This window comes from Budorcas taxicolor, chromosome 19, assembly GCF_023091745.1.
Source record: "Budorcas taxicolor isolate Tak-1 chromosome 19, Takin1.1, whole genome shotgun sequence".
NCBI lineage: Eukaryota > Metazoa > Chordata > Mammalia > Artiodactyla > Bovidae > Budorcas > Budorcas taxicolor.
The window spans coordinates 39,685,272-39,820,800 of record NC_068928.1 but is presented as its reverse complement, the minus strand read 5'-3'; the positions used below and the strand labels follow the sequence as shown (position 1 = coordinate 39,820,800).

The following is a 135,529-nucleotide window of genomic DNA, read 5'->3' as shown; positions in this document are numbered from 1 at the left end:
TGGGGACTTCCCTCGTGGTCCAGTGGCTAATGTAGGGGGCCCAGGTTCGATCCCTGGTCAGGGAACTAGATCCCACATATTACAACTAAGGAGGTCACATGCCTCAACTAAGACCTGGTGCAGCCAAATAAATATTTTAAAGAAAGAAACATCCAGGTTTGGCTGCACGTGGCCTGGATCCATCTGACACATTTTCAGGAGTTTGACTGGTGCCCATCTCTCCTGGTGGGCTTCCCTGATAACTCAGTTGGTAAAGCATCTGCCTGCAAAGCACCCAGATAAGTGCCTGGGTCAGGAAGATCCGCTGGAGAAGGGATAGGCTTATTCTTGGACTTCCCTTCTGGCTCAGCTGGTAAAGAATCCTCCTGCAAAGCGGGAGAGCTGGGTTCAATCTCTGGGTTGGGAAGATCCCCTGGACAAGGGAAAGGCTACCCACTCCAGTATTCTGGCCTGGAAAATTCCATGGACTGTATAGTCCATGGGGTCGCAAAGAGTCAAACACGCTAGCAACTTCCACTTTCACCTCTCCTGATCACCCTCCAGCCCCAGCTAGCCGGGCCTTGACAGACAGAACTCACAGGTGTACCAAAAAATAATCTTTATTGTCACTAGTATAAAACAGAGATCAACTGGCCTCTCAGTCTGTACAAAATGTGGGGTGTAAAGACCACCTCGGCTGCCCCCATTTCTCCCATAGTGTCCTGTCCCAGAGCAGCACCCAGAAGCTCCGTGCAGGGGAGAAGGCCACACAAGTGCCTTCCCTGAAGGAGAAGTTGAGGGTGGACTGAGCAGGGAGCACCTTCTGCCTGAGGGAGGCAAGGAGCAGAGGAGAAAACTGGATTAGGGGAGCTCCCAGCCATTCATGATGATCCTGGCCTCACCTTCTGCCCACTCTGAGTCCGCTCCGGGGCGGGCAGCTCTGGAGGAGGAGGGCAGCCTGGGGTGGGCCGAGATGTGACCGGCCCGTGCAGTGGTCAGAGGGCCACGCGGGTGCAGCAGTAGCGCAGCAGGCAGGGCAGGATGCCGCGGTTCAGCTGGTGGAACTCCACGAGCTGCAGCAGGTCGGTGAAGCGAGTCTGGCCGTCGTCCATGCTGAAGTACAGGCGCCCCTCCTCCTCGCTCTGGGGTGTGGCCACAGGGGTGGGAAGTCAGGGAGGGGTGAGGGCCTGGAGGAGCGCCCTCCTGGGCCAAGGCTGAGGTCCCCATTGCTTGTGCAGCAGCAAGGAAAGAGGGGAGACCCCAGGCACCCTCGGGGCAGTGTGGGGAGGATGGGCTGCTGGCAGTCCCGCGTTTGTACGGCAGGAAGCAGGGATACTCACTGGCAGGATAAGGTAATGTTTGACTTTCTGCACGTGGCACAGAGAAAGCACAAAGCCCTGTGGGTTCCGCTGACTCTCTCGGACCAGGAACAGACTGCCAGGAGACAAGGCAACGTGACCCGAGGACACAAGGCCACCACCCGGACCCAGGTCTGTTTCCTCCCTGGTCTGCCGCCCTGCCCAGCCTAGTCCCTTACCCATCAACCAGGCCCTGCTGCCCAATGAGCCGCTGGCTCTCCTCGCGAGAAATGCGTCCATGGAACCAGGGTTGGGTGCGGTGGATGGCTGGGGTGAGAGGAGGCAGATGGGTGGTCACTCTGGGGCGGGGACCCTCCTTCTCACCACCCGCAACAGGAATGCTCAGAGAAGCCATACCAGCCCCCGCCCCGAGGATGCCGGGCCTTCTCACCCACCTGCACTGAGGCTTGTGCCTGAGCTGGGGGTGGGCAGGCTGAGACGGTGGTTCGTCTTCTTCTGCAGAACAGTGGGAGACACGGGGGATCAGGGCACAGCTGGAGCATTACCAGCCCCTCAAGAATAGAGCCTCTTTCTGCAGCTGGGTGCCTCCCCTCGCCCCTCGCTTTCCTCTTCCCGCTCCATGGGAGCCCAGATGGAGAGCAGTACAAACACGCAGCTGAGTGTAGCCCCCTCACCCGCCAGGCCTGGGCCTCCTCCAGGGCGGCGCTCAGAGCTTCCCGGGGGTTCTCAATGACACGCCCGGCATGGCCGGAGAAGTCCATGGCCACCAGAGTGTTGTCTGAGACACTCCTCTGCAGGTTTGACAGGACGGGAGAGGGGTCAGACGGGACCTCAGTATCCCTGGCATGGGGCCTGGGTGCTCCCCTCCCCTTCCCACAACATCCTGTAACGCTCACCGAGGGTGGGGAACCCCCACAGGGTGGGCACAGGTGGCGGCACAGTGTCTGCTGGTAATTCTTATACAGCTGTACCCCAAACTGTGAGGTGGAGAGAGAAAAAAGGCCAGAGGTCACACAGATGCTGGGGGCTCCGCTGTGGCACTCCGCCCAGACCAGGACTCCCCAAGAATCGGGCAACATCCCTGCCCCTGGCTGAGGGGCTTTCTGGAGCCAGAGCTGCAACTCCAGTCTTGGACCAAGGATTCTGAGAGAGCAAGGCTCTGATGATGCCGTCTCATTCCAGAGACTTCCTGGGGGCAGAACTATAACTCCTCCCTCACGCCAGGGATCCCGAGAGCCGGGTCAGCCCCCCAGCCAGCGCCAGGACCTCACCTTGAAGAGGCGGAAGGCGGCTAACCAGCAGGAGCGGCTCTGCTCATCCTCAGTGCAGAAGAGGCGAAGCCCCTTGTGGCCATTTCGAAGCTTATTTGGCTGCAGGGAGAGGAAACTGCCTGGTCCCACATCTGCCTTTAGAACCAGATGTTGTCTCCTGTCTCCATGGGGCAGGGCAGGGTGCAAGGAGAGGAGTCTGGGGGTCCCAGAAGCAGCTCAGAAGCCCCAGGTAGGATCCTCACCTTGATACAGAAGCCAAAGTCTGTGGGCATCCCGTAGAGCTTGCGGCCCTGGGTCACCACATACACATTGGACTCGTTCACATCTGCTACGTACTGCAGGTGCCTCGGATCCTGTGCAGCACGAGTGAGCAAGACTGTACAGGCAGACCCTATCCCCTTCTCAGCATCCCCTCTCAACCAGCTGGGGACAGTTCAGGCCCAGAGAGGAGCAGAGAAGTGCCCCGGGTCACACAGCACGTAGAAGCAGAGCCAGGACTTGAACTCAGTTCACCTGGCTCTCCCACTGCTACCTTCCGGGGCAGGTGAGCTGGGAGGGGAAGAGGGGTAGCTGAGGGTCTCAGGGCCTAGAGGGTGAAAGGTCTAGGAGTTCCCACAGAGAAGGGGCAGCTCCTAGAAGCACCAGGGATGGGGTCTCCGAGGGGCCGGGGCTGTCACCTTTAAGACCTCACCTTGGAAGTGCCCTTGGTGGAGTAATACAGGCCAGAGCGGCGCAGGAAGCAAAAAAAACGTTTCCAAAGCTTGCGCCCTGACCCCCGGAGCTGCAGGAAGCCCTGGATCTCTGGGAAGCTGCCTGCATTCAGGAAGTTCTAAGGACAGGAGAGCAGGGTGAGAGGCCTAGAGGTGGCCACGCACACACACACACACACAGAGGCCTTCCTAGCACCTGCCTCGGTGGCAGGGGTTTACATTTACTGTCATTTAACAGAGGAAGAAACTGATGCTTAGGGCGGTGCTGGGCTTTCCACCCCATAGAGGGATGGCATGGACTTCAGGGCCAAGAAGCCCTGGGCGATCCTGGGGAGTCAAGGCCATGAAATGGGAGTGGGCCCTCACCTGGATGACGTCCTCATGGGACATGCCCGTGTGTGCATCCAGACAGCTAGAGACCATCTTTTCTGGGAATAGGGAGTGCTGGGGGCAAAAGGAGCCAGGAGTCAGGGACTGAGGATCCGGGTGGGGGTTGGGGTGTCCGGGCCCAGACCCCCCTGTTACGCACACTCACTGGAGTGCTCTTGAACAGCTCGTATTTGGCAAAGTTCTTCCGGAAGACGATGCGGCTGTCTCCACCAATGGGCCAGGCAGCCTGCACTTCTGCCACTGACTCATGATCCTCCAAGGCCCGCTCTGGGGTCAAGGGCAAAAAGCAGGGGTCAGTGGAGGCCAGTCAGGTATGAAGCACTGCCTCCCAGGCTAGGCAGTCCCCTGCGGCCCAACTTACCCAGTGCTAGGTAGGGGTGGCACTCCACCAGCCCCCAGTTCTCGTCACTCAGGGAGTGAGATCGCTGCACCAGCATCTCGCACACATAGCGAGCCGTGGCCCCTGCCGCCACCTCCACCGAGCGGCAGGTCCCATCTTCGCTGTACACCTTTATGACCTGCACCCCAGGAATGGCCAGTGAGGCGGGCAAGGGCAAAGGGTGGTTCTCTCCCATCCCCCTCTGCTCTACCCTCTGGGATCCTTGACCAAGTCCCCTCCACCCAGCCAAGGCGGCACTGTATCTGCCCCATCCCCCAGCACCCCATGCTCCCTGCCTTCTCTTTCCCAGGGAAACTCACATGGGGGCAGCTCGTGTCTCGAGGGAGCAGCCCCCTTGCACTGGAGGACCCCCCAAGAATGGGGCTCTGTGAAGAAGGACTGCAGAGCTCGGGGAAGGGGTTGGGGATGGAGGGCAGAGAGGTTGACTGTAGCTCCTCCTCTCGAAGTTTCCTGGGGCGGGAGATGGAAGGGAGGAGTTGCTAGTAAGCTTCTGTGCATTACCCTAGTGCTGACCGCTCCCCCCAGCTCCCCCCAGCCTCCCTCCGTCAGCCAACACCCCACTTTACCTGCTGGTTGGAATGGGCAGAGGCTGGGACCTCTTCACCTCCCCAGACAGAGGGGCATTGAGAGGTGGGGGAGTCCCAGGAGGGGTCCCAGAGGCCAGGTACAGGTCTTCTGGGGAGCTGCTGAGATGAAGTGGAGACAGACCCAGCTCCATGACCTCTGAGGAAGAAGAGAAACAGCTGCTCTTGTGCCCTTGTCCTGGGGAGAGGGGCCAAGGGGACCCAGACCTCCTTCACCCTTCTGTCGGGTGCCCCTCAGAGTTTATCCGGCCCCTCCTCGATCCCCCACTAACTGGAGTTCCCTGGAGCCTCTGGGGAAGGGCAGCGTTGAGTCCCTGTTACAAAAAGGGACTCTGAGCCCTGAAAAAGAAGCACTCCTGCCTCATCACAGGTGAGGCAGGGAGCGGAGCTCAGCGTTTGGACTCCCAGTCCAGCGCTCTTCCTCACCCCAGGTTGCCCAGGGGAAGAGCGGTGAGGGTCCCCTCACCACAGGCCAGGCAGCAGCGACGGACTCCCTGACCCCCACACAGCCGGGCTCAGTGTCACCCTTGCACTTCCCAGCGTGGGGCACTCACTCCTCTGGGCTCTGCCCCAGGTTTTCCCAGTGCTTTGTTGCCAGAGCCTGTTGTGGCAACGCCTGCTCAAGCACTGAGTGATGCACAGGAGAGAAGAAGGTGGGGAAGGACAGGAACCAGGAGGACAGGAGGCGGGCTCAGTTGCAGTGGGAAGGAGAAGGCGAGTCTGGGGCCTGCGCCCCAGAGGCCCCCAAACCTTGTGTGCCTTTGTTAGACCCCTCCCCCTCCCCAACTTTCTTGAGGCCTCAACTCCAGAGCCACCTCCTCTGAGAAGCCTTCCTGGATTTTCCACATTCTGACTGAAGGGCTCCCTCTGGGCCCTGTGCTGGGGCCTCCACACCTGTCTTATCCACCCACTGGTCTGAAGACGCCTGGCCATCCCAGGCAAGGCCAGGGTCTTACCCATGTTTTATTGCCCACAGGCACTACACGGCATCCAGGACAAGGATAGAAGAGATGGGGCAAGGATGGCCACCAGCAGGTGGAGGCATCGCAAGCCCCTCCTCCCCAGGAACCAAGACCCTTTAGGCTGGGCTGAGACCTGGGACGACCTGCAGTTCTGTCCCCTGCCTGTGCTCCAGATACTGGGCCAGCGCTGTTAGCTTGCCTAAGGCACCCAAGATCTGCCCCCCTTCCCCGCACCTGGGATGAGGCAGGTCCCCAACCTTTAAGTGAGGACATGAGATTTGGGGGACAGGTGAGTCAGGGTGGGGCGGGACACACTGCCTGGAGCTCTCCATTCACCCTTGACTCATCTCCACTACTTCCTGGCTTAGGAGAAACACAAACAACCCTGCCTCTACCCATCCCCTCCACTCCCCCCGCCCCACAAGAACAGGACTGGGGAGGAGGAAGATGTGGGTGGTGGGGGGGAGGCTGAGGCTCCTCTGACATCATCTCCTCCTCCCCACCTTTGGCCTACCTCCAGTCCAGGTCCAGGTGCAACCTGCAAAGGGCCCCAGGTAGCCACCACCCAGCCCAGGAGCCCCCTCACCCAGGCGGGAGAGAAGAAAAGCCTGGCCGGGATTCAGAAGCCCATCTGGAGTGGAGCTGACCTCACAGGGGTGCCCCTGGGGTACCTAAAGTAACCTAAAGAAACATGCAGTGCTCCTTCTCCTGTCCAGAGCCCCCCAGACTTGCATTCTGCTGCTGCTGCCCACCCTTAGCATCCAGGACTCAGCTGGCCCGGGAGGGTCTCATCCTCATCATCCCTGGGAAATGAGGGTCCTTTTAATTCATATACTCTCCTGGGTGTTCTGATCAAAGGTGTACTCAGCAGCAGGAGTGGAAAGTCAAGACACACAGGAAGACAGACACAGACAGGCAGACACGGGAAGGCCAGGAGGGAGAGCCAGCGACGAGGCTGGGGGTCCTGCCAGGAAGGGAAAGATCCACCCACCATGGAACACCAAGAGACACCAGCACATCAACACCGAAACACAAGGCCCCCACTCCCACCCCCGTCTAACCTCTGGCAAACAGCCCTGCTCACTTCATCCCAGGGGGGACTAGGGGAAGGGCTGCAGGAACCACCCGCTCCAGGAAGCCAGAGACCAACAGTGGCGTGGTCTGAGACCAGGAGGCCTGGATCCTCTCTCATCCCAGAGGGAAGGGGAATCTGGGCAGCGTTTGGAAGGGGAGAGGGTAGATTTGAATCAGACTAGAGTCTGGCCTCTGTGGGGGGCGGGAAGGCTGACTCTGGATGGGTTTAGCCTTCAGATCCCATCACCCAGCTCTCCAGACCCCTCTAAGGCAGGACAGGACTGGGGAGTCAGGACCGAAGAGAGGAGAGGTGAGAGAAACCGATCCTAGCTGTCTCCCCTGGGCAGCCCCCTCCACCACCCCCAAGAGACCTGAAACTTTCCAACTGGGGCCCTGGGAAGGTTATATTGAAGAAATCGACCCCCACATCTATCTGTCCCCTTAGTACTGCGACTCCCTTCTGCGACTTCCCCGCCCCCGTGGCTCGGGCCCCACCCTCCTTCCCGCCCTCCCGCCTCCAGCCTCCTTGTTTACTTCCTGAATCTTGCCCCACCTGGCTGGCCCCGAGGGCGGGTGGCAGGGCTCAGGGTAGAAGGCCGGGCCGGTAGAAAACAAGGCCACCTTCGGTACCGGGTGGGGGGGTGGGGGGGTGGGGGGGTGGGGTGGGGTGGGGAGGGGCTGGAGCTGGGGCCTGGAGGTGGCGGGAAGGCCCCCGCCAGGCCCAGGAACCCCACGCCCCGCCCGCATCGGGATTTAGTTAGGAGGAAGGCTTTACCTGTGGGGGAGCGCTTAGGGTGAGGGCTCAGGTGAGGAGGCGGGAAACCCCTAGCTGACCTGGAGTTGGGGGAGGGCCCCCGGACCCTGCGGCCCCGCCCCCTCCCTCACTAGGGGAAAAACATCCAATGGGAATGAGGGGGGCAGCTCTTTTAAAGTTTAATTCGGGAAGAATGCTAGAGTGTCTGTGGAGTTAATCATTACAGGCTGCTTGCCTTCACGGGGGGCCCCCCCAGCAGGATAGCGGGGGGTGGAGAGGCGAGAGCAGAGTCCAGGACAAGCGGACCAAGAGGGGGCATTCTCGAGGCGCAGTGGGGTTGGAAGGCCTGGCAAGGGCAGGCAGGAGTATTCTCCATCCCCAGCGTGCCAGGGAGACCCCGACTGGGATGAGTCTTCCCCAAGACTGTTCAGACGGACAAGGCAATCTGCCCCCCTCCCCCATGCGCACAGCGCACCCACTCTCCCCAGGCCCTACTGCGCTGCAGACCCCCAGCATCTATCCCTTCAGCCTACCTAGACCACTTCTTTCTGAAGCCAGAAGGGACCACCCCCCTCCCCGGGGCCTGTCCCACCCCCTACCTTCCCACCGGAGGGTTGTGCTGAGTCGCTCAGTTCAGTTCAGTTGCTCAGTCGTGACCGACTCTTTGCGACCCCAAGGACTGTAGCTCGCCAAGCTCCTCTGTCTATGGGGATCCTCCAGGCAAGAATACTGGAGTGGATTGCCATGCCCTCCTCCAGGGGATCTTCCCAACCCAGGAATGGAATTGAACTGGGGTCTCCTGCATTGCAGACAGATTCTTTACCAGCTGACCTACCAGGGAAGCCTGTATTGCTGAGTAAGGATGCAATTCAGAGAATCTGTCTCCTTTACTGCCCTCCAAGTTGGAGGGTGCCCCACTGCCCCCACAGAGACATCTGTCTTTAATAAAGACTTGGGGGAACTCAAACTGGGGTCAAAGCAGACGGAGCCTGGAGACACTTGGGGCTGCCCCCTCGGCTTGGGACACCCCTCCCAGCTCTCTTTCTGGGGACGTGGGGAGGGGCTAGTTTCAGCGGGAAATCCGCCCCTCTCAGGGAGGAAAGAATCTGGATTCCTGCTTCCCTGACCCCATCAGCAGGTTGGAGTGTGTGTTTGGGGCTGTTGGGGGGCGGGGTGGAGAGGGACGAAGGAATGGAGAGAACAGGGAGTGAGAACAGGGAAAGACCGAGGGCAGATAGTGAGGAGGGGGCAGGATGGGAAGCTGGAGGAAAAGAGAAAGTGAGGCCTCCAGGAAAACACAGCAGGAGGCCGCATCTTTCTCCATATTCTCCAAAGATCTCCACATCTTTCTCCGGGATCTACTGGTGCTCCCCGCCCCCAAGACGAAGTGCCGCGCTCTGGTCCTTACCTGGACCCTGGGTGTTGGCACACCTGGCTGGGGCCACCGATTTAGGAAGGGAGATGCCAAGCTCTTAACTGCCTGTCCCCCCCACCCCCTTCCCCGCCCTTGGCCTGACATCACTGAAGGGGGGAAGGGAGGGGGAGCCGGGCGGCCTCCTGTCCTGCCCACCTGGGCAGCCATCCAGTCAGCTCCTGGCCCTGAGACTGGCACAGCTTGGGGCCCTGGTGCGGCTGGGAGTGGGAGCAGATTGTCGTCTGCAACCAATCTCGGTGCCCTTACCTGGAGGAGCCCCAGCTGGAGTAGCAGGACACAGGGTCCGAAGTCCGGCGCTGTCTAGGAACCTCAGGTACCTGGGCTTGATCTCAAACCCCCTCCCTCTTCTCTACAGGTGTAGGAGAGTGTCCCGACTTTGAACGTAGGAGTCGGGGGAGGTTGAGCTCTGTTGTCCAGGCTTCTGACCCAAGGAAACAAATTATCTTGGGCAGGTGGGGGCGGGGCCTGAGGGAGGGGCATGGGAGGAGGAAGCACCGGAGGAGGGGCGGGGACTCCCTGACACTCTACCCTGGCTGGGATTGTTTTTGTCTTTCTGTAGCAGGTGCCAGGGGAGAAACAGTCAAACTGTACAGCCCCTAAAGCGAAGATCTAGAGTCCTCATGACCTGGGAGGGAGGAGCAGGGACCTGGAAGATCAGAGAAAAGGGACTCGCCCACTCTTCCCCACGCCCCTTCCCAAACCTGGTCTGTTCATTGCCCAATTTAGGGGGCCTGTCTGCTGCTTAGGGTCTTACCCCTTGGGGCAAAGGGCACTCTATGAAAGAGGGAAGCCAGCCAGAAGGATGTCCAGCAACACGGCCTGCCCCTTGACCTCCAGCCACAGTCTGACCACCCAAGGCTGCACCCTGGCCCCTCAGGGGCACCCAGCATATACGCTCCCTTCTAAGCAAAGTCCACAGTCTCAGGTTTTCCTTCTGAAATCGAAGGGGTTAGGCAAGGTCTCCCAGTGGCAGAGGTCGTTTGGGGAAAGCTCTGGCCAGGTGCCAGGGGACTCCCCTTAGCGCTGGCCTTCAGCAGTAGGCAAACACAAGGTTGGAGAGAGGGCCTAGGAGACTGAGATCAAAGGCACCAGCCGCGTCCCACAAGTGGGTGACAGTTCAGTAAACAAACAATTCATAGGGGTGATAAGAGATCTGCCCTGGGGGACCTGGAGGAATGACTGGATGCTCAACTTTCTCCAAACTCAATTTTCCTTGAAAAAACCAGCCTGGACTAAGTGAAGAAGTGGGGAAAGAGGCAAGGTCACCTGGGCCACTGGATATCATGTGAAAAACACGGTAGACAATTCACTCAATCAATTCTTCATTCACTCAGCTAATATTTGTTAAGTGCCTACTATATGCCAACCGCATGCTTGGCACTGGGGATACAGTGAGCAACAAAACAGATCCCACCGTTATCTTCACGCAGCCCAATCGGGGAGACTGATGTTAATCAAAGAACCAGGGCTTCCCTGGTGGTCCAGTTATTAAGAATCCACCTTACAATGCAGGGGACACCAGTTCAATCCCTGGTCTGGGAAGATCCCACATGCCGTGGAGCAACTAAGCCCGTGTGCCGCAACTACTGAAGCCCGCAAGCCTGGAGCCAGTGCTCCACAACGAGAGAAGCTACCACAACTGGAGGGTAGCCCCAGCTTGCTGCAACCAGAGAAAAGCCCAAGCAAACACTGAAGACCCAGCAGCAGTCAAAATAAAAAGAAATCAAAGGATCACACAAATAATAAGAGATGAGAGGAGACAGCTATACTGGGAAAACACACAGGGAGTTAAGGAAGACTTCTCCATGGAAGTGACAGTTGAGCAGAGGGGAAGTTGTCTGGATTGGAGGATTTGGATTGGTGGAATGCGAAGGGGGAGCACCTTTCATGATGATGAAACAAGTGCCAAAACCCTTGACAAAAGGGGACAGAGCATGCAGAGGCAGAGCAGGGTGGAGAAGGAAGGAGAGGAGCCCACAGGTGTGGCTGAGCACGTGTGAGAGGTGTGGGGAAAGGCTTTGTACTCAACTGTGTCCCTCAAAGTGTGGCCTCCAAATCTGCCTGGGCTTGTGTAAAAACACAGATCCCTGGGTTTCCCTGGTGGTCCAGTGGGTAAGACTCCTCCTGCCAATGCAGGGGACACAGCTTCGATCCCCGGTCCAGGAAAATTCCACATGCCATTGGGCAACTAAGCCCATGAGCCGCAACTACTGAGCCAGCCTGCCTAGAGCCTGTGATCCACAACAGGAGAAGCCATGGCAATGAGAAGCCTGGGAATCGCAAGTGGAGAAAAGCCCAAGCGCCAACAAAGACCCAGCACAACCAAAAATAAATAAAATACAACTTTAAAAAACCAAGCAAACAACAACAAAGAAACAGATCCCTGGGCCCCTCCCCAGCTACTGAAACTTGGTCTCTGGGGACAAGACCCAGGAATGTATGGTATTGACAAGCCCTCAGGTGGTTGTTCTGTAAACCAGGTTTAAGAGCCATCCATCCTGTCTGTCCAGACCAGCAGGAACTATGGGCAGAGGCCAGACCCTACAGGGTCCATCTGAGCTTAAGTAGAGGCCCAAAGGAGCGGGCAGATTTATATTTTGGAAAAATCACTCTGGATGTTGACAGACAGGATAAGTTGGAAAGAGAAACCAGACTCAAGAGGGCTCAGTGCTATAGGATTCCATTTATATGACTTTCTAGAGGGCGCAGAATGCTAAGGACAGAAAACAGATCTGGAGTTGAGGAGAAGGGAGAGCGGTTGACAGCAGAGAAGCTTGTGAGGAGGTAATGGAGTTGTTGTGTATCTTGGTCCTGGTGGTAGAAGTACAACGGTGTGTGTCAGGACTGACAGAAAGGTACACTCCAGAGGATGTGTATTACTGTGTATAAGTTATATCTAAATCTATTTAAAAAAGAAACGACAGTGAAAAAGAATAGATTTATATATCAATATGGAGAAGGAAATGGCAACCCACACCAGTGTTCTTGCCTGGAGAATCCCAGGGACAGGGGAGCCTGGTGGGCTGCCATCTGTGGGGTCGCACAGAGTCGGACACGACTGAAGCGACTTAGTAGTAGTAGTAGTATATATCAATAGGACAGCTTCAAGAGTCCAAGTAAAAATCCTTACATTTCTGGTCAATTGATTTTTTTTTAAACATTTTAACTTTTTTTTTTCATGTGGATCATTTTTAAAGTCTTTATTGAATTTGTTACAATATTGCTTCTGTTTTATGTTCTGGTTTTTTGTTTGTGAGACATGTGGGATCTTAGTTCCCCAACCAGGGATCGAACCCAAACCCTCTACACTGGAAGACGAAGTCGTAACCACTGGACCTACTGGTTAATTGATTTTTGACAAAGGTGCCAAGACAATTCAGTGAGGGAAAGAATAGTCTTTTTGATAAATGGTTCTGGGACAGATTGAATAGCCACATGGCAAAAGATGAATTTAGATCCTCCCTTACACCAGGGCTTCCCTGGTGGCGCAGAGGTTAAAGCATCTGCCTCCAATGTGGGAGACCTGGGTTCAATCCCTGGGTTGGGAAGATCCCCTGGAGAAGGAAATGGCAATCCACTCCAGTATTCTTGCCTGGACGGAGAAGCCTAGTAGGTTACTGTCCACGGGGTCGCAAAGAGTAGGACATGACTGAGCGACTTCACCTTCACCTTCACCTTACACAATTTACAAATATTAACTCAAAACAGATCATGGATTTACAAGTAAGAGCTAAAACTATAAAACTTCTAGAAGAAGTTATGGGAGAAAATCTTTCTACCTTGGGTTAGGCAGAGATCTTAGATGCAAATGAGACAGCAAGAGCGCAAATGACAAAATAAAAAGTTGATAAACTATACTTGGCCAAAATTTTAAAATTTTGCACTTCGAAAATTAAATTAAAAAAATACTTGTGGAAGACTGGAGGAAAATAATTACAAGTCATACATTTAATTAGGAACTTTGTATCCAGAATACAGTTGATCATTGAACAATGCAGGGCTTAGAGGTACCAATGACCCAGAGCAGTTGAAAATCTGAATATAACTTTACAGTCAGCCCCCCATCTGGTTTTCACCTTCAGATTGACACAAACTTGTATTGTGTGGTACTATGTATTTACCGAAAAAAACCCACATGTAAGTAGACCCACGCAGTTCAAACCTGTGTTGTACAAGGGTCAATTGTATATAAGGAACTCCTACAAATCAACACTAAAGAGACAAACAACCCAATTAGAAGTGGGCAAAAGATTTGAATAGACGTTTTTCCAAATTAAGATATATGAATGGCTCATAAGCACATGAAAAGGTGCTCAAGACCATTAGAGAAATGCAAATTAAAACCTCCTCACTCCCATCAGGATGGCTATAATGAAAGAGACAGACAGCAAGTGTTGACAAGGATATAGGGAAACAAATCATCATATATTGCTAGTAGGAATGTAAAATGGTACAGCCACTTTGAAAAACATTTTGGCCATTTCTTAAGTTAAACATAAACTTTCCACACGACCTAGCAATTCTACTGGTAGGAACCTACCCACAAGAAGTAAGAACACATGCACATACGAAGACACACAAACATTCATGGCAGCATTATTCAAAATACCCCAAAACTGGAAACTCAAATATCCATCAACTGGTATTGAATAAACAAAACATTTCATCCATACACTGGGATATTTCTCGGCAACAAAAAGGAACCACTGCTGCTAAGTCTCTTCAGTTGTGTCCGACTCTATGCAGCCCCATAGACGGCAGCCCACCAGGCTCCCCCATCCCTGCGATTCTCCAGGCAAGAACACTGGAGTGGGTTGCCATTTCCTTCTCCAATGCATGAAAGTGAAATGTGAAAGTGAAGACGCTCAGTCTCGTCCGACTCTTAGTGACCCCATGGACTGCAGCCTACCAGGCTCCTCCATCCATGGGATTTTCCAGGCAACCACTAGTACATGCTATAACATGGATGAACCTCAAAAACTTTAAAAGGAGTGCAAGAAGTCAGAAGCAAAAGACTACATAGTATTTCATTTATATGAAACATCCAGGAAAGGCAAATTGATAGAAAGCAGATCCGTGGTTGCTTAGGGCTGGAGCCGGTAGCTGGAAAGATTGAAAATACGCAGGTGGGACTTTTTTATGTCGGTGGAAAAGTGTGGAGATGGCTTCACAACTCCGTAAGTCACTGAATTGTTTAGAAATCAATGTTTTAAAGGGATGCTAGAGTGGGTGACCTGAGAGGATCCTTTGGTGGGGCCCCAGGGAAAGAAGAGGCAAGGAGACAGTCTCCGTTTCTAGAGCTGCAAAATGGGAATAAAAAAGCCAGCTCGGTGGCGGGGTAGGATGAGACAGGGAGGTGGAGGAACTGGGTGCACGTGACGGCCGCACAGAGCCTGCGGAATAGAAGCCTTAAAGCCTAAAGGTTTCTGAAGGCATGAGACACACGGAAACTACCCAGGCTGTGCCTGCAGTTTAGCGCTTAAGAGTAAGAAGTACCTGAGTGTGTAACTGTGGAATGCTTTAGAATGCCATCAGCAAGACAGGAGAAACGGCAACTACTCTATATCATCAGTCAACCCCGGGCCCTCTGCAGTCTAAGATATGTCATTAGATTAAATAAGACCGTGAAGTCCAGCGGACACTAGATGTGGGGCAAGACCGGCGCTCCGAGAACTCGGGCCCGGAAAGGTGGTCTAGGCCGATCCGCCCAGCCCAAGCTCTCCAGCTGGTAGGTAACGCGGTCAGAACGCAGTAGCAGCCGCCTGCAGGGGGCGACCCGACGTCACGCGCGGCCCCGCCCCATCACGTGCCCGCGGCGTCGCGTCACACCCGGAAGCAGCGGCCGTAGGGAGCTGGCAGCAATGAGCGGGGATACAGGGACGACGGCCGTAGCGCCCCCTCCCGGGGAGACCGAACCGGGCCATGGGGTCCGCATTGTGGTTGAGTACTGGTGAGCGGCCCCTGCCAGTGACGGGGATCCGGGCCGGATGAGGGTGGGTCCACCGGAGGTACCTTTTCCGAAACCCAACCAGACCTCCGGTATCTTCTCTCTAGCGAACCCTGCGGCTTCGAAGCGACCTACCTGGAGCTGGCGAGTGCCGTGAAGGAGCAGTATCCAGGCATCGAGATCGAGTCGCGCCTGGGGGGCACAGGTGAGGCTGCGGAACACCTGCTGAGTCAGTGTTCTAAATCCCAGCTCCATCACTTTCTAGCTCTGGCATTGGCTGCTTTATAGTGTCCAGCAGTACCTGGCACATAGTAAAATGTCCAGCCCGCTTGAGTCCCCTTCCATAGGTGAGGGGAGTCACATTTGAAGCCTACTGGGAGAAACGGGTGAGACCGAAGTGTTGGAGGGAAGGGAAACTTTCATTGAGTTACCAGGAGTTCAAAGGAAGGGCACACGGGTGATGCCTCCCTTCAGTTTCATTGGCTTGACCCTAGGCTAGGAAATGGCTTGAAGAATCTCTAATGTGGCTGAGGGAGCTTGTATGAAGTCTAAGGAGTGTGGAAGGCCCCCTTTTGTAGAACTTCCCGCCTTTTGCCTGTGCTCAGCATACGGTTCATTCATACATTTATTTAATACTAGGGGCCTTTGAGATTGAAATCAATGGACAGCTGGTGTTCTCCAAGCTGGAGAATGGGGGCTTTCCTTATGAGAAAGATGTGAGTACTTGCAATACCGGGAATAACCCTAGTTCAGCTTGCCCCTCCAAGGGACACATCATCCCATTCCACATCTCTGCCCTCTAGCTCATTGAGGCTATCCGAAGAGCCAGTAACGGAGAACCCCTCGAAAAGATCACCAACAGCCGCCCTCCTTGTGTCATCCTGTGACTGGATGTGATTCTCGGTTCCTGCTCTCTTCTGGGATCCAAGCCTTGGTTGCCCCACTTTGATTCTGCTGAGGGCTCCCCACTGCCTGTCTCACCTCACTGAGCTCCTGGCAGCTAAGAGACCCTGGCCTCCACTTTGCCCCTTTGGTGGGCACCAGGAGGGAGGAGATGGTTCTGTGGTCTTAGGGGTGGAAGAGATGCTCTCCATGGACATTTCCACAGCCACCTTACACCCCTTCCCTAAGATCAGTGCCCACAAAAACCTGCTCCCCTCTCCAGCTTAGCCATACCTGTCAGATGTTACCATAGTTCTAATTTATTTTCCACTAGCCCCAGGCAATGTCAGCTATTGGCAATAAAGTGGCACTGCAAACTCCTGTGCCCCCACTAGTGTGTGTCTTATGTCCAGTTTGGGACTGTGAGGAGGGAGGAAGGGGGGACAGAGGCCAGCCCAACCTTTGTGCCACCAACATGACTGTGCTGGCTGGGTGGGTGGGTTTTTTCTGGATTTGTTTAGTCACTAAGTCATGTCTGATTCTTTGCGACCCCATGGACTGCACGATTCCCTGTCCCTAGCTACTCTTAATTCAGTGATTTCCTTGCCAAGGCAAGAAAAATGAGTCAACAGTGCATCTTGTTTCCTCTGTCCTTCCCTGACTCCCCCTACCTACAGAGAGGAAATTACCCCATTCTGGTGGGTGGGTGGCCTTAGGAGTTCTTTTTTTTCCTAAGAATGATCTTTTCAAAGAGCTCTCAGATCACAATCCCAACTCCCAGTTTCCCCGCAACCCAAGAGCCAGAAAACTGGAAGTAGGCTCCTAATTCAAGCTTTCCCAAGATTCCTAGCCAGTCCCTCCAGGAAAGATGAACTGAATGTAAGTTAGGAGGTGAGCAGTAAGGGGACAGCTCCAAGCCACCCCTAGACATAGGCTGGTGTCCAGCTGTTTTCCAAAATATATTTGCAAATGGAGAAAGTGAGTGTGGAGGACATCCCTCCCCCAACCCCAGGGATGCCCCTGCTCCAATACCCACTCTCCACCGAGTCCTTATTTCATTTTTAAAAAAACAAATAAACAAAAAAACATAAGTAAAAACAAAACCAAAAAAGTCTGTACAAGGACTGGATCTGGATGCTGCTGCTGCTCCCTCCTTCCCAGGGACAGAGCTGGGTCTCAGGGACAGTCTCTGAATGGGTTGCTGTAGTTCCTAGACACCCCCTTGGGGCCTTCTTCGCACTCGGCCCAGCCTCCCTAAGTCGTTCAGTGCCAAGGGTCTGGAAGAAGTCAGGCTGGGCCGCTCTCAGCCACCTAGGAGTTGAAGTAGGAAAGGAGATTTCTGGCGTGGCAGGCTCCCCTGGACATGATCCAAGGGCCTGCTCCCTGCCTGGTGCCGACGTGGGCCAGAAGTCAGGCCTTCCACATGCCCTGAGGGTTCAGCAGGGCCTCAGTGGCCCTGGCCTTTTGGCTCATACTGGCATGTCCAGGCCCAGGTACTCAGGGTTCTCTGCCGTAGGGGTCCCTTCAAAGGAGCTGGATGGAGTGCCCCGCTCTGATGGGTCCTGGTCCCAGTAGTAGAGGTTGTCAAAGGCTGGGCTGAAGGCTGGAGAAGGGTGGGACTGAGGGGCGGCCCTGCCCCGGGGTGCCAAGTACTCGGGGTTCTCCACAGCAGCCCCAAAGGCAAAAACGTCTTTGACAACCCCATTCTTCCCAGGGGAGAGCGTCTTGGGCCTTTCCAGAGTAGAACCTGCAGGTCGAGGAGGCGGCAGAGGACCCTCTAGGGGTGATGGGGGCTGTGGGCGAACCTCTGGCTGGTTCACGTATTCTGAAAGGACAAGAGAAGGAATCTTGTGAGAGGGTGAAATCTGTGTGTCCCAGCTGCTACCACTGCCCTGCAGCAGGCCCTGGGCAGAGGACCCCCAACCCCCACCTCTCAGCTCGAGCCTGACTTCATACCGGGCTGGGGGCTGCAGGTCAAGGGGGCAACGTAGCCATCAGCCTCGGGAGAAAGGGGTACTGTGGGGTCCTCGCTGTACCGCTGTAGAGGGCTAGAGTCGTGTTGGGGGAGGGGCTGCAGCCCCTTGGCCGCCCCCATTCCCAAGTCGCCATCAAACACATCAGAGCCTGCCCCTTCGGAAGGTGCCAGCGGAGATCTGGGGGGCTCCTCCTCAGAGGGCTCCAGCCCCAGTGTCAGCTCACCACCACCACTCTGAGGACAAGAGAAGGTCAAAAGGGAGGTCATTCATGGATCTGAGATGGAGGCTCCATGGGAAGTGACAGAGTCCCAGGAGATAAATCATCTCTGATGTATGACAGAGGCATGGTAGAAAGAATGGGATCACGGTTGGAAAGCAGTAAGAATCCTTCCTAGGGAAAATGGGGCCTCCTTCATGAGAGGTAATGGCTGGAGGACATCGGAGGAAGGAACCCTGGTCCACTGGAGTTGGGAGGTAACCAACGACACCCACACCATGCGATGGGAGCACTAACCCTGGTGGATGTGCTGCGGTGCCTGCGGTGGGCCGTGCCTCCAGCTCCTGGGGCAGGGTCTGGGCAGAAGAAGCCCTGCTGGGGTACCAGGTACTCCTCCGCATCCACCAGGTCGCCCATGTCGTCATCCTCCAGCAGCGAGCGGTAGAAGGTGCTATCCAGGGGGCTAGCAGGGCCCAAGTCTTCATTCTGGGGAGGAGGGAGACACATGGCAGCCTCTCCCCAGCCCAGTACACAGCCTCCTGGGGGTGGCTCAGGGAGGGCTAGAAGTCTGATGAGTCAGGCAGGAGCTTGGAGGCCTGGGACCCAGGAATCATTCTTCCTTTCCTCCCTTCGAAGGGAGAGTGCTCTTAGCCATAGGCAGGGATGGGGTGAAAGGTTCAGTACCTGGATGACCACAAAGCGCTGGGGGTCCCTGGCCATGCGGGAGAATTCAGTCACTAACTCCCGGAACCTCGGCCGACATTCAGAGTCAATCATCCAACCTGGGGGTGGGCAAGAGCCCGGCATCTCAGTTCTGGCTGCAGCCTGCATGCAGCGCCCCTCACCCTCACGCCCAGTCTAGACAACCCTAGAGTCCAAAGCCCTCTGATGATAGAGAATCTACCAGTTTCTCCTTTTTACTTTGGATCAGTCTTTTTTCCTAGCTGGCCCTCGCTAGCTCCTCTGGACTGGTGCTGTAAAAGGGCAGGGAGAGCCTTCTGAGACTCCATTAACCATATCACCATGCTCTTGGCCCATGCCCCTTGTAGGCCCATCCGCCCAGGACCACCCACCCCTCCTCCAAGCAGCCAACACAGCTCAAGAACGTACATTTGACCATGATCATGTAGACATCAATGGTGCAGATGGGGGGCTGGGGCAGCCGTTCTCCCTTCTCCAGCAGGTCAGGAATCTCCCGGGCTGGGATCCCATCATAAGGTTTGGCCCCAAAAGTCATCAGCTCCCACACAGTCACACCTGGGGCAGAGATGGGGTAAAGCGGTGGGAGGACCAGAGGCAGCTTTAGTGTATGGAGCCTCAGAGGCTCCATGAAGAGCCTGGCACCATGGGGGAAGGAGGAAAGATGCAGTGCCAAAGGACAGGAGATAACTTGGTCTTTTCCCAGTCCCTGGGAAGCACACAGACTCTGGCAGCCTGAGGCACTGGCAGCCACTTTCTTCCTTCTCACATTTATACTAAAGGTGTCTATCGGTTCACCCCATCCTTCCACCCACATTCTCCCCAGGGCCATGGCTCCTTGTCCACCCTCCCTACCCACTCCATCACACACCATAGCTCCACACGTCACTCTGGTGGGTGAACCGCCGGCGGAGAATGGACTCCAATGCCATCCACTTGATGGGCACCTGGTAGAGCAGAGAAGGAAGTCCTCCAACCAGGTCTGAGTTCTCCCAGGGGCCAGACCCCACTCCCCCTCTTCTCGGTTTGCTCCTCTAACCTTGCCCCCATCTGCGTGGTACTCTGTCTCGTCAATGTCTAGCAGCCGAGCTAGCCCGAAGTCTGTTATCTTCACATGGTTGGGACTCTTGACCAGCACGTTCCGGGCAGCCAGGTCCCTATGCACGAGCCGCACATCCTCCAAGTAGCTCATCCCCTGGGGTCAGAGGCATCAGTGTGGACCTCGCTCTGCCAAAACTCTCCCAGGAAACCTCCCTATCCAGAGGCTTGCTCCCCAAGGGCACCTGCAGAGCCCTGGCCCCCAAAGTGCATACCTTGGCAATCTGCACACACCAGTTCAGCAGGTCCTGGGAGCCCAGGCGCCCACGGTGTTCTCGGACGTGGTCGAGGAGGCAGCCATAGGGCATAAGCTGTGTCACCAGCTGCACTGTGGATGTCAGGCAGATGCCCAGGAGGCGGGACACATATGGGGAGCCTACACCAGCCATCACATATGCTTCCTGGAAACAAGGGCACACACTGAGAGGGTATGGGAAACCACTAACCCCCAACCACCACACACCCCTCCCAAGGGCTAAGCCATGATAACGGGCCCTCAGCCAATCCAATCCCATTCATCACAAATCAGAACCATCGCCCACAGACTAGGGAGGGTAAGAGTAGACATTTGGGGGAATCACAGGGTGTCCCCCAAAACCCCAGTGAAGAGAGAGAGAGCCCAGTCCCCCGTACCCCTAGCTGGACAGGGTGGAAGGGCTTACGTCCAAGATTTCCTTGTTGGCTTTGGGAGATGTGTTTTCCCTCAACACCTTGATGGCCACGGGGATTTTCACATTTTCCCCATCGGGGATCCAGATGCCCTGGGCAGAGGAGGATGTGAGCAGAAGGACCAGCCAGATCAACCTGCAGCCATCCTACTTGGGGTCACTGCTTGTGCTCCCAATTCCCTCCCCAACCCTTGGGCCAATCCCATTATTTAGCAGCAGCCTCACCATGTAGACCCACTGGCCACCACCAATCCCATATCCTTAAGTGCCGTACTCAACTGCACCACCCGCGGTTCCTGGCTGTTGTCCCAACACACCCTCCGCCACACCCTGCAGCATCCTCTAGGACCGCCCACCCGGGGACTTTGGCCCCACCCCTGACCTTGTAGACGGTGCCAAAAGCTCCAGATCCTAGCACCTTCACTTTCCTCAGCTCTGTCTCTTTTAAGATCCGCATCTGAGCCTGATTGGGCATCGCTCCGCTGGGCGTCAGGGGCTCCACCAGCTGGGGTGAGGGGGTAGTGTGTCAGTGCTGCAGGTTGGGCCGCAGACCCCAGAGCTCGCGAGAGGCCCTCAGGTCGCCTCACCTCCGTCTCCTGCAGCAGCCTCCGCATTGTATACTTCCGGATCTTCTGCCGCCTTCGCTTAATGAGGATGCCGAACACCAGCCCCACAAGGACAACCAGCAGAACGCCCACCACAGCGGCAATGATGGATGTCACAGGGCTGGGGGCAAGAGCCAGGATCATGGATTGGGGGACCAGTCTGGGGCAGGGGGGACGAAGGGGTCCCACGGTGGGGCGCGGTGGGGGGGGAGGAGGGAGAGGGGGCTGACTGTCACTGGCATTTGGAAAGGGAAGTCAGAAGGGTGACCCACAGGCTCCCATCCTGTCTGACCTACGCTACAATCTCTCTTGGCTCCTTACTGCCTGGGAAATAAAGTCCAGACTCCTTGCTAAGATTCGAAACCTCTACACCTACATCTCCAAGTTGTCTATGCTCTTGCCCATGGCTCTAGCCCAGGGTTCTTGTCAACCTGTGAGAGTGTGGAGCTCCACCCTCCAGAGATTTTGACTGTGGTATGAGGTGGGGCCCAGGAATGTGCACACAGTGATTCTGATGTTCTAGCCAAAATTTTCACCCATAGGTCACGATTTCCAAATTTCCCAGCCGTTGTTATAATACTTCTGCCTGGATCACCATTTCTGCATGAGGTCATCTTTCAAGACTCTGCTTATCCTAGGATAGAAGGATCTCCTGGGCACTGACCCTACATCCTTGTCATCCTTGTTCCCCTCCCTTGCTTAGCCAAGGGCTGGCTTATCACAGACCTCAAATGGACCCTTATGTCATGGACAAATGCTTACTCAGGACACACTCCGATCTTTTTCTCCCTAAAACCCTTCCCAAAACACCCCTCTGCCTAGAAATCAAGTCCAACGATGGTAGTGATGGACATCACAGGGCCTGCGGCCTCATGGTAGGGGAGAGCCTATGCCCTCCAGATCCGGCTCTGAACTGACTCAGACTTCACCCCCTACTCCTTCCTCTGTGCTTAGTCAGTTACCCACCACAGCAGAATCTTCAGCAAATACATCCTAGACTTTCTGGACACCTCTCACCATGCTGCTTGGTTGCTTTCCTCCTAATACAAGTGACATTCCTGCCCCTCTTTCAAAACCTAGCTCATGTGCCTGAAGCCTCCCACTGACCCCAGGGAAGTATTCACTGTCTCTCCCTCAGTGCTGCAGCTATGCTCTCTTCTCAACGTGCTTCGAGTCCCAGGGAGTTGAAGGCTGCCTATGTCCCTTATGAGACCCCCAGCTATACAGGGAGGGTGGGGAGGTGCTGGGTGTCTTCCTACCCCCTGACCCCCAAGCAAGCCAAGCAGGCCTTCCACCCACTGCATGTGTGTGTGCATATGTGCTCAGCCTCTCAGTCGTGTCCACCTCTTTGCAACCCCGTTGAGTGTAGCCAGCCAGGCCTCTCTGTCCATGGGATTTCCCAGGCAAGAATACTGGAGTAGGTCGCTATTTCTTACTCCAGGAGATGTTCGCAGCCCAGAGATTGAACCGCGGTCTCTTGTGTCTCCTGCACTAGCAGGCCAATTGACCCCTGCACCACCTGGGAAGCCCCTCCATCCCCTAGTTGAAGCTAACTGAAAGAAGCATCCACAGTGGAAGAGTGGGCTGGGGAGGACACGTGTCATGTCAGGACATGACACCTAGCAGCAGGGACCACCCAGGGGTCAGTGGGGGACTGAGGGCAATGTGGGGTGCATTCTGGGGACCAGGCTGACCTGGCTCTCTGCTCGGCGGGGCAGCCCTTGTCATCCAAGTCCACACAGCTGCAGGAGAGAGAGAGTCCCGTCAACAAGGCTGGGAACCACCTCCTGCACTCACTCCAGCCTCACAGGATCCCAGGAGGTGGGTGTGACTGGGTTATGATCCCCACTTGACAAAGGCAGAAACTGGGTTCGAGGTCACCAGGGCTCTTTCTACCATCCCACGGGGGAGTCCTCCAGTCTGTAAACCCATATCATTTGCACCTCCCTGTGGTGGGAAGGAAGTGGCGGCACCCAAAGGAGCATCGAGTCCAAGAGCTTAGCCATCTCCTCTGTAGAGGATGCCAGTGTAAACTACTACTGTAGTCGGGCAAACTCCTGCGGTTCCTCCTGTCCTCCCAGCGGTTCCACCTCTGGGGATAAACCCTGAAAATGCCAACACCTGTACACTAGGGGGCATGTACAAGATGCTCACTTGTACATGGAGCTCAAGTGCAATAAACTGCCAAAAAGAGAAAAACGGAAACAAGTTCAGTCAGTACTCTCAGGCAGGGACACAACTAAATAACTCTACATCCATACTGCAGATTGAGTAGTTAAAAAAAAAGGAGTTAGATTGATATGCATTCACAGGAAAGGACCTCCAAGATGCATAAAGGGGGGAAGGTGTGGGGGAGCAAAGTGTATGAGTCAAATGAAATTGCTTAGAAATAGATGAGCTAGATGAAACTGTTGTTTCTTGATCATTTTTGACTTCTAAAAACAGCAATCTTATATGACTCAACGTAACATATACGTAAAATGCACTTATGTAAATATGTGCAGAAAAGCCTGGAGGAATGCACATTCCAGAGTGACCTGGTAGTTCTCTCCAGGGAGGGGAGGGGCAGTGGGAGAAAGGGCACTTCTGCTTTACACTGTTTACTTTGATACTGCTGAAAATGTGTCTTACAAGAATCTATGCACGTGTTCCACGTGTTATCAAAAACAACTAAGTAAAAAAATAAAAAGAACAGGGCGGATCACTATATTAGGACATGAAAAAGCATTGCAAGAAAAACTGCAGTGTTACGTGAGAAAAAGCAATTTGCAAACAATAGGTATGGTCTATGCTCCTATTTTTGTAAAAAGAAATATAGACTAGAACGTGCACAGATAAGAATTGGAGAATAAAAATAATATATAAACATATTTTATATATTATATAATAATAGATATGTTAGCATGTGCACATATAAACTGGAGGGAAAATATGGCAAGTTATTAACAGTGGAATAGAACTGTTAATACTATTAATTTATCCTTCATGCTTTAATTTAAAAAATTTTAACAATATGTATTACTTTTGTGGTCAGGAAAAAAAAAGATAAAAATGTTAAGGGCCTTGGGGTAAGCAAAGGCAGAGATGTCCCACTTTTTACAATAAGAGCCTCAGAGAGGCTCCTGGAACAAGCCCTTCTTTATATGGGGAAGGCCCTCAGACTCACGAGTGGGTGCAGTTGATGGGGCATGGCTGGCATATGCCCTCCGCATCTGGAAACTTCCAGATGGGCATGAAGGAGAGGTCAGGCTTCACACCACTGGGGCAGCGAGCCACGCAGAAGGGAGGATCCTTGTAGTGGGCACAAGCCACACATTGGTCAGCCTCCTGGGAGGGAAGAAAGGGTTTGTGGGGGGCTGGCACCGATACCCCTGGGGCAGCAAGATCAGGCCCCTGGGTCCCCTTGGTGCTTCCCATGGCCACTCAGCAGCACTTTTCACCTTGCTTTTGGAACAGCCCCAGACCTGCTATGTCTGCTGCCCCTGTTCTGCACCCAGCTCCCTGGTGCTCAGGCACAGTGCCAAACCCTATTTTAAGTTAATTCTTACTGTATCCTAATGGGGTGGGTACTAGCATAACATTGATTTCACAAATGAGCCAACTGGGGTTGGAAGTGACACCTGGATTTGAATCCAGGTAATCTGATGCCTGAGCGCCCAGGTCTAAGCGCCTTGGCACTGCCACAACCACGTGCACAGGCTCCCTTGGGCCTTCTGCATGGTCGGAAGGGTCTCAGGGTCCACAGTTCTTGCCGTTCCCAGCATCCCAGCCTCCTTCCACTCTCCTACTGTTCAGGCCTGGGCTTGGAGCCCTCCCCAGGGATATTTCACTGGACTTGGCCAGGTCCCTGGCAGCTGCCCCCCCCCCCCCCCCAACAACCCCACCCTGCTTCCCACCACTTAGCTCTGAGCCCACAAGCACCTCACCGAGCCAAAGCAGGTCACTGAGCCATTCTGGGGAAGACACTCGGGGTGGCACGGCAGACAGTACCTGTCCTTCACGTACTCCCGGGGAAGCCTGAGGGGAGCACAGCCAGTGAAGGGGTCTGGAAGGAGCCCCTGCGCACCTCCCCCACCTCCTGGCCGCCCCCTCCTCCGCCCGGCGTACCCCTGTAGTACTCGGCATTCCTCCACGCATTCCTGGCCCCGAAGGAACTGGCTGCAGTTGACGCACTGGGTGGGCCCGGGACCCCAGCAGTGCCCTTGGGCGCACAGTGGGTAGCAGGCCAGGCCCTCACCCACTGCAGTGAGAAGGAAGGGGTCAGAGGGGACTCATGGGAGGTTCCAGGTCCCACGGAGGCGGGGGTAGGGGGTTGGGGAGCGGGGTTTAGGGGCGTGGCTCTGGGCTAGAGAGGCAGGACAGCAGGCAGAAAGTTCTGAGGTTCCAAGAACAGAGGAAAGGGAGGGGAGGGGTGCCAAGGCAGCGTGCCGGACCCAGCTAGAAGCCACGCCAAGAGGCCAGGCCAGCCAGAGCTGGGTCAGCGATGGTGCACCTGGGACGGGCAGTACACATGCACAAGGGAAGTCCCAGATTGCTGCCGCCAGAGGCCCCTGGGCGCGCCCGCGCGCTGGCAGACGCGGAGCATGCAGCACCGGGCTGTCTTACCGCACTCATCCTCTGGCCTGTTGGCGCTGTGGAGCAGAGCCTGGTGGGGGTTCTGGAAGAGCTGGTCCCAGGGCACCGTGTGTACGAAGCAGAGGCGGGCGTTGCGGTGGATGAGGGCCAGCCCGCTGCTCAGTTCCCGCAGCGAGCGCAGCCCCAGCCAGCTGATGCCCAGCCCTTGCAGGGTCAGCGAGTAGGCACCACTGTGGGAGGGGAGGTGGTGCTCAAATGCAAGGGGGCAGCGCACTGCTGACCACCCCCATCAGCCAGAACTGCCCTCGCCTTCCTCCTGTCCCCAGCACACACTGCAAACTCCCATGGAAAGGTTGCTGCTGGAGTTCTCGGAGAACAGGAACCCCCTTCTCTTCACTATACATACACCCAAAACTTCTCCCAGGCCTCCCTGGGCAGCTCCTCTCTCGGCAGGGACCCCCTCCCCTGGTGCTCACTCATGCAGAACTCGTCCCCGGATTACTCGCAGGTTCTGGAAGACGCTGAGGTCAGGCAGGCTGTCTGGCCATGCTGAGATGTACAGGTAACCTGCAGGCACAGGGTGAGGCTAGGGTATGGGGCCAGGATGAGAACCCCCAGCCCCATGAGAGCAGGCTTCAGAGAGACAGGGCCCACCTGTGATCTCCTCCAGAGACTCAAACACTTTGAGCTGCTCAGCCTGCAGTGGGGTGATGTTAGAGTCTGGGTCCCTAGAAGAAGGATTAGGGAAGGAGTCAGCAGGGCCAGGCGGAAAAGGCAATGGCACCCCACTCCAGTACTCTTGCCTGGAAAATCCCATGGACAGAGGAGCCTGGTAGGCTGCAGTCCATGGGGTCGCTAAGAGTTGGACACGACTGAGCGAGTTCACTTTCACGCATTGGAGAAGGAAATGGCAACCCACTCCAGTGTTCTTGCCTGGAGAATCCCAGAGACAGGGGAGCCTGGTGGGCTGCCGTCTATGGGGTTGCACAGAGTCGGACACAACAAAAGCAACTTAGCAGCAGCAGCAGGGCCAGGAAGGGGGTGGGTACAACCTGCTCCACAAGCTGGCCCTGTCACCCTCCCCCACGTCCCCTCCACTTAAACCCTTTGCCCATCAAGGCTGGCTGTTCTCATCCTGAGCTTCAAAGCCCAGGCCCTAGTTTGGCAGGATCTATCAAAATAATACTTACATCCTTTGATCTAGAAATTCTACTTCTAGGAATGTGCCCTAGAGAGACATTGGCCCCTGTTTCCAGAGGCATGTACAAGGGAGAACTGTTTGTTAGAGGGACAATAAAAAACGTAAAGAAATTAAAATTTTTTTAATGTTTTAAATTAAATACCTAAATATTCCATCAGTAAATGAGGAGCTGTTAAATGTAACCCTGATCTATTCAGACTATTGATGAAAAATTCACATTTAGGAGCATGTGTTGGATTGGTCAACAAGTTTGTTTGGGATTTTCCATATGATGTTATGGAAAAACTTGAATGAACTTTTTGGCCAAACAAGTAGTATTTTCTGGGCAAGAAAATACTATTAAGAGCTTTACAAATATTAACTCATTTAAAATTTATAACAACCTTATGAGGGCAGGACTACTTCTGCCCCCATTTAAGAGATGAGGAAGCTGAGACACAGCAAGAAGGCCACATGACTAGTAAGTGGTAGAAGACAGGTGTCAAACCCAGGCAGCCTGGGCTTTTAGCTGCTACTGTTGGCTGCCACCTGCTTCATTGCTGTTGAAAGAACAAGGCAGCTGAACATGAACTCACTGTCATAACCAGCTCTCCAAAGCTACGGGCAGACAATATTCACAGCAGGCTCACATTTTAAATCAACCTCTCCCCCCCAAAATTATTAGAACTACATTTCTCTGTGCATGCATGTCTATATATGTATGAATGGTCTAGAAGAATACACACAAACTGTTACCAGTGGTCTCCTGAAAGGGGAGTAGAGGTGGAGGAAGTGAAGAGAATTTTCTCCTTTTTGTAATACATACTTTTACTGAAGTATAATTCACATACAAGAAACCACACAGATTCTTAGTGTGCAGCTTGATGAGTTTTGTCAAATGCATCCATTCACATATCCACCTCCACCAGTGATTTACAGAACATGTTCATCACCCTAGAAATTTCCTTTGTGTTCCTTTCCAGGCCCTCACCCCGGCACAATCACTGTTCTGATTTGTGTTACCACACAGTGGTTTTGCCTATGCTAGAACAATGGCAATCACACAGTGTGGACCTCTCATCTGACTTATTTCACTTTTCATAATATTTTTAAGATTTTTTTTGATGTGGACCATTTTTAAAGTCTGTATTGAATTTGTTACAATAGTGTTTATTGTTGTTTATGTTCCTTTTTTTCTTTTTTGGCCAAAAGTCATGGGGGAATCTTAGCTCCCCAGAGATGGAACCCGCACCCCCTGCATTGGAAAGCGAAGTCTTAACCACTGGACCACCAGGAAAGTCCTAACATAATGTTATTCTGTGTATCCATAGGCTGTTTCTTTTATTGCTGAGAATTTCACTCTAAGGATATATCATTTTTTACAGTTAACCCTTGAACAATGCCTGGGTTAGGGGCACCAAACCCGTCTATGAAGTTGAAAACCCCGGTATAACTATATAGTCAGCCCTCGGTATCCACAGTTGCAGATTCAAGCAACTCCAGATTGTGCAGTACTGCAGTATGGATTTACTGGGAAAAGTTCATATTTAAATGGACCCGAGCAGTTCAAAGGCCTTCCCAGGTGGTGCTAGTGGTAAAGAACCCACCTGCCAATGCAGAAGGCATAAGATACATGGGTTCGATCCCAGGGTTGGGAAGATCCCCTAGAGGAGGGCGTGGCAACCCACTCCAGTATTCTTGCCTAGAGAATCTAATGGACAGAGGAGCCTGGCGGGCTATAGTCCATAGTGTCTCAGAGTCAGACATGACTGAAGTGACTTAGCACACACACAAGCAGTTCAAACCCATGAGGTCCAAGGGTAAGCTGGGTTTATTCATTCAGCTACTGATGTTGTTGGTTTAGTCACTAAGTTATGTCCAACTCTTTGGCTACACCGTGAGCTTAGCCCTCTAGGCTCCGCTGACCATAGGATTTCCCAAGCAATACTGGAGGGGGCTGCCATTTCCTCCTCCAGGGGATCTTCCCAGCCCAGGGATCAGACTGGCATCCTCTGCACTGGCAGATGGATTCTTTACCATTGAGCCACCAGGGAAGTCCAGCTGTTGATAGACATTCGCATTCTTTTCAGTTTGCGGCCATTCTGAATAAAGCTACTATGAACTCACAGAGAATTTCACTTTATCTGGATGGGGTAACCTCCATACAAGCAAGTGCATGTTTATAGATAACATGTCATTTATGAGAAAAACTCCAGGAATTCCCTGGTGGTCCATTTAGGACTCCTCCCCTTCATTGCCAAGGGCCCAGATTCAATCCCTGGTCTGGGCACTAAGATCCAGCCAGTCACATGATGTGGCCAAAAACAACAAACAAACAAAAACCAAAGACAAAGAGAAAACCCTTCCCCTGCCCCCACCCCCGCCCCCTTCCCCCCATCCCCACCCCCACCCCCCAGCCAAGCTGGGCTTCCCCCAGCTTCCTTTGTATCCTGGGTCTCCCACCACCCCCTAGCAACACTGCCACCTCCGGATTCAGTGACTGCCCTAATGCTGTCTCAGGCTGTGAGTCCACCCTTCACTTTGAGTATACTTACCCTGCAAAGCTCTCTGGCAGAAACGCCAGGCTCCCAAAAATCTTCTTGCAGCCGGCAAACTCCTGGATGTTGGCACTGGTGACCGCCCTCACCTCCCGCAGGTGTTCCATGCCCAGACCGTAGCACACTGTGGGGAGGAGGCAGGGGCATTCAGCCTCCACATGGAGCGCCAGGAACTCAACCTCCCGGATTCTGTCCACAGTCCCCTCCTGGGTCCACGTGCCCCCTCCCCACATTGACAAGAGACACAGGGGAACTTGTGGGAAGCTCGGGGAAGGGCCAGGGGCAATCAGCGGGAGAAAAGGACTGGGTCCCAGGGACAGTCTGAGGAAGGGTGGCGCAGTGGGCTAGGCCAGGCCGGCTGTTTCGGGGGGCAACCACTGGGTACCTGGGGCACAGGGCTTGCTGCATTTCTCACACCTCTGGGTTCCATCCTCAGCTGTCACCTCTTGGTTGTTCAGGGGACAAACCAGGGTGCAGGATCCCACATCCGTAGACAGGTAGTTGTCTGAGGAGGTCAAGACCGTGTGTCCATGTATCCTGGCCTTTCACCCCCACACCCACCATGAGTCGCGTCACCATGCCCAAGCAGTACAATAAGAATGGTATCAACTGAGGCTGAAATGCCCTGACAACATGCCTGAGCCCTGGACACTCATCCTTTCCTCACGGAAGCCCTATGTGATAGGCACAGTTAGATTACCATTTTGCCAAAAGGGAAATCAAAGCACAGAGTTTTCTGTAAATTACTCAAGGTCATTGCGCTAGAAAGTGGAGGAGCCAGGATGTGAACCCAAATGGCCTGACCCTACACTTTGTACTCGAGCCCACCATGGGAAAGTTATGACCAGCACCCAAGAGCCCACTGCTGTCTCCCACAAGAGGAGAAAAGAAGTCCCCAGATCCAAAGCCAGTCTCTGAATGCTTATCAGTAAACAGGGGAGCTAATAAATCAAACTCAGATCCATCTGACCATAGAATAAAAGTTAACATTTAGGGGTGCTGAGTATTGGCTGGGCACAGTTGTAAGAGCTTCACAAATATTAACTCATTTAAACTTCATGACCACCTTACGAGAGCAGGACTGTTTTTGCCCCCATTTAACAGATGAGGAAACCGAGATGCAGCAAGAAGCTCACATGACTAGTAAGTGGCAGAGCCAGGTCTTGAACACAAGCCTCCTGAGCATGGGCTCTTAGCTGCTCCTATTTGCCGCCACCTGTTCCGCTGCTGTTTAAAGAACTGGGCAGCTTGACACAAACTGCCATGGCGAGCTCTCCAAAGCCAGTGGCAGACACTAATCACAACATGTTCCCATTTATATAAACCAAACTCCCCAGCAAAATTACTAAGACTGTGTTTCTCCCCAGCACTTACAAGGACAGGCGGTCACACAGCTGGCACCGAAGGTATAACGCCCCTCGGGGTTGGGCATCGACTCGAAGGTGTCCGTGTTGTAGGTGACCAGAGCTGGGCAGTGCAGCTCACAGATGCCGCTGTGGTTGAAGTGGAGGCAGGCCTGGGGGACAGGCAGTGGGCGGGCACTGGGTTGTTTGGCCCTGATGTGCCAAGAGCCATAGAACAACACTGGATGGGATGCCCCTCCCCTTGCAGCCTGAGGGCTGGGGCCCAGGGGGCACATACCAGGCAGTCAGAGTGCTTGGGGCCAGTACAGCCGGCAGCGCACTGCTCGTGGCAGCAGTCGGTGGGCTGTGGGCCCTTACAGCGGGCACAGCCACTGGCACAGACGGTCCGCGTCACTGTCAAGGCGGGATGAGGGCTGGGCGGCAGTCTAGGCACCAGCCCCTCACCAGCACCACCTTCTGGGGAGACTTCCTGCCCCAGGGAAGAGGCCGAGGGCTGGCACAGCCCCTCCCGTGTCACTCAGCCCCCGCCCTCCAGGCCCTGGGCCGCCCTGTAACTCACAGCTCTGACAGTCCTCAGAACTTTCTCCCCAGCAGTTGGGAGCTTTACAAGCTGGAGAACAGGGTGCGCCTGGAGGAAGAAACAGAGGCAGTGAGAGAGACCGAGACCAGGACGTGAAATGCACAGTGAGGGGCAGACCCAGGCAGGAAAAGAGAACCTCAAAGCCAGAGGCATGATCTAGAAGCAGAGAAAAACAGGACAGAGACCCACAGAGATGAAGAGATGCAGAGAAAGGGGAGACGGGTGCTGTTAGTGCGGCAGCAGAGGGGCACAAGGAGTAAGCCAGGAGTCTGGGGTCGCTGGGCTGCATGACAAAGGGTGGCGGCTGCAGGCAGGGGGCAGCGAGGCTTACAGGCCCGTGAGCGGTTGGTGTCTATCTGCTTGAGGGGCAGCTGGTTGTTCTTGTGGAAGATATCCTCCCACAAAATCGTGTCCTGGTGGCAGAGCTGGGGGTTCCGCTGGATCAAGACCCCTCCCTTGAGGATCTCTGTGGGGTGGGCAATAATCAGGGGCTTCTTCCCCCATTTGGCATCTTCTTATCTCCCCTGGGGCCTGCCTGCCTTCTAAAAGTGGAGCAGGCCTCTGAAATACACCCCAGGTTCCTCAGGGAGCAGAGAACACCCCTTCAGCATCTTTGAGCCTTGTCAATACCACCCACAAACAAAGATCCGGGGGGGAGTGACTTGCCCATGCCGCCGCCTCCTCTCCTCCACCTCTACTGTGTGCACACGGCTTAGCAGTTAAAAGAGTGTGAAACCCAGCCTCACCACCACTACCCAGCTGTGTGACTTATCCTCCATAAACCTGTTTCCTCATTTGTAAAATGAGAACATTGATGTTTCCCTTGCAGGATTATGGCAGGAGTGATGGGATTATGCATGCAAAGCACCGGGCACTCAGAGTCTGAAACACTGTCTGTTTCAGGGCTGCCACGTACAGTTACACAGGTTGTTCACTGTACATGTGCACTCGGCCAAGAAGTGGGCAAAAATCCAGCCTGCATCCTAATCATCAAACTATGCGGGCTGGTGCAAGCTGTGACTTCCTGGGAAGAGGGGCAATCTTTTTGAATCTTCACAAGGGCGCCTTTCCTAGTTCCACCTGCATCCGTCCGGACGGGACCCCAGTTCTGACTCACAGTCGCCCCTTGGCTAGTAGGGACCCCTGGCTAGCTCTCAGTAACCAGCAGAAAGTTTCAAGGATAAAGATGGCCACCTGTGAGGCTTCGCAGCTGCAGCTCCTGCAGCCCTCCTGGGGCCGTGCCCGCAGCAGGTGCAGCACCTTCCAGAAAGTCTCCATTGTCAAGCACGGCCAGGGCGTAGTGTTCCTCAAAGAGCTGGGTGCCTCGCACGATCCGCAGTCTCTGCAGTGGGACCTGACTCACTCGATTGTGAGCGATGAGCACATAGCCCTGCACCTCCTGGATTTCCTGGGAAAGGGACAGAGGAGGAGAGGGCTGAGGAAGGTCAGGCCCTGGACCACTTACCATCCAACCCCCAAGACCTCCTCAAGGTCCCCTGTGCTTGGGGATCTTGGGCAAGGGCCCAGCTGCCAAGCAGTCTGCCCACCACCTCCCCAAACCAGGTTCTAGGACCAAATTCTAGTATGATCAAGAAAGAAAATGAGGGGGTGGGGGCAGCACTCTGTAAATTGTGGGCACCCCACCCTCTCTACACCTCAGCTGTTCCATCTGTAAAGGAAATGCCTGGACGTGATGATGTCTGGGATTCAATGGACTAAGCATCGCACACCTGGCCCTGCTCTGGGACACAACACAGAGGCTGGCTTCCACTCGCTCGCCTGTTCCTGACCCTTTCACATATATTTCCCACATGATATTCTAAATGGGCTCCCCAGGAGGAGTCCAAGTATGCCTATGGCTCCCAATGTAGTATTAGTCACTCAGTCGTGTCCAGTTCTTTGCAACCCCATGGACTGTAGCCCACCAGGCTCCTCTGTCCATGGGATTCTCCAGGCAGGAATACTGGAGTGGGTAGCCAATTCCTTCTCGAGGGGATCTTTCTGACCCAGAGATTGTATCCGGATTTCCTGTACTGCGGGTGGATTCTTTACCATCTGAGCCACCAGAGAAGCACTCATGGCTCCCAATATACAGATAGGGAAACTGAGATCCAGTGAAACCAGGGGCTAGACCACATTCACAGGGCTTGTCAATGGCAGAACTGGACTCAGAACCTGCCAGGGCTTTCATTACTCCAGATACGAGGGGGACAGTGGCTGGGACAGTTGGACAAGGGAAGGTGATCATGCTGGTGAGAGAGCAAAAAATATAGCCCAGGAATAGATGCATTCCACCCAGAGACGTCCACAGTCAGCCACACTGTAGACAGAGAGTCAGCTGGTCTTAGTGTAGGACAGATGGGGTGAGACATCAGAAATGACTTCCCGGTTCAGGAGCCACAACGAAAGAGAAAATGTAAGGCGGGGAACCTTCTTCTACCACCCATCTGCAGGCAGAGGGCTCAGCCCAGCAGGAAGCAGGGCCTGGCTGGGTCTTGCCCATGGGCCTCACCTGCAGGAAGGAGAGGCTGGCATCAGCAGGCAGATAGGTGAGCTCCAGGTTACCCTGCACCACCTGACAGCCTTGGTAGAGGTGGCGCAGCATGTCCAGGTGGGTCTCGGGACTGGCTGGCAGCCGCAGCTTCATGTCTGTGCCGGTGCACACTGGCAGAACAGAGAAGATGGGTCAAAAGGCCTGCGCAGTGAGCTTCTCCAACCGGCCACGTGCAACAGCAAAAGAAAGTGTGCAAATATGGGAAAAGGAGGGAAATCAGGGAGGAGGTTCCCCCCGCCAACTTGCTCCATCCTGAGCATCCAGAGGGGGTCCCACTGGGCCAGCCTTAGGGAGCTTGCCCATTCTATCCAGGGTGTTGGCTGGCAAAGAAAGCTTTCTTTTGTCCCAAAGGCACGACTCAGGGCCAATGGGTAAAAATCCCCCAAGAGAGGCGATGATGAATCATGAATCCTCTGGATACCCCCTGCCCCTTTCCCGAGCAAACAATGCCACTCACATGCCAACCTCCTGGCAAGACATACCCACCCCCGCAATGCCACCCAGAAAGTGGGGAAGGAGGGTCAGTTCGAGTCATAGTTGGGGCCTGGGGACCACCAGTGGCCTGGTCACTGCAGGGACTTCTGGGATTTCCCCAGGCAGAGCAAAGGAGTGTCAGATCCCAACTGGGTATCTGGACCCAAGCTGCAGACGCTGAGCCAGAGTGCTGCCTGCTCCAAAGCCTCCTCTGCTGGTACCTCACCCTTGTCACCTCTTCAGGGCAAGACTCCAGAACCAGCTGGCAGAATCTGTGCCACGAAACTCCTGCCACAAGGGCACTACGTCAGCCCTGTGTACCTGCCCACTGTCAACCACCAGCCAAGCGGCATCAAGATGAACTGCTACCCAGCCCACCTGGACCCCAGTCCAGTGTCCCTGAGACCAGAAGTACCCACTAAGTCCAGGGACACTGGAAAGGGTGAACTATCCCTGGTAAGGGGGCACTCTGGGAGCAGCTGGCACCATGCCTACCAGCAGGGGGGAGATTAAAGGGCCCAGTGGAACTTGTTTTTCTGCTCTGGTGAGAAGATGAATCACCTGGCGCGTCCTGCCCAGGAGGGTGTGCCGGGGGAGGTGGGTGGAGGGCACCCCCTGATCCACAGATCCACAGGTGCCTGAGCTGCCTGGAATTCCTGTTGGTCTCCACTCCACCTCCCATGGACTACGTGCAGATTCAGGGGGACAGCACAATGGCTGACCGTGGGGTCTGACACCAGGGCTTCCTTCTGCCTTCCCCACAACTTGGAGCCTAAGGTCAAATCCTGAGAGGTAATAAGAGATACCCTCTGCCCCCAGAAATCGGAGGAAAGGCTGGGGAAACAAGCCCCAGGGGTCTGGCCTGGGTCAACAGCTACAAGCAGGCAGCCTCCCAGAAACACCCAGAGTGGTCTCTCTTCCCACCCCTCTAGCCAGGGAGGGAAGGAAGCAAAGAGGGAGGAAGGGGAGGGCCCAGAAATAGAACTTAAGGGTCCCTCCCCGCAGACTTCCAAGAGAAACAGGATCCGGGGGTGGCCGGCCAGGCCCAAAATAACGCCCGCTGCCAGGACCTCCCCCGGCCTCAGCAGCTTCAGCTGCTTTGTAGGCACAGCTGTCTGTAGGTCTGGACCCCAAGGCCCTAGCCCAGGCCAGGGACAGGGACCGGCAGAGCTGGGGCAGGGGCCGTCTCCACCCCCTGCGGCCTCTGCCGCCTGGAAGGGACACACCAGCTGCGGTAGCTGGGCAATAGGAAAACAACAACAGGAACCCTGGGGGCAACAGGGGCAACTGAGCATGTACTGTGTGCTGGGCATGCACTCTGGGTGGAGCCTCAGCCTCCACAGGCTGGGATCTGCAACCCTGATTTTGCAAAGAAGGAAACTGAGGCTGCCAGGAATTATGCTTCCAAGATCATAAAGCTGTGAGCAATAGAGGCATGATTTGAATTGGAGTCTGCCCGACTTTAGATCCCACATTCCTTCCACTAGGCCTAACTGCACACATGCCCCACCCCACACCCTGTGCAAAGGTAAATACACACCAGCTCTGTTGATGCCACTGATTACAACAGGCTCCAGGCCTGAGTGGCTGAGCTGGGCGGGAGGACCAGAAAGAGAGGGAGCCCCGCCCCACGGGTTTGTTTGTGGCCGTTTAGAATCTGATTAAGACTAAGTGCTTGTGGGAACTTCCCTGGAGGTCTAGTGATAAGACTGAGCTTCCAATACAGGGGGTGTGGGTTCGATCCCTGGTTGGGGAATGAAGATCCCACATGTGGCCAAAAAATAAAGACTAATTGTTTGCAACAGGTGGTAAAGTTGGGACTCTGAGACCTACTCCCTGGAGGACTGGGGACTAATAACCCCCAACCTGACATGAAACCAAGAAGCACTTCTACACCCCCATCTTCTCACTCGTATCCTCTCCTCAGTCCTCACCGTGGTCCCCAAATCCACTCTCCCTCAGTGATTTCCTCCAGAATAGGAGGTCTTGTCCCACACAGGAGAGCTTTGTCTCCAGAGCACCTGCCCTTCAGGAGCCAAATCTCTGGAGCAAAGACAGTGCGAGGCAGGACCAGACCAGAGCCAAGAACACAATGAGCCCTGGATAAGTGTTTGTGGAATGAAAGAATGAACTCCAAGCAAGAGTCTCCAAACCAGCGCTTTCCTGGTGGTCTGTTGGTTAAGAATCCACCTGTCAATGCTGGGGACACAGGTTCAATCCCTGCTCCAGGACGATCCCACATGCCACGAGGCAACTAACCCCGTGTGCCACAACTACTGAGTCCGCACTCTACAGCCTGTGAGCCACAGCTACTGAAGTCCATGTACTTTAGAGCCCGTCTTCCACAATGAGACACTACTGCAGTGAGAAGCCTTAGGTCTGCAACTAGAGAGTAGCCCACTGCTCACCGCAACTAGAGAAAGCCTACACGCGAGAACCAAGACCCAGCACAGCCAAAAATTAATTAATTAGTTAAAAAAAAAAAAGAGTCTCCAAACCAAAAGGGACCAGCTGAGGTCACTGTGACCAGCCCTCTGCCCAGAGGCTGGTCACAGCCCCCAAGTTTCTCTAACTGAATGTCAGTGGTCAAGTCCCAGCTCTAGGGGGCTCTCAAGTGGGTTCTCTCCTTTTCACCAGCCTTCAGCCTCACCTGCCTCTCTTGCTCACCAGCACAAAAGCCAACACTTCTTTTTTTCCATGAACACTGCCTGCTTCCCCAAAGCTCACCTGTCTTAGACCCATGGGGCCAGAGCCCATTCCAGTGACACCAAGGTTCACCTAGCACACACACCTGGTGGATCAGACCGGGGCCTGGGCTCAGCTCATTAGGCCAGAACCCTGGAGGGGCTGCTCACAGTGTAACCCTGATAAAGTCCCTGGATTTCCAGGGCAGAGGTCAAATCAGATCCACCTGTATGCCTAGCAGTACCTATGACGTAGCAGGCGCTCAGTGAATATTTGCTGACCTGACTGGCTGTAAGGTGCGGATAATAAACAATAACAACTCTTACTCTCTGCAGAGAAATTACATGAAAGTTAAATGAGATAATGAATCAAGAAACAGTGTGCAAACATGACAAGCCTTTGTCAACAGAGCTGGGGCAACACAACCATTGGCTATAATTCTCCCACTCCTTAAGAGAGCACACACCCCTCTCCCTACCTCGCCTCTCATCCCAGGGGTGGGGAGAAAAGGTGGCCTACTGAAAGATGGAGGTGTCAACATGGAGGGGCTTCCCACAGTACAGATGGGGGGAATCTCTTTGCCGATCATGCTAGCACCAGGGGCAGGAACACCCAGCCTGGCCCTATACCAGCCCCAGCGCCAGCCCCACACCGGTCCTTCCCTCGCCTGCAGCCCTGTTGGTCCCACTGGCCTCTGCCCCACTCTGGCCTTCCATCCCCTGCCAATCCTAGAGGGCACAAGAGGAGGGCAGACATGGCCTGGACGTGGAAGGGAGGAACCCCAAAGCCAAGAGGGAAACTAGGGCTGGGGGCGCAGCTCACCCTTATTTTCACCACAATAACAAAACAGCACCTCTGCCCTAGTCTGGCCACCTGACTGCCCCTGAGGCTTTGCGTAACACTTTGATCAACAATTTTTTTTTGGCTCTGTCTGGTCTTAGTTGCAGCATGCGGGATCTTTCCTGGTGGTGTGCGGGCTTCTCTCTAGTTGTGGCGTGCTCGGGCTCCAGAGTGCAGGGGCTCTTGGGCTCACTAGTTGCCCCGAGACATGAGAGAATCTTAGTTCCCCAAGCAAAGATCTAAGGTCTGTTCCCAGCATTGGAAGGCAGATTCTTAACCACTGAAATACCAGAGAAGTCCCTCTGATCAACTCTAATGACTCCTCACCAGAGTCCCAAAATGCCCTGGACATTACTGGGTTGCTGGGAAGCCTTGGCTAAGTCACTTTGTTTCTCTGAGCTTCAGACAAGTTTCTCATCTGTGCTCCAGCTTCACAGGATTGTTGCAGAGAAGCAATGACACTGTAATGGATGAGAACTTGGCAAATAGGAAGCATGCCGCACTTTTCTAAAAGTTAAGTCCATAAAGCAGGAGTCTGGGTAATTCCAAACCAAGAGAAAATGAAAAGCGCTTTGTATTTGACTTTGTAATACAATGTATTTTCTCTTTTGGCATTTGAGCCTAGCTTTCAATTATTATTTTTTATTGAATAGTAGAACGAGGTTACTTTCTCTAAGTATAGCAAAAACAAGGAAGGAGGCTGTGGGGGAGAATCCTTCAGGAATTAAACTATGGTCTGTCCAAGATGTGTTTGCTGCACTTTACAAAACCTTGACTGTAAGAAAAGAAAATCCCAAACCCCTGGGCTTTTCCCCCATCTCCCTTTCCCCCTCAGCCCTGGCATATACTGGGAGTGCTAGAGGCAGCTGGGTGGGTCTCTGCCATTTTAGCCATTTCCCTGCACAACATGCCTCTCACAGCACCCAGCACTGTGGGCCGAGGCGTGAGGAAGCCTTGAGGAGCCCCCAGCACCCAATACTGCAGCAACCTAGCTGCGCTCCACCTGCTCAACTCCCAGGCCCAGGTGAGGAGGGCAGCAGCTCGGCCTGGCAGCCCAGACTTGCCTCACTCTTCTCCGCCAAAAGCCCGCCTGGGAAACAGGGAAGGAATGGGGAGGAGGCTCCTTGCTCAGAGAGAAGGCGGCGTGGGGCCACCTCCCGCTGTTTACAGCAGCTCTAGAGGGAGTTCCTTGAGAGGGCAGAGTTCAGCAGGGTGACCGCCGTGAGGCCACACAAAGCCCAGACACACAAACACATAGACCACACAACTCAAGAACACCCTGACACAGCAGCCCCTCAGATAACACAGCAAAGCTCTGACAGAGGGGCCCTCGGGCACACACAAACAGGCCAACACCCACCCCTTCTCCAGACTCCCTGATCGGTGGAGACCAGCCTCCACTCCTAATACATTCTCATTCTGGCTTCCCCACAACCCGGCGATGCAGGGCCCAGTGTCCCCCAGTGTTCACGGTAGATGAATCCAGTGCTTTCCAAGGTGTGGCTGGGGGTCCAACTGCCTGGATCTGATCTGTTGTTGTTTAGACACTAAGTAGTGTCCGACTCTTCTGTGACCCTATGGACTGTAGCCCACCAGGCTCCTCTGTCCATGGATTTTCCAGGCAAGAATACTGGAGTGGGTTGCCAATCTTCCTGACCCAGGGATCGAACCTGCATCTCCTGCACTGGCAGGTAGATTCTTTACCGCTGAGCTGGTGGGGAAGCTGGAGTCCAATCCAGGACCCACCAATTACTTCCTGCCACTTCACCTCTTGAAGCCCAGGTCTTTGCCTGGAAATTGGGAACAGTGGTAGGACTTCTCTTACAGGGTTGTTCTGAGGATAAAAGGAGGGAACCCAGGCAAACATGCACAGCACCTAGTACAGGGTGCATTTCCCATACGTGTTAGCTTTAATCATTATGCATCTACATGGACAGATGGGGAAGACACATAGTCCCCCCCTCTTCCCTACATACAGCATAAAGGAAAAGCAGATGGGCCTGGCGCCCAGCACACCTGCGTCTCTCCCTGTTCCTTAGCTACCCCCTCTCCCTCCCACTGCCCAGCAGTCCCTCCCTCAGAATCCTCCCGTTTTAATGCCCCAGACCAGAAAACACACGGCCACCCCACCGTGGCCCACGCTTTCCAAGTGACAAAGCACACAGTCCCTAGGTCGGCCCTAAGGAAACTTGTTCAAAACAAACTTCTTCCCCTTCCCCCACCCCCGGCTCCGGTGAGGCAACGCTGCAGTTGGACTGGCCACCCTCGGCTCCCCGGCTCCGACTGGACAGGTTGCTTTCCCCACCTCCCCCTTCCGCACCCCAATCCGGCCCGAAGCCGGAGTAACTCAAGCCACTTGGCCAAAAGGGGGCGGGGAGGGGGCCGGGTAGAAGGGACCCCCAGGAATCCAGCCCAGTCCAGTCTGGAGGCGGAGGTTGCCAACTGGAAAGGCTTTGAGAGAGGAGCTTGAGGGGCTCAAGAAAGGGGAAAACACCACACACCATGCAATTCACCCTTTGAGGGAAACTTTCTGAATAACTTCAGAGAACTTTTATGACAAGTTCGCGGAGCTTGCAAAGCGCCGCTCCCATCTAGAGCCGCTCCGGCGTAATCGCCCCCTTACCCCACTTTCTCTGGCCCCTCCGAGCCGAGGGCCGGCGGCTCCGAGCGCCCCGACTATCTGAAACCTGCGATCAGGGAGCTCCGATGCCCCCCGCTACCCGCGCCTGCCCGGGGACATCGGCAGGGATCCCAGGCGGCAGGGTCCCCAGGCGGCAGGGTCCTGTCGCCGCTCCCTGCCCTCCCTACCCCAGACCCACCTTGGGTGCCCGCGGCTCCGGGGGGCAGGAGGGCGAGGAGGAGCCCCCAGCGGCACCAGGCCGCCAGCTCCATGGTGCTCACTGCCGCTCCTGCCCCATGGCTCCGGCTGGACCGGGCGGGGAGGGCGCCTGGCGGGCGAGAGGCGGGGGCCGGGCGCTAGCGCCGGAAAAGGCACCGGGCGCTGGAGCGGTCGGCGGCCTCAGGGGCTCGTCTTGGCTCCGTGGGCACGACGGAGGGGAATCTCAGCTCCACAACTTCATTCTTGTACTTCCTCAAGGCAGCCCTCCTCCTCCTGTGCTTGGGAGCAAGCGCGCTCTCAGCTCGCCCCCCCACCCCCACCCCCTCCAACCGCATTCCAGCAAGTCCCTGGGAGTGGCAACTCCCAGCTTCACTTTCTCCCTCTCTCCGCGCAGGCCTGGGTGCGTCGCTCCCAGCGCCCGGACGCCGGCAGCAATTTTCGCCCGTTTCCATGGAGGAACCCCCCGCAAAAGGAGAGGAGGGTGATCGCGCCTCCCGTCCCCGAGAGTCTGGGACAAACACTTTAGCTTGCCATCCTGAACTTTCTTTTAAATCACAGGTTTTATCTTAAAACACTCCTGGCCGTTTGCATCCTACTCCATCAGATGCCTATTTAATACCAAGTAATGGTTTTCCTAGCACATCCTCAAGTGAAAATGTTAGTCAAGGAGGGGGATGTTTTGCGTTTAATCTGTGGCATCTAGGACTCACTGGCATACCTTTCTGGAATCTTTTAGGTATATTTTCCACTTTGAAAAGCATGGTTTTAAGGGAGTCTACAAGTTTGGAGATGGAGAGGGCAATGGGGGAGCCTGGTGGGCTGCTGTCTATGGGGTCGCACAGAGTTGGACACCACTGAAGCGACTTAGCAGCAGCAGCACAAGTTTGGAGAAAGAGTCAAATTGGAGAAACCTACATCTCAGTCCTTCAAAGAGCATCCTTGTTACTTTATGGGGCACTCAGCACCCAATTCATCCAAGATTCCTTCTCTGTCCTTTGTCTTTTATTAGCCTGCTCCATTCGACCTCCCCACCCCTCATTCCACCTGGAGCCCCTGACTCAGTTGCTAAGATCGGGTTGGGGGTGGAGTGGGGGTGGGGATGGAAGGAAAGCTAGGTTTTTGTTGAGAATGCCAACAAAATATTGCACGAGATATACCTGCCCTAACAAATGACTTGTTGTCTATCTGAAATTCAAATTTAACTGGGCATCCTTATTTTTATTTGCTAAAACTGGCAACTCTAGTTGGAATGCTGAAATGTTCAGCCTAGAGCAGGACTGTGCTGCTCAGAGGGGATCAGAGGCACTTACTGGGGGTGGAGAAAGAAGGACATTAGCATCTCTTAAACTGCTTCCTTATTCCTAGCGTGGTTCTAGGCCAGCACTTTCATGGTAAGGTCCAGAGAACAGGGCGGTCTGGGATCAGGATGACCTCAGTTCAAATCTCAACTCCACCACATGTTAGCTGTGTGACCTTGGGCAAGTGACTGAGCCTCTCTGTGTCTCAGCTGGCTCACTTGTAAAATAGTATCTGACAGACTACTAGGGGTTAAAGGAGATAATACTCCCGAAGCTCTCAGCATAGTATCTAGCACATAGTAAAAGGAAATCAAACCCTGAATATTCACTGGAAGGACTGATGCTGAAGTTCCAATACTTTGGCCACTTAATGCAAAGAGTCAACTCATTGGGAAAGACTGTGATATTGGGAAAGATTGAGGGCAGGAGGAGAAGAGGGCTACGGAAGATGAGATGGTTGGATGGCATCACGGACTCAAGGGACATGACTTTGAGCAAACTCCAGGAGATCATGAAGAACAGGCAAGCCTGGCATGCTGCAGTTCATGGGGTGGCAAAGAGTCAGACACGACTTAGTGACTGAACAACGACAACAAAACTGCCCAGTAAGTGGTCTCAGTTTTAGTTATACTGGGCAAACCTAGGTTCTGTGGGGCCTGAAGTTAGGAAATTTGAGGAACTCTCTTTAAGAAAAGGAAAACAAAGTTGTTAGTACAAAATTAGACACATACATGCAGATGAGGAGCCTGAAACTTACCCCACTTTATTTATTTTTTGGCCATTCCCTGTAGCAAACAGGGATGGAATGCCTGCAGTGGACTCAAGGAGTTTTAGCCACTGGACCACCAGGAAAATCCCCCTTACTCCTCTTTAAGACCATAGTAAGTCCACCTCCGGCCCTAACCAGTAATGTTCAAACTGTAGATCAGTAAACACTGGGTTGGTGGTGAAACTAATTTCAGTAATCAGGACAAAAACTTTTTTGTTGTTGTTAAGAAATAGAACGCAATCGAAAAGGTTCACTAGAAGTAAGTGGGGTAAGTCATGGGTGTCCTGGGTGATGAGGTACAATGGATTTATTCTTTGGAATACAGTCACATATGTTCAAGAAATACTGCTGTATGGGGGGACACAGTGACCCTTCATAATGGGCATCAATAATATCCCTATTTTCTCTAGGGGTGAGGAAACGGTGGCTCAAACACGTTAACAAATTTGCCCAAGACATTATCGGGGCTAACGAGGGAAAAGTGGAACAGCCAGCACAACCAGCCCCTCATTCTCACCCCAGCCCAGGCCCTAATCAAGGAGCTTCTCAGACCCGTGGCCTCTCAGCCCTTCGGAGAGAGGAGGCGCTGCTCTGGCTCCAAGAGTCATTTGCTGGCCACACGCAGGAGGGCTTGCACCTGCGCCAGGCACCCAAGCTTGTGGCTTCAAGAGCATCAGGGTGTTAGAGTCAGGGCTGAAGACGCCCCCTGGCCCCCGGGCCCAGTGCTCCCTGCCATGGTGGAGGGTTCGTCCTGCCAGCCAAATTGCTGTGGTGCCACCTTCACGCGATCCCCACTGTGTGCCACCCTCTGTCTCAGAGCCACACTCCTCATCTCTCTGAGTCCTCGGGCACCAAGAAAGGGGATGTTGTCCTTCCCCATTTTGCAGAAGAGGAGCCCTGAGACTTTGGCTTTATCCATTCAGCTCCAGAGCCTTGAACCCACTGTCCCTGCGGTCCCGACAAAGGAGTCAAAGGAGTCTCCTCCAAGAAATCCGGGGAAAAACTGGTCCCTCCCTCCACAAAAATTCGCCTCCCCACCCCCTACTCCGGTCTGGCCACACAAGCCCACCCTCTCTGCATCTCAGATCTCAGGGGGAAACTTGGTCTGGAGACAATGCCCGGTCCTGGAGGGCTGCTGGGGGAGGGCGGAGTCACTGGTGGGGGGGCGGTGGGAGCCGGAGTCGGGGGGGAGGAGCGGCGGGAGGTGGGGGTGGGGTGGGGGTGGGGGTGGCGTGGGGGGTGGGGTGGCCTGGGGGTGGCCTGGGGGGTGGGGTAGGGTGGGGGTGGCGGTGGGGGTGGGGTCAGAACTTCACGCCCCGGGAGGAGGCTCCAGAGGGGCTGAGTTTCCCAAAGAGAAAGAGCCCATTCAGAGCCAGGAAGGAAGGGGAGAAAACCTTGTCTGGTGTTTGACAAGAGGAGAGGAAGGGGGGCAGGGGTGGGCGCTGCTGATTCGCTTCTCCCCTCAACTGCCCCTCCAGCAGGGCCTGGCAGGACAGCCAAGGAAAGGGGATGTCTGAGGGACAAAGACAGAGGGGGGCCTCAGGGGGAGCAAGGGGGGCTGGGGACTGCTGGGGTTGCTGGAGGAACCTGAGAGTTTGCCAGAAGGATCTGGTGAGGGGCCTGGGGAGTCAGAGACAATTGCAGAGGAAGAGGGTGACTGAAGGACAGAGGGCAGTGCATCAGATCTGCCTGAGCGGGTCTTTGGCTGCAGGTACTGGGTCCACAGGCAGTGGAGGTGACCACCAGCACTGAAGAGGCAGGAAGGGGCTCTGGCTCAGGGAGGTGACCTCGAAGGGTCAACAGGCTGGGGGCTGGAACCAGCAGCCTGTGAAATACCAGTCAATCATTGACCAGCCGCTGACACTGGGGGCACAGGAGGCCTTGTGTGTGTGTGTGTGTGTGTGTGTGTGTGTGTGTGCACGTGTGTATGTGTGTGTATGCGTGTGTTGGCACCAGAGTCTCCTCCTCTCTGGCTACCTCAACAGCCAGCCTGGGGTCAGAGGACTGAAAACAAACAGAAAAAGGGAGGAGACGCAGGCCACAGTCCAAGGTCCAGGTCACAAACTGGGGCCTACCCCACAAGGCCTCTAGTCTGGGGCAAGGTTTGCTGGGGAAGTATCTGTATGAATTAGTTTGTTGGAAGGAGTCCCCCAAAAGTAGGCACAAGGCCTCTCTGGGGCCACAGGAGAGTAATTTGGAAGTTTCTGGTCAGAAAACCTATCCTTAACTTGCAACCTAACCTCTGGGAGGCCAGTCTGTTAACCCCAGTCCCCAGGTTAGCAAAGGGGCAGAGCCCAGAGGGACACGCCAGACATGTGAAGCCCTGGGCAGGCAGATTGCCTCCCTCAGCCCCTCAGCCCTCTCAGGAATGCAGGCCAAGGCCTGGGGAGTTGGCCTTCCTCCCTCTCTAGGCTGCCTGCGCTCTCATCTGGCTTTGATGCAGATGCATGGAGCAGCCGTGGCTTCCATCTTGGCCTGGGCACGCACAGCTGTCCCGGCTTGTGATCCCGTGTCCTGTGCTGTCAGTGTGTTGGTGCTAACTGCTCACCGTGTGCCTTAAGTGCATCTGAGGGGCTGTCCTCACGTGGTAACTGGGCTGTGTGGCCTTGAATAAGGCTTCACTTTGCCATCTGAAATATGAGAGTTGCCCTGAATGGTTCCTGGTCACAGTGTTCTGGGTTTGGTGTGGGAGTAGTGACCCTTTCAACCCCTACAACTTGTCCCTTGAAAGCACCACTGAGTCATCTTTTTGGAAGATTCCAGATTCCTTGTTTCACAAGCACTGGGTCTTCATGCTCTGTTCAAGCCTTGAGGACCCCATGCACACCCCACTTGATGCTGTAGATACGGACGACTGGGGTGTGAATGAGGACATTCTTACCTCTGGCTTTCGGTTTGGGGAAGAAGAGACTAGGAGGCTTTCAGAAGCATAAAGCTATGGCAATCATGAAGTCTTGATATGGGGGGTGGAGGGTAATTCCAGTTTCAGATGATTTCATTGACTGAACCCATGCCTCTCTTTCCTTGCACTTCCCATACAGTCATCTTTTAAAATCCATCAATTCCTCTTCCAGTTCATCTAATCTTTTCCCAATGCCAGCACCAGCTGGTCTAAGCTTCCATGAGTTTCATAGGCAAAAGCATGGGTCTGTGACCTTGGATCTTGCCCCCTTTCAATCCCTCCTTTCTCCCATACAATACCAAAGTAAACGTTTTTGACACAAATCACATCATTTCATTAGCTCCGGTGCTAAAACACCTCCTAATGGCTTCCTGTTGCCTAAACTTTTCACCTTGACCTGAGACCTGCCAGAACCTGGTCTCAGAGCCTTCCAGTCCTGCAGCTTTCTTTTCTGTCTTTCAAAGATGCCACGCTTGTTCCTGCCTTAGGGCCTTCGCACCGGCTGTTCCCTCAGCCTAGAACAATCTGCCCCCAGGTGTTAGCATGGCTGGCTTCTTCTGGTCAAGCAGGTTTCAGCTCAAATGTCACTTTCTCAGAAAGGTCTCTGACCACCTAATCCAAAGTGGCCTCCTCCTCCTCCCTCCTTTGCCTCCTTCCCTCATTCAGGTTGTTTTCCAATTATATTACTCAGTGCTTGTGACTATGTGAGACTGAGTTTTTACATTATTCCTGTTTTCTAACTGATGACATACAAATGGCACAAAGTTTTCAAAGGACAAGAATAAAAAACATCTCTCACTTCCTTGTCACCCAGATACACAGTTCCACCTCTCCCCAGAGGCAACAATTATTTCCACTTTCTAAGTATAGTCTCTAAAAATAACAAACATAATATATATACTCTTGTTTTTCCTCACACGAGGTAATGTGTAGACACACACATATTGTTCAGTATTTTGCTTTTTTATACTTACCAAAAATATCATGATGGTTTTTCCATGTCAGGATATTATAAATCTGCCCCATTCTTATTAATTTCTATTTTGTGTTCTATGATAATTATCTGGATCTTCCTCAGTTTATGTAATTCATTCCCTATAGCTGGACATTTAGTTTTTTCTTTTTTTTTTCTGCTTTGAAAATAATGAATAATGCTGCCTTGACTAGCTTTGTACTTCACCCCATTTTGCACTTGTGCAGGTATACCTAGAGATTGTGTACATGTAGATATACCTAGGAGAGAAATTGCTGGTTAGAGAGTCTATGGAAATTATTGGATTAAAGGGTATGTATATTTTACACAGTGCTAAACAGTCCTACAAGGAGATCCAATCAGTCCATTCTAAAGGAGATCAGCCCTGGATGTTCTTTGGAAGGAATGATGCTAAAGCTGAAACTCCAGTACTTTGGCCACCTCATGCGAAGAGTCAACTCGCTGGAAAAGACTCTGATGCTGGGAGGGATGGGGGGGCAGGAGCAGAAGGGGACGACAGAGGATGAGATGGCTGAATGGCATCACCGACTCGATGGGCGTGAGTTTGAGTGAACTCCGGGAGATGGTGGTGGACAGGGAGGCCTGGCGTGCTGCGATTCATGGGGTTGCAAAGAGTTGGACACGACTGAGCGACTGAACTGAACTGAAACAGTCCTACATAGTGATCATACCAATGTGCTCTTGGTATTAGCGGTTAAATTATCCTGGTCTTTTGTTTAACATTCATTTATTGCCTGTCTTCCTCCTCTGACCATGGGAAAAATGGTACCTTGGTCATTGCTCTGTCCCCAGAGACTTGCACATGGTAAACTGCAATACCTATTTGATAAATTAGGAGGAATCCTCACTGTAGCTGCTGCTGCTGCTAAGTCACCTCAGTCATGTCTGACTCTGTGCGACCCCATAGACGGCAGCCTACCAGGCTTCACCGTCCCTGGGATTCTCCAGGCAAGAAGGAGTGGGTTGCCATTTCCCTCTCCAATGCATGAAAGTGAAAAGTGAAAGCCTCACTGTAGACTATCCCTCAATTTTTTATTCTAAGAATATGGTCAGTTTGCCCATGAGCCCTCAGCACACTGTAATGTTTGCTTTTGTCTTTCTCCTCCCTAGACTTGGAAGGATTTCTGATTCATTTATTTTTTTCCTAGTGCAATTGCTAACACCCAGTAGGACTCAATAAGGCTGAGTTGAAGGAATGAATCAATGACTTTGCAGGCTGTGACTCACATAAAAAACCAAATCCAAGTTAGGATTAAGATGAGGGAGCTCTTGAGCAAGGAAAGGAGGACCTCTGGGCTGAAAAGTGGGGCAATGGAGAAACCTGGTAATTGTTTCTTCTGGCAGGAAAAGTTCTCAAGAGATGTCCCAAAGAAACAACACCTCATCTCCCATCAGGACAACATGACAGACCTCTCCACCTTTAATCTAGGATTGTTTTCTCCATTAGATAGCCATGAATTTTCAAGGACCTAAAAAATGTTTGAGGCATGAAAAACTTTTCAGTGCTAGCTCCAAAATACGATAAGAAAACTGCAGAAAAACAATTAATATTTTATTAAAGATGTACAAAATATAGCAATATGTCAACTATTTACATAAACTCAATTCAATTTATATATCAGTTCAGTTCAGTTCAGTCGCTCAGTCGTGTCCGACTCTTTGCGACCCCATGAATCGCAGCACACCAGGCCTCCCTGTCCCTCCAAAGTAATCCCAGGGCTGATCTCCTTTAGAATGGACTGGTTGGATCTCCTTGCAGTCCAAGGGACTCTCAAGAGTCTTCTCCAACACCACAGTTGAAAAGCATCAATTCTTCAGTGCTCAGCCTTCTTCACAGTCCAACTCTCATGTCCATACATGACCACAGGAAAAACCATAGCCTTGACTAGACGGACCTTAGTCGGCAAAGTAATGTCTCTATTTTTGAATATACTGTCTAGGTTGGTCATAACTTTTCTTCCAAGGAGTAAGCGTCTTTTAATTTCAGGGCTGCAATCACCATCTGCAGTGATTTTGGAGCCCCCCAAAATAAAGTCTGACACTGTTTCCACTGTTTCCACTCTTTCCCCATCTATTTCCCATGAAGTGACTATTTATATAATTTTTATTTAATGTGCATGCTGCCGCATTTTAAAATGTTTGATATAGGATGAGGCTTCCTAAATTGGAACCTTGAAAGTTTTAAGAGCTCTGTTTCTCAGAAGGAGAATCCGTACTCTGTCAGTATTTCATCTTCTTTAATCCTAAATTTCCTCATTTTTAAGTGGGAATCTTAGTAAAAATTTCATCTAAGCATTATAGTAAGGACAAAATAAAATATTGTATTATAAAAGAACTAGTCTATCACACATACTTCAACTATTTTTAACTTTTAAAGGGAGTGAGAAAAAAGAAAGAACTGATCCATCAGATGCAAAACAGTATTAGCACTCAATTATTTTCAGTCAGCTCCTGGAGGGCTGAGTGGTTATTTTGTTCATTTCAGTTTCCCAATCAGTATCAAACTGGGTGCCCAACTCCAGGGGACACTATTCATGTCATATTGCACTGAAAATGGTACCATTTGCAGGAAAATATAATGTGAATGGGGCACCCCTGAGCGCCATTCACAGAACATAAAATATGAATGGTGCCTCCTGGAGCTGGGCCTTACCTTGGTGCTAGGGCTAGGGGCTCAGGAAATGTTTGCTGACAGAGTGAAAGAGTAGAATCAAGGGACTTCCCTGGTGGTCCAGTGGCTAAGACTCCGAGCTCCTGGTGCAGGGGCCGTGGGTTCAATCCCTGGTCAGGGCACGAGATCCCACATGCCAAAACAAAGACCCGGTTCAGTCAAATAAATAAATTAATAAAAAAGAAAGAAAGAAAGAATAGAATCCAGAGAGTGGAGTGGAGGAAAAGGCAATCATTACACACACACTAATTATGCTTCAATCCCTGGGTTGGGAAGATCCCCTGGAGAAGGGAATGGCTACCCACTACAGTATTCTTGCATGGACAATTCCATGAACAGAGGAGCCTAGTGGGCTATACAGTCAGACAGGACTGAGCAACTAACACTTTCACTTTCACTTCCTATTCCCAAAGATCCTCCTCTTAATTTTTCTTGAAATAGGGTATCTCTCTTATTTCAGAGTAGTCTGAATCATGCTGGTGATTTGATAGCCCACCTTTGGCACCCAAATTCTTATGATGAATTACATTGTTCGTTCACTTAAACAAACAAAACACCAAAAAACTCCATGTTCGGTCTTAGCAAGTGCCTTTGTGTGTGTGTGTGTGTGTACTCAGTCGTGTCCAACTGTTTGCAACCTCATGGACTGTAGTCCACCAGGCTTCTCTGTCTATGGAATTTTCCAGGCACAAATGCTGGAGTGGGTGGCCATTCCCTTCTCCAGAGGATCGTCCCGATCCAGAGATCAAACCCGTGTCTCCTGCATTGGCAGGCCAATTCTTTACCACTGAGCCACCTGGGAAGCCATAAACCAGTTTTAATAAAATTCAAAAGAAATGACCCAAAAGCTTTCTCATTATCACTTTGTGTGGTCCATAGTCGTCTAGATTATGCATATATCCACCTTCACTCTATCATGTCCTTCCTTCGTATGCTTCCCAATGGGGGACGTGTTCCTTCTATTCGAAAAATACCTTTCAGTATCCCTTTCACTAAAGGTCTGCAGTGACAAATTCTCTTTGTTTCTGTTTGTCAGAAAACATAATTAGTCTTCATTTTTGAGTCATATATATTTTTATATATCAAACTCTAGGTTTTAACGGTTAATTTTCCTTCTGCGTTTTAAATATGTGGCTCCATTGTCTTCTGAATTTCATTTTTACTGAAAGTCAACTGCAAGTCTTAGTATGGCTTCTTTCAATTCAACTGTCCTTTTTCTTTTTTTCAGCCGTTTGTTGATGACAGATGCGATCTCCTGCTAGGCCTACCCTGAGGCAAATTCTGTACTAGTGCTGGCAGTAGAGTGGTAAACAAGACAGCAAAGTCCCCCCACAATCTTGCCTGGGAACAGAGACCACCATGTGTTATATTCCCTCCAGGTGTTATTACTCCTAGAAGCAGTGTTTCAGTTGAGACTAAAAGAATCAGCAGGAGTAAGAATGATATGGACGAGGGGACGAGGGAAAGCCAAGGGTCATGGCCTCTTGAGGGAAGTCTGGAGCAGAGAAGTGAGGGAGATCAGTAGGCAGGAGTCAAGATTATGCAGGGCTTGTGGAATTATGATTTTATCTTGAGGCAAGTAGGAGCCAGTAAAGAATTTTAAGGAGAATGATATGGTCAAGTTTCGATATTTGGAAACGGAGCATGGGCTGGAGGGGTGTAAGCAGAAGTAGGGGGATGTGTTAAGAGGATACTTTGGATGCCTGGACGACAGATGGTGATTTCTTTAACTAGAGTGGCGGTGCCAGTGGAGTTGGAAGATAAATAGACGCTTCCAGGTACGACTGCGGAAATCCGATTAAACTGGGGACAGAAAAATAGCCCCAGCTCAAACAAAGAGGTCCTGGAGAAGAAAGAAGACAGATGTTGATAAAATACCACTTTATTTTGCTTCTTAACCTATCCGGTGTCTCCCTTACCCTAACCCTGTCGCCTTGTTATATGCAGATAACATCTAGGCGAGGGGCGGGGCAGGCGCAAGCAAAAACCCGGGAACTTGTATTTAAACTGGGGTGGACGTCAGAGGAGAGCAGATGAAAGAACACAAGGCACTTCCGCTTACTCCGGAAGTGAAAGCTCCTAAGCTCCTCCGCAGGCGGAGGGCCAGGGTGGAAGGATGGCCGGGAGGACTGCGCGGCTGGTACTGCTGGCTGGAGCAGCCGCGCTAGCAAGCGGCTCCCAGGGCGACCGCGAGCCAGTGTACCGCGACTGCGTGCTTCGGTGCGAAGAGCGGAACTGCTCGGGGGGTGCACTGAAGCACTTCCGCTCCCGCCAGCCAATCTACATGAGTCTAGCAGGTAAGCCACACCCCGCGGTAGGCCCCGCCCGATGATCTTGGCCCCGCCCCCTAATGCCACTCTGTAATGATGTACCTTAGTTCCTCCCCTCGGGTCCATTATGGGTGTGAGTGAGTGGAGCCCCAGAGTGATGATAGCCTGTCAGCCAGGAGCTTCGTTTACTTTTTATTCATTCAGTCAAATGGGCATTTACTACCGCCTGGCTACAAAGTACTGGAATGACACAGAAATCAGACCAGGGTCCTGCCATTGGGGGCTCATAATGCAAGGAGACGGCATTTCGAGCCCCCAGGGATTCTTAGATTAGATAGCATGTAGGGAGGAAGGAATCATTTCTGACTTTGAAGAGCTGGGGACACTGATTATCTTGGACATTCCTGAGAGGAAGGTCTTCCCGATGGATGCATTAAATTTAGGCCTGTGGCCATAGTGGGCACTTAGAGTGTGACAGGAGTCAAAATAGTTATTTTTCACAACAACCCTTTGAGGTTGATTCTCTTAACCTGATTTTTACAAATGAGGAGACTCAGAGAGGTTAGGTGTCCTGCTCAAAGTCACACAGCCAGTAACGAGTAGAGTTTTCAGTTCTGGTCTGTTTGACTACAAGTTTGTTCTCTTTACTGTCCTTTGTTAACCAGACAGAAAGAACAGAGAATGGAGGCCCTGGGTAGATATGGACACATCCTGCAGCTTGGTTTACTCAGGGTGCAGGGTGCCTGAAAAGGAGTCGTGGGAAATAAAGTTTAAAAGGCAATGTGGGGCCTCCAAAGTCAGAGTGAAGAACCTGAAGTTCATTTTCATAGGCGGGGGTTAAGATGACAAGGGTTTCTCCCTGGGGAGTGAGAGCAAATCCTGTATTCAGGAAGAGCAAACGTGAACCCACATGTCCACAGATGAGTCCATCAGATGCCGAAATCTCCATCTTGAGTGAAAGAAGAGACATCTCTATTTGCTCACTGTACACTCTAACACACACACACACACACACACACGCATGCACGCACCTTTCCCTTGTGTGTATGTTGCACCATCACTCATCCGTCCAAGCAGAAAGTTAGAATTTTCAGATTTCTTCTGGTTTTCTCCAACCTGCAGGCCCTCTTGGCTTGTGTTTGGGTTTGAGCCCCTTTCGGGCTATCTCTGTGCCTCCCCGTGCTGGGGAATCCACCAGGCCATATTTATCTGTTTCAGGTTGGACCTGTCGGGACGACTGTAAGTATGAGTGTATGTGGGTCACCGTTGGCCTCTACCTCCAGGAAGGTCACAAAGTGCCTCAGTTCCATGGCAAGGTAAGCTGGAGGGTCAGGTTAAGTATATGGTGGGAGTAAGATGCCTCTAGTTGGATCACGCTGTTGAAGCAAGCCAAAGTGTGGGGTGATGAGTGTGTGTTTCCTATCCTCAAAACATGCTGGTTTTCCTGTTATCAGATGGGAACAATGTGTCCTGCCTCTGGATTTGAGGTAACAAGATCTGGGAGGTTTTGGGGTCTCCTCAGGGAGTGGTGCTGGGCTGCTTCGAGTGGTTGAGATGCCCACCTTGCTACAAGGACAAATTCCCAGAGTGTCCTCTTGGTATGCTCTCTGTTGCTTCTTCAGTAGGGGTCTGGATTTAAAATAAAAATACCCCTCAGATTGCCCAGTGAGGCACAGAGGCTCAGCTTGCTGATACCCTTTGATCCAATAAGATCTTATTCTAGACTATTGCAGTTGGTAAGAATTATTCTCCCCAGCTTGTCACACAGTAAGGTGAGGCTCAGAGGGCTGTGGTCAGTGGTAGAAGATGGATCAGTTCTTGTGTCTTCTAGATGACAGGTCTGTGCTGCTTCCACCAACTATACTGAGGCCATCAGCACTGGCCCGCCTGGTCTTCCCAGTGCTGTGAATGCTGACCAGGATAGAGGAATGACTCTCAGCCAGGGAGCGCAGGGGAGCTCGTTGACCTGAAGAGGGATTGCCTCTGAGGCTTTGGCCAAGGTCCAGAGCTGAGGAGCTGGCTGGGGACCTGGGGATGCAGCAGGTCAAGCAGAGGTGGGTGGGGCCAGCTGGGCATCGCCTGCCCCTCAGGCCCCCTCCATGTGCTCCTTTTACAGTGGCCCTTCTCCCGGTTCCTGTGCTTCCAAGAGCCAGCTTCTGCTGTGGCCTCTTTCCTCAATGGCCTAGCCAGCCTGGTGATGCTCTGTCGCTACCGCACCTCCGTGCCAGCCTCCTCCCCTATGTACCCCACCTGTGTGGCCTTTGCTTGGGTAGGTAACCTGGTAGGATTCCTGTTCTACACCCTCATCCGAGAAAGAGGAAGCCTTAGATCCCCATTCTCACCCACCTCGCTTCCCCTCAATTTTCCAGGGTTAAACCTGCAGCTGTGGGGTGGTCCAGCCTGGGGAGAGCAGGGAAGGTGCTGAATCAGGCCTTCACCTTCTAGAAGATCCTGGGTCAGGCTGTCTGAGAGGGAGGGAGAGAGGAAAGAGACTTTGATCTCGTCCTGAAGCAGGAAGCTGCTCAAACACCCAGTAGGACAGTTTACAGACACAGAAGGGAGATGGGTGGTAGGAGCATGCTGGGACCACAGGTCTTTCCCAGGACCCCTGTGGAGGGTTCAAAGCCCTGTCAACCCCAGGCGAGGCCTAGAGGCAGTGGCAGCAACAGCACTCCATCTAGAGCTTAGACCATCCCTGGAGAAGCTGAAGTATGTTCCATCTGAGTATCCAGAGAGGTCTCTGAGCTTCACAGAGTGGCTGGTCAGAAGAGCCAGCATCTGGGGCCTGGAGCTGCATGAGCAACAGGGACTGTGGTACAGATATGAACCACAATCACCTTGGGGAGGGCATGAGAGGTTGCAATGGATGTCTCTGGATCAGAACTACCATGGTAAACCTTAGGGAAGCAGCCCCCACTCACTCACCTTGCTTCCATCAAGGCAGCCATTTGTTCAGGTGTTGAGTGCCTACTATGTGTGAGAGATCCAAAAGCCTATATTAACACATGGGTCGCCACCCTCTGGTACCAGTCACATAAGTACACAATTGAATGTAAAAGGTCAGCTATGAACAAGTCCAGTGAATGCTAGATCAGTGCTGTGGGGGGTGTGATGGGGTCTAGACCAGTACGGGGCAATCCAAGAAGGCTTCCGTGAGGAAGGGGTATGTGAGGTCAAATCAGAATGATGGGTGAATGTGCACTGGCAGGACAGAGTGCAGGTTATCTGAGGACATGAACGCCAGGAGGCCGACCAGGCAGGAAGCTGGGAGGGGGTGTGAGGCAGGCGAGCGGGTGGGCAGCAGCTGGAGCCTGGAGATGGATAGAGGTGGAGAGCCTGCAGGCATAGTAACACTTTAGATCTTGACTCCCAAAACCTCAGGAAGCAATGAGGGCTGCAGAGAAGGAGCTTCGTGAATACATTTGCCGTTCTGGCCTCTGTGTAGAGGCCAGGTTGGAGGGGGCAGGAGTGGATGCAGGGCCTATTTGGTAATTTTCGTGTAGGGCACAGTAGCTAGGCTAGAGAAGTGGCACAGGTCTGGGGAAGAAGGGGCATTAAAGAGAAGTGTGTTTGAGCTATGTTTTGGAGGTAACATTAAAATTTTTTCATGTGTTTCTTTAACAAACCCATACACAGCTCTTAGTCTGTGCCAGGTATCATTCTAAGCATTTTATAAATATTAACCTTGTCAATCCTGTAAAAAGCTTATGAGGTAGGGAGTATTATTGTCCTCAGTTTACATCAAGGAAACCAAGGACTGGAAAGTTTAAATTACCTGCCCCAGGAGCCAGGGTTTGGCCTGGCATCTGGCTCCAGAGTTTACACTCTTACACCACCTTGGCTGTGAGGCGACCTAAGATGAGAAGTGAGAAATCAAGGACAAGTCCTGTGGTTCTGCTTAGAAGACAGTGATAGAAACTAAGTGTGGATGTCATCACCGGGGGGAGCTTGGTGAGAAGAGAAGGGATCTTGGATGGAGACCTGAGAAACCCCAAAACTTAACAGCTGAATAGGGGAGGAGGAACCAGCAATGCAGACAGAAGGAGTGCCCAGAGGGGCAGGTGGAAGACCACAAGGCCATCGTGTGGTCGGGGGAGCCCTGGGACAGGGATAGGAAGGAGTCGGCCATTCTCCTGAATTCTGCCTCAGTCAAATAGGATGAGACTGAAGGTCTCTGCGGACCTTGGGGAAGCTGATCATGTCAGGGGCCGGAAGTCTAGGCCAAACCTTGGACTTCAGAGATGGGGACTAGAAGGAGGGCCAGAAGGAGGCTGTGGAACCTCTGGGAAATGGTGCTCCTCCCTAATACTTTCCATTCATAATCTTTATCAGTTATAGAACTCAGATCACAAGATGGGCATGGTCCTAAGTTCTGTATGTATATTTTCTCATTTAATCCTCATGATACCACTGCAAGCCCTGTGGAAGGCTCAGAGCGGGGAAACATACCCAAAGTTATCAGCTCACAGGGTGGTGACTAGTGCAGACAGGCTGGCCCCCAGGGCTGTCTGGGCCTGAGCACCTACCCCTCTGGGCTGTCTCCACGTGTGCTGCTGCATGTTTGCTGGGTATCTGCTGTGGGTAGAGACAGGGGTTCGTGCTTGTGGTGGCTGAAGCCCCCATCCCAAGGAGCTAAGCTGAGTGGGAGGTGCAGGTCCGGCCAGTCTGGGAGGCAGGATAGAGGCCGAGGCGAAGAGGGCTCAGGGAGCGAGTCTAGCGATCTATGAGGTGGAGACCACTTCGTCTGGGTGGAAGAGTCTCTCAGGGAAGCGCAGGGAGGAGGGGAGCCTGCATCTCCTTCTACGGGATCTGTAGGCCTGGTCAGGCTTAGACATGTGCCCAGAGGGGAGAGGACGTTGGATTCCCACCTCCTGAGCTGGGGGCCCAGCAGGAGTGAACGTGCAGAAGCTGGTCAGTGTGGGGCCTGGACCAGCATCCTTGGGAAGGTCAGCCTGACTGCTGTGGCTGGCTGAAGGGCAGACGAGGGAGTTAAGAGGGAGCAGAGAGGGCTCTGAGTGCCGGACTGAGGGGCCAGAATTCTTGTGTAGACTGGGGCCTGGCATCATCCCAGCCTGTCACTAAGTGGGACAGAGCCACCACTCCGTTTTTGGCCTCACGCAGAGAAGCGAATTTGGTTCTGGCTAGAAGGTGACTCCTTGGAAGGAAAGTTATGACCAACCCAGAGAGCATATTAAAAAGCAGAGACATTACTTTGCCAACAAAGGTCTGTCTAGTCAAGGCTAGGGTTTTTCCAGTGGTCATGTATGGATGTGAGAGTTGGACTGTGAAGAAACCTGAGCACTGAAGAATTGATGCTTTTGAACTGTGGTGTTGGAGAAGACTCTTGAGAGTCCCTTGGACTGCAAGGAGATCCAGCCAGTCCCTCCTAAAAGGGATCAGTCCTGGGTGTTATTGGAAGGACTGATGTTGAAGCTGAAACGCCAATATTTTGGCCACTTGATGGGAAGAGCTGACTCATTTGAAAAGACTCTGATGCTGGGAGGGATTGGGGGCAGGAGGAGAAGGGGACGACAGAGGATGAGGATGAGAGGGTTGGATGGCGTCACTGACTCGATGGACATGGGTTTGGGTGGACTCTGGGAGCTGGTGATGGACAGGGAGGCCTGGCGTGCTGTGGTTCATGGGGTCGCAAAGAGTTGGACACGACTGAGCAAGTGAACTGAACTGAATGCAAACAGGAAAGGTGGGAAAACTGAGGAGAGTTCACTTGTCCCCTTTCCCTTGGCATCTTCCAGGGACACGGATGCCTGCCCTTACTGCCCCCTCATCCCTGCCCCTGTTATCACAGGACAGTGCTGCCTGAACTGTCTGAACCAAACTCAGAGCCTCCTTGGGTAGACACGCTGGTCTGAGGGGACCTCAGAGAGTTCCTGCCTTCATCTTCATAACATGTGCCAGAGGCCGGTGGTAACTTCACAGCTCTCACTTTGATCCCGCCTGATTCTGGGGTCTTTCGTCTCACTGGCATCTGCTGCTCAGCTTCCGTCTTGGTGAGGATCATACCTCCCAGGTGTGTCCTGCAGTCCAGCATGACAGGTGATACCAGGTTGGGAGAGGACAGATACCTACGGCCTGTGTCTTAGGACACCCTGAGGACATGCGGCCCCCTCTTCGTGCCACCAAGAGGCCCTCGAGGGACAGAGTCTCAGTGCCCACACTCTCTTTGATGATCCAGTGTGGATTTTACCCTCAATCTTTAGTCCTGTGTGCATTTGCAAGAGAGAAAAATCCCAAGCTGTATGGAGGTTGTGACTGTGGACTTTGTTGTAGGCTGGGTTTTCTGGAGTGACTGGGGCTCCTGATTTTTAGTGAGTTGGGGTGGGAAGGCCCCCCAACCTGCTCCAGGTGAGGTCTTGGGGAGGGGGAGGGGTCTCTGCGGCTTTTTCTCCGGCACTTAGCAGTGCTGACAAAGCTTTGGCGTAAGAAGTCAACCCTTGCCTTGACATTTAGACCTGGACTTGGGCTGGGCAGCAGCCAGGCTTTGGAGGAGCCCACCACAGACCTTTGACTTCATGGAACTGGGGGCCCCTGCTCGCTGCCAAAGCTACGAGCCTAAACCGGTTCTCTGTCCCTTCATCCAACAAGGAAAGGTCCTTGGGGTAGTGTGAGGATGGGGTGCCAGGAAAGGCCAGACTGTCTCTTCAGGGTGATTTACGGTGGTGGGGACTAACTGTACCCCACCTCTGCTGAGGAAACTGGGAGAAGAGACAGCAGAATGATGGCTAGACTTCCGGAAGGACGTCCCTACGGTCAGACAAGCGCCAGTGGAACAGGCAATGGCAGGAAATCAAGGAATCCTTTCTGATGGTGGAAAAAGTCCCCCTCCTCCCGTCTCCATCCACTTCTTGCCCACTTCTCTCTCAGGAGTGAACTGGGGCTGGCTTGCCCTGCCTGAGGCCTCTGGGAGAGGGGGGCAGGATGGCAGCAGGCATCATATTTAACATTCTGCCTCCCCCACTTCTGAGACAGCGAGCTATTTAAAGACCCACTTGTCCCCACTGCGGTGGTGTCAATGACAGCCCCGAGCACTGGGGCTTAGCACTGGGGTCGAATTCTTGACAGATCTGGCTCACTTGGCATCCAACCAGTTTCACGGCTGTGATATTTTTGTCTCAATTTTCTTATTTTCCAACAGACTGAAGCAGCCTCCTGCTCTCCTCCACCCAGCCTGCCGTGTCCCCTCCAGTTCCGCCCTCCTGGGCACCCTGCCCCTGGCCTCCCCCTTTCCTCAGTATTTATGCAAAGTTCTTGGCGCCCATGGCCCTCCCGGCCTGTCTGATTGGCCAGTTACCACCCCCCACCCCCGGCTCCCCCATTCTACTCAGGCTTGGCCGAGGAGCCTGGGAGCAGCCATACACTTGGGCCCTCCCGTCCTTCACATCCTTCTGTTCCTAAACTTGAGCCTTAATGACAAACTCTGAGTGAAGCGAAGTAATCTCGTTTCAGTGCATCCTGGGAGGGTTGCTCAGGAGCAGGGAGAAAGGGGCTCAGAGGGGGCTCTTCCTATAGCTGCGGCGTCTGTGTTCTGGGACCAAGAGACCCTGGGGCTCCGTGGTTTTCCCTGGAACATTGTGACCTTTGAGGAAGGGCAGTGGTGGTGGTCAGTCCCTGGACATGATGAAGGAAACAGATATTTCTGGGCTACCTATTGTGTGCCAGGCCCAGGAATAGCCACCACGTACTGAATGGTTTTGTTGTGCCTGGTATCTTGCAGACATCATCCTCAGGACCCTCTTACGCAGCAGGTGCTATTCTGAACCCTGTTTTGTACGTGAGGCAACTAAGGCTCAGAGAAGCTATTATTTGCTCAAGATCACACAGCTGTTTAGGGGCTGAGACAGAATTTGAACCCAGAGTCCATCTCATGATGGAGGCTCCAGACATCCTGCCCCCAGCCTGGAACTGTGGCTGGGCCAAGGCAGATTTGGAGAGACCACCCTTTCTCAGACTAGACTTCCCTGGCCACCAAGGAGAGTGGGAGACAGACTTGGGCTCTTTGGCCTTGGTTCTGTGAAGGGGTGTGAGAATCCTACGCTGGTCAGCAAGGTAGGAAGAAATAAGTCCTAATGTTTAACCCTGTCCTGAGCACTGTGCTGTACATTGTACTTGTTTTGTTGGTTAAATCCTTATCATTACTATGATTATTCCCATTTTACAGATGAGAAAACTGAGGCCCAACAAGGCTAAATAACTTGCCCAAGGACACACAGGAAATGCAGAGGCAGGATTTGAACCCTGGCAGTCTGGCCCTAGGGCCTGCACTCTTAATGACACTATCTCCCAAGTCTGAGGAGAGGGTCAGAAGAGGAGCCCCCCATAATGAGATACTCCCCAGGGGAAAGGGGACTTTTCAGGGTGCAGAGTCCAGGCTTCAGGTGGTCTCTGTAAGTGGAAGGCACCCCGGGGAGGCAGTTGGACAGGGGACCTAACAACCCCAATCCCTGTCCCATAGAGCGAAAACAACCCCAATCCCTGTCCCATAGAGCGAAGCCCTAGCCCTGTGCGTTCCCCCACAACCCTCCAGGCCACTTAGTCTGCCTGTTACCTCCCCCTTCCTGCCATGGGTGACAAGGAGACCTGGCTGGCTGCCATTGCCTGCTGCCTTCCCCTCTGCCTCCCTGTCACGTTGGCTTTCAGGGCCACTTCCCTCCCCAAGGATGTCCCTGTGCCTGGCCTGCCCAGGAGACCTGGCCCACGTGATCACCTGGGCCCCGTCTCCAGCACTGAGCCTGCTTCTCTCCCTACTCTGACCCGAGCATCACAGACTTGGCAGAAGCAGAGTCTGAGGAAGGACTTCATCCTGTTCCATTTTCCAGCCTCCAGACCAGCGCCCATTACTGTCTCTGGGGAAGGGGTCCAGTCTCCAGGGATGGGACAGGATGGCTGTCCTCAGAAGACCTGGATTAATCACCTGACATCAGGGTTGGAAAGGGAACAAAGGATCACTTTGGGCGCCCCCTGATTTGTCCCACGGGGGAGCTTGGGCCCAGAAGGGCAGGGCCTGTGCCCAGGTCATGAGGAGCAGAAGCTGCAAGAGTCAGCCCTGAACCCAGGCCAGAAGGCTTCACCAGGCCCCCTGAGCCTCTAGAGATTTCCAGGCTTGAGCCTCTTTGCAGTAGAGCTTAGGCCTCCACTCCATTGCTCTCCCCATTTCCTCACAAGCCCCCTCCAGCCTGTGTTAGGGAACTCATCCTACCACCTAACCTTCCTGCTGCATACCAGGAGGAGAGTGGTTTTTTTCCCTGCTCCCTTTGTCCCCTGCCTGGTCAGTTTTCCTGGTACACTGGACCCAAGTGAGCAGCTCCTGGCCTTTACCCATCCCTGGCAGGCCTGTACCACCCTAGTGCATCCCTCCCCACCCCTAGGGCCTTCCAGGCCAGACCTTGGCCGTCTCTTCTTTTGACTGTTTTCCCAGCCCTCTCACCCAGCCCAGTGTTGTGTGTCTCCACCCCAGCCCACCCTTCTTTCAGTAAGTTGGGTTTCAGCAGTCCCTGAAAAAAAAATGCCACCACCAACTCCACGAGAGTGAGGGCTTATTTGCCAGATGATTTGTACTCTCTCCTTGCAGTTAATTTCCAGGAGAAAGGCCTCCAGCAGTCCCTTGGGCCCTTGCCCACCACAGCCCCTCCAGCCCTGCTCCTCTGCTCCTCCCAGATCCAAGCAGCAGCCACTGGCCTGGCGGGTTGGGCCGGCCCAGCCAGGGGAAGGCTGGGCTTCCTCCTCAGAGACTTGGGCCCAGTGGGATCTGCTTGATCTCCCTCCCTTGCTTGCTTGCTCCAGACACACCCCAAGCTGGCTCAAGCCCCTCCACCCCACCCACTTCATTCCCGCCCCCAGAGGCTGAGGTCACTGGCTCCCCTGGCCCGGGTGGGGCTGTCATCACCTGCCAGTTGGGGGAGGAGGTGAGGTTCCCCGGGGGCTGTTGTCTTAGCCATTGAGTAACCAGGGAACTTGACTGCCGGAACTGGTTCCCAGGCCAGGCCGGAACCTGTGGAGGCTGCAGCGTCGCAGCCTTGGGGGAGTTCAGGGGTGGGAAGATTGAGTCTGAGGGACCCAGACTGGGTGGGGTGGAGGGGCATGGGTTTGTTCAGGACCCAGGGAAGCATGTTGTTTCTCAGCTCCCCTTCCCCGGGGGGGTTTTCCCCGCCTCTGGTTGCCATTCTCACTGGGTGCCTCTCTCCTCAGGTCTCCCTCAATGCTTGGTTCTGGTCCACAGTCTTCCACACCAGGGACACCGACCTCACAGAGGTGAGCGCCCTCCCACTCCATCTTCTGCTGGGGACAGTCCCGGAGGACCAGGGACAGCGGTGGGGCAGCCCTGGCTCTTAGTTCTCCTGACCGGGTTCACAGGACACTTGCTTTGTGCAGAGCCTTTTCAGCCTGTTAGTGCACTTGAGCCTCACTTGACCCTTGTGAGGCAGGTGTGATCACTGGCTCTTCTTAACTGATGCGGCAGCTGAGCCTTTGACAGGTGAGATCACTTGCCCAGGATCCCGCAGCCAGTGAAGGGGGGGGCAGTCCAGACTCGAGCCCACAGCTGTTGAACCCAGACTGCACTCTGAAGTCTGCACACGCTCTTCCATTCTGGAGTCTTGGCCGGCACACCTCTAAACCCTTGCTGCTGAGTACATTTTTTTTTTTAATTGTATAATGTGAATACAAGGGTTAGTCTATTGAATTCAGACATAAAACAGCGATAGAGGAAAGGAACATGAGACGTCCCCACTGGCCATAGACCTGGGACTCCCACAGTCGACTCTGGCTGGCTCTCTGCCACCCCCATCCCTGGTGGGTCTTCTCCGGGCCCTGCCTTCCATGAAGCCTTGTCCACGGCCTACTGCCCTCACACTGGCCCCTCATCCAGCTCTCCTTGCCCTCAGAAAATGGACTACTTCTGTGCCTCCACTGTCATCCTGCACTCCATCTATCTGTGCTGTGTCAGGTGAGCCCGTCTTGGCTGCTCTGGGGGCAAAATCGGGCCATGGGGGCGGAAAGTGGTCACCAGTCTCGCCGCCTGCTGGGGTTGCTGTTCCAGGGCTTTCACCACGCATGCACATAGCATCCAGATGGATCTGGAGGGGACTCCGTGATGGGATGGGGGGCCCTGGCTCTTTCCAAGGAGCTATATAGCACAAGGTCACAGGCTGCCCCTCGGGGATTGGAAGCCTGCCCTGCTGGCCTGGCTCCCCTGCATGGCTGCTGGGGTGAGGGGGTGCTTCAGGGCATGCTGCCGTGGGGACCGGCCACTCAGTCTGAGCAGCTCTGGGTGGCGGGGCAGGACCGTGGGGCTGCAGCGCCCGGCCGTGGCCAGTGCCTTCCGGGCCCTCCTGCTGCTCATGCTGACGGCGCACGTCTCCTACCTGAGTCTCATCCGCTTCGACTACGGCTACAACATGGCGGCCAACGTGGCGATCGGTGAGGCGCGACGGGCTCTCTGGGAGGGCGGGGCCGTCTGCGGAACTGCTGCCTCGGGGTGGAGGTGGGCATTGGTGCCCACCAGAGAAGGAGGTGCTAGAGAGACCCTTAGGGTGAAGGAAGAGGGAAGAATTTGGGGGTGGGGGAGAGGGGCGGTTCGGGGGGGAGGCTCCTGAGGGTGGCCCTGGGGTCACAGAGGGGAGACTTGGGGAGGAGAGAAGGAGGCCAGGGAGTGAGCCTCTCCCCACCGCCGCCCGTGCCCAGGCCTGCTGAACGCGGCGTGGTGGCTGGCCTGGTGCCTGCGGAACCAGCGGCTGCCGCATGTGCACAAGTGCGTGGCGGTGGTCCTGCTGCTGCAGGGGCTGTCCCTGCTCGAGCTGCTGGACTTCCCGCCTCTCTTCTGGGTCCTGGATGCCCACGCCATCTGGCACATCAGCACCATCCCGGTTCACGTCCTCTTCTTCAGGTGGGTGCCTCTCCCTGCCCAGCACTCACCTCCTCTGTGCCTCTGCCTCCCACCCACCCAGCCAGCTTGCCTGCACCACCCGCCCCCGCCCCCAGGGGACGCTCTCAGAGCTGTGCCTTGCCTGAGTGGGCTCCCCCCTCCGCCCACAGCTTCCTGGAAGATGACAGCCTCTACCTGCTGAAGGAGTCAGAGGCCAAGGTCAAGCTGGACTGAAGGCCCTGGAAGCAGATCTGCCCTCTTGAGAATCCTGTCCATCCCTGCTGGCTCCCCTTCTTCCCCGAAGTCCTTGAGATGATTTGTTTTTCTTTCAGCATCTTGAACTTGGACATGAAGGGTGTGGGCCCAGAATCATGTAACCTGCCCACCCCTTGCTCACCCCCACATGACCCCCACAGGCCTTGGCCTCCCAGCAGACCTGGGCTAGAAAATGGGCAACCCCTCTGGTCCCTGGAGCTGAAATGGACTGAAACTGTGTTCTTAGCTCCACCGAGAGGAGGCTGTCTCTCCCTCCCTGTCAGCCTTCTCCTCACATCTCCTCACTGCCGGGGTGGTTCCCAGAACCCTCTGTCTAGCTGGGAGACCAGGTACCACGGCCTTTGGGGATACAGTGAGGTCCCTTCTGTTACCCCTGTGCCCTCCTCAGGGCACCGCTAGGTGGCACTAGATGCTTGCTCTTCAGCTGCCCAAGTTTCCCAGCAGATCTTTTCATGGGATCTAGAAGCAATAAGCTGTTGGGATTGGGGAGCAGTCTCACTCAGACTTACTCCAGTCAGACCCCTGGGAGGCCTCACCGCACTCCCTCTTTGGAGCCAGGACCCCAGAGAGTGTAGGACAGGAATCCCTCTGGCCCCTGAGCTGCTGTTCTGGTTGGGAGCCCACACATGAGTGTGTGAGGGAGACCAAGTGTGTAGGTTGATGGGGTGGTGGGCACAGATCTGGAGATCTGGGGTGTGTGAGATGCGGGTGGGGTGGTGAGCATTGGCCTTGTTGCAGTGCGGATGTGTGTGAGTGGTTTTGAAGTGTGTGTGTTGGGGGACAGGCGGGTTAGTGTGGGTTAGGGGAATGTGCAGAGACTGAACGTGAGTGCAAGGGAGTGTGAGTGGGGGGGTGGGCAGGATCAAATCATGTGGCCAACCACTGACTGAACACCAGCTCTGCACACAGCCCAGGCCAGGCAGAGAGCCAGGATGTCCTCAGATCTGGCAGGGGTAAGGGTGTCCAGGTTGCATGTGTGTTTATGTGTTCCTTTCTTTTGCACTCCTCTCTCTTTACAAACCTCATAGGGCTCCCACACAACTCAAGATCACCCCCAGAATCAGCCCCTTGGGAGGCAGAGGGAGGAAGGAAAATGGGGATCCTCCTTGCCTAGACATGGTTCGCCATCCCTACCCCAGTGTTCTGCCTGCTAAGCCCCTTTGCCGGTTCCTGACCCAGGGCAGGGGCTGGGTAAGGGGCAATCTGGGGGCAGAGGGGAGAAGACCTCGGCTGGGTCTACTCTCTGATCTTGCCAGAAGCAGGCAGGGGCAGTGCTGTGCCTACGCTGTGGCAAAGGTGACCCCTGCCAGTTGCCAGCAGCCATAGCACATTCCTGCTCCACACGGATAGAACATGGAGCTCCAGAAACTTTCCATCCCACGGCCGTCTCTGATTGGAGCAGGGAGTCTGCTCCTCTTCCCCTCCCTGGGAGTAAGGGCGCTGAGCTAGGACTCCAACCTCAGGGACTTGGGCAGCCTGTGTTAACTTCTTTTGATACTAAGAACTATTTTAAGGTGAGGAGGGTGGCAAGGGACATTCTTAATAAACCAATTCTCAGCCTCGCCTGCTCTTTTCGATCTCATTTGTGTGAGTAGGATGGGCTGGAGGGAAGAAGACAGGGCTGGCTGGAGGCAGCAGAGGGGCAGAGGGGTCTCCAGCTAGGAACATGGGTGTGGGGATGGCAGGAACTAGATCCAGGGCAACAGCAGATATGGATGGAGCTCCTGTCCCACTTACCCTGGGGGCTGGAGGAAGGAGCTGGTGCCTGTTTTTCTCCCCTGCCATCGCTGTGTCTTTGGGACTGGATGGAAGCTCCACTGGCCACAGGTGCCACTTACATCTGCCTCCCCTTCTGGGTTCCACTAAGCTCCACTACTGTTTATTGGTTCTTAACTTTTCTGAGCTTCACCTGCAAGTAGGGTACTGCTGAGTGCGAGGATGGAAGGGACCTAGCAGGTGCGGGGCACACGGCAGATGCTGAAGGAGCTCCCTGTGACCCCGGCCTTCCTTAGTTCGGAAAGAATGAGTGTACAGAAACTAACCTTTCTGGAAGCTTCCGGGGGGGGAAGGCCAGGGCCGATGCCTCCCATACCCCCACAACACAAGTCAGAACCCTTCCCTGGAGAGCCACAGACGGCACTTACACCAACTGACAGGGACTTATTTCTTTATTAGAGGCCACCTCAGACAACAGGGAATCTAGGCAGGTGAGGGCCATTGGCCCTGCGTGCACAGGGGCCTCACACCCCCACCTTCTTCTGGGCCCAGGTGAAGAAGATGCCCTTGACATCGTCTACACCCGTCCGAAGGTGAGCAGGCATGGTGTAGGTGCGCAGATCCCGCACCTCATAGCCGCTCCGCACCAGGGCCTCCCTCACCTCCTCCTCGCGCACGGGCACCACTGCCAGCGTGGCCTCCCCAGCCAGGTACCATGATTCCTCCAGGGCCCCGATGAGGAGGAGGTGCCCCCCAGGCCTCAGCAGTGTGGTGATGTGATCCAGGGCCCGCTGGAAGCTGGCCAGGTCTGGACTCACAGCCTCCAGGCAGAAGGCAGAGACCAGGGCATCGGCAGGCAGGGGTGCCAGGCCTCCAGCGCCCAGGGGCTGGGGCTGGTGCACATCGATGGGCAGGATCCTCTTTACCCTGGCTCGCAGCTGGCGCTCCTTCTCCTGCCAGGATTCCCTGTTTGGGGGCAGAAGGCAGGGTCAGGACCAGGGTTCCGGCCCCCCACACTCAGTTCTCTGTTGGCTCCCACCAGCCACTCCCGGGAAACCCCCTACCCAACCCTCACCCCTCAGCCCTTACCCCTTGCCCTCGATGAGACAGACATGCTGGCTGTACACGCTCCAGTCGAAAGCCCCAGGCTCTTCTTGCAGCCAGAGCCTCAGCTCCTGGCGGTTCACCTCCAGGAAATCTGTCATAGTGATGTCCTCAAAGTGGGCACAGGCGCTGAGCAGCTGGTATATAGTGGGGCCTGAACCGATGTCAATGAGGGTGCAGCCAGACACCTCACCTGGGTGGGCAGAGGAAGCGGGCCCTGGTGCTAGGCCTGCAGCCCCCAGCCTCAGTCACTGCCTCCCTTTCCTGCTTCTTCCCCGCTTCTCTCTGTTCCTTCTCCTGGTGGTGGTGGTGCTGCTAAGTTGCTTCCGTCGTGTCCGACTCTGTGCGACCCCATAGACGGCAGCCCACCAGGCTCCCTTTTCCCTGGGATTCTCCAGGCAAGAAAACTGGAGTGGGTTGCCATTTCCTTCTCCAAAGCATGAAAGTGAAAAGTGAAAGGGAAGTCGCTCAGTAGTGTCCAACTCTTAGCGACCCCATGAACTGCAGCCCACCAGGCTCCTCCGCCCGTGGGATTTTCCAGGCAAGAGTACTGGAGTGGGGTGCCGTTGCCTTCTGGTGTTGAGTCTCTATGTGGAAAAAGCCTTAGCTCTGGAGTTAGACGGACCAGGGGCTGAGTCCTGGCTCCAGCGTCGGCTGACTTACCTTGGGAAATGAACTTAACCTTTCTGAGACTCAGGTTCCGCAACCATAAACTATGCCTACCAGTGAGGATTAAGTTGGGGGAAACTCAGATGCCTGGCAGCGCCTCTCCTCCCGCCTCTCCTCTGCCTGCCCCCAGCGTTCCGCCTTCCCCACCTCTCCTCTCAGTTCTGAGTGTTCTCAGCTCCGAACCCCTCTCCTCATCTCCCTCCTCTCACGTGAGGGTTCCTGCTCCTCTTCCTCTTCTATTTCACCTCTTAATTTGACCTTGGGCTCTCGCGTGCTGCCCCTCTGGTTCCCTGATGACTTTTTGTCTCGTTTCCCCCGCGCTCACCGGTGGCGAAGGTCTGAGCCAAGCAGCGCAGCTTCCAAGGCCCGACGCCGTCGGGGCAACTCAGGTCCCCCCTCGGGGGCGCGTAGTTGTTGCGGAGGTAGGCGCGGGGCTCAAAGCGCTGGTAGGCCGAGGCGATCGCCGCCAGGCCCGGGTCTGAGTCGGGCACCGCGCCCGCCGCCTGACTCCGGTCTGTCCCGCTCATGCTGCTGCGGTGGCCGCCCTTGTGCCCCGCTCGCCTTTATCTGCGGCCCGACCCCCGCCCGCCCGCCCTGGCCCCTCCGGTGCGGGGGCGGCGGCTGAGCGATGAGCTGCCTGGGGCCAGGCGCTGCGTCTTCCCTATCCCATCCATCTCCTTTAATGTCCCAGAAGCAGACGCACGGGGGTGGGATGGAGGGGAGCATCCGTCCCCGCCCCTGCTCCACCATTGCTCCCAGCTGCCCTCCACTCTTTGCCTCCCCTCCCCTCCAAGACCAGCCCTACCCCTCAGCTTCCTACCCCCAGACTCCATAGACCCCCGCAGCCGCCAGTCCCAGCACCTCCACGTCGCTCTTCTCCAGTCCCGCATTCACCCCTTTTGCCTGGCATCCCTTCCCTTCTCTTTTGCCAGGGTTCAAATTAGCCCTCTCCCCAGTTCCCAGCTCCCAGCGCTCTCCACCAAGGGCCCGGTCCCCCGCCAGGCTCCCCATCTCCGGGACACCCTGTCCAACATCCACCCCCTTTCTTAGTAAGGCTCCCCCAGCTCCCCTCCTCCAGGCCTCTCTTCCGTCCCAGCGTTCTCTAGAATTCCCATCCCATCCCACCCCCGCCCTGTTCCCCACCCTGACTCCAGAGAGGACAGTCCGTTCTGGCCTCCCCCACGGTCTCGGTAGCCCTGGAGCTGCACAGTAGAACTCCAACCCCGCCCGTCAGATGGCAGTGATGATAGGGGAGTGGGGCTAATGCACGCAGCGGAGGGAACAGCCCGGCCTCCCCTGCAGGCCCTGCGGGCTTCCAGCCGTATCTCGCGGAAGGCTCAGGATGTTCCCGACACGTCTAGGGCGAGGGGCCCAGGTGAGGACGGAAGGGCGCAGGGTGCATTCTCCAGGCTGCCAAGGCTCCCAGGGGACACGAGCCCAGCCTCGGACGCCAAGGGATTAGGTGTGTCGCCTGGTCTGGAGTCTGACCCCTCTCATCTCACAGCCCAAACTCCAGCCCCCTCTGGGGGAGCAGGACCAGGCCAGGCCTGCAGACTGCTTGGCACTCCAGGCATCAGACTGTCAAGGTCCCAGGTTCTCCCCTCCTATCCCCCCAAATAGGAAGTAGATTCTGCAGAGGCCATCTCCACGGTCCTCCTGGAGTGGGACCCCCCCGACCAAGTCCAGTGCCTCTCCACCCTGGGTGGGCTACCAGTCCCTGCCAAGAAGGGGCCCAGGCCTCCTCCGAGCCACCCGCCCCCACACCTTGTCCAAGAGAAAGTGTCTTCTAGTTAGGCCGGGCAGCCAGGTTGGGGCACGAGTTACTGCAACAGCTGCAGAGGTCACAGACAGGAACCTGACCCCTACACACTCACCCTACCCGCAACAACCCACCTTGGGCTCCCAGGCCAGGGACGGTGGACCACCTGACCCCAGCCAAGGACTGATTCTGTCTGGATTCAGAACCAAGAGACCTGGGGTCACTGACCCCATCCACACCCTGGCACAGCTGACAGTCCTGGTGCCAGCCCCCTCCTTATTCTCCATGAGATCATTTCAATAAACCCTGGATGCCAACTGGCCTCCTGGGCACTGCACAGTGCCAGAGGACTAGAGGCAGAGGCCAGGGCTCACGGCAGTCAGGGGGACTAGGCAGATAGCCACCCTGTTTACAGCTCTGTCCCTACAGCCCCTCCCCTCAAGCATGGGGTGACCCACTAATTCTGCCATATTTAGCTGAGATGCAGGGCCTGTTCCCAGAAGTGAGCATTGGGGGGGACACCAACGGGTGGGCCCCTCAACCACAAGGAAAGAGACGAAACTCTGGCACGTGATTGAGCATTTATTGCAGCACTAACAGAGGGTGCTGGGGGCTCCACCCTGCCTCTGCCCTCTTCACGTCCCCCTCCCTCCAGTCTCCTTCCCAGAGCACTCCAGATCCTCTTACAGTTTTTCTTCATCCTTTTCTGAAGCTGAAATCTGGACTGGGGTTACTCCTCTCAGGAACCTCTTGCCCTCATCAGCTTCTTCTGCCCTTCCTCCTAGGGCTGGGGGTACTTGGCTGTGCTGGCCCCCAGCTCTTCTCCTTTTGTGCCCATCGTCCGCTCCCCTCCCTCCGGGAACTCAGGAGATCCAGGCATCCTGGCCTCTGGCTCCCTCCTCCCCTAGCCCCCAACTCTGGGCAAACTACGAAGCATCCGTGACCAGCAGCTCCCCTCCATGGTCCTAGCCAGGAAGGGCCCAGCCCAGGGCAGGCACAGTGGAGCCCAAGTCACAGTCCCTCTCAGCCTCTCTGTGCTTCCTGAGACATGGAGCGAGACAGGGAGCGACGAAGGGTGCCGGGCTTGCTGACAGGCACCACGGGAGGCAGCTGCTTGGTGATCTCGGCCACGTCCTGGCGGTCCACACACTGGCCTCCCAGGGCTGTTTCCAGTGCCAGCAGCTCCTGCAGCTGGATGGGTGTCTCCTCGCGCTCCTCCTTGGTGGCACCCACCTTGGCGGGAGTGAAGATGGGCAGAGGCAGCACCCGCTGGTAGGGCAGCTGGTATTCCTGCAGCCCACGGCCCAGGATGCCCATCCGCATCACCAGCCAGGGTGAACGCTGCACCAGCGCCTGGCACTGCCCCTGCTGGTGGTAGGTCTCATGGCGCTGGGCATCCTCCTCATGCAGGGAGCAACTGGGAAGGGGAAGCGGAGGGACACTCAGCCCCTGAGAGCTACTGCCCGCCACTCACCGCGACAGAGCTCCCTGGGGCTGCTGGAGGGGCGACTCCACTTTCCCCAGCAGGCACCCTCCTGGCCCCCACCCCCAGAACCCCTCAGGCTTTGTGCTCGGGTCTCATGAGTCTCAGGAAGGGTGCTCTGAGGGAGAGGATAGGGCACTCCTGACTGGCCAGCACTCACCCCTCCTCAGGCCTTGTGGACAGTGTCAGATCCTTCCACTCCGCCCAGAAGGCCTCTCGGCGCTCACAGTTCTCCTCCGACAGCTGGCAGCTCAGCTCTGAAGTGGCCATGATGGCTGCTCACTCCCTCTGGGCTCTCCTCCTCCCAGGCCCTTTAAATAGCCCCCTCCTCCCCCTCTTTCAGGGGCTATTTTCAGCCCCTCTGGCGTCAGATGCTATAAGCAGAGCCAAGACTCACTGATGGGGGACTCTGAGCCCAGGGCGGGGCTGGGGGGGTACCCGGATTCTGGCTGCCCCCAGGTCAGGGGTCAGCTTCTGAAGAGATCAAGATGCTCCCGTGGGGGCAGGGGTCCCCAGAGTGACACCTCCAGGTGTCTGACACTCCTCAAGACACTACCCGTGACCAGGCACATGCCCAGCCTCGTGCCACCCTGGCACTTGCCGTCTGCCCCACCCCTTCCCCTCGCCCAGGGAGGACTTGTCTGTAAACAGAGTGGGAAACAGTAGGAACCAAGGGCCCCTCTGGGCGCTGTACCAGGCCGTCAGGTCCTGTCCCCGCTGCTCTCCTCTGCCTGGGCTCAAGGGCACATCACCCCCCGGACCGTGCCCCCCCCCCCCCAAAAGGGACAGTGCCGTTCCTCAGGCGTCTGCCCCCAAAGGCCTGGCTCCCAACTGCCACCACCTCACCGGCAGGGGCATCAGAAGTTAATTCCACCCCTGGGATCCTGGACACGAACGAGGAGGGAGGCGGCCCCTGACTCTACCCCACTCCTCAGCTGGGGTGAGATGGGACTCCAGCGGTTCCAGTGGGTGGCAGCCAGTTCTGGCTCCAGCCCCCAAATCAGCCATAATGAGGCTGTGGAGTAGGGGGCAGCGTCCACCCACTCTGGGCCTCGTTTTCCTCACTTTCTGTTCACAGTGGCCTTACCAGAAGAGCTCTGGGGGCTGCCAGCTCCAAGGTGCCACCGGGCGGGGCCTGGCTCTGGTCCCCAGGGAGCAGGCCAGTTGAAGGGCTTGCGGGGACAGCCCCGCCCCCAGAGCAGCAGCGTGTGCCACAGGAGGCTGGCACACAGGGAGGAGGGCGTGGGGGAGGAGCAGCGGGGGTGTCACTGAGTGGACAAAGCAAAGGGCACCAGGAAGGCCAGGGGCAGAGGCTGTGATGAGACCCTAGCAGGCAGGCCCGTGGGCACCCTCTTGATTACTGAACCACTACACCAGATCCTTGGTGCCTTCATGTTACACAGCTTTAGCAAAGTGGGAAATGGAGGCTCAGGCAGGCAGACCTGCCCGGGGTCACACGCCTAGCCGGGCCCAAGAGGCAACACCCCCACCCCTGAGTCTACGCAAGTTAGCCCCTCAGGAAGCCTGCAGGGAGGGAAGGAGGACCATTTCCTGGTGGTCCCAAGTGTGACGGGCAGAGAGAGGAGGTGAGCAGAGCCCAAAGGTGCCTCAGTGACCCAGAAGCCCAGGCCTCGCCTCCAGGCTCCTCCCCGCCAAACCTTCAGACCCCAGTATCAGCTGAGGCCTACTCTGGCTCCTTCCAGGTCTCCCCCTACCTCCCGCCTCCCCATCCTGGGCTGGAGACCTTAACCTAACCTTCCTAGCAGGAGACCTGGCTGGGAGGCAGGGAATTTTTACCACTTATCTATCTGACCAGCTGAATGGGGCGGGGGCGGCGGCGGGGGGGCCACTTCGAGAACTGGGTCCCCAGCTGGCTCTATTCTGGCTCTGAGTGGGTAGGAAAGGGTCATGTGTAGGCTGTAGCAGGGTTCCTTCCCCTAGGCCCTACGTGCTGCCCTTTTTTTTTTTTCACTCTCAAGAGGCCAGGCTGCAGGAGCTGTCTTTTGAGTTTCTGTTTTTAATTGGCTCAAATTACAAAGGTCCCCAAGGAGGCACTGGGGGGTGGGGGTGGAGGGCGGCAACCTGGAGAGAACCTGGGAGGCGCAGGCTCCCTGCCAGTGCCCACCACCCCCACCTGCCACCCACACCCCTACAAGTGAAAGTGCAAGTGGAGAAAGGTCCCAGACCCTTTAAATAATCCTAAAAAACCATGATGAGCGCGGAGCTCCCACACCTTCACACTGGTGATGAGCTCCCCCAACTTCGGTCCTGCCCAGGGTCCTCTCCCGCTGAGTCCGTGGCTCCCATTCCAGACCCCGCCCTGGGCCAGGTAGGGGACAGTGGGTCTCTTCCTCCCAGAGGCAGGGAGGCCGTGTAACCATTGGCAGGAAAGACCCATTCGGCGCAGCGGCAGAGTCCCAGAGCTTGAGCCCTCAGCCAGCTCATGGCCGCCCCCAGGCGCAGTGAGGCTCGGTGTAGGGTGGGAGCTCAGGTCACAGCGCTGCTGTGGAGGAAGCCCCTCCTCCCCACTGCCGAGGCCAGGTCCTCAGTGGGCAGCGGGAAGCCCGAGCAGTGCCCCCTCTGGCTCTGGAGGCCGTGGCGACAGGACCCTGGCCCGCAGGGTGGCGAGGAGGCACCCTTATGCCCGGGCACCCAGCTCTCCGATGCGCTGCCGCAGGTGGAAGGCAAATTCGAACATGGTGGCTGCGAGGCTCTGGTGGATGAGGTACCGGGGCAGGCGGCCCTGGGGGAGGCGAGAAGTTCCAGGAAGGCCGGCCCTCGGCAGGGGCTCCCCCTCAACAACTGGCGCCCGAATGCAGGTGCAGCTCTGGCATGCAGCCGAGGCCGCCCTCTCCCCCACCCCTGGCAGGAAGAACATGCTGTGCCCGGGTCTTGGCACGAGTCACACAAACAGACCTGGGAGGGGGTGGGCTGGCAGCCAGCCACCTTTCCTCGGGCCTCAGGGGTCAGAGGTGAAGAGGGGAGGCACAGGGCCTCAGGGCGAGAAGACCACCTGGACCCTGCCCCCAGTTTCAGAGGAAGAAAGGAGGTGGAGAGCAGGGACGCCCAAGGTCACACAGCACAGTCCCCTCCACTCCGCAGAGCCTGCTTCGGGGCCCCAGCACGCCCACCTTGAGATCTGTATTAAGGATCCAGACGAAGGTGCAGACTCGCGGGTTACTGGCCGACTTGAGCACGATGAAGCCCCCAGGACCATTCTCTCCCCTGAGGAGAGACGCATTGGTGGGGGACCTTGGAGCCAGGCGAAACCCCTGATTCCTGCTCTGCCCGGACCCACCTTGGACTGGGGTAGAAGGGGGAAGGGAGCTGCTGGTTTCAACAGGGCCAGAACGGGTGTCCCAGAGGCCACAGGATACAGGCCCCCACCCCACCTGCCATGGGGTGCTCGAATCCTCCTCCAACAGTCGATGTTTGCACAGCCCCAGGGGCAGGGCGTTTACCACCTTCCAGCTCCAGCTCTGGGAGCAGTGCAGAGCCGCGGGGCTCCACGAGGGGGCGCCTTCTTGGGCGGCCTCAGGCCTGAGCGGTAGGATTCCCATCCCATCAGCTCCCCTGCCTCCACAGATAAGGGAGCTGGCGCCAGGAGGGGAAACGAGCTTGCCCATCACCCAGCAAACACTGCGGTGGTGGTGAGACCAGAGCCCCGGGCTGACACGCAAAGAACAGCGCTCTCTGCGGAACCCCAAGACCGAAGGGGAAGCGTCGGGTATGTGGGAGGAGGCCACCCACAGCGCTAGGACTAGAGAGCAGGGGGCGCTGGAGAAGGCCGTGGAACAGGCAGCCGAGGACTCAGGCCTCTTCCTTTGGGTACCTCCAAGCACCATGAGGGTAATGCAAGGCCAAGGGACGGGGAGAACGGGATGAAAGGCAGGAAGGTGATGCTTCAGAACACAGAGCCTCCTGCTGTGCTGGTCCCCTAGACCAGCCACCTCATGGCTCCCCAGCCCCCTTCCCGGCTGGTCCCTATTCATCGCCATCCTTGGTCTACTCTGGAGCTCCCCCGAGCCTGGTGGTGGTTCCAGATAAGCAGGATTAAGCACAGTGGGACCGGGTACAGGAAGGCGCCCTCAGCAGGAGAAAGTGCACAGCTGTATACACCAGTCCTGCCCTATTCTCACGGCCACGAGGGGAGGAGCCAGTGCGCATGACCCCAGGCAAAGTTCAGCTCACCTGACGTATTTGTGCGTTGGGGGCTTGGCGCAGTGCGTGGTAGCAATGCCCGAGGACAGGTATCTGTCTCGGCGCCGTTCGATGCGTCGGACATTCACAAAGTCCCTGGAGGGGGATGATTAGATGATGATTAGATGATTAGATGCGTAGAAGGTCCGAGGGCACGAGGCCTGCCTGAGGGGGCGGGTAGGGGGTCTTACCTGGGGGAGACCACGCCACCCGCGGCCCCTGAAGACACATCATAGGAGACGAGGGTGTTGTCTTCTACTCGCTGTAGGATCTGCGGGCGTCAGGGCCGACGTAAGGTGCAGCCACCCCAGGAAAACCCCAGGGAAGGGCCCAGCATCTCAGGAAAGCCCCCAGGTCAGAGGGCTCTCTGCTCAGGCCCCGTAATTAGGAGCCACTTCCATTCACGGGCGCTGGGACCAACACTCTGGGCATTTCGTCCTTCCATCTTCTGGACCCTCTCTTGGAGGAAACTATTACCACCATCCCCATTTTACAAATGGGGAAGCGGAGGCCCAGAGTAGTTCAGTGATGCGACCCGGGTCCCCAGGGGGTTCACTGTTCACACTGGACCACGCCCTCACCTGCCCCGTGGCTCTGCCCCGAGGGGTGCCGGGCCTGGGCTGCCGGCTCAGCTCACCTGGCAGGCGGTCACAGTCTTGTTCCACAGCACCATCCTCTCAGGCTGTAGGATCACCTCCTGGTACACCAGCTCCGCGGGGCAGGGCAGGAAGGTCTGGGGCAGGGCGGGCAGAGGGCTGGATGGTGCCAGATGTACTTGGGCACACCAGCCCCTTCCTGCTGGGTGGGAGAAACCTGCGGGAGGGTCCCCACACCACCAGGCCCTTCCTGGAGTCCCAGGCAGAGCAAGAGGCTCCAGAGCACTCTTTCCATCACCCACCTTCAGAATGAAGGTCTTGCCGTGAAAGGGAACCTCGATGGTGTACACAGTGTCCCCATATTCCTAAGGCAGGGACAGAAGGGCAGCAGGGAGGTGAGTGGAGGGCAGAAGAGAGCCGGGGTGGGGCAGGAATGGGTGACGGGCAGGGCAGGATTTTAACAGCCCAGAGAAAACTTTAGGAGTTTGCGGGATATTTGAGCAGCCATTAAAAAACATTGGTTCTGACAAATGTGCTGCCATGAGGAGAGAAAGGCTTTTGATATCAAGTTAAAAGGCAGGAGCACAGCTGCAGCTGCAACCACGAAGGCCCGTGTCTCCGGGCCGCCGAGGCTGCCAGGGGAACTGGCCAGAGAAAGGGACCGGGATGTTTTCCCCCTGTTTTCCAAGCTCTCTGCCATCTTTCTAGATAATATTGTTTTGATCATGAAACAAAACACCGGACACAGCACAGAAGCCTGGCTTCCCCTTCAAAGCTGGAGCTGAGGCAGCAGAGCAGCAGGGGCGGGGCCGGGGGGGGGAGCAGGGGGAGGGGCGCTAGAAATGTCCAATCCAGGCCAAGGGGCTGACCCCAGGGCCCAGCCCCCTCCCCTGGGCAGAAATAGGGTTCCAACCCGCGCAATCTTTGGGCTTCTTTCTCAGGCCTCGGAAAAGGGAGGGAAAACTCCCTACAAGCCAACTCTCAGGGTCCCGTGGGAGAAAGGTTTCTTACGTTATTCTTCTCAAACTTCCAGTTCTCTTCTTGGGCCAAGATCTGGTCCACCACCGTCATGGCCTCCTTCCCCTGAAGGATGTACTCCCGTTCCTGGCCAGGGAGGGGAGGCAGGAAGCGGTCAGCCTGGGAGCTGCACCCCTCTGGGTCTTTCTCTAGACACTCCACACATCTCTTTCAAAGGCCTGATTCAGCTGGATGTCCAGATGCAGGGTCTGGGCTGGTCTCCTGTACCCTGTGAGCTCCTGGGGACCAGGTGCTGTAGTTGTTACCCCGGGGCCCAGGCAGGAAGGAGACCACTGGGCCTGACTGACGGTGAGCCAGACACTCAGATGGACACTGACAGGCCTTCAGGCTGCCTAAGGTCTGCCCTCCTCTGGGAAGCCCCTGCCCACCTGGCCGAGCCCAGTGCTGGCTCCTGTCTGGGGTGCCCACCCCAGGTAGGGGTAGGCAGCCAAATACCTGGGCAGAAAAGCTTTTCTTCCCAACAATTTCTTCATCGGATTCATTGTCAGACCCTGCAGAAAAACAAGCATGGGGGACAATGGGAAGAGGTGGGGAGGAGGAGTGGGGAGGTGAGGGATTGGGGTACAAGTGCAATGGTGTGTAGGGGGATAAGATTGTGTGTGGGAGAGGACTGCTCGCTCTCCCCAGGGTGCTATAGGACGAGAAAGCATAGGCCCAGCCATCCTGCTCCTCATAAAGCCCCTCCCTGGAGGTAGTTCCCCTACCCACCAACCCTCACCTGCAAAGGATTCTGGGGGTGAATAGAACTGGCCCTCAGACAGAGCGCTGGAGAAGAGCAGGGGTCCTCGGGCAACAGCAGCCTGGGCGGCAAGGTACCCTGGGGGGCAGACGTGGGCAGCCATCGTCCCAGACCAAGGACAATCATACCTTGGCAGCCTAGGGTCCCCCGGCCCGGGCTCTCTTTAAGGCTCTTGGAGGCAGAGTTGGCAAGAGAGCTCAGAACTGGCCCTCATGCCAGAAACTCTCCTCTCTTGGGTGGGGGTGACCCTCGCTGCATCCCCTCACCCCCCAGCACTCACATCGCTCCTCCTCAGCCTCCTGAGGTAGGACTTTGAAGTCAAGGAACCAGGTCTCCAGCCAGGCGAGGACAAAGGAGACGATGGGGAGCAAGTAGCCGAAGGCCCCTTTGCTGAGCAGCTGCGGAGGGAGGGGGCTGAGCGCCACAGCCGGGGGTCACCCTGGACCCAGAGCCCCACCCCGGGGCTGCTGACTCTGGCCTACACCCCACTCCCGGTACCAGCTGCTTGGGCACCCCCTGTGGCACATGCCTCTGAGATGGAGGGATTAATGAATTCTACAGCAAGATACAGTAAGGTCAGGCTGGAGGAGGAACTTTCTGTTCTTAGGGTTACAGCAGGGCAAGTGGGCAAAGCCAGTGAAGCTGACCCCTTAGAAAAAGCCAAGGGCAGGAATCCCCCTCACCCAACCCTGACAACAGGGACAGAAACCCAAAGTCAGAGAAGCAGTCCCTTCTTGGGACGAGCCCATCCCACAGGCCGGATGCCCACCAGACCAGCCAGACCCCGAGCCACTGACCTCAGAGAGGATGACCTTGACGATGAGGAATGCACTGGACACCAGTGTGGTGACCTGCCCAGGGGAGGGAGAGACAAACAGACAAAGCAAAGACGGAGCCTGGGGAGTAAGTCCTCCTCCATCCCATCCCATGAGCCAGCCCCACCAGGGCCTGAGAGCTGCCAGGAAAGTGGCATCTTACCGCAATCACCCACCAGTGCCGGAGCCGCAGCACGGCATAGCCCAGGAGCAGTCCGGAGAAGCGGAAGAAGGCCAGGACCTGGCAGGGGAGTGGGGGAGCCGTCACAGGTAGCCACGGGCCCCGCCTCGGCTGAAGGCTGGCCGCCCCTCCAACCTGCTCCCCCAGGCTCCCCAAGCAGTGTGCACGCCCCAGCAGAGAATGGCCGAGGCCAAGTCAGTGCTTCTTTGGGGATTACATGTGACCTCCTTGGACGGGGGTCTTGTCTTCCCCTCCCACTCGGGGCTCTCTGAAAGCGGGACCTCATCTGGGAACACGCTTGAATACAGAGGGCTCCCTGATCAGATTAGGATGCGTGCTGCAGGAAGAAGAAAATCCAGCCAAAGACCCCTGTCCCTGCTCCCTCTCTGCCCGCAGGATCTCCAAGGCCACTCACAAAGATGTCAAAGAAGGAAGTTTTAAAGTTGTAGTTGATGACCTCCTGCTCCAGGTTCTTCTGGATGCCTGTGTTGGTCTGGAAGAGAGAGGTGGGTAGGACCAAGTCCCCAAGGTTGCCCTTTGTCCTCCCAGAGGGAGCAGGTGGAACTTGGAGGAGGGGCTGTAAATGCTCAGCTACCACCGAGGAGCCCTGAGGCACCAGGCGAGCTCAGCCTGAGACCACAGACTGTTCCTCTAAGGATCCAGGCAGTCCAGACAGGCAGAGCTGAGCCTCCTGACACTCGTGAGCACACTGCCTAGGAAGGGGCAGGCCTGGAGGGCCTTGGGAGGTGATGGGCCCTATGCAGGCGCTATGCTGGCAGACAGGGAGCTGGGAGCCGGCCTCTCCCATAATTTCCTCTCCCTCCCACCGCTGCAGTGCTCCATCTTCCCAGCCAAGCATCCATCTGGGGTGACGGGGGCCAAGGGTGGGCAGTGGTATCAGACGGAGCCCCAGGTGGCAAATCGATTGATTAGGTTTGTACTTAACGGGCAAAATCCATCAAGCTGCTAGAGAGGATGGCATGCAGAGTGAGCAGCCTGGTCCTTGCCTCTGCCCCTGCCCTAGCCACCCACACATTTTCAATGGGATCCCTGAGAGCCTGGCTGGGGAGTAAGGAGTCAGGATGCCCATTGAGAGCTAGACTGCAGCCTGATGCCTCAGGCAGAATGGGGTGCCAGCCCCCAGAGTAGAGGGGCACAAGGGGACTCTGGGGGATGGAGTTTGGGAGCCCTGAAGGGGAAGACCCTTCACGATTACCTAGATCAGGGCTTCTGATCTCTGGAAGAGGATCTGAATTGGGGTGGTGGTGGGGGGGATGAGGTGTTAAAGATACAGAAGGTTGAGACACTGGGTCTGAATCTCGGGGTGAGCTGGGCATCTGGAATGGCTGTAAAGCTCCTGAGTGATTCTGATGCTCAGGGCAAAAGCCAGCCATCTGGACAGCCCCTCACTGAGTCTCGAGCCCTGGTGCATCCCACCCAATGCCTCAGCCTCAAGACCACTCTGCACCCCATGGAGTCAAACGCCTTGCTGACATCACAACCCACCCCAGCCTGATCCTCCTCTTACTCCTCAGACTACGCCCTCTTGGGCTCCAGAGTCACTGTCCACAGAGCTCTCTCTTCCACGGTTTTTCTCTTTACAGAGAACTCTCCCTTGCCTGCATACCCACCGGCCAGCCCACTGCATCAGGACTCAGGGCAGTACAGTTCCTGCCCCTGTTTTGCCAGCTCTGGCTGCAAGACCTTGGCGCTGGTCTTACAGCCTGGTCAGGGTCCTTGCATACACTGGGCAACACACAGTCTGATAGAAAACTGAGAATAGGGGCTTCCCTGGTGGTCACCTGGTGGAGCCGCCAGGGAAGCCCAAGGGGGTCGTCCAAAGGAATAAGGCTTAAGACCTCAGAAGCTCTTCAAATGGCCCTGAACCTCACTGAGCCTCCTCTCTCACCAGTAAGATGGTCCTTAAGGACCAGTGGCTAAGACTCTGTGCTCCTAATGCAGGGGGCCTCGGCTCAATCCCTGGTCAAGGAACTAGATCCCATGTGCCACAACCAAGACCCAGTCAAATAAGTGCGGTGCGCTCAGTCGTGTCCGACTCTTTGCGACCCCATGGACCGTAGCCCACCAGGCTCCTCTGTCCATGGCATTCTTCAGACAAGAATACTGGAGTGGGTTGCCATTTCTTTCCCCAAGTAAGTAAATAATAAGTCAAACTAAGTAAATTAAAAAAAAAAAAAAAAAAACTAAAAATACATGTTTCAAAGTATGAAAATGGCCAAACTGAAAAACTAGTAAAACTTTGATTGGCCACCAAGAGAAACATGATGTTAATTCTATGAACTGTTAAATTCAGCATTCTGAAAGTCTTTGTCAAATTTGAAAATAACTTGGACGTTAGATTTTCTCACTCCACAAGGATTTTCACGTCTGCATGACGACTGCTGAGCTATTACAGCCAGTATAGCCATACCGCTGCCAAAGTAAAATCGCCAAACATTTTTTCAGCTCTTTTCTGTCAAGAAAATATTATACATACATTTAATGAAGGATGTGTGTGAATTTTAGTGCCCGCTTTGACGCTGGAAAGCAAAAGTGTTAGCTGCTCAGTCGTGTCCGATTCTTTGCGACCCCATGGACTGTATCCCGCTAGGCTCCTCTGTCCGTGGGGTTCTCCAGGCAAGAATACTGGAGTGGGTTGCCATTCCGTTCTTCAGGGGATCTTCCCAACCCAGGGATCAAACCTGGGTCTCCTCCACTGCAGACAGATCCTTTACCAGGGAAGCCCAAGGGGACTGTCCAAAGGAATAAGGCTTAAGACCTCAGAAACTCTTCAAATGGCCCTAAACCTCGCTGAGCCTCAGCTCTCTCATCAGTTAAGATGGTCCTTAAGGTCACGGCTGTGGCTCCTTCTGGCTGAAGGTGCCAGCTCAGCTCTGTGCACAAAGGAGCGTCACCCTCAGAGCCTTGCCTTGCTTTCCAGCTCAACATGCCCAGAATCAAACTTCACCCCTGAACCAGCTCCTTCTCTAAGCTCCTCCTCTGTAACAACAGTCATTGTTTTCCTGACCCCTGAGATTGAGACGGAGGTTTGTGACATTGTACAGGAAGCAGTGATCAAGACCATCCCCAAGAAAAAGAAATGCAAAAAGGCAAAACGGTTGACTGAGGAAGCTTTACAAATAGCTGTGAAAAGAAAAGACGCAAAAGGCAAAGGAGAAAAAGAAAGATACACTCATTTGAATGCAGAGTTTCAAAGAATAGCAAGGAGAGATAAGAAAGCCCTCCTCAGTGATCAATGCAAAGAAATAGAGGAAAACAATAGAGTGGGAAAGACTAGAGATCTCTTCCAGAAAACCAGAGATCTCTTCCAGAAAACCAGAGATACCAAGGAAATACTTCATGCAAAGATGGGCACAGTAAAAGACAGAAACAGTATGGACCTAACAGAAACAGACAATATTAAGAAGAGGTGGCAAGAACACACAGAACCACACAAAAAAGATCTTCATGACCCAGATAATCATGAAGGTATGATCACTCACCTAGAGCCAGGCATCCTGGAATGCAAAGGCCTAAGGCCAAAGGCCTAAGGTAGCATCACTACCAACAAAGCTAGTGGAAGTGATGGGATTCCAGTTGAGCTATTTCAAATCCTGAAAGATGATGCTGTGAAAGTGCTGCACTCAATATGCCAGCACATTTGGAAAACTCAGCAGTGGCCACAGGACCAGAAAAAGTCAGTTTTTATTCCAATCCCAAAGGAAGGCAATGCCAAAGAATGCTCAAACTACCACACAATTGCACTCATCTCACATGCTAGCAAAGTAATGCTCAAAATTCTCCAAGCCAGGCTTCCACTGTGAAATTCCAGATGCTCAACCTGGATTTAGAAAAGGCAGAGGAAACAGAGATTAAATTGCCAACATCTGTTGGCATCCATCAAAAAAGCAAGAGAGCTCGAGAAAAACATCTGCTTTATTGACTACGCCAAAGCCTTTGACTGTGTGAATCACAACAAACTGTGGAAAATTCTTAAAGAGATGGGAATACCAGACCACCTTACCTACCTCCTGAGAAATCTGTATGCAGGTCAAGAAGCAACAGTTAGAACCGGACATGGAACAACAGACTGGTTCCAAATAAGGAAAGGAGTATGTCGAGGCTATATATTGTCACCCTGCTTATTTAACTTATAGGCAGAGTATATCATCAGAAATGCTGGGCTGGATGAAGCACAAGCTGGAATCAAAATTGCTGGGAGAAATATCAATAACCTCAGATATGCAGATGATACCACCCTTATGGCAGAAAGCGAAGAACTAAAGAGCCTCTTGATGAAACTGAAAGAGGAGAGTGAAAAAGTTGGCTTAAAACTCAACATTTAGAAAATTAAGATCATGGCATCCGGTCCTATCACTTCATAGCAAATAGATGGGGAAACAATGGAAACAGTGGGAGACTTTATTTTTTTGAGCTCCAAAATCACTGCAGATGGTGACTGCGGCCATGAAATTAAAAGACGCTTACTCCTTGGAAGAAAAGCTATGACCAACCTAGATAGCATATTCAAAAGCAGAGACATTACTTTGTCGACAAAGGTTCGTCTAGTCAAGGCTATGGTTTGTCCAGTGGTCATGTATGGATGTGAGAGCTGGACTATAAACAAAGCTAAGCGCCAAAGAATTGATGCCTTTGAAATGTGGTGTTGGAGAAAACTCTTGAGAGACCCTAGGATTTCAAGGAGATCCAACCAGTCCATCCTAAAGGAAATCAGTCCAGAATATTCATTGGAAGGACTGATGCTGAAGCTGAAACTCCAATACTTTGGCCACCTGATGTGAAGAACTGACTGATTGGAAAAGACCCTGATGCTGGGAAAGATTGAAGGCAGGAGGAGAAGGGGATGACAGAGGATGAGGTGATTGGATGGCACCACCGACTCTATGGACATGAGTTTGAGTAAGCTCTGGGAGTTGGTGATGGACAGGGAAGCCTGGCGTGCTGCAGTCCATGGGGTCGCAAAGAGTCAGACATGACTGAGCGACTGAACTGACTGAGCTTGAGACCTGGAGGAAGGACACGTGCCATCCAGAACTCTGACCCACTTTGCACAAAGAGAACAAGGGGCGGCTCGGAGAGGCTGAGTCTCTCGCTGAGCTCACACAGTTGCTACATTGCAGAAGCTGGGACAGGGGACCAAGCCCAGGATGCCCTGGTTCCATGCTCCTACCTCTGCATCAGGTCCTGCTCTGCCCTGTCAGCACCTGGAGATTAGGTTCCACCGCCAGCTGGCCAAGCACTGCATGGCAGGGGTTGGCGGTGGTGGGGGGTGGGGGTGGGCAGACTCCACCCTGACAGGCAGCTCTGTCTCCAGACCATTAGGTGGAATCTCACCAAAACCAAAAGGCCAAAACTGGGGACACTGGAAGAATGCCCAAGGTGGGGAAGGAAAGCTGGGCGTCACTGGGAGTCTTTACAGAGTGCCACCCACTGTTCCCTCTGCTTTTGGCACAGCGCCTGGGACACAGCCGGGACTCAGAAATGTTTGTTGAATGAATGAACTAAGCCAGAGAGCAATGTAGAGCAGAAAGAAGACAAAGGCTCTGATAGCTCCACGAGAGCCCTCTGGGATCCCGCCTCCTCTCTCAAGTGTGTCCACTAGGGGCCAGTGTGGTGCAGAGGCGTGAGTTCTGGGGCTCGAGTCTGGGTTCAAACCTTGCCTTCTTCACACACTTGCTGAGAGACCTCGGATAAGCAACATAACGTCTCTGTGTTTCTCTCTGGAAAATGAGAACAGCTATTCTTCTAGTCTCATTCTTCATTTTACCCGGAAATCAATACACCCCCAGATGCAACCCTCCAAGGCCCAAGCAATACCCCTCCCCCAACCTGACCTGCGCCCCCAGCCTCAGCCCCACTCACGTTCAGCTCAATGATCCAGAGCAGGGAGACGAAGAGCAGGTCGAAGGTGACAAACAGACAGAAGGTGCGGCGGACGTCAGAGATGGCCCGGCGCTTCTCCGGCAGTGGTGGTGGGAGGAGGTGCGAGGAGAGGCTCTGGCTGTGGGATAGCGATGAGCCCAGGGAGGCCACGGCCGGCAGGCTGTGCTCCAGGTCGCGGCCCAGCAGGTCCCCAGACAGCTTGCTCATCCTGGTGGGCCCCCACCTCCAGCCCGGGTGGGCTGGGCCTCAGTAGCAGGGCTGCAGGGAGGCAGGGTGGCTGGTCAGGTCCTGGGGTCAGGGTCCAGGAGTGCCCGGGGAACCTCCTTCATCCGTTCGAACGCAGCCCCAGGACCCCCATTTGTTTCCAAACACATCTGCCCCCCACCCTCAGCCTAACTCTGTGGCCCAGGGCCCTCTCTGCCTCATTTCTCTCTGCCTGACTTCCAGGCTGGAGGGGTCTGAGCATCCTTCTCCCTCTGTCCTGCTTCTTCACCCCCCCCACCCCAGGCAAAGTCCTGCAGCCCCATGGTCACCCTTGGGGGCCTCCTGGGTCTTCCCTGACGTCTGGGGCCACAGATTGCTCCTGCCAAGCTCTGCCCTGTAGTTCAGCCTCTGGGCCTGTCAGCAGCCTCTGGGCCTGTCAGCAGCCTCTGGGCTGGTCCCCACCCCCAGGAGAAGTCAGCCCCAAGCTCTGTTCTTTGTTTTCCAAGCACAAAGCCACATTCCCTCCCAGCAGCCAGCCCTACCCTCCCACCCCCTGATCCATGGCAACTGGGAGGGACTTCCTAGAGCAGTGTCTCTGCACAGGCCAGCCCTGGAGGAATGGTGGGATGACATCTTGGTCCCTTCTCTCGGCCACCCCCGCCTCAGGCCCAACCAGCTCTCTCCAGCATGCTCCTAATAGGTGGGCGCATCTCCAGGCTTTCTCTCCCCCCACCCACAGCAACCACCTCCACGTGACAGCCAGAGAAAGCTTTTCAGAACATGAATCAGATCCTGCCATTCCCTGTTCACAAGCCTCCAAGGGCTCCCCGCTGGTCTGAGGATAATACACCCTCCTCATGGTGGCCCTCGCAGGACGGGGCCTGCCTGGTTCCTCTTACCGCTACTCTCACAAGGCAGGGCCCCATCATCTCACGACGACGGCCACCCTGGCCTTCTAGGTCCCTTCAAGTGGCAGCCTGGTCCTGCCTTGGGGGCCTTACACCCAAGTCTCCCCAGTCCTTTCAAGTGGCAGCCCCAAGGCCCTCTCCTCAGAGCCTCACACCCTCCTTCCCCAGTCCCAGTGAATTTACCGGCATTCACCTTCTCCCCTGGTGGCTCAGAGGTTAAAGCTTCTGCCTAGAATGCGGGAGACCAGGGTTCGATCCCTGGGTTGGGAAGATCCCCTGGAGAAGGAAATGGCAACCCATTCCAGTACTCTTGCCTGGAGAATCCCATGGAGGGTGGAGCCTGGTAGGCTACAGTCCATGGGGTCACAAAGAGTCGGACACGATTGAGTGACTTTACTTACTTGCTTACTTACTTCACCTTCTCCAGTCATCTCACTGCGTTCCATGTCCACACAGGGCAGAATAGTTCCTCCTATCCTCACACAAGACAGCCAAGGCTCCAGGAGGTGAATGGATGTGACCATCCTTCCCTTACCTGCCCATGTGACCATGAGGTTGAAATCCTCATAAACCCGAGAGACAAAGTGGGCAGTGGGGCACTCCCTCCCTGCTGAGCAGCCCCCAGGCCTATGGTCCTTGCCCTAGCAGTCTGCTGGCAGGGGCCCTCAGAGGCCCTGTCCCCCAGGCGGGGGAAGGAAAGGTTTAGGCTAGAGCAGAGGGGAGCTGAAGCAGCACGGTGGGGCCTGAGTCTCTGGGACCCCATGAAGAGTCTCCAAGTCTTCCCACATGCAGAACCAGGGTGCAGGTCTGGGGGCCACTGGAAGGGGAGCCCTGGATCTTTGTGCTTGATCCTGGGAAGGCCAAGCTCTAACCAGTCACCCCTCCATACCCGTCCGTCCCCTCCACACATTTGCTGTCTGGTCTCTTCCATGCTTCAGCTACTAAGTTGAAAACAAGCCTCCATTCTGTGGCCAGCAGGGTTTCTGAGCAAGCCGGCTCACCCGTCCCTCTACCTCCGTGCCAACCCAACAGTCAAGACCGACTGTTCTCCGCAGAAGCACCAGCTGCTACTACTCTTTCGAGGTGCCCATGCTAAGCTCATCTGGAGGACGCTGAAGGAAAGCTGGACCAGCTCTGGAAGGCGGGGCCAGAAGAGGCTGCTGGCAACGGGACCCCCCAGCATCTATCAGCCGGATCTGGTGTCAGGCCCCACGCTCAGCACCCCTCACTGTGACACAGCCGCAGCCCTAGGGCGGGTGACATTTCCTTGTCTCCAATAGCCCGCTTGTCTTCTGCTAGACCTGTCTCCATCTCTCCTCTCTCCTGTCTCTCTCACAAGACACCTCTTCACCATTCTCTGGAACTGTCTCTGTACCCCCTCCCACGTCTGTCTTTATTCCGCCCCCTCTCTGGGTCTTCCTCTCCACCTCTCTCCCATCTGCGAGTGTCTCTCCACCCCCATCAGATTCCTCTCTCCGGTTTTCTCTTACGTGTCTCTCTCTCCTTTCCTACCTGCCTTCACCTTCTCCCTCTTCCCTGTCTCACTGCAGGGCGCTGTGGCCTCCCCACTCCCCCTCTGCCCCTGGGTCTGTCTAGTCTTGCCCCCTGGCTTTCTCCCTCGCTCTCTGGGGACAGGACTTGGGTGGCAGCAGCTTGGGTGTGAGACACACTTGGAGTGCAACAGCACTGACACTCACACCCCCAGACGTCCACGTGGAAGTGAGAGACACAGAGAGGGGCTGAGAGCAGAGGTGTTGGGGGAGCCCGAGAGAGCCGCCGACGGGGGGGGGGGGGGGGGGGGGGGGGTGGGGGGGGGGGGGAGCCAAGCACAGGGGGCTCTGCAGCAGGGGTGAGCGCTTCCGGCCAACAGTCGGAGAGAGCAGGGTTCTGCGTCACCCTCCTCCATGAAAGAAACTGAGCATCCAAATAAGCAAGAGCTGGAAGAGGTGAATGAGTTCAGGGGCAGCCATTAGACCTGAATAACTTTGGGCAAGTCCTTCTTAGCAAGCCTCCACTTCCCTATCTCGGAGAAAAGTCCTTTTTTAAAAAAATGTATTTATTTTTTAACTGTAGGATAACTGCTTTACAGAATTTTGCTGTTTTCTGTCAAACATCAACATGAATCAGCCATAGGTATACATATGTCCCTTCCCTCTTGAACCTCCAGGGAAAAGGTCCGTTAAAAAAAAAACAAACCTTTTAAACAAGAGAAACTTAAAACAACATCAACCAAAAAACCTTACCTAGGATCTCAATATATAAAACAGATATATTTGCAGGGCAGCAAAGGAGATGCAAACATAAGGAATAGGCTCATGGTCACAGCAAGGGCGGAAGAGCGTGGGATGACTTGAGAGTAGTATTGAGAGAGAGTAGCAGTATACACGACCATACGTAAAGCCAGTGGGAATTTGCCGTATGATGCAGCGAACCGAAGCTGGTGCTCGGTGACATCCTAGAGGGGTGGGATGGGGAGGGAGCGGGGAGGGAGGTTTAAGAGGGAGGGCACATGTTTATACTTCTGGTTCATACTGATGTATAGTAGGAACCACCAAAATATTGTAAAGTAATTATCCTCCAATTAAAAATAAAATGATTTTTTAATTAAAAAAAAATAAATGTTGATGTTTGGCAGAAACCAACACAATTTCTGTAAAGCAATTATCCTTCAATTAAAAAACAAATTAATTAAAAAAAAAGAAAACAGATAAAAACTGGGAATTCCCTGATGGTTCGGGGGTTAAGACCCCACACCTTCACTGCCAAGAGCGCACGTTCAGACCCTGGCCGGGGAACTAAGATGCCACAAGCTTCGCAGTGCAGACAGTAAATAAATAAAATGAATAAAAACAGGACTGTATAGGTCCTGCCATAGGATGCGGCCACAGAGAGCCCCACAAGTCAGCCTTCCCTCAAACTCCATCCGGGGTCACCCTGAGGAACCTCCATGGGTGTGGTTTGAAAAACTCACTCAGATGACATCAGAAAGTTTTGAGTTCCCTGAGACACCACCTGCCAGCTCCAGATATGAAAACCACCCTGGCCTAGAACTGCTCTCTGCAGTCCTCAGAACACTGGCCTGGGGGGATGGAGGGAGGCGGCTGGCAGCAAAGCAGGCTGGCCTCCACCCTCCCGACAGGGGAGGCAGGAATGAGTGGGAGCAGCGCCCCCCTGCCAAGCCCACCACCTGCTGTCACCAGCCCCTCCCCAGCACCTTCAGAGGTGTCAGGAGGGGAGCAGTACGTGTGGTGTGAAGAAGTCGGCCTGGGCTGGCTGCAGATGAGACACCTGATGTGCTTGTGGAAGCTCAGCTGCTTGGAGAGAGTGGGGTGGGCGGGGTGGGCGGACTGGTGGTTTTTCTCATCCTGGGTCAGAAGGGTAAGAAGGGTCGGGAGGAGGCGGCCAGGCAGGTCTCTGGGCACAGGGAAAGCTCTGGGGGCCCCTCACGCCCCCTCCCAGGCCTTCTCTGACTGGCCCCAGGAAACGCTAGCCTGGGGGCAGCAGGAGCTTTTGGGTGGGTCCCCACTCAGCAGACGACAGCAGGCAGCTGGTACCTCTGAGGCCGGGGTTTGAGTCTCGGTCCGCTCTCACCAGTCTTGCGACTGGGGCAAACAGAACATTCTGAGAATCGGCTTCTTCAGTTGCATTAAATAAGGGGAATGATAATATACTTAGTGCCACAGAACTGTCCACTTAAAAGTGGCTAAAATGGTAAATGTCATGCTGTGTATGCTTTCCCACAATAAAAGGCAGCATCTCCCATCTGTGATTGCTACCGGTGATTGCTGCCCCATAGGCATTTATGGATGGAGAAGGCAATGGCACCCCACTCCAGTATTCTTGCCTGGAAAATCCCATGGACAGGGGAGCCTGGTGGGCTGCAGTCCATGGGGTTGCTAAGAGTTGGACAGACTGAGCGACCTCACTTTCACTTTTCACTTTCATGTATTGGAGAAGGAAATGGCAACCCACTCCAGCGTTCTTGCCTGGAGAATCCCAGGGACGGGGGAGCCTGGTGGGCTGCCGTCTATGGGGTCACACAGAGTCGGACACGACTGAAGCAACTTAGCAGCAGCAGGCATTTATAGAAGTGTCAGGGGAAGGATGGCTGCTGTTTGGCCAGTGGGGGTGGAGATGGAGCAAGTGGGTGGGCAAGGCCGGTCAGGTGAGAGGTGTGGGCGCTTACACACGACAGTGATGTGTAATAAACTGCCCCCAAAGGCCTGAGTTGAAATCTGAGCTCCACAGTTCATGTGCCGGATGTCCCAGAGCAAGCTGTCCAAGGCTTCCTCCTCTGTGTGCACTATGGGCCAAGTTACAGAGGCTCCAGGCAAGCGTGAGCTCCTGGGGAGGGGGGAGGTGTCCTGGCTCCCTGCACAGGCTCTCAGGGGAAGCCCGGACTGACCTCTGATGCTACCCCTTCCCACTGGTGCCTGCCCCCCCAACCTCCCCCAGGGCCCGATCTCCAGTTCTTGGGTGGCTGGGGCACAGACAGGGCCCTTCCCAGGCCTCACTCACACCCTGGGCTGGAAGCTCCAACCATCTCTCCACCAGTCTCTGGCTGACATTTCCTGACCAAAGCAAGTCTGTAATGCACCTATGTCTGTCACTCACTCAGCAAGACTCCGAGGCTGCACCTGGAAACAGGGACTGGGGGATACCTGTATGGACCCTGGGCCGCCTGGTGGATCAGAGGAGACAGCGGTGAGTGGGGAGCTCGGACAACAGCCCCTGACGCCACAGAGTAAGGCCTTCATAGATGGGAGCCACGGCCGCCGCCGCCACCTCTGTGGGCCTCTCCCCCTCTCCTCTGCCCAGCTTTCCACGGATGGTCAGGCCAACCTACACAAGTTCCAGCTAGAGCTCCCTCCACCAGCTCTGTGACCCTGAGCAGACGAACACCTCATCTATGTCCAGAAATGATTCTCACCTCAGAGCAGTGCCGCATCTCCAAACCCTCTCCCCAGGCCAAGGGGGCAGGAGACATGGGCTCAAAACATGTGCCCCCCTTGTATGCGCGAGCATGCTGTCGCTTCAGTCATGTCCAACTCTTTGCAACCCTGTGGACTGCAGCATGCCACGCTCCCCTGTCCATGGGATTCTCCAGGCAAGAATACTGGAGTAGTTGTCACGTCCTCCTCCAGGGGATGGTCCCCACCCAGGAACTGAACCTGGGTCTCCTGCGACTCCTGCACTGCAGGTGGGTTCTTTACGGCTGAGCCACTGGGGAAGCCCAGATTCCCACCTTACTAGTCACTGAACCTCTCTGTGCCTCGGTTTTCCTCTCTATAAAATGGGATAATGGTAGTATCTACTTCTTAGAGGTATTATAAGGTTTAGGCGACTTATTACACGTAAGGACCCAGAACAGTCCCCGACAAAGAGTGACTGCTGTGGAAGGGCTAGCTAACGTGGCCCCTGTCTTATCTTAGGTGGAAACAGTCTCGAGTTCAGCCTCTGTGGGATGGCTGCAGGCCAGGGCTGGGGTTGCTCTGGATTGAGACTCTGATGATGCCCAGGTTAATGGAGAATCCACAGACGGGCAGGAGACAAAGGCTCTGGGTGCGGAAGAGGCTGGCCTCGGGTTGTATTCTGCCACTGGCCAGCCTGGGAGGAAGCTGGCTCAGGGAAGGAGGACAGCAGACCAAAGAGGCCGCACACCACCCAGACAGGCCAGGAGAAAGCAATCTGGCTGGCAGTGGCCCCGGCTGGCCCCCTGCAGACATCCTCTCCTTCACTCCTGGCGTCCGTTGCCGGGAGCTGTGGAAATGACGAGATTGGAGCTTGGAGAGGCCTGCCCACAGCCTGCCCTGGACAGGGCGGAGCCGACCCCAGGGGCACGTGGGCTTCCCCCAGTGCTGGGCTAAACCCAAATGTGGCCACCTTCAGGGCCTGTGGGGAGCGAGGTGTCAAAAGACCCCAGAGCCTGTAGAGAGCTCAGCGCCTTCCCCTCCACATCCGAACCATGAACAAATCCTTCCAAGTCTAGCCAGTGTCCGCCACTGCTCACCACTAACAGCACCCTGCCTGAGCCACCATCTCACATTTGCTACAGCTTCCTGACTGCCTCCTTGCCCTGGTCCCAAGTCTGTTCTCAACACAGCAGACAGAGGAACCACAGTAAACGTCAGGCTGCACCTCCTTGACATCCCAAACTTCCAACAGCCTCCAGCTCCCCCACAGTAAAGGCCAAAGTCCCCGCCCTGGCCTACAAGCCTCCTCTTCCCCTGGTACCTTCTGCTCCAGCCACACTGCTCCGTGGACGCATCCAGCACGCTCCTACCCCAGGACCCTTGCTCCTGCTGTCGTGTCTGGATTTCCTCCCCTTGGTCTCTGCAATGTTCCCTCCCTCTGGAGACGCTTTCCCTGAACCCTCCATTCAGCTACAGCCTGCATCCCCTCACCCTGCTTCCTTCTTGACAGCACCCATCACCGCAGACATTATACGTTTACTCGTCTGCTTCCTGCCTGTCTTCTCCCACTGGATCAGGGACACCTTGCCTGCTCACAGCTGCTTGTCCGGTTCCAGCACCAGTCTCACAGCAAATATTGAGGACGTGTGCTGAACGCCCGCAGCATCACATGTACAGGTGCTCCTGCACACACTCACACCCAGTCCTGGAGGAGCGGCCCCACCGGACCGGCCTCTGCTGGACTGGACTCCACCCTCAGTTGGAGTCTCGTGTTACCCAGAGCCCGGGCCCTTCCTCCACCAGCAGGCAAGGGCGAGGACTGGTTTCCCAGGCAGCCTCAGGCAGGGTGGCTGCTCCCCTCCTCTCCTCTGAGTACCCAGACTCACAGGGACAGGCCTGGGGGCAGGTTTAAACCCCTAGGATAGCGATGGTGCCCACCACTCCTCTCTTGTGACGGGACTGACACCCCTCCCCCAATACTCTCCAGACACTGGCTGTTCCCAGGACACCCCATGGCCACTTGGTCTCCCTTCACGCCTCCAGTTCCCCGGGGGGTTGGGGGCGGGGGGGAGACACTCTTAACTCTTTAGAGACCAGTTCAAACGTTGCCTCCTGGACAAACCTCACTCTCAGCGCAGGCTTCCCCAAGCCCAGATCTCGGGACCCTGGCTCAGCCCTTCAATCCCCACACCCCTAGACTTGAGCCTCAAACTCATCTCTCCTCCAGCCCTTGAGGCCCAGGTCACAGTGTTTGGCCATGCACACGTCAAGTAGGTTCACTGGCCTGTGGCCCACCCTGGAATAAGGGAAAGGGCATAGATTTGGGGGTTGGTCAGGAGACCTGGAGTCAAAAGCCAAAGGCCATTCTTTATTACACTGTGTGCCTTTGAGTCTCTCTGAAACTCAGTCTTCTCATCTGTAAAACGGGGATGGTAGAGTGCCCACATCACAGAGCTATTGAAAGAATTAGAAATGACAGCTGCAATGTGCCTGTGTTTAATTAACAGCAGCTATGACTACCATCAGCGGCCATGGGAAGAGTGTTAGAGGCAGGGCCCTGCGTCAGGCACACGCAGCAGGGCACTCTGCCCAAACTGAGGGTCCCCCAGTACTGCTGGATGGCAGGATGGGCCCTGATCTCAGGGAGCTGCCCCAGGCTGGTACATATTAGGCTCTCCTGTAGTTCAGGGAGCAGCGGCCTATGCCATCAGCCTCGGCACAGTTGGCTTCCCGGTCCCTACTCTGCCCCACCAGAGGGCTTGGGAAGTTCCCTGGAGAAGCAGGGAACTGTGTCCCTAGAGAGCCCAGGACACAGAAGCAGTGACAAGTAAGATCTCAGAGGCCGAGCCAGGCTCTTTCCCTTTTCCTTCTGAGGAAGTGAACAGGCCCCAGTCAAGCCAAAACAGAAACTGTATTCATCACGGGACGCTCCCACACTGCCCTAGCCCAGAAGGTTCTGAAGTACAGTTTCCAGGGCTTTCCTTGTGGCTCAGCTGGTAAAGAATCCACCTGCAATGCGGGAGACCTAGGTTTGATCCCTGGGTTGGGAAGATCCCCTGGAGAAGGGAAAGGCTACCCAGTCCAGTATTCTGGCCTGGAGAATTCCATGGACAGAGGAGCCTGGTAGGCTACAGTCCATGGGGTCGCAAAGAGTCGGACACACTGATCGACTTCACTTTCACTTTCTTTCACTTTCACTTACTGGAAAATCCTATCAAACTGAGATCTACTCAGCCCTTCAGCTCCCTCCACATGCCAGGCCCTATTAAATGTCAGAGATGTCCCTAGCTCTGTGACTCTATGACCCCAGCCTACTCAAGGGCTGGTGAGTCAAGGCCCACCCCACCCCTCAGTGCTGTTGGATAAAACAGGACTAATGAGGTTGAGTTCTCAAGGTCAGTTTGGAAAGGGCTGGTCCATCTTCCAGGGCAATCTCAGTCCTATGAGCCTAGAAGACAGAAGGCCCTGCAGGGGTGGGCGTGGTTCAGAAGAGACTCCTCCCAGCACTGGCCCGGCCCAGCCCCTTCCCAGGCAGAAAAAGCTCAGAGGAGCATACAACAGGCAGGATGGTATACCTCCCTTGTCCCTTGTCCCACTGATGCGGCAGCTGTCCCTTTGGGGACTGGGAGCCCAGGGCAGTTTCTGGGACATGATTGTAGACCAGCAGTCAGAAGACAGTTCCTGCTGAGTGAACCTGACCTCACCTCCCAAGTCTCAGCTTCTTTGTCTATAAAATGGGGCCAACAATCTCTGTCATTGAATGCAACAAGTGTGAGCTGTCAAATGTACAGAATTTCTGGTCTCACCCACACCCTTTCCCCCAAACAAGTCTGAGTGTCGGAGAGCTCGGTTTACCACAGCAGGGAAACAGAGCCTACAGCATGCCAGCCACTGTGTTGGTCCCTGGGGTTATTCACTCAGGGGGTCCGGGTCTGGGAAGGGAGGATGACAGATAAAGGCAGAGTGCCACGCTGCGATCAGCACTTTCAGGGAGGGATGAACAAAGGACTGTGAGCTCCCAGAGAAAGGAGCATCTGACCCAGGCTAGAGTTGGGGAGGTCGGGAAAGCCACAGGGAGGAGGAGCCATCTGACCCAGGCTTCTGCATCTATCAGCCGGAGGCAAGGAAGATGGGCACTCCGGGCTTGAACAGAAGCCCAGAATCTGGCTTATAACACAGGTCCAGCCCACAGGCATGCGTGCTGACCTAACCCCTAGGGCCCGGCCCTCAAACTTGGGTACCAAGCCTCCAGACCTCCCCAGGGCATGGTCTCTGCAGGCTCCTAATCTAAGGGGATACTTCTTCGTGGCCAGGTGAAGAAAGGAATCTGCCCTCATGCCCACCTCAGCCCCCTCCCCTGAAGGAGCTCTTCAACTGGAGGATATAGCTTTCCTTTCTTTGAGCCCACCCTGGTCTCTGCCTCCCGCTGGTACTCATTCTCTCATTGAGGGCCCCTAACTGTCAGCTCCTCTGGAAAGTCACTCTTGGCCTTTTTCTTCCTTGGGTTCCCAGAGTTCTGTGTACATTTCTCTAGAACTCATGCTTGAAAGTGAAAGCGAAAGTGAAGTCGCTCAGTCATGTCCGACTCTTTGTGACCCTGTGGACTATAGCCTACTAGGCTCCTCCGTCCATGGGATTCTCCAGGCAAGAGTACTGGAGTGGGTTGCCATTTCCTTCTCCAGGGGATCTTCCCAACCCAGGGATCAGACTCGGGTCTCCCGCATTGGAGGCAGACGCTTTAATCTCTGAGCCAACAGCTTGGCCTCTAACATTTATCCATTTCCAGATTCATTTCCTGAGCAGAATGACATGGTATCTAGGTCTTCTACTGTTTTGAATCCTCACCAGTCAAACCCAGATCCTGCCCCTAATGCCCTCTACCCCAGCATTTTATTTACTGACAAAGAGTCAGGCTTTGGAGCTCTGAGACAGAATGAGAAGCCACATCAACTGTTCTCAGCAGTTGATAAAATTAAAAGTCAGAATCACTGTTCTTTATCCTTCTTATGTAAACAGTAATAATAGTTAACACTCATTTACTGAGCACGCCTGTGCTCACTGTTTTAAGCCCTCAACATACACTATTTCATTTAATCCTCATGATAACTGTACCAGATAGGCACAGAACTATCTCCATTTGACAAACAAAACTGAAGCACTGCCTTCATCAATATCATAATAGTCCTGGGACCCAGGAAGTCCAGTTCAGGAGTCTGTATCCTCCATCATCACACTATTATGGACAGGGTGCTGCAGGGACTCAGATGGGACAATATTTAGCCTTGGGCAGGGGCGGTGATCCAGAGGTGATGCTGCCTGAACAGAGCACTAAAGGTCAAGTAGAAGGGAGACAGCAGGTAAGAGAAGGGACTTTCTAGGCAGTGGGGCTGGTGCCTGCAAAGCCATGGAGACACAAAATGGCAAGGTGTGGGCAAGCGCATCCTGCAATGTCATATTATTGGACCTCAGGGTACACATAGGGCAGGAAAGAGAGCCGTGTAATCTGTGCTAAAGATTCAGCCTTTCCCATAGGGACTGGGAAACCATTCAAGGGTTTTAAGCAAGGAAGTGACGTTATGAGACATCTTTTTCAAGGACCACAAGAGTTACAGTTGGAAGACTGGGTTGCAGGCGGCTGTGAACTGGAAGTGGCTGCAAAGTCACCGCAATCATCCTGGTCGGAAACATATCAACAAGGGTGCTGACAACAGGACCAGAGGCATGGGACCAGGTGCGAAGCATGTTAAGGAAGTTACTGGACTAGGTCACCTCTTAGATATGAGAACTGAGAAAGAAGAGGAAGTATAAGATAATTCTCAGGTTTCTGGCTAGGATGGGGTAGTTTGACTTCAGACAGACTGAGTGGCAGCTGAAGGAGAGCCATCCAACTGGTAGCTGGATGGCCAAGCCTGAGGCTCCAGGGAGGGGCTTGGCTGAAGCTGGAGATCTGGGTGCCTTTCTGGTCTCCTAAAGTTGAAGCTAGGCTTCCCAGGTGGCTCAGTGGTAAAGAAGAATCCGCCTGCCAATACAGGAGCTGCAGGACACTCAGGTTCGGTCCCTCGAGGAGGAAATGACAACCCACTCCAGTATTCTTGCTGGGATAATCCCATTGACAGAGGAGCCTGGAGAACTACAGTCCAAGAGGTCACAGTTACACACGACTGAGCCACTGAACACACGGACGCAAAGCTGAAACCATGAGAGTAGATGGGACCATTCAGATTCAGTGTACAGAGTAACGGGCTGGGGCAAGACGAGACTGTGAAACGGTACTTCTGCAGTCAGAGGAGTGGGAAGAAAATAAGGGGATGCTGACGCGGAGGAAGCCAAAAGGGGGGGAAGGGGCACATATCCACTATTTCAATTACGGGTTAGTGTCACTCGTGTTATGCACCTTTAAGAACTCAAGAAAGATATCCAAGAGCCCTTCTGATGTCCATTAAGAAGTCATTCATTGCCATTTCCAAAGGAAGTTGAGGGAGCCCGGATGACAGTGAGACGGAGACCTACAGGAACTTGCAGATATTTTCCTGCTCATTCTTAACCCTGACACCTCCCCATAACCAGTTCTTGCTCTTAATACCCAGACATCACCCCCTCACAGTGAAAAGAAAAGCTATGGAGGGCGATCCGGGGCGCCCTTCCCGGACTCTTTCGAGTGGGCGGGGCCGCGGACTGTCAGCGCCGGAGACCCCTGAACCTCGCGCGGGGTGGAGCTGAGGCAGGGGGCGGAACGTGGGGCGCAGGGGGTGTGGGAAGGGTCGGACGGAACCAGGAACGGACACCCGCTAGGGAGACGGGATCCGCTGGCAAGACGTAGCCCTCGTACCACCACCTGGTCCCAGTGACCTCTTGCGGACCCACCTGCTCCATGTCAGCCACGACCCCAGCTCTTCCTACCCGCAACCGCAATCTGACTCCGCCGCCCCAGCAGCGCCTCCGAGCGGAAAGGGATCTCCCGACGCCACTTCCGCCACTGAGTCCGCCCCCGAGAGCGATCCGGGACGTGCGTAGGACTGCAGCCCCGCCCCTTCTCCTCAGCCCCGCCCCCAAGTCCTCGGGCCCCACCCCCCAAAGTCCGGAAGTGGGGACTGAAGCCAAAGTTAGGCTTGAAAAGAGCTTCCTAACGGTAGGGGGAATTGGAAAGAAGCCCAGAGACATCATCCTTGTTGGGCCACGAAAGCCTGGCACTATGGAGAAAAAAGGATCTTCCCCAGGGGAGGCCTGTGGGGAGGGGGGGTGGGGAGGGGTCCTTTGTAGGATTTCGATTACTCTTGAAGGACTCCTCTCCCCCACCCTCTTTCAGCCATCCTTAGCGGGATCTAGAACTCCTAAGGTCTTTCCCAAGAGGGTTTGGAGCTTGTCTGCAGTCAAGGCTCCAAGTTAGAGGACTGGACACTAAGGGTCGAGGACCTAACTCTTGGATGACCACCACACAGGGAAACCTGTTACCTCCTCCCTCTCCTTTCCCCTGAAAGAGAAGTCTCAGCACAGTTATTTACAAAGATTTATTACAGATTCAGGCCGGGAGTCAGGGAAGAGGGGAAGGGGACAGAGCAGCTGGAGGACAAGGAGAGCTTGGCTCCCCCACCATGTGCCCCCCTAAGGACTTATTATACTAGGCGACATTCCTGGCATCAAAGCACACATAAAATGCAACAAAGCAGTCTCTGCCAGTCCATCTTCCAGGCACCCAGGCTGGGGAGCAGGTGATAAGGGGAAGATTTACCAAAAGCTGAGGCCTGAATTCTGGGCCCTGGTAGAAGGCAGTGAAGGGATGATGACTTGGAATTGCCCAGGGAATGGAGAAAGATCTATGGGCACTTAAAAGTTCTCAGTATCCCTTTTGCCCAGATCTTAGGGTCCTGCCCTGTGGGTTTCCTATGCCTAGGGGAGAGGGTCTAGGGAGTAGAATTGTGAAGGATGAATCTGTCCCCCATTTACTGGATTTCCCAATGCAAGCTCTCCCATCCCACCTCCCGCTGGGTGTATGGGGGAATGACTGGCAGGGGTAGGCATCAGGCAGCAAGTGCCCAGGGACTCTGGGCATCAGCCGAAGTTGGGCAGACAAGCAAACACAGACCAGCCTTAGTCTTCTAAAAGTCAGAAGCCGCAGCCCTAGCAAGTGAGAAGCAGGGTACAAAATCGGGTGTGAACAGAATGGATTTCTGGAGAACATCAATGCCTCCTCCCACTTCCTTCCAGGAGATGTAGGGCTGGGTGCCTATGTGCCAGGCTCAGGGTGGGCAGGGCGCTGTGGCTCCTCCCCAGGTTCTGCAAAGCAAGCAGAGGGACTTAGGGCCTGGCCATGCCCACCAAGATCCCAGCCCTGCCTCCTCAGCCCCCAACTCTCAAGTCTCACCATTCAATGCTGGGTCTTCCACTTGGTCCTCAGAGCTTCCGTCTCTCTGGGGCCCATCCAGAGGAGGCGGGCGCTCCCAGGGACCCTCCAGACCTTGGCCATAAGTTGTCTTCTGCCCAGCTGGGGACAGGAAAGAAGGGATAAAAACACGAGCTCTGAGTATCCAGCTGGCTGTCCTAGAACATGAGCCAAGTCCAGCCGCTGGCTGAGACTAAGCTTTCTGAGGGTGTCACAGTGTGGTGGAGTGAGCGCTGGACTAAGACAGTGCCTCCAGTGACTAACCGCATGTCCTAGATAAGTCATTGTTACCTCTCCAAAGGGGTTGGTAGGAGGGAAGTTCTGTAGACTGCCTTAAATACGATAATAGTTAACACCCAGTGCCAGCACCTAGGAGCTGCTCCAGGCTTGGCGGCAACTGATATTTGTTCCTTGGTCATCTTGCCATTTGACCCACTACCTTGCTGCTTTCCTGAGAGAACAGTCTCCTCTCACCTCTTCACCTGTTCTGGGAGTGTCAGTGGGAGTCAATTCAGCTCTTCCAGCTGAAGTTTTGCTCCCACGGCTGATGCCCCCACCGCCAATACAGAGCAGAGGCCTACGCTATCTTGAGGCGGGGTGCAAAGAGTGGACACTGCAGGCAGGGATGGTTGTTATTTTTCACCCCCATAAATAATGGGACCAAAACACTGAGTGTGCATTCAGAGGGTTAGAAGTGGCCAGGCTTGGGAAAAATAGCCCTGGGAGGGGCTGAGATCTTCCTGCCTAGGAATTCTTTGGGTCTTGGGACCCGGCTGTGTAGATTTTGGGATCTGGGGTGTCTAGCTCTGAGGCCTGTGTAGGTCTTAGGCCCTTCACTGGCCTCTCTCTTCCCAGGCAGTTGGGGTTGGTTCTTGAATCCTAGATTCTCCATCCAGACACTAGAGGGCACCCTCTCACCTCCAGCCTAGGAAATTAGAAAAGAGGGAGAGAATCACAGGTTCCTGGAGAGATCTATCAAGCAGTCCTGTGTCTCCCAGCAGAGACCACATCCTGTATCCAGAAATGTAGGCGATGGGGGCCCTGGACACTCTTAGTCCTCTATCCCTCATCTCTTTACACCTCCCAACGGCCATGGATGGGAAGTCCTTTCTTGGGTCTAGCCTCAAACCTCATGTAGCCTTGCCTTAATTCTTAGGGAAGAGAGGAATTACTAGGGAAAACCTAATAGGGAGAGGGACGGAGTCAAGGATGGGAACAGCCCAGGTGTCAGGTAAGGCTGACTGCGAGGCATCCTGTGGGGTGAGAGAGTGAGAAGGCCCTTTACACGTGGGAGAAATTGTAAACTGGGAGAGGTGTCCCAGGACACTCAAGGAGGACCCCACCCAAGCCCATGGTTGGTGAAACTCTGGCTTCACAGCCCCTTCCGCTTACCAGACCCCCTGCTGCCCTTCAGGACTTCCGCCTGGCTGTCCTCCTCCTCCTCCTCTTCATCCTCCTCCTCTTCCTCCTCCTCTTCCTCTCTCGGGTAGCCCAGTTCCCGCAGCTCCCCCAGCTCATCCTCCTCCTCCGAGGCCTGGTTCTCACCCACATTGCTGATGGACTGCAGGTGAGACTCAGCAATGCGCTGCACAGCTGGCACAGACGGACCGGGAAGGCACGGGTCAGCCAGGCCCGAGAAGCAGCCCACGGCGCAGGAGAGGCACGCGGCCCAATCCCCAGCCTCCTTCCTGGGGGCCTGGGGCAGAGCTCACCCCCTCAGGGGTCTAGTTCAAACACTACAGGCTGTTGGTCAGCCTGCTGGGGGCCAGACCAGGGCAGAAGCAGCAGGGGGTAGACTCTTGATCATGTTTTGCTCTTAAGCTGTCCAAAGATGCTGGGCCCCAGAGGCCGGCCCCAGGCATCTCCCCACGCCGTAGGGTGCCAAGCTGGACAAGACCAGGCGGGCACAGCAACAGCTTAACATTCCTTGGCTGGGGAGCTTGTCTACCAGCTACGGCCGCTGGAGAAGGTACTGGACTGGTGGGCCGGGCCCTGGGCCATTTGTCCCTTTCAGTTTCTAGGGCAGTGCCCAGCCTGCTCACTGCTCACCCGGATCCTGCCTGCCACCCCATACTGGGTTTGGTCCCCACTCCCTGGCACCGCTCCATCATAGATGTTACTCCACACACCCCTGCCCCAGGCTCTAAGAGGCAGGAACAGTTCTGAGACTGAGGACATAACAGTCTGCAGCCAGTGACGTCCTTGCCTGGGGATGCAGCCTGCTCAGACACGGCCCCCACAATCTTGACCCACATCCCCAAGCTTCAGCTCCCTGTGCAGTGACCTAGAAAGCGGCAACCACCACCCACCCCCCCAACACCACCAAGGCCTGCTGGGATAGGACCTAGGAAGGGAACAGTGTGGGCAGCTGGAGAGAAGTTTCCAAAAGATGGAAAGGACGAGGGGGTTCAGAGAAAAAGGCCAGGGCTGGAGGACTCTGGGAGAAAGGGAGGGGTGAAGGGGACCCTGGAAGGCGTGGCCAGGGCAGAGGCAGCAGGGGGCCAGGAGCTGGTGGGATTTTAGGGCTACTAAACTCGAGGCCCAGAGACCAGATGCTGAGGGGCTAGGGGCTGGGGTTGCTGCAGCTGCTTCCTAATCCGTAGGCAGCCCTCTCAGAAAGCCCGAGAGGGCAGATCCAGGCTGGAAACCTCCTGTACAGGGAGCAGGGCCTGGCGCTCCTGCCAACTCGGGGACAGGCACAGAGGGTGTATTGTGCCTGCCTGCTGCCCCATCTGGCCCAGACCTCCACCCGGTGCTTCCTGCTAACTCTGGGCAAACTACCCAGGCAATAAAAGTGCAATAAATTGCCCTGCCCTGTCCTTGGGGACTCAGCAAAGCTTCACCTTGAGTCAAGCGCAAGAGCTCGGCCTCGGAGAGCCCCCTTCAAGCCAAGACTCGGCGTCCGCCCTTCCTTGCGGACTCTAGGCTTCTCCCCCAACAAATCCCCCAACCCTGCCAGGGGCTTTCCTCTGCCCAGAAAGGAGTGAAACCCACAACATACAGTGCCCTGGAAGTTCAGAAGGGTCCTCTGAGGGTTGGGGAAAGGAGGAAGAGGGAGAGGAGGTGGCAGCTCAAGCAGCCGGGGGAGGAGAGTTCAGTTCTTCAGTTCGTGAGCCACAGTGACAACAATAGGTGTGTGCAGCCCTGTGCAGCGCCCCGTGAGAGCCTCCCGCGTGCCTCGCCTGCCTCGTGCCTCTCAGGGCTCTCTGGGGTCTTGCCCCCACTCCCTCCCGACTGCCTGCTTCTCGCTCTGTCTGCAGCTCTGGGACCCTGAACTTCCCCCCACTCAAGTCTCCCTTTTGGAAGCTCCAAGGTCCCCAGCACAGCCCCTCTCCTGGCCCCCTCCCATGGCCCTGCTGCTCCCTACTCAGACCCTCCCAAGTCGCAGCCCAACGGGGCCGTGGGCATGGGGTGGGGCGGGGGGGCACATTTCTGGCCAAGGGAGGCTGCCTGGGAAGCACCCTGGTCTGTTCTCTTCACCACCACCCCCCACCCCTGCTCAAAACCAAGAGTCCAAGGGTGGTTCTTCCCTCTCACGTCCACTTGCCCCCTACTCAGCCCAGGGTGCAGAGGAGAGAGACTTCTCATGTTCTCTCCTGAGAAGACGGCACCTCCTCCCTCATGCCTGCTTCAGGGGCTGGCCTTCCCCACATCCCCACAGGTTGGAAGGCCTTCCAAAAGTTACACCCAGCGCCCACTTGCCGTGTCTCCGCATCCCCTCTCCTCTCTTCAGTCTCTCTGCCCCCAACTGAGGCAGGCCGGCTGACAGCTGCACCTGTTGACCTCGGCCGGTGGTTGGGAGCTCACTAAACCCAACGAAGGAGCTCTCAGCACATCCTTCCGGCCTCCCTCTCTCCCTCCACGGGAGGAGGGGGCTGGCCAGGCCAGAAGAGCTGGAGCTGAGCTGGGGGTGGGAAGGCATCCTAAGGCTTAGCGAGGAAGGGACCCTCCCCACACCCCCACCTGGCCCACCTACTCCACCAGGTGTCTCTGCCTCAGCTCCTCCGCTGGAAGCCAAGTCTCCAGGCAGCCCTGAAGACCCCCTGTGATCTCACACCTGCTCCTCCCTCTTCCTGGAATACCCTTCCGTGCCTGGCTTGCCTGTTGAATTCCTATCCATCCTTCAAATCCCGTCTCCCAGATGCTTTGAGGTGAAGGGCCCCAGCAGGGCTGAGGCTAGATCTTACCCTTATTCCACCCCCACCAGGGGGGCTTGGCATACACTGGGTGCTCCATAAGAGAGTGCTATAGGTATGACCTGCCTTTGGGGATTGAAAGGAAAAGCAGGAACAGAAGAAGCATTGGTGTGCAGACCTGTGCAAAAGGCCTGGGAACCGGTGGGGAGAGCAAGGGGTGTGACCCAAAGAAGGTGCCCTGGGAGGGGGGAGGCGGTGGAGGTGGTTCAGCGCATGCTTGCAAAGGCGGCAGAGAGCCAGAGAGCTCTTTATGTCGAGGCCTACATGTTACGTACCTCTTTTCTTTCAACCCGAAACCTGATTTTCAGACCCACACCACCCTTTTCAGCCTCGGGGCGCCTTGTTTTTCCAAGGCCACATTAAGAAAGAATTGGTCTCTAAGTAGGGGTTGGGGTGGGTGCACAGGACAATCCCTCCCCATCAACAAAAGCTCAATGCTCCCCCCACCCCGCCCTGCACACCCAGTGTCAGCCCAGTTCCAGGGGTCAAGGGGACAGGCAGACCATGGGTTGGGGGAGTACCTTTCAGCGAGGGGGGTGTGTAGGCACAGGGATTGGGTCTCTTCGACTTGAGGTGGTGCCCCTCTCCTGAGGCTCTCTGCCGGGGAAGTGCCAGGTTAAATGGGCTCACAGAGACCCTTCCTGTAACCCTCCCTCCACTCCATTCCCCCCGACCCCGCCAGCTGCCCAGGGCAGCTGCATTGACTGGTCCAGCCTTGGCTCTAGGTCCGGCGCTGCTCCCACCCAGGCTGAGGCCGCCTGGTGGCACCATAGCCTGAGCCAGGCTGGGACCCTGGATTCTGGAGGCCCAGCCTGAGTCTGAGCAGAGCAAAGACAAGGGGTGGAGGAGATCTGCATCCTGGCACCAGGCGTTCTCACCAAGGTGCCAGTTGATATGCTAATGTCCTCCTGGGTGGCACCGTGAGCTAGCTGGGAAGTAATCCCCTCCATCCCATCACAAAGGGCCTGGCGTCCCTCCTTCCAGCTGCCCCTGGAAACTCACCTGGTGGGGTGAGGCCTCCTCCTCTGAGGGAGGCCACCGGTGACCGAGCCAGGAAAAAGAAGAGAGAAAGAATCCGAATTATTGGTATTTTCCCCCAAATTCAGTCAGTCTCTGGGCCCTTTCCTTCCCAGTGTTGGGAGGCGCCTGGTCGATAAATGAGCCCAGTGGAGTTGGGCTCCTGAACCTTAACCCCCCATTCTCCATTCAGTCTCCTACTCAAGGGACTTTGGCAGGGGCCCCCAGAAGGCATCACAGTTAGGGTGGGGCCAGGACTGGGGGACAGGGAAGGGGCCCACCTGGTGAGGAGTGCTCTGAGAGCCGGAACAGCATGGCAGGGGTTGGTCTCCTGCGCCGGATCTAAGGAGACAGAGACGGGAGAAGGGAGGGCAGGACAGACCCTTGCAGCCCACTCCCCACCCCCACCCAGGCAGCAGGGAACAAACTGTGCTTTGGAGTCCCCAGGGAACCTTTGAATCAGAGACTGTCAGAGCTGAAAGGGACTCCAGAGCTCACCGAACCCCCTCGTTTTACCGAGGTGAAAACCCAAGGCTCAGAGACTTTAAGCAAAGAGCTCAAAGCCACACAGCATGCCAAGGCAGAGAAGAGCAAGAAAAGCCCACCAGTGGCTGCCAGCCAGTGCCCATCTCTCTCCATGGCTACTCCAGATCCGCCACCTCCCTTCATATCTTCCCCTGCCATGGCCCTCCCTCTCCCCTTTATGAAGACATCAGACCTCAGGACCCAACGCTGACTGTGGAAGATGGCATTCACGTGGCCCTGCCCACCTAAGGTCAGCTCAAGGGCTCCAAAGAAACCAGACCAAGCTGCAGAGGGAGGCTGAGCCTGAACAGCAGGCACCTCCAACCTCACTCTGAGGCTCAGGTGTGCGCCTGAGCCCCGGACTGCCCGGGGCCTGGGTCTGGGCCCCTCTAGCACTATCACTCAGGCTGTGGAACTCTTCACCCAGTCCTCATAAAACCTCCAAAGTTGCCCTCCTTGGTACATGAGCCAAGCTGAACAGTGGGGGGGGGGGGGGGGCACTGAGTACTCCCAGTAACTCCCCCACCCTTCCCCCTAGCTTGGCAATCAGATCAACAGTCAGTTAATTAGGTCCTCTTTGAGCTCCAGGGAAATGCACAAAGAGAACCAGGTGAATTAAACTGAAACTGCCACCTCCCCCTGCCAATCTCCCAACACTGCCCTCCAGATCAAAAGCTGCTTGGGCTGGGGATCAAACCGGTCGCCCAGGCCCACCCCCCTCCACGCGGTCTCTCTGCAACATGACATGCCCCTGCCCCCCATCCACTGCTCTGTTGGGTGCCAGCTGCTTCTCAACAACAGCAACAAGTGAATGGCTAAGTGGAGGAGGGGAGGCGCCCGCAAAAAAACTCATGTCTCTTTCCCCATCACGCCCCACATCTCATGCCCACCTTTGGAGGCCTCTGGTACCCAGTGCCCAGGCAGGCTGTCCAGAGGACTCAGATGTCTGTGTGAGGACTTCTGGCTTCTGGGATGACTGGTCATCATTTCCCTCTCCACCCGCACCCCCAGCCCCGCCCATGTTGTGGCTTTATCTAGAGGTCAGGACAAAGCTCGGGTGATCCCAGCCCAGGTGTGCAGGGTGGTACTAGAGAGATGGCCAGAGCGCGCGGCAGGCGGGCGCAGGCCCGCTCTGTGTAACGGGTCAGGGGGCCATGTTTGTCACACCAGTGGTCCCCGGGGGACCGCAGGGAAGGAGGACACTGCAGGGTCCAGAGGACGGTCATCCCCCTCCGGGGCCGCCCGGGATTCCCCAGCCCCAGGATCAGGTGCGAGGCCCCGGGAAAAAGTTACAGGAGTCTCCGGCGAACTTCACGCGCTGCCCCGCGCCCCCGCGGCGTCAGAGGCGGGCCGGGCGCCCGCGTCTCCCAGGCCAGTTGCGATCCCGGAGCGCAGAGGAGTCGGGGAGTGGGGGTTAGGGTAGGGGGGCGCTGCCAGGGGTGGGGCGCAGCCCCCTTACCATCTCCACCTGGCGGGGGTCGAGCTGGCTGGGGGGCGCGGGCACGGAGAACTGGATCTTCTTGCGGTCTTTGGGGTCCATGGCGGGCGGGGCGCGCGTCGTGGGGTCTCGGGCTGCGATCCCGGCTCCGCTCCCCGGCGCTGCTCCGGGCGCCGCGGCGGCAGCGGGTTGCGTGTGGCAGAGAGGAGCGGGAGGGCTGTTCACGCACAGATACAGATACCGCGCGGGCGAGGGGAGGGCGCGCGGGGGCGGGGGGCGGCCGCCGGCTCGCGGCTCTGGGGCTCCTGGGTGCCTCGGTCCCCTGGCGCCCGCGCCTCGGGCTCGCGGGGCTGGTCTCTGTCCCTCCTTCCCTCGCTCTCTCGGTGCCTCTCCAACCTTCCTCTATCTCCCTTGCTCCCTCTCCGCGAGTCTCCCTCCGTCTCCGCCTCGCTCCGTCTCTCCGGGTCTCGCCCTCCGGCCCCAGCCTTGGGGTCCCCAGCCCGTCCCCTCGGCCTGGGACTGGCGCCCGGGCGCTTGGTGGGAGGGCTCAGGAGACAGTGGCCAATGAGCGCCGAGGAGCGTGTTCTCGGCCGGGAGGAGGGCGGGGAGTGCGAGCCTGGACCGAGGGAGCGGCCTGCGGGCCCCCTGCCGACTCCCCAGAACTTGAAGCTACATTATTGATGGAGTCCAGCAGGGAGGATAATGGGGGGAGGCCGAGGGGAGAGGGGCCGCGGGGACCTGGGACTCTGACTTTAACCCCTTCCTGGCCTGGGTGCTTGGAGTTTCATGGGGAGGCTGTGAGGTCGTGGAGAGAATAGCACCAGCGTGTCACGCTGTGAAGGGGGGTGTCCTAAAAAGCGAGTGAGCGTGAAGCAGCGGGGTGTGCGTGGGAGGACACATGTCAGTCATCATGGCAGGGAGTGTGTGAAAGTGAGTGCCAGGGGCCCTGTGGTGCCTAAAGCTGGGGAGTGTGTGTGTGTGTGTGTGGGGGGGGGGGTCCGTGTGGTGAGAGAGTCTATGTGAGTAAGTGTGTCAGAGTGTCAAGGATGCAGGTGTGAGTGGCAGGGTGTGGGAAGACCGTGTGTGCACGGGGGAGGGGGCAGAGTGGGGGAGGATGTCAGAGGCTGTCAAGGTGATGGGCAGGCTGTGCCAGCTCGCACGGGGGGTGGGAGTACCCTCTGCACAGGTCCAGCCTGAAGAGTAGAGGGGGGTAAGGTTGTGATCCTGGGAGGGCTCTCGTGGGGGCAGGGGAATGTGTCCATGCTGTGAGGTACCCTGGATCCACGTGTCTCCTGCCTGTTCTCCCCAGATATGATGTGGGGGAGACAGAGCCAGCTCAGGGGGATAGAGTTGGGGGAGTTTGGGTGTACACGTGCCATCACGTGTGAGTTTGGTGCAGGAATAAAGCAAGGGGGAGAGGTGTGTGTGTGCTCATTTTGGAGGTGTGAGCCTCTCTGTCTCTGCAGAGGTGTTTGCGTGTGCTCTGAAGAGGGGAAAGGGGAGGAGATGGCCCTGTCATTTAGAGTGTCCCTGTTTATTTATCATCTGGTGCTGGGTACCTTTGCAGGAACCAGTGTTTCCCTCTTCTTTGGGCCTGGGGGCGAGGGTCTGAATGCCACTCTGAGCGGGTGTGTGTGTGTGTGGACTTGTACGTGTGTCTTCCTGGGACTCTGTTTGCCTTGGCTCTCTCCTCTCCTGGTCACTCTTAGGCCTGGAACAATCAGAAGTCCCCCTCCCCCAGCCAGCAACTTTTCCACTCCCAGGCCAAGCATGCTGGGCCCTTGGCAGAGCGAGAAGGAAGCAAAAGGCCAGTGGAGTCTTGTGAAAGTGGGGTCAGGGGCACGGCGCAACACCCCAGAGTCAGCGCCTACCCTGGGGATGAGGCGAGGGAATGGGAGCACAGAGCTTTGCCCATGGGTGCTGGAAGGCCTGGCCGCTGGGCACACTGCTCCCCCACCCTCAGGCCTGGCCCAAGTCCTGCTGTGTTTGTTGACTTCTATGCTTGTGGGGAAACAGCCAGATGCCAGGTCCCTGGCCCTGGGGTGTTGCCTCTCTGGCAGTCCCTGGCTTGGCCCAGACCCCTCTGTCAGACGGGTTGTGGTGGGAGGTAGTAAACACCAATTTGGCAGTGCCCTGGAAGGCAAATGAGGAGGTCATGAGGGTCAGAAGGGGCACAGGAAAGGCACGGCCCAGGCAGTAACCTGTGTGGCCACTAGGCCGAGAGAAGGCTGAGAGGTCTGTGGTTTCCAGTGCTAGGCAGGTAGGAAGGTCCAGTGTAGGGTGAAGGGGACAGAAGACAGCTGGACAGTTAATGAGGGGACAAGGAAAGGGAGTCATCACTCCCAGGGGAACCTCAGGGCCCATTGGAGCTGAGAGGGCCTTTGGGACCACGGCTGACGAAGCTCCTTTGGCCAGGGAGGGCCTGTTGACAGAGGTTCTGCCGAAAGGATTGGAGTTCTGGGTGGCCCTGAATCAGGAAAAGTTCCCTAGACCCAGGCTGGGGCAGCTGGAAGGGAGACTCTCCTCTCCTGGGTAACCCTGAAAGAGGGGGTCTTTGCTGTTTCTTCCAACCTTTACCCAGGCACCTACAGCTCTGGCTGCTAAACCCTGGGGTCAAGCGGGATGGGGGAACTTGGCTCACAGGGGTACAGGCACAAGGAACAGACAGGAAGGAGAAGGAAGGAAGGCAGAGACAGGAGGTGAGAGAGAGAGAGGTGGGGGAGGTAGGAAGTGTGGAAAAGAAAGAGCGAGAAAACGCATGTGAGAGATGGAGAGACAAAGGGAGAGAGAGGAAGCCTCACGACAGAGAGAGGCAGGAGACAGAGATGGAGAGAGTAAAAATAGCTCCGCATTAAGATAATTGCAGCTCACAGCTCTGCCCTCCGTTAGGAATTAAATGAGGTTTTATTACTTTGATTTTTCTCTCCTGGATCCTACGCGACTTCTCAAGAACTTGGGGAAAAGTTTTTCAGGTGGGTGGCCAGGTGGCTGGGTCTGTGTGGGTGACAGAGGAGGAAGGGACAGGGACTTCTGGGGGCTGGGGGAAGTGTGGGCAGGAGCAAGGAGTGGGGAGGGTGTTGCGAGGATGGAGGAGTCCAGCTGGGGCTGGGAGAGGTGGCCAGGGTCAGGCATATCCCAGAGCAGCTGAGAAGCTAGGGGCCAGGGTGACCTCCATTCTCTCTTAGAATTAATCATATGCAAATGAGATGTAAAAATAACGTGCCACTCCTTGGTTATTATTCTTGAGTTAGAAGCACAGGCATTTGGGTCCAAGGAACAAATTCAAGACCTTGTTTGACTTAACTCCAATTAAACAATGGATCTTTCTGCTTGGACTAACCAAAAAAGTTTGTCATAGGGTGTCTGTTAATGTACAGAGCAGGTCTGATCACACTATTTTGAGCACACCATTTCTCTCACATCATTGCCTGGTGCCTGCCACAGCGCCCGGCATACAGAAGGCACTACATTCACCTTCTCTGGAAGCCTGAAGCCTTTGCTGTCTTCGGGGGAGGTAGGGAGAGTGGCCAATCGTGAACATTCCCTCCCTTCTCCCAGGCAAGATACAGTCTCGTGGACAGAATATAAACTGCGGAATTGGACAGACCTGGGTACTGTGTGATTTTAGACAGTAAATGTCTTAGCCTCACTGTGCCTGTTTCCTCCTGCCCCCAAACCCACCTCACATGGTACCTGTGATGATTCAAAAATATACAGTTAATAAAGTCCCCAACCCAATGCTGGGCTCCTGGTCAGTATTCACTAAAGGTTCCAGCTTCTCTAGAGGGTTTCTCTGATGGCTCAGATGGTAGAGAGTCTGCCTGCAACGCAGGAGACCCGGGTTCAATCCCTGGGTCAGGAAGATCCCCTGCAGAAGGGAATGGCTACCCACTCCAGTGTTCTTGCCTGGAGAATCCCCATGGACAGAGCAGCCTGGCCGGGTACAGTCCGTGGGGTCTCCAAGAGTAGGACACGATTGAGCGACTAACACTTTCTCAAGAGCACTATGGATGCAGTTCCGGAAATGGCCAGCAGGTGGCAGGGTTGACCAGGGTTTGGGCTGCCGAGCTGTTGGCATTGCGGGTCGGTGGCTGGACATCACACTCCTGACCTTGGCACAACGGAATTGAGTTTAGCTGGCTGGGTTGACATGTGGCAGCTGGAAAGGAGGTCCCCCGAAGTCCTGGGAAGCAATCTTAGAGAAGCCAAGGAGCGTTAGCAGGGCACACTGGGGCATCTTTCCTTGCCACTGCTGGTGGTGAGGAGGGGGGCAATGGGGAGGGGGAAGAGGATGTTGGGGACTCCAAGACCCGCCTCTGAGAAAACCCCTGGACACCGAGAGGAGAGAGCAAGGGCACTCGCAGTAGGGACACTGGTGACACCAAGACAGGTGGCAATCATCTGAGCATTCACTGACACATTCATTCTTCATTCATCCATCATCCAACCCTTGGCCCATTCAATAAATTCACATTGAGTGCTTTTTAAAAAAACTATTGAATTACAGTTTATATACTATAGAATGGATCAGTAAAATGTAAATTAAAAATACATTTCTATGAGTTTTTGAAAATTTTATTCAACACATGACCACTACCAACATAGATATAGAGCATTTTCATCACCCTCAAATGTTCTCTTTTGCCCTATCCAAGCCAATCTCCCCTCCCCCGCCTCACTGGGTGTATCTTAACTCTTAGCACACTATTTGGAGACATGTCCTACCCACGATCCGTCTTTGCATCATCACCTTCCTGCTATAATGCCCAGAATACAGCAGCACAAATGCTGTAGAGGTAATGGCTTGAGGAGTGAAGCAATAGATAAATACATAAGTCATAGAACTGGCAAAGCATGGCATATAGAGAGCACTACTCTGTAGTGGATACTGGGCTAGACCTTTTATATGCATTAGCTCATTTAATCCTCAGGAGATTCGCTCCATTTTACGGATGAGGGAAATGAGGCTCAGAGCTTCTGCCCACAGCCTGGGTTCAAAGGCAGACCATCTGACTCCAGCATTCCCACGCTTACTGCTCTTTAATACATTCAGGATGGGCGAGTAGAACTCTTACATGCACTGAACTGGGCTTCTGTCTTGCTCAACACTGGTCCCAGTTTCTCTCTCTCTCAGCCCAGGTTGGACAGATCTGGGTGGGAAGCAAAAATCAATGTGTGGAGGCTGCCCTCTGGTGACAGATAAGAGTACAGCGGTATCTGTGCCCTCTGGCGCCCCCAGGTGGGATGCTGATGAGAAGAATGAGCAAACCGACAGCCCACAGCGGGAGCAGCCTCGGCCCGGGCACCTGGAGACCCCCTGCTCTGGCCACTGCCTGGTGCCCCCCGAGGTGCCAGCTGAGGCTGCCCCCAAAGAACGCCAGCTGCCGGAGCCTGCCGCCTCCCACCCCCTCCACCAGCCTCACACACACTCCAATCCCGGTCCAGTCGGCTGCTTCCATTCCCTGAAGAAGAGGCCCTAAAGTTAAAACAGCTGTTAATTTATAAACCAATTTTTCCGTGACTGCTTAATAAATCGCCAGCAGCTGCTCTGCCCCCCCTCCTGCCCAGGCACCCGGCCCCGAGGGCTGCATGGAGAAGCTCAGAGCCGCCGCCAGCCTGCCCCTCCTGCCTCCTTCCCCCAACTCCCTAACTTGCCCCCAATCTCCCAGGACCTGGGCATGTGTGGGGAAAACCCCGATGAAACCCCAGCTTCTCTGGGCTTCAGTGGAGTGGAGAGGGGAGGGGGATTTTTCTGTAGCCCAAAGGCCATTCCAACACCCTCTAACCCCCAACCCACGACTGCATGTTCCAGAGGGTAGGTGTCAAAAGTTTCTTAGTTCTTGGGGAGATGCAGTGTCCCTATTCCCTAGAGAAGTTCCCTGAGCAACTGGGAGGTGAAGGGACCCTGGACTTATCCCTGAGTGCACTGGAATCTCAGTTCCCAAATCAGGGTGGTCTCCCTGACAGATGCTAACAGACTCACTGACCCTGCTGTTCTCTCAAGGCGGGAAATGGTGGGGGGCGGGGAGAAGGAATGCTGGGAGAGCTCCCTGTTCTGGGGAGATGCCCACACACACTCAGTCCCAGGATAATGAGAAGAGGGATCTGGGGCTTTAGAATATACACTTTGCCCAATTTCCACTAGCATATAAAAGACACCATGAAAATCCACACGGGGTCGGGGGTGGGGGATCTTGTGAATGGCAGACAGGAGGCATGCTCTTTTTATCTGCAAGTTCCAGGTGAAATGCCTGCTGCTACTGTATTCTGCTACTGACTCTGCTAGGCAAAAGGGTCAATCCGGCCATGCCCCTGTAGATACAAGGAGCTCAGCTGGAAATGGGGAATTGTGTAGTAAAGAACATCAGATTGGGAGTTCGAATCCCCGTCTCCCACCTACTAGCTGTGTGACCTTGGGCAAAGAGCTTCTCTTTCCTTCCTCAGTGTCTCCATTTATAAAATAGGGATAATAATTACACAACTGTAGTGAAAATCAGAGGCATACAAAGTTCCTGGCACATAGTAGGTGCTAACAGTCATGTAACAGTGTTAGCTTTCTCATCCCTCTGCTGGGAAGAGAGCAGAGATTGGATCTCCTAGCTCCCCACAAATAGCAAATCTTGGGGTGGGGGTGCTCAGGAGGTTTCCAGGGGTTGGGGCAGATAGGCAGTCTGGGGACAAAATTAAGAAAACTAACCAGGATTTCTGACTTCTATGGTCCTGACTGGGCTCTCTCATTCTGGGCCTTTCTGTTCCCTCACACTCCTCTATCCCCACCTCCTCCTGACTCAGGTAGCCACGGCCTTTCCTGAAGGAAGAGCTTCCACCCCACCCTACTCCTGGAGCCCACACCTCTCAAAAACCAAGTTGTTAAAACAAATCACCAGTCCAGGTTCGATGCATGTCGCAGGATGCTCCGGGCTGGTGCACTGGGATGACTCAGAGAATTGGAATGGGGAGGGAGGTGGGAGGGGGTTCAGGATGGGGAACACGTGTACACCCGTGGCGGATTCATATTGATGTACAGCAAAACCAATACAGTATTGTAAAGTAATTAGCCTCTAATCAAAATAAATAAATTTATATTTTTTTAAAAAGCAAGTTGTCCCCACAGTCTGTCTAACTGAAATCCCTTCCATTTCTTCTCTTGTTCTAGTAGCTGTCAGGCCCTTTCCTGCCCCACCCCCAGAGACCTGCTGGCCTCTGTGGCTCGCAGCCCGCCGGTGTGAGCCTGGCTGACTACATCCTCCCTGTGTACCCAGAGCAACTTAGTCACCCTCTCTGAGCCTTGGGTTCCCCAGCTCTAGATTGGGGAGAATCCCAGTCCCTCCCTCTTGGGTTGCATGAGACACCACCCATGAAGTTCTTATCCTTACCACAGGGCCTGGCTCTCTACAGGTGCTGAGGACATGATGGTGGAGAGAGAGGTGGCAAAGGGTGGCAAAAAGAACCTGGCTGTCAAATCCCACTCCACTCCTTGCAGCTAAGTGACCTTGGGCAGATTGCTTACCTGTCTTGTGCCTGTGTTTGTGTTTCTCCATCCATGAAAGGGCCTATGTCTACGTCACTAGGGCGTTGTGAGCCACCTAGAATTCTCAGAACAGGTCTCCAGCTGAATAAATGTTCCCCCGAATTAACAGTATGGTGAGCTGCTGTCACTATTACGGGCCCCACTAGAGCGCTGATTCTCTTTAAGCCTTGCCCCACTAGGGGCATGCCAATGCAGAAGGTTGGAGGGTGGGTAGAACTGGACTAGAGACTCTGGTATTGGGGATCCCGGCTCAGGACAGGCCCGAAGCCTCCACTTCCTCAACGTTCCCACCTCTGACCTCCCCCTAGACCCTGGCTTGGGCTCAGTCAGGAGGCACAACCGTCTGCCTCCCTGAGTCAATGGTCCTATGAAGCTGCCAGCCCCCTCCCTGTGCTGAGGTTCTGACTACCTCCCAGAAAAAAAAGAAGAGTCCCAGGGGCCCACTCAAGCCTAGGACTGCTCTGCCAGGGTGCCAGCTGGTGCCCATGGGGGCGGGGCAGCAGCTTGATCATGTGGAAAGGAAAAGTTGGAGGTACCCCCAGCCTTGGTGGCCCCCAGCAGAGACAGGACAAAACAAGATTAGGGGACCCAAGACATCCTAGAGGCTTTCTGCCCCTGGGGATCCGCTGGGGTGAGAGCTTAGCTTGGCCTGCCCGGTGCCTTAGTTTACTCAGCCATCCTGGAGATAGAGTCTTCATTTCTGTTTTCCTGGGGCCCCAAAGGCCTTGGCATTGGCCTCTCACAGCTCCTTGCCCTCTTTCCTTTCTTAAAGCAGCCAAGCTCAGCCTCCTCCTCCTCCTCGCCCAGATTCTCTCCTTAGAAAGCACCCAGGAGTACCCTTAGCCGGGAGGGGAGGAGAAAAGCCAGCCCGGTGCCGGTGCCGGAGACCGCCTCTGCAGGGCGCAGGGCTGCACCTGCGGAAGTGCCCAGGGCCGGGGTCGCCCCGCGCTCCGTGCCCCGTGCCCCTTCTCGCCGCCACTGGCCCTTTAAGAGCCTCTCCTCGCGCTGCCGTCCCGGATCAGCCAGAGAGACCATTAAAATTTTATGCAGAATGAAAATGGGCCAGGTCTCCAGCTTCCTCGCTCCCATCCAATGATTTATTACTCGCAAATACCACAGAACTAATTAGTATAGTAATTAATTAATACGCATTTGCATATTTGCATGTGCAATTAGTGCAGTGGAGTGATTACTGGGAGAATGAGGGGCCCCGGATTGTCAGATGTGAGGGGGAAGTGGCCTGGAAAAGAGTTAGTGGGAATGAACTTTGTAGGGAGCGCGAAGGCGGGGAGGGAGAGGGAGGCGAGCGGGGCGAGGCGGGGGGACGCCGGGGCGCTGGGCCACCTCTCGGGGCGCGGAGCGGCCGCGCAGGGCAGCGCAGGGTCCCGGCCCGCCCGCGGCCACCGGACGCCGGTCGAGGGTCGCGACCTGGGCGCCCCCCGGCCCGCCCGCGGCCCCGCCCCGCCCCCGCCGCGTGGCACAGCTCCAAGCGCGCGCCTGATTGTTATGCATTGTGTTTCTTGTTGCGAGCGGAGCCGGGCGGAATGGGGCTGGCACAAGCTGTTTCCCTGCCACGCGGCGGTGGCACCTTAAAGGGGCAGCGTCCTCTTCCCGCAGCCGCCCGCTGCCGCCTCCGCCCACCCCACCTCCCAGCTGCCCGTCTGACCCCTTTCCTGGAGACGACTGGCGGCCGGGGCCGGGCTCGAGGCGAGAGGGCGCGTGCCGAGGCCTCCCAGGAGGCGACGCGGCCCCACGGGGCTCGGGGCGCGTGCCGAGGGAGCCCAGCGGCGGTAGGGCAGGCTGCGAGGCGGGAACCGGCGGCCGGGGCGCGCTAGGTCCTCTGCTGGGCGCGCGGCGGGGGTGATGAGGAGAGATCCGGGAGAGAGCTGGAGTGAGAAGGACAAGGAGGAGGAGTGCCAGGAGCTTCCTCATAAGACACCGCTTGGCTTCCAGTCCTCACAAAGATTCTGTGCGGCAGGGCTCCTTATTCCCATTTTACAGAGGGAGAAACAGAATGACCTGGCAGGTGGCTAGTGACCAAGCTGTAAACCTGGGGTTCCAGTTGGTCTGTCCATCCCCAGTGCTCAAGTTGGAGCCAAGGCCAGAGGAAAGAATGACATTTCCCCAGGGGGCATCGGGGAGGACTTCCTGGTGAAGGAAGCATCTCACCAAACCTGCAAAAGTGAGGAGGGCACCTCCTAAAGGAGCTGAAGGAACAGGGATACTGGATGTATAAACTCCATGTTTGATGTGACTGCACCTTTCACTGTTCAGAGGAACCCCCTCCCCCCCCACCACCTACCCATGAATAGAACTGCAGAGACCCAGGCAGGGACACTGGCTCCCATTATGTGGGGTCCTGGACAAAAGGCAAACCCTTGGCGCTTTATCATCCAATGGCACCCTCCTTTCCCTCTCTACTGTAGAGTCTACTGGTTCCACGTGCTAAGCCACTTCAGTCGTGCCTGACTCTTGGTGGTGACCCTATGAACTGTACCCGTCCAGGCTCCTCTGTCCATGGGATTCTCCAGGCAAGGATACTGGAGTGGGTTTCCGTGTCCTCCTCCAGGGGATCTCGTCTCATGTCTCCTGCACTGGCAGGTGGGTTCTTTACCACTAGTGCCACCTGGAAAGCCCACTGGTTGGTCCCGCCGGGTAGAGATAACCTGGGTTTCAGAGAAAGGACCACCATATGTAAAAGTGAGCAAGGCTGGACTCAGGCAGAGCTTGGTTCAAATCCGGGCTCTGCCACTTACTAGCTATGTGACTTTGGCACAGCAGCCTTAACCTTAACCTCTCTGTGCTTCAGCGTCTTGTCTTCAAGTGGAGTTAACAGTCATCCCACATCTGAGGTCATGATGAGAATGAAATAAGATTGTATGTGAGTGAAAGCCAGGGCCCAGCACCGATAACTCTACCGCTGTCTTTTCATTATTATGGATTATGAAATATTTCATTATTACAGAGAGCGCTGAAGCCTGAGGGACAGGAGGACCCACAAGAGGTAATCAGGTCCTCATTTCTAGTCCCAGCTCTGTCACCACTTGTGTGACACCAGGCAGGTTGCATCCCCTCTCTGTGATGTGGGTTTTTTTTATCTGTAAGGTGGGGCATTGGGCCACGAGGCTCCTACCCCTCAGCTGTCCCCTTCTTTCCTCATGCCCCCTGACCCTTCAGGGTACTGAACTAAGGAAGTAACAGCTAAGTCTCATTCACACTGTCCTGGGCTCCAGTTTCCCAGGGTCTAAACCAGGAGGTTAAATTATGACCTCCTGCCCTGCTGGCCCTGCTCTCTAGGTGCACCCTCCATGCATGGCTTTTTGAGGCAGTGGCCACCCACCTCTGCAGCTGTGGGTCATCTGTGCCCACTGCCAGCCTCAGGTGCCACCATGCACCCATAGGGGCTCAGGCATCTGAGAACTTTCCAGTGCCAGGCTCCCACGAGTCCCCAGCCCAGCTCCTGGGTGGTTCTGATTTCCAGGGGAGGAAATCAGGACATGCCCAAGTCATGGGCATGTCAGAGAGCCTGGCATGCACACTGTCCTGGGCTCTTCCCACCGCCCCGCACTGCCCCGTTGGGTGCCCACCCACCGTCAGTCAGGAGTTAACCACCCCGAGTGCCATCTTTTTGTCCCCCCATCAGTGCTGAGAGAGGCAGCATGTGGACATGTGGCACTATTCCCATTTTACAGATGAGGAAGCAGAGGGCTACATGATTTGATCAAGGTTGAGACCCTGCTAAGTCTGGTGCTCTTTTGACTACCTTGAGCTCCCTCTTCATCTGATTGCCTTCCTCTGTGGGCCGGACCCGTGGAGGGACAGGGGCAGGGGCAGGACATCCCAACTGCTCACTTGGAAAAGTGACAAGAAAAGCAGAACAAAGATGTGCTGATGAACAGAACTTCAGGAACAAAGTTTTGGCTTTTTTCTTAAATACAGTTGATCAGGGGCTTGAGGCCAAACCAGCCATACCTGGATGGGGCAGTGCTGGATGAGGCAGCAGTTCCACACCTGTTTGTTTATTTGATGCTCAGCAGACATCTTATTGTAATGATCACGCCCATTTTACAGAGGGGAAGGCTGAAGTTCTGTCAGTGCTGGGGTTGGGGGGAGACTGAGGGGAATGGAAGAGGAGCTTCCCACAGGCCAGTGTCCTGCCCTGGCTCCAGCATTCAGTTTCATGGCCTCCATGTCATCATCGGATCCACTTTCAATGAGGGGACAGGCCTTTGTTGCCACAAACACTTATTGAGGATATCATGGCTGTTAGGCCCTTTACCTACTTACTGCCTACTGGGTGAGAGAGACCTGTGCGGCAAAGGCCATGGCCTGCACCTCCCTGTCATCATCATTTAGTCGCTGAGTTGTGTCTGACTCTTTACCATCCCAAGGACTGTAGCCCAGCAGGCTCTTCTGTCCATGGGATTTTCCAGGCAAGAATACTGAAGTGGGTTTCCATTTCCTTCTCCAGTGGATCTTCCCAACCCAGGGATCGAACCTGTGTCTCCTGCATTGGCAGGCACATTCTTTACTGCTGAGCCACCAGGGAAGCCCGTGCCTCCCTAGAGGTATGCGAAAGGCATTAGGGGAGTCAGAGGAGGGCATCTAACCCAGAGAGGCTTCCTGGAGGAGGTGATGCTTAGGCTTAAAAGGTGAAGAACATGGAGGGTGCTCCAGGCAGAGGGGACAGCCTGAGCAAGCTCACAGGCAGGAGGCTGGTGAAAGCTAGAGGAGCTTAGAGTGGCTGAGGCACAGAGTTCAAGGCAGGGACAAACGTACGCAGAGAACGCCACAGCAACCAGATCCAGTAGTCCCTAAGGAGCAAGGCCTGATCCTAGGGGTGATGGGGAGCCACTGAAGGTGCCCGACAAGGGGAATACTACATTCAGATTTGACTTTTCCATAGAATGGGCAGGATGAACACCCCCAGTCCTTCTGAGGAAGCTAGAGGAGCAAGGGCCTGTGGGAAGTCAGAAATTTCCAGGGAGGAGAGGCTGAGCCAGACCCACAGAAGAGGGTTGAGGTAGTGGAGGTGGCTTTGGAGAGTAGCATCAGCAAAGAAGAAACGGCAGTGGGAGTTGGACAACTCTGCGGCGTCCTGGGACCTCATCTCCCGTCCCTGTGGCAAGTTGCCTTTACCCCATGCAAGGAAGGTGTGGGGTATGACAAGGGGTAGGAGAGGGGCTCTGAGCCTGCTGAGAGATATGAGGCCCAAGAAGGGGGTCTGCTGCTGGGCAGGAATCCCCCAGGAGGGAGAGGCAGTGAGGGACCTCATGTGGCCTGAGTCTGAGCTTCATGCCCAGGGAATGGGGGCCCAGCACCCCCAGACTCAGCCTCCATGCACGGAGCCCCCTCTCTGAGAGCCACTGAAAGGAAAACCTGTGACCCAACCGCCCATCCCAAGTCCTCCTCCCCAGACTGAAATTTGTGCGGAAGGCAGGAGGAGGGGTTTGAGGGCTCCAGGCTTGACCTGCGACCTTAGAACTTAACTGCTTTAGGAGATTGTCTGGAGAAAGGCTCTAGTACCCCAAACCCTCTAAGTCAGTTAGGCATTAACACAAGGAGCATTTATTGAACACCAACTCTATACGACCTGTGTGAAGCCCCAGACTACTGAGATATAAGGTAAGTAGCCACCACTGTCAAGTCAGGGAGACATGGGTGAATGGTTTGTCCTAACAGTGGGTGGTAAGTACTGAAGTTGCCAGGAGGAGATCCAGGAAGACACCCAGGAGGAGGTGTCCAAGCAGGACCGCTCTTGGTGAGGAATGAGAATGAATTTGAAGAAAAAAGAGACTCAGAGACTAGAGCCCATTAGGGAAGGAGCTCTTTTCAAAACAAAACAGGGCCCAGAAGCCAGAAGGCAAAGGTTATGGGGCACAGGTCATTGTACTTTTGGAGCAAGGGAACAATCCTGCGGGGGCTGGCTTTGCAGGAGGGCTAGTGGGTCTCCTCATGGCCCTCTGTCCCAGATTAGGGAGATGTGCAGCAGGGGTCCGACTCAGGACTTTCAGATCAGGCCTGGTGCTATGGGCAGGTGCCCACCTATCTTTGGATGGGGCCTGGGCCCAGCACATGGGAGCCCAGGGTGCAGGCAAAGGAAGTCAAAGAAAATCCTAGTGGTGAGCTGGAGGTCAGGACAGGAGGTCAGCACGGAGGATGGGGGCTACACCTCACTGGTCCTCCCCCGCCCCCTCCCCGGTGGCACCACAAGGCACGCAGCCGCATATCACCCGTGCCAGCCCTCACCTCCCGGCAACGTCGCCGCATTCTCAGCCACGCCATCTGGCGTGCCCGCCGCTCCCCAGAACACTGCGGCGGGCGGGGGGAGGGGGCAGGTGCCCACCCCAGAGCCAGGAAGAAGCGGCAGGTTCCCCTCCCCCACGTCCTGTCAGACTGGAGGTGGACAGGGGGCTGGGAGGGGGCGGCAGGCTCTGCGGGCCTTGGGACTGAGGGGAGAGTCACCGCGCGGGCAGTGCCAGCCTGCCCCCTCCCCTGCCTCCTTCCCCACAGCACACAGTGCCAGGAGCACGGGCCCTCCGAGGATCCCCGCATTCCTGCCCTTCACCTCAAATCCCAGCAGACAGCCCCTCCTTGCGCTGCTCCGGCCCTCACTCTTCACCTGCCGGACCACCTCCGCCTGGGAGGCCCCGGAGATGCAGTGAAATGGCTGGGGGGATGGACACCTGGGCTCTCACTCACTTGCTCCCCACGGCTGGCCCTTTGGTGGGAAATCAAGTGCCCTTCCCCAGCACACTTGCCCCCACCAGTCTTATTTGGAGCATGGTGATGTTGGTGGCAAGTGTCTGGCTAGGTGTCCTTCTGGGTGTCTGAATGGAACGGAGGTTTACAGATTTATGTGTGGGGTTTTTTTTTTTTTGGTGTAGCAGGGGGCGTAATGAGAGCAGCTTTATAAAACATTCTCCAGTCCTCTGAGCAAGATTCCCTAGACTGCTCAGGAATGACCCATCCCCTCCAGCTCTCTCCCCTCTACGCCCCCAAGGCCCCACCCACCCCCAACCCAGGACCTACGCCTGCACAAAATGGCCGCCACCCCTCTGAGGCAGCCATTTTAGGTGCCCAGACAGTGGCCTCCCCTGGGATGGGGCTATGTCTCCATGGGAACCTCAGACCCTCAGCTTCCGGCTCCCTGGATGGGGGTGGGTAACAGAAATGGGAATCTTCCAGGCCTGCCTGAGATGCCTACCCTTCCGCTTTCCCTCTCAGAGACCCAGAGGGGACCAGGCCCCTCACCAACTCCCTTCCCCCAATGCCAGGGGGAGGAACAGATGGCATCTCTGGGTGTCCTTCTTCTTCCATCTCCTTCCTTCCATTTCTGGCTCTTTCTGTCTCTCTATCACCGCATCTCTGAGTCTCTGGGTGCACGGAGAGGAGCACGGGCGTCCCTGTCTGTTCATGCTTGTTCGTGTGTATGTGGACACGTGTGTTTTATACCTCTTTCAAGCTCATGTCTAAGGCGGAGGGCCCATCCCACACCTCCCTCTGTTCCAATTTTCCCCTGTTTTTTATTGTATCTTCTAAAAAAAAAGTTGAAATGTGTCGAGTGAGAAAAACTTGTTCCATTTTTCTGAAGGAAGAAAAGACAGGGGCAGCAAACAGACTGAGAGGAATGAAGTTTTCCATACCCCCAGGCACATCCCCCCAACCCCTCAGGCCTCATTCTCCTGGGGTGGGGGGCCCTGAAGCGGGATGAGGTCATTCCTGAAAGGAGATAGGGGAGGGATGGAAGTCCTCCAAAGGGCTCCGCTGGAGTAGAAAGCAGAGCTGGTAGGGGCCTGTGAGGCTTAACCCAGGCCTCAGTGTCCAAAGGAGAGGGCAGGGGGTATCTTTCAACCCCAAGGAAGCATTAATTCACGCACTCATCCATTCATTCACACATTAATTCAACAAAAACTCAGTTCCCATGTAGACAAAGCATTCTGAATATGTATGTATCAGGGGGTATGTGCAAGAAATTATTAGTGTAAAGCATATTACAGTTTAAAAAGTGCTTTAAGGAAAAGGAGAACTGGCATTTACTGAAGGTGCACTCTATTGCTAGCCCCATGCTCAACTCAATACACCCATTATCCTATTTCGTGCTAACAACAGCCCTATGAAGTGTAGCATAATTGTCCCCATTTTACAGATGGGGAAATCAAGACTGAGAGCTGTTATGCAACTTGTTCAAGGCATTCAGCATTCTTTAAGGACGGTAAGTAGGGTTGGCCAGGAATCGGAGCCCAAAGCATATGCATGGAATCAAAATGCCATATGACTGGGGGACTCAAGAAGGGCCGTGGGTCTGGATTGAAGACCCCCAGCCTCAGTGAAGAAACAGGAAAGCCTTGGAGGCTGTGCCCAGAAGTGGACAGGGGCCTGGCCAGCACTGCCAAATCTCTGCCCCACCTGAGGTCTGTCCTTTGGCCCCCTCTGCCATGTCCAGAGTGACCCCAGATCATGTGCCTTCCCAGGACCAGGATGAATGAATGGAGGAAGACTTGACATGGGCTTCTCATCCTTGGGGCGCCCTGAGGCAGACTGTGGGACTATAGAAGGAGCTCTGGGTTGGGAGTCAAGTCCCTGGGTTCTAGATCCAGTTCTGTGCTCCACTGCGTGGTCCTGGGCAAGTCAGTCCCCCACTATGGGCCTCAGTATAAGGACATTTGGATTCCCTGGTGGTTCAGACGGTAAAGAATCCGCCTGCAATGCAGGAGATCTGAGTTCAGTCCCTGGGTTAGGAAGATCCCCTGGAGGAGGGAATTGCAACCCACTCCAGTATTCTTGCCTGGGAAATCCCATGGAAAGAGGAGCCTGGTGGGCTACAGTCCAGGAATCCAAAGAATCAGACTCAACTCAGTGACTAACACTCTCACTTTCACAGAAGGACGCTTTGAGGTGCCTTCTGGTACCTGGTCAAGTGCCTCTGAGCCTCACACAGCGGCAGCCCCCTTCTCCCAAAGCTTCCTTAGCCACTGTGTACGCCTCTGTTTAGAACCTAATTCATTCTACCAGACACCGAATCAGTGTCTTCTCAGCCCAAGACCCCTTTTTGAAGTCCTAGAAGGAGAAAAGTATTCCTGTGCAGACTGAGAACAAGACCCCTGCCTTTGCCCCACCCAGTGCTTGGCACGTGTTTGCCATCAGAGTGAGTGTGGTCAAGTATAATTGAAGTTGTCTTAGCATATGGAAGCTGGAGGATGGGGAGGGATAGGAAATGTGGGTCTGAAACCCACTAGGAATTCCTGAATAAAGGTGTAGACCAGGGTCTCTCTACACCTGATTGTGACTGCCTGCTTACACATACGACTCTATCTGAGTAGGGGTGTGTATCCATTTTTTGTACACAGAGTGAGGAACAGGTGTGTGTGTGCATGTGTATGTAAAGCTTCCTCCCTCAATCCATGCATCTGTGTCTGGCCCAGGGAATCTGGGTTGAAAGGTGAGCTGTAAGATAAGACAGCAATTTCCTACCTCCCTCACCAAGGCTCCTGTCTGACCTACCTCCCCCTGGTCACTGGTGGACTGCTGGAGTTGGCTTCTCCACTTTCAGGATTTTTTGAAGGAGGAGGGGAATGCTTGCATCTCCTCCAGAAACTTCCCCCAGCCCAGCCCCCTCCTCCCTCAAACAACCAAGTCAGAGGCCAGGAGAGAGACAGACTGGTGGAAAGGCTACTTGTCTCGCAGGGGGAGGGTATGTGGGGCTGGGAATTGGAGGGAGAGGAGGGAGAGGTTTCTGGGTTAGGAATCCAGACCCAACCCTCTCCCCCACCCCCAGACGGTGGGTACATAGTCTTATCCCAGGGGCTGCTTTCCATCCGGATCCCAACCTACATGTGCTCCCAAACACCCAAGAAAATCTTTCCCATCGGCTGACTCCACAGATACACACACATGTCCCCACAGACACACACACACACACACACACACGCCCATGCAGAGGCACAGACATCCAGGCAAGTCTTTGCTTTTCTCTGTCTTTCCCTTGGTTTGAATTTCGTTCAGCCACATATGTTGTGTGTGCGTGAGGGTGGGTGGGGGAGGGGCAGACAGGGATGAGGGATGGCACGGTGCCAACATCTACCTATGGGGCTTAGGCCAGGGAGGCCCCCCACGCCCACCCCCAGAAGAGGCCTCAGCTGTCCCTTTGTGGTCAAGCGGATCCTCCTGGGGGGGGTGTGGGGGCAAGCATAGAGGTCCCCTCTCCAGACCCTAGGTTCGGGTTCCTGACCCACCTTTGGGGGCCTGCAAGGAAAGAAATGGACAGAGCAGGGCCCGGGAGGGAGCATAGAATCGGGAACATCAAAACCCCCCAATTTCCAACCTCGCCACCCCATTGTTCCCATGTGGGGGACTCTATATCCAAGGGGGGCAACTCCTCCTACCTCCCTCTCAATCCCTGCTTTCCCTGCGTTGGGCGGGGACGGGAGGGCGGCAGAGATATTTATTTATTTCCTTTATTTATTTAATTTTTTTTTTTTTTGGAGTAGAGAGTGACAGATGGCGGCGGGTCCCGGGGGAGCCGGCTCTCCCCCAATGCAGACGCATGCCAATCACCGTCTCTCATGTGATAGCTGCTGCCCGTGACGTGCCAAGCCCATATGGCCTGGCATAGAGGCTGGTACCCCGCCTGGTAGAGATGCCACACTCGCTCCGCGGTTCGCATGGCGCTCTGAAGACGCCGGCGCCTGCCGCCTTGAGGAGCCGCTGCCCCCGCTCCCTGAAGATGGGGGAACAATGAAATAAGCGAGAAGATTCCTCTTCTCCCCCCTCTCTCTCTTGCCCCCCTCCCCCCCCTCCCCTCCCCTCTCCCCTTGACTCCTCTCCGAGGTAAGTTGTCCGAAAGGGAGCTAGATCTGACCCGCTGGTTGGGGGGGTGGGCAGCTTCTTCGGCCGACAGGACGGTCCCCAAATCCCCCCTTCCTGGGATGATGCCCCCTCATGGGGTGGGCATCGGAGGAGCCCCGGGTTTCCTCTCGCAAAAGGGGCTGCAGCTCAGGGGGCTGCGGAGGGAGGCGTCTCTGCCCGCCTTGGGCTTGGGGAGGAGGGGGAAGCAGGGTCACGGGGGGCGTGAAGAGCCAGAGATGGGAACCCCCTATGGGTGTCCCGGAGGAACCTTCGGCCTTTCCCTACCACCGGAAAAAAAAGAGAGAGAGAGAAGCAAACAAACAAATTTGGATTTTTTTTCCGTATCAATCTCGAAATACAACGAGATCGGGAGAGACGTGCGGGAGGGAGGCAGTTTAAAGGGGGGAAGGGGGTCCCCGACCGCAGGGGAGACGGACGGGGCTCGCTTCTCTGCGTCTCCTCCCACGCCAGGGTTTCTCAGTCCTCGCCGCCCGGAGCCGGCTCCGGGAGCTGGGGACGCCGGGCTAGAGGAAACGGTCCTCCCGCCTCTGGAACTGGGGCTGCGGGGGTGGGGGCCGAGCCGAGGGCGGCGCGCGGCCAAGTTGCAAATTGGATTAGGGAGCGTGGGGGTGAGAGCCACGCGAGGGTGAGGGAGCAGGGCGGAGGGGCCCGGGCCGCCGGAGCCGCCGAGCGGGGCAGCTGTCCCCACCGGCGGCCGCCCAGCCTTCCTCCAATGCCGGGAGAGAACAGGCTTTCCGGGCGATCGTGCCGCCTCCCCCCGGCGAAGAGATCTGCCCCCTAAAGCCTCAGCTCCGTCCCCAGCCACACCCGGAGATGACCCGGCGCGGGGAGCGGCCCCCCGTTCAGGCGAGGGGTGGAGCCGGGGCCCAGCGCTGGGGAAAGGGCCTGGGCCGAGATCCCGGGCGCGCGGCCGGGGCAGGGCTGGGCAGGCTCGGGGTGGGGCAGGCGCAGGAAGTGGGCACCAGGGCCCCCCGGGGCAAGAGCCCGCGCTGGACTCGGGGGTGGAGGCGAGTGGAGGGGGCGCGGCGTGAACCCAGCGCGCCCCTAACTCTGTGTCCCCTGTCTCCCTTTCCCGCCCGCCGGGCGTCCTCAGGCACCATGCTGACCCGCCTGTTCAGCGAGCCCGGTCTCCTCTCGGACGTGCCCAAGTTCGCCAGCTGGGGCGACGGCGACGACGACGAGCCGAGGAGCGACAAGGGCGACGCACCGCCGCCACCTCCGCCTCAGCCGGGGCCCGGGGCTCCGGGGCCCGCCCGGGCCGCCAAGCCCGTCCCTCTCCGTTCCGACGAGGTGCCGGAGGCCGCGCTGGCCGAGGTCAAGGAGGAAGGCGAGCTGGGGGGCGAGGAGGAGGAGGAAGAGGAGGAAGAGGAAGGGCTGGACGAGGCCGAGGGCGAGCGGCCCAAGAAGCGCGGCCCCAAGAAGCGCAAGATGACCAAGGCGCGCCTGGAGCGCTCCAAGCTGCGGCGGCAGAAGGCGAACGCGCGGGAGCGCAACCGCATGCACGACCTGAACGCGGCGCTGGACAACCTGCGGAAGGTGGTGCCCTGCTACTCCAAGACCCAGAAGTTGTCCAAGATCGAGACGCTGCGCCTCGCTAAGAACTACATCTGGGCGCTCTCGGAGATCCTGCGCTCGGGCAAGCGGCCCGACCTGGTGTCCTACGTGCAGACGCTGTGCAAGGGCCTGTCGCAGCCCACCACCAACCTGGTGGCCGGCTGCCTGCAGCTCAACTCGCGCAACTTCCTCACCGAGCAGGGCGCCGACGGCACGGGCCGCTTCCACGGCTCGGGCGGTCCGTTCGCCATGCACCCCTACCCGTACCCGTGCTCGCGCCTGGCGGGCGCACAGTGCCAGGCGGCGGGCGGCCTGGGCAGCGGCGCGGCGCACGCCCTGCGGACCCACGGCTACTGCGCCGCCTATGAGACGCTGTACGCGGCGGCGGGCGGCGGCGGCGCGAGCCCGGACTACAACAGCTCCGAGTACGAGGGCCCGCTCAGCCCCCCACTCTGCCTCAATGGCAACTTCTCGCTCAAGCAGGACTCGTCGCCCGACCACGAGAAGAGCTACCATTACTCTATGCACTACTCGGCGCTGCCCGGCTCGCGGCCCACGGGCCACGGGCTGGTCTTTGGTTCGTCGGCTGTGCGCGGGGGCGTCCACTCGGAGAATCTCTTATCATACGATATGCACCTTCACCACGACCGGGGCCCCATGTACGAGGAGCTCAATGCGTTTTTCCATAACTGAGACCTCGCGCCTGCCCCTCCTTTTTTTTTTTTTTTTTTCTTTGCCCGCACCCCTGCCCCCAACCTCCCCACCCACCCAGCGCAGGGGCATCCCCACCTACCCCGGCGCGGGGTGCGGGGAGCGGGCAGTCGGTTCTGTCGCTCTCCTGGGCAGCGCGGTCCTCTTATCTGTGGGTGCCCGTCCTAGGGGCCTCGCTTCCCCCAGGGGACTCGCCTTCTCTCTCCCCAAGGGGTTCTCTCCTCCTCTTTCCCAGGGAGTACTTCTACAGGGACCCTCTTCGGGCACTCTCTGGAGACCCCTCCCCCATTCCCAATTCCTGCACTGTCTCCTCTTCCCCTTTCCCCCTGCAGGCCCAAAGGCTTTGGTAAGGGGGGCAGCTGAGTTGTGGTATACTGTTTTCCTCCTATTATTATTATTATTGAAACAGTCACCGAGCTGCTGAGGAGCCGGGTGCCCCCTCTTTCTTGAAAAGGGCATAAGTCTGGGCTCCAAGCCTGGACCTGGAAGCCCTTATCCCCAACCCCTAGTCTCAGCGTTTTGTGAATTTAATTTTGGCGGGAGGGAACGTGGATTGAGAGGAAAGAGAGAGGCCAAGATAATTTGTAACTAGAGTCCATTCCCCCCTTTTTCCTTTTTTAAACAAACATACATACAAAAAAATAAATAAATCTGAGGCGACGGAGGCCGAACGCAGAGTCCGGATCAGAAAAAAACGCAGTAAGAACTTTTAGAAGCAATAAAAGGCAAAAAATACTACTACCAATAATAAAAAGACACAAATATCTATGCAAGGAGGTTCTGACTGAGCCTAGCGGCCCGGCCCGGCCCCGGAATGCCCCTCCGGGCCCGCGGGCCGCGCCGCCCAAGCGCGGATCTGTGCACTTTGGTGAAGTGGGGGCCGGCGCTGCCCCCTCCCCTCCCCAGGTTCTTACAATCAGAGACTCCGAGATTTGGGGCCCCAGTGCCACTGCCCTCCCCCGCCCTGTCCCCGTTGTGCGTCATGCTGTTTTTTAAAAATCTGTTTCCAAATTTGTATGGAATGGCAAACTGTTGGGGGGTCGGTTTGGGGAGGGAGGGTTTGCATGAAAGACACACACGCACACCACACCGCACGCACACGCAGGCCCAGAGCTGGCGTCGGGGGGCAGAGGGAGGAGAGCTCGCTGCCCCCCAACCCCCCTCAGGCAACTCTATCCCTTCCCGGGACAGGGGTGGAGACCCAGACCTGAAGGCAGCCCCGCCTCTGCCCGACTGTGCCTCTTTGGGCCTCAGGCGTCCGGCGATTTCCGGTGGCTGGAGAGGGAGTTTTTGTCCTAGGCATCCTCTTGGCTCTGGCTGACAGGTGGGCAGGGAGAGGGCTGGGGACTCCTTCTGGAGGTTTCCCAAAATAAAAGGGGCAAAAGGAGAACCTCTCCCCACCGGAGGCAGGAGATCAGACATCCAAACACACGATGCAAAAATGCAAACCCACAGGCGAAACACCCACACACTCACACGCAATTTTACCTTCCTCTTGTAGCGAAGATGAAACTCCCGTCGGACACCCGAAGTGCATTGCGTGTTTCTGTTCAGTTTAATGACGATTAATAAATATTTATGTAAATGAGATGCAAAGCCGGAATGGTTTTTCACGGTGGCCTCGTTTCATTCCGGGCATTGAGCTGGGATTCAGCGTGATGAAAAAAACAGTCAATGACTGTATGGTGGCCAGGTAGAGGAACCCTGGAAATTCCTGGGTAGGATTCCCACACTACAAACCCCCTCACACCCACCCACTGTTCACTGAAACAGCTGCACTTGCTGCCCCTCACAGACCTTACACAGATTTACAAACGCCCCCCAGCACAAAGCATTGCGCTAATCTCATTACACTCCTTCAGTTCCCCAACATGCACACGCACCTCTTTTGAAAACAAAATATCTTTTCATCACTGAAAAATAACTAAGATGAGAGCAGTTAGTCCTTTTACAATCTTTTGCCCACTGTTGCAACAAACAAACAAACAAACGAACGAGTGTGTAGAACTCAAGAGACAACCATTTGAGCCAGACAGGGATGCTTGTAAATAGAAAAACTATCAGGTTATGAGGATGAAATATTAATGGAAGAAGTCTTTCCAGTCTTAAATTTAAAATTTCAGTGGACTCAAGGGAATCAGCCATTTTCAGCCTCAAGAATATTGAAATTTGTAGAGGTGTTGATGAAGTTGATGGAATACCCCCGGAGTTCTGTAAGGGGGCCTGAGTCTAGGAGCTCACCAGGTAGATACAGTGGAGCTTGACATAGCCACTAGCTTCCCCTGACCAGACATCGAGAAACCTTCTGATACACACCGGGACAACCCCCTTCCTGCCTGGTGCTGCTCCCGGTAAAAGGAAGCCCTCAGGCAGACGGCCCAAGCCACTTCCTCCTCTCAGGCAAGGTAACCTCAGGGTTCTCTGTCTCTGAGCCTCAGGAGCAGAAGCTGCTCTGAACTGACTTCCTCCGCAAAGAACAGCACCCCCTCCCACTCCAATCCAGACACCAGTGCTCACTGGACTATTTGGAGAGGGGTCTAAGTCCCAAACACCAGCCATCCCAAAGCCTGAACACACTTAGGAGTGCCACAACGGGCCTGTTTCTGACTCTGCTTATTTAAATTATTTTTTCAAAAACACTTCTGCTCGTTTTAGAGCTGAAATGAAGGTTGTAGTGTTGAGTTTGGGGCTTGAAGTCAGGCATACTGAGGCTTTTAAAGGTTGGCCCCAAGACCCCAAAATGAAAGCACCCTGACAAAGGAGGAAAGGGAAAGGCGCTTGAAGGACCCACTAGGCGCGAAAGGGTCCATCGGATTATACTCTGTGACCTTGAACTCCGCGGCTCGCATAAAAGACCAACCCGAGAAGGCCGGAGGCGGAGCTGGGACCGGGCCGGGAGCTGTCCACTCCCCGGTGCTGACTCCTGTCCAGCCTCTCGCGGTCCCGCCCCAGAGGGAGGCCGAGCTTCCCTGGCCCCGGGGAGCGCCACACAGCGTGAGGCCCCTTCCCAATGCCCGGTATGCTGGAATTCTGGAAAGAATTCTCCCACAGTTTTTGGAGAATTTCACTGGAATCCTTTCAAAATTACACCTCCTTCTCTGGAATTCTTATAGGATTGCTTCTCTCTAGCGTGAGATTTAGAAATGGGCCTTTCGTTCTGAGGATTCACCCCTGTCGGTGGTCTAAGGGTGGGTGTCTTATAGACCTCAAAATCATCCCTGCTTTGGGAGAGAGAGAAATCGGTTCACCTTCAATCTCCCTCATTTCTTACATGGAGTATGGACCAAAGTGATCATCTCAGACCCAAATCTGAAGGAGTCAGATCTGTTCATGGCATGGGGCATGGCCTGGCAGGACATGGGAGAGAAAAGGAACTCAGTACACATCCAGAGGCCTGAGTCTTATCCTGCTCTAAGAACAAGGTTAATTGGGTTTCTCTCTAAAAGCTAGTTTTCCAGAGCCTGCGCTGAAGTCCCAGTCCAGGCAGGATTCAAGTGGCTTGGGACCAGAGGCAAAAGATCCCTCTACTTGGCTCCCCTGGGCAGACCACAGACTCCAGAGCTCTTCACTCTTCCGGCTCCTCCAAGCAGCTTGATTCTGTTTTTGAAGCCGGATTCCAGCCCACTCCCAAGGATGCTGATGACTCTAAGGCCACTGTGTCTGCGGTTGTTACTTTTGGGGAGGGGTCACTTTGGGGAGAGGATCCCTAGTGCCTCCGCTTCCTGCGAATCCAGCGTACTCACAAGCTGCCCCTTTCCCAATTACTGACCCTTCCCCCACACTCTGCTCTCTAGATACGATTTGTCCTCCCATTGCCCCCCTCCCCAACACTCAGCTTCCCTGGTGAGATGGCGAGGTGAGCAGGAGAAGAAGATGCACGCCGACACGAGGCCCCAAACTCCCCCTCGTAGGTCTTTTCCTCTCCCGCTTGTGCACGCACAGTGAAGCTCCAGGAACAGAAGGATGTGTGCGTGTTGGGGCGGGGGCGGGGGGGGGGTGAGAAAGGGGTCGGAGCAGTGGGAGGGAGAGGGCAAGGGGAAAAGTTGCCGAGAGAACACCCTCCTCGCGCCTTAACCTGAGCAAAGGAATCTCCAAGCAGGAACTAGTCGGCTCGGCTCAGCTCCTGGGGCTGGAGCTGAGATCAATCTGGAGGGTGTCCTCCCCTCGGTTTTATCACCCCTGTTCAAAGTTCAGAGTTTGGAAGCAACTGAGAAATAGAAGTGTCTCTGTGTCCAGGTCATTTGTATATCAGGGGAAAAAGAGAGGAAAGCACTGCTGATTGTCTCCTCTCTGTTTAACCCTATTCCACCCAGGATCTGAACACTGACCCCCACCCCCCCACTCAGTGAACCCCTAGCTCTGGTTTTATCACCCGAAGGGATAGCTCAAGAAATCACTGAGTACAATCTAGGGAAACTGAGCCCCACTGGCATCAGAGACAGGGAAGTCCTGACTCTCCCTAGATTCCGCTGGCTTGTATTTACTTTTCTCTTCTTCCCTTTTATGGGAAGTCCACAAGCTGGGGGATGCAAGGATCTTTCACAGAAGTCAGAGATTTCATTCCCTCTTGGGCAACTTTGCTTCCTCCTCTTCCCCAGAATCTTTAACCTGAAGTTACCTGCTCCTTGGAGAAATCTGTTGATTCGAGGGAACATTGGGACTGAGGGATAGTTCTAGATTCCACAGTTTAATTCTCAAGGAAGGTGGGAAGAAAGAGACAATGGAGGCCAGGCCTGACCAGCCTTGGTCTTGACCTCCACTCTCAGGTTCACCATGTGACAACAGGGGTCAGCCCAGTATTCCTGCCCCTATGTGCTCAAAGGAGAAAGCTTTTTCTTTTGCTGAGATGTGGGAGGGGGCAAATGGGCTCAGCCATCACAACAGGCTTCTCAGCTCACAGCCCAAGACATGGTCACTTTTGTTTCTTTAGTACTGGGTGCCCAGGCACTGGCCACACAGGCCCGTGACGACCTGGGGTGTGAAAATAACCTAAAACACTGCTGCTTTTCCAGATCCTAAAGTGGCTTCTGCCTTTCTATTCCACATTCATTTAAAATTCTGGACCAAGTTTTCCAATTTGAGAAACAGTAAGAAAAGGTGCAGACACCTTGGGAGGGTCATTTTGCTCTCTGAAGTTTTCTCCACCCTAAAGCACTAGGGTAGGAGCTCCTCACTTGCTCCGGAGTGCCAGCCTGAGAAGGCCCTGACCAAGTCTGGGCTCACAAGCAAGAAGGCAACCGTTTCCTGTGGGCAGATGCCAAGGGATGGGAAACTCAGCCCCTTAGTGCAGGGAGAGAAAGCTGGGGTGCTCAGAGGGGGAGAGAGCCAGGGAACCCCAGAGATGTTGGCTGTGCCAAGGGAGCTGGGACACTGCGTTGGGTGGAGACGCTGCCCAGATGCGCGCCTGGGTGTGGCTCTGGCGCCGCCAGCTTGCCTGCCTGCTCCAGCGCAGGAACCCGGCACAGTCTCCCAGGGTTGACTGAGGCTGCACGGTTCCACGGCCGAGTGTATGCCTGTTGTTCCGTTTTTCGAACCTTTCTGGGCTTCTCTCCACCTCTGTCTGCGTCTCATTCCTCTTTTCGAAATTAATTGAATTAGGAACGGGTCTTTCTGGGGCGCTTCCGCTTCTCGCCTGAGGCTGCAGCTAGCCAGGAGGCCAAGGCTGAGAGGTCAGGTCCCGCCAGGGCCGAGAGAGCCCCCGAGCCCCTTTGGGGACCCGCGTGCCAGTTCCTACCCTCAGCCAAGTCTTCGCCAAGGGCACAGCTGGGCGGGGTCTGGGCAGTCCGCCCGGCTTGGGACATCTGTTCTCGCCAGAGTCGCATTAAAGGCGAGAGGTGGGGGTGGTGGGGGCTCAGAACCAACCCCTCAATCCCAGTCGATACCTGCTTTTTCGACCGCAGGCGGCGGCAGCAGGGGACACTGGACTCATAGAGTTTTTTTCTTTCCCCTTGGGAAATGCGAGCGAATCGTGAGGGGCAAGTGCGGACTTCTCTTTTCCTTCACCTCTCCTGCTTCTTAATCAGATGCCACATCTGGCCTCACTCCTGGAGGGCAACAGGGCACTCCGGCCTCGCGGGAGTTGCCCGGGAATCCCCGGAGGCGCCGGCGCCCAGGATACCAGCGGCCGGCCGCGTGCGGAACGAATCCCGCTTGCAGCGAACTAGCGTTCGGCTGAGCTCTGAGGCAGAGGCCGGGGTGCGGCGCGGGGGGTGGGTTAAAAACAACTCAATTAAAACATCGAAAACATTTGGATTTATACTGGGGGGAGGGATGTGCTTTTTTTTTTTTTAATCTGAGAACCACACAGCCCCTAAACAAAACCAAACAAAATCCTTAACTACTGATCATTTTGTAGAAAAAGACAGAAAAATTCCTCAGACACTTCTCCCTTGATGCTTCCACGAGAAAAATTCCCAACTGGCCAAGCCCGGCGCCTGGACACCTCTTTACTACCCCAGCGCCCTGGCGACGAGCCCAGGTCGCCCCCTGCCCATCCTTCGCCCGAGCGTTGGTGCCAGTCTGTGCCACTCAGCCGGTGCCCAGTGCCCGGTGCCAGGCGCGGGGGGGGAAAGCGGGGAGGAGTCGAGGCTCCAGCTTAAATTCCATGGCATCTGTTCATTATTATACAGTGAGGATTTTTATATGGACAGCTAAATTAAAGACAGATTTTTGCCAGAATTGCAGATCCCATAAAAATGATGACACAGGATGGGGGCTTTTTCTTTAAAAAAGAAAGAAAGATTAAAAAACACAGTCCAACAAGCCACAACCCAAACCTGTGCCCTCTCCTTCAACATCGTGGAGTTTCTTTGCCCCCTTTGCCTGCCTTCTCTTCTTCCATCAGCATGAGCTGCCCCAGGAGAACCAAACCCCAGCGGCTCTTCATGCCCATCCTGCTCGCAGACGCCCAGTGACCAACCAGCTTGCTCCCACAGCCGCCGGGGTAAGGGTGGAGGGAAGACAGGCAGAGGTGGGATAGCCAGGTCAGATGTGGAGGGTCAGGATGGGAACTGTTGCTGGGAAAGAGTGCCAGAAAGGGGAGGAGTCAGTTGATCTGACCTTTCCACCTTCCTCATTCAAAGGGCACGCTGCATTTTGGGCTGGTTGCCAAGGTTGGGCTTTGTCTGGTGAGTACCAGACATGTGGGGTCCTCCATTCCAGGGCACCAGACAGAGCCCAGGTCTCCCCTCTTTAATGGAGAAGGTGATCCACAGAGTGGGCACTGGACACAAATTGCCCTGGAGCGGGAGTTCTGGAATTTTGAATTTCAGCATTTCTAGAAGGCTGGAACCTACACCTTGGTGATCTTCTAGAACTTGCAGGGATTTAGAAATTCTGAGTCCTGGGTTAGGACCCAGACTTCCCAGACTCGCTTGGCTCTGGTTGCACTGACTCTAGCTGCCGTGTCCTGGAGTTCGGATATGCTGCTGTGGGGCCCTGGGGGAGACTGGGAAAGTCTAAGGAGGGGAGGAAAACCAGCCGAGGATGGGAGGGGTGAGGACCACTCCCCGGAGTTCAGACAGGTCCCCCCAAATTAGTGGGAGTCTTTCTTATTTCTCTTTCATTCATTTTTTTTTTTTCAGGGAAGAAAAATAAATACCCGTGGAGTTCTGTGTCCTCCAGACAATCGTGCTGTCTGTGTCTGTGTCCGTCTGTAACTGTCTGTGTGGCTGTCTGCTCATCTCTCTCAGATTTGGAGCTGACAGAATTCATATCAGAAGAGTGAGCGCAGGGACATCTGTGTGCAGAATGACTGTGCCTACTCGAACCTGCCAATCGCTCCTGGCACGAGCTGGGTAACAAATGCCTGTTACCTCGGAATGCTGGCGGGTGGGGGTGGGGTGGGGGAGGGCGCCTGGCACCACCCGGCTGCCAAGCCCTGCCAAGGCCCCCTCCTGCCCTCAGCGGGCCCCGCCCCCTTCCCTGAGTTGAGGGTCCACGGAATTGGATTGCTCATTAATTAGCAGTGATTAGAAAATTTGGGTGTCTCTCAGCCCGGGCCGGCCGGCTTCCTCGGCCTCCCTAACCGCGAGCCCCGCTCCCCTCCTGCCCTTTCTCCACGGTCTCCGGATTAACTCCGGGTTTCCACTGAGGGCAGGCAGGCGGCCAGCTGGGGATGGGGTGGCTCACGGAATGCAGAGAAAGGGGTCTCTGGAGGGAAGAATTCCGCCGAAGTTGCCAGGAGGAGTTTCCGTCGCGAAGTGTGAGGTTCTGTGGGGAGGGGGTTTGCATAGACGCGGCTGGGCGGTGGGGTGGGGTAGAGAGACCGTAGATCGAGGACGGAGGACCGAAGAGAGACAGGGCTGGGGAGATGCGGCAGGAGGGAAGGAACCGAGAGGCCGGGCAGCGCCGACCCGGTTCCCTCGGCGCCGGGAGTCTCCGAGACTCCGCCCAGCCTGCGGCCGCGACCCCGCGGGCCTCCGCCGCCCCCGGGCCCAGGCCTCCGGCCGCGCTCCCCGATCCATCAGCCGGTTCTGCTGTCGGAGGTGGGGGAAGGGAGGGCGCCACAGCCGGTGCCAGCTTGGGGTGGGGGGTATTGCGAGGAGGGGCGGAGAGCACATCGAAAATTCCGAGACATCTGTTCACCCACGGAGGAGACACCGGGCGCAAGAAGGCTGGGCGCCCCCACCCCGCCGGCTCTGCCCGCGGTTCCAGGGGCAAGGGCGGGACTCCCGTCCCCACCTCACTCCCCACCAACCTCAGCCAAGCCCCCTACCCCCAGCTATCAAAGCTGGCCTGCAGAGCGGGGAGGAGGGGGCGCCAAGCTTGGGATCAGACTGGGGCTGTGGAATTCAGGAGCTGCCGTCCTACTGGGGGGTCCCCAGAAGGGGAGAGTCAGGGACCAGGGGAGGGCTGAGAAGGGGGGAGATCCTGAAAAGGAGGCGCGTCTGTCAGAATAGATCTCCACAGAGCACACACAGACCCCCCCTCCCTCGCCCCCCCCCCCCACACTCGGATATGGATGCTCCCATTCCTGAAAAAACACAAAACTGGCCCCCTTCACACTCAGTCAATCGCTTACGCATTCAAGCAGTTTTACAGATATTTGGTCTGTGCTGGGGCTGGGCTAGATACTAGGGATACACCTTCTTACCCACCGGAAGCTGTGAGCACATTCAGATACTCAAGTGCACAGGCCCAGTGCTGCTCTGACATTCACACAGATTCTTAGTGGGAGGGGCACCTGGAGGGAGGAGGTTCCAGGGGCAGCACCATCCTCCTCCTCATAAGCAGCTTTCCCAGGGGAAGCCAGGACAGGGTCTAGGAGCCCCAGAGCTGGGTGGGCTTGGGGGTTCCAGACTCACTGATGACAGGCACTTGTCATCTTACCTACTCCTTATTGGCAAGAGTCCCTGCACCCAAATTTTCCCTGAGCCAGCTCCAACCCCATTTCCTATC

General features: G+C 55.5%; 9 protein-coding genes across 11 annotated transcripts; 3 read left to right on the top strand and 6 right to left on the bottom strand.

Moving 5' to 3' along the window:
- Positions 1–974: 974 nt before the first annotated feature.
- On the bottom strand, positions 975–4,790 carry GRB7 (growth factor receptor bound protein 7). The gene is made up of 14 exons (XM_052658332.1): positions 4,636–4,790; positions 4,369–4,519; positions 4,031–4,187; positions 3,815–3,936; positions 3,646–3,723; positions 3,261–3,398; positions 2,812–2,922; positions 2,570–2,668; positions 2,195–2,275; positions 1,973–2,089; positions 1,733–1,793; positions 1,517–1,604; positions 1,320–1,413; positions 975–1,121 (listed from the first exon to the last, which is right to left on the bottom strand). The coding sequence occupies exons 1-14, from the start codon at positions 4,785–4,787 to the stop codon at positions 975–977; spliced, it is 1,596 nt and encodes a 531-aa protein (XP_052514292.1). The 5' UTR covers positions 4,788–4,790.
- A 9,921-nt stretch (positions 4,791–14,711) lies between these two features.
- Positions 14,712–16,090, top strand: MIEN1 (migration and invasion enhancer 1). Of its 2 annotated transcripts, none has more exons than XM_052658301.1 (4): positions 14,712–14,828; positions 14,933–15,030; positions 15,465–15,541; positions 15,629–16,090. In XM_052658301.1, exons 1-4 carry the CDS (start codon positions 14,740–14,742, stop codon positions 15,710–15,712), a joined length of 348 nt encoding a protein of 115 aa, XP_052514261.1. In that variant the 5' UTR covers positions 14,712–14,739; the 3' UTR covers positions 15,713–16,090. The 2 variants fall into 2 exon arrangements, with proteins under 2 accessions (XP_052514261.1, XP_052514262.1); XM_052658302.1 differs by having other exon boundaries at positions 14,728–14,828; positions 14,911–15,030.
- A 557-nt stretch (positions 16,091–16,647) lies between these two features.
- ERBB2 (erb-b2 receptor tyrosine kinase 2) lies at positions 16,648–40,911 on the bottom strand. The gene is made up of 27 exons (XM_052657295.1): positions 40,600–40,911; positions 33,740–33,891; positions 32,422–32,635; positions 31,559–31,693; positions 31,207–31,275; positions 30,925–31,040; positions 30,658–30,799; positions 29,669–29,788; positions 29,281–29,407; positions 26,200–26,273; positions 26,022–26,112; positions 25,576–25,775; positions 25,078–25,210; positions 24,897–24,987; positions 24,137–24,297; positions 22,665–22,712; positions 20,953–21,091; positions 20,748–20,870; positions 20,360–20,458; positions 19,913–20,098; positions 19,639–19,794; positions 19,471–19,546; positions 19,011–19,157; positions 18,585–18,682; positions 18,198–18,386; positions 17,664–17,916; positions 16,648–17,532 (listed from the first exon to the last, which is right to left on the bottom strand). Exons 1-27 carry the CDS (start codon positions 40,670–40,672, stop codon positions 17,177–17,179), a joined length of 3,768 nt encoding a protein of 1,255 aa, XP_052513255.1. The 5' UTR covers positions 40,673–40,911; the 3' UTR covers positions 16,648–17,176.
- A 10,422-nt stretch (positions 40,912–51,333) lies between these two features.
- On the top strand, positions 51,334–65,236 carry PGAP3 (post-GPI attachment to proteins phospholipase 3). 2 transcript variants are annotated; one of them, XM_052657296.1, is made up of 8 exons: positions 51,334–51,550; positions 52,742–52,839; positions 53,640–53,792; positions 61,730–61,792; positions 62,425–62,486; positions 62,823–62,959; positions 63,224–63,425; positions 63,575–65,236. In XM_052657296.1, the coding sequence occupies exons 1-8, from the start codon at positions 51,370–51,372 to the stop codon at positions 63,636–63,638; spliced, it is 960 nt and encodes a 319-aa protein (XP_052513256.1). In that variant the 5' UTR covers positions 51,334–51,369; the 3' UTR covers positions 63,639–65,236. The 2 variants fall into 2 exon arrangements, with proteins under 2 accessions (XP_052513256.1, XP_052513257.1); XM_052657297.1 differs by lacking the exon at positions 53,640–53,792.
- A 601-nt stretch (positions 65,237–65,837) lies between these two features.
- On the bottom strand, positions 65,838–67,824 carry PNMT (phenylethanolamine N-methyltransferase). Its single transcript, XM_052657298.1, has 3 exons — positions 67,495–67,824; positions 66,486–66,693; positions 65,838–66,362 (listed from the first exon to the last, which is right to left on the bottom strand). The coding sequence occupies exons 1-3, from the start codon at positions 67,694–67,696 to the stop codon at positions 65,921–65,923; spliced, it is 852 nt and encodes a 283-aa protein (XP_052513258.1). The 5' UTR covers positions 67,697–67,824; the 3' UTR covers positions 65,838–65,920.
- A 1,668-nt stretch (positions 67,825–69,492) lies between these two features.
- On the bottom strand, positions 69,493–70,730 carry TCAP (titin-cap). The gene is made up of 2 exons (XM_052657300.1): positions 70,572–70,730; positions 69,493–70,345 (listed from the first exon to the last, which is right to left on the bottom strand). Exons 1-2 carry the CDS (start codon positions 70,679–70,681, stop codon positions 69,952–69,954), a joined length of 504 nt encoding a protein of 167 aa, XP_052513260.1. The 5' UTR covers positions 70,682–70,730; the 3' UTR covers positions 69,493–69,951.
- Positions 70,731–72,296: 1,566 nt separating this feature from the next.
- On the bottom strand, positions 72,297–96,899 carry STARD3 (StAR related lipid transfer domain containing 3). The gene is made up of 15 exons (XM_052657508.1): positions 96,774–96,899; positions 83,864–84,142; positions 78,396–78,473; positions 77,963–78,040; positions 77,782–77,835; positions 77,265–77,382; positions 76,964–77,062; positions 76,681–76,736; positions 76,219–76,311; positions 75,510–75,572; positions 75,249–75,344; positions 74,803–74,882; positions 74,603–74,707; positions 73,543–73,636; positions 72,297–73,154 (listed from the first exon to the last, which is right to left on the bottom strand). Exons 2-15 carry the CDS (start codon positions 84,089–84,091, stop codon positions 73,050–73,052), a joined length of 1,347 nt encoding a protein of 448 aa, XP_052513468.1. The 5' UTR covers positions 84,092–84,142; positions 96,774–96,899; the 3' UTR covers positions 72,297–73,049.
- Positions 96,900–97,720: 821 nt separating this feature from the next.
- On the bottom strand, positions 97,721–105,601 carry PPP1R1B (protein phosphatase 1 regulatory inhibitor subunit 1B). Its single transcript, XM_052658658.1, has 7 exons — positions 105,487–105,601; positions 103,784–103,844; positions 103,488–103,510; positions 103,007–103,082; positions 99,682–99,882; positions 98,272–98,391; positions 97,721–98,183 (listed from the first exon to the last, which is right to left on the bottom strand). The coding sequence occupies exons 1-7, from the start codon at positions 105,565–105,567 to the stop codon at positions 98,134–98,136; spliced, it is 612 nt and encodes a 203-aa protein (XP_052514618.1). The 5' UTR covers positions 105,568–105,601; the 3' UTR covers positions 97,721–98,133.
- A 19,077-nt stretch (positions 105,602–124,678) lies between these two features.
- NEUROD2 (neuronal differentiation 2) lies at positions 124,679–126,112 on the top strand. Its single transcript, XM_052658567.1, has one exon. The coding sequence runs from the start codon at positions 124,679–124,681 to the stop codon at positions 126,110–126,112; it is 1,434 nt and encodes a 477-aa protein (XP_052514527.1).
- Positions 126,113–135,529: the final 9,417 nt, after the last annotated feature.

Excerpts from the sequence above, each read along its gene's own strand:
- PPP1R1B (XM_052658658.1), bottom strand. The coding sequence starts at position 105,567 with ATGGACCCCAAAGACCGCAAGAAGATCCAGTTCTCCGTGCCCGCGCCC. Across the intron at positions 99,883-103,006 it reads CACACCCCCCTCGCTGAAAG|CTGTGCAGCGCATTGCTGAG; the intron begins GTACTCCCCCAA and ends CGTCTGTGCCAG. Across the intron at positions 98,392-99,681 it reads GAAGGGCAGCAGGGGGTCTG|CTGGGCAGAAGACAACTTAT; the intron begins GTAAGCGGAAGG and ends TCCTGTCCCCAG.
- PGAP3 (XM_052657296.1), top strand. The coding sequence starts at position 51,370 with ATGGCCGGGAGGACTGCGCGGCTGGTACTGCTGGCTGGAGCAGCCGCG. Across the intron at positions 62,487-62,822 it reads ATCTATCTGTGCTGTGTCAG|GACCGTGGGGCTGCAGCGCC; the intron begins GTGAGCCCGTCT and ends GTGGCGGGGCAG. Across the intron at positions 63,426-63,574 it reads GTTCACGTCCTCTTCTTCAG|CTTCCTGGAAGATGACAGCC; the intron begins GTGGGTGCCTCT and ends CTCCGCCCACAG.
- ERBB2 (XM_052657295.1), bottom strand. The coding sequence starts at position 40,672 with ATGGAGCTGGCGGCCTGGTGCCGCTGGGGGCTCCTCCTCGCCCTCCTG. Across the intron at positions 25,211-25,575 it reads CAGGCCAGAGGATGAGTGCG|TGGGTGAGGGCCTGGCCTGC; the intron begins GTAAGACAGCCC and ends TTCTCACTGCAG. Across the intron at positions 24,988-25,077 it reads GAATGCCGAGTACTACAGGG|GCTTCCCCGGGAGTACGTGA; the intron begins GTACGCCGGGCG and ends TGCTCCCCTCAG.
- NEUROD2 (XM_052658567.1), top strand. The coding sequence starts at position 124,679 with ATGACCCGGCGCGGGGAGCGGCCCCCCGTTCAGGCGAGGGGTGGAGCC.
- TCAP (XM_052657300.1), bottom strand. The coding sequence starts at position 70,681 with ATGGCCACTTCAGAGCTGAGCTGCCAGCTGTCGGAGGAGAACTGTGAG. Across the intron at positions 70,346-70,571 it reads TCCACAAGGCCTGAGGAGGG|TTGCTCCCTGCATGAGGAGG; the intron begins GTGAGTGCTGGC and ends TCCCCTTCCCAG.
- GRB7 (XM_052658332.1), bottom strand. The coding sequence starts at position 4,787 with ATGGAGCTGGGTCTGTCTCCACTTCATCTCAGCAGCTCCCCAGAAGAC. Across the intron at positions 2,923-3,260 it reads CCACCAAGGGCACTTCCAAG|GATCCGAGGCACCTGCAGTA; the intron begins GTGAGGTCTTAA and ends CGTGCTGCACAG. Across the intron at positions 2,090-2,194 it reads GTGGGGGTTCCCCACCCTCG|AGGAGTGTCTCAGACAACAC; the intron begins GTGAGCGTTACA and ends TCAAACCTGCAG.
- STARD3 (XM_052657508.1), bottom strand. The coding sequence starts at position 84,091 with ATGAGCAAGCTGTCTGGGGACCTGCTGGGCCGCGACCTGGAGCACAGC. Across the intron at positions 78,474-83,863 it reads TCTGGATCATTGAGCTGAAC|ACCAACACAGGCATCCAGAA; the intron begins GTGAGTGGGGCT and ends TCTCTCTTCCAG. Across the intron at positions 75,573-76,218 it reads GGAAGTTTGAGAAGAATAAC|GAATATGGGGACACTGTGTA; the intron begins GTAAGAAACCTT and ends TCCCTGCCTTAG.
- PNMT (XM_052657298.1), bottom strand. The coding sequence starts at position 67,696 with ATGAGCGGGACAGACCGGAGTCAGGCGGCGGGCGCGGTGCCCGACTCA. Across the intron at positions 66,694-67,494 it reads GGCTCAGACCTTCGCCACCG|GTGAGGTGTCTGGCTGCACC; the intron begins GTGAGCGCGGGG and ends CTGCCCACCCAG. Across the intron at positions 66,363-66,485 it reads TGTCTCATCGAGGGCAAGGG|GGAATCCTGGCAGGAGAAGG; the intron begins GTAAGGGCTGAG and ends GCCCCCAAACAG.
- MIEN1 (XM_052658301.1), top strand. The coding sequence starts at position 14,740 with ATGAGCGGGGATACAGGGACGACGGCCGTAGCGCCCCCTCCCGGGGAG. Across the intron at positions 15,031-15,464 it reads GTCGCGCCTGGGGGGCACAG|GGGCCTTTGAGATTGAAATC; the intron begins GTGAGGCTGCGG and ends ATTTAATACTAG. Across the intron at positions 15,542-15,628 it reads GCTTTCCTTATGAGAAAGAT|CTCATTGAGGCTATCCGAAG; the intron begins GTGAGTACTTGC and ends TCTGCCCTCTAG.